Raw genomic sequence first — 120,612 nt, forward strand, 5'->3', positions numbered from 1 at the left:
CCTTGTCCCTATACTTTTCCTGAAACCAAATTGGTCTTCTCCTAACACTTCTTCCACTCTCCTCTCAATTCTTCTGTATAAAATTCTAGTTAAGATTTTTGATGCATGACTAGTTAAACTAATTGTTCTGTATTCTTCACATTTATCTGCCCCTGCTTTCTTTGGTATCATAACTATAACACTTTTTTTGAAGTCTGACGGAAATTCCCCTTTTTCATAAATATTACACACCAGTTTGTATAATCTATCAATCGCTTCCTCACCTGCACTGCGCAGTAATTCTACAGGTATTCCGTCTATTCCAGGAGCCTTTCTGCCATTTAAATCTTTTAATGCTCTCTTAAATTCAGATCTCAGTATTGTTTCTCCCATTTCATCCTCCTCAACTTCCTCTTCTTCCTCTATAAAACCATTTTCTAATTCATTTCCTCCGTATAACTCTTCAATATATTCCACCCATCTATCGACTTTACCTTTCGTATTATATATTGGTGTACCATCTTTGTTTAACACATTATTAGATTTTAATTTATGTACCCCAAAATTTTCCTTAACTTTCCTGTATGCTCCGTCTATTTTACCAATGTTCATTTCTCTTTCCACTTCTGAACACTTTTCTTTAATCCACTCTTCTTTCGCCAGTTTGCACTTCCTATTTATAGCATTTCTTAATTGCCGATAGTTCCTTTTACTTTCTTCATCATTAGCATTCTTATATTTTCTATGTTCATCCATCAGCTGCAATATATCGTCTGAAACCCAAGGTTTTCTACCAGTTCTCTTTATTCCGCCTAAGTTTGCTTCTGCTGATTTAAGCATTTCCTTTTTAACATTCTCCCATTCTTCTTCTACATTTTCTACCTTATCTTTTTTACTCAGACCTCTTGCGATGTCCTCCTCAAAAATCTTCTTTACCTCCTCTTCCTCAAGCTTCTCTAAATTCCACCGATTCATCTGACAACTTTTCTTCAGGTTTTTAAACCCCAATCTACATTTCATTATCACCAAATTATGGTCGCTATCAATGTCTGCTCCAGGGTAAGTTTTGCAGTCAACGAGTTGATTTCTAAATCTTTGCTTAACCATAATATAATCTATCTGATACCTTGCAGTATCGCCTGGCTTTTTCCAAGTGTATATTCTATAAGTCGGTCCCCTCTTTCATTCCTTCTGCCCAGCCGGTATTCACCCACTATATTTCCTTCCTTGCCTTTTCCAATGCTTGCATTCCAATCTCCAACTATTATTAAATTTTCATCTCCTTTTACGTGTTTAATTGCTTCATCAATCTCTTCGTATACACACTCTACCTCATCATCATCATGGGCGCTTGTAGGCATATAAACGTTAACAATCGTTGTCGGTTTAGGTTTTGATTTTATCCTTATTACAATGATTCTATCGCTATGCGTTTTGAAATACTCCACTCTCCTCCCTATCTTCTTGTTCATCACGAAACCTACTCCTGCCTGCCCATTATTTGACGCTGAGTTAATTACTCTAAAATCACCTGACCAAAAGTCGCCTTCCTCTTCCCACCGAACCTCACTAATTCCTACTATATCCACATTCACCCTATCCATTTCCCTTTTTAAATTTTCTAGCCTACCAACCTTTTTTAAGCTTCTAATTTAAGCTTCTTTAATTTTCTGGTGACCCCTTCGTTAGTAGTCCCCACCCGGAGATCCGAACAGGGGACTATTTTACCTCCGGAATATTTTACCAAGGAAGGCGCCTCCATTATTGCTATGTGAAAAACAACAAAGATAACAATCAAAATTATTACATGTAAATAACAACACATCAAATAGTGATAATAATGTCCAAAGTGATACATACAGATTACACATAAGAGAGTTTACAATACATAATCGTTTGGAATTTATTCCAGGTTTATAAACAGAAAACTAGTATTCAGATCCATTAACAAAGAAACCGATAGTTTTAGCACTTATTAACCACTAATCTTACTTTAACAAACAATCTTATAAAACTCACTTGCAAATCTGTTTTTTGTCTAACAGTTTATGAATGAAGTCTATCACATTATTTATTTCGGATATACACTTTTTATTGTAACTCATCGATATTACTTTTTTGCTTACTGAATTACTTTTGGCGTTACCTTAATCGTATCGATCTGGATACTCTCCTCGCTGGACTGACGCCTTGCACACTTGTCTCGCAGACTCACACTTGTGACTCCATGCTAGACTGTTGTCGTTTGTCTCGCAGACTGGTTTGCAGAACTCTCTACCAAACTCGCACAGTTCGCAGCCTCTCCTCACTGAACTCCTAGCAGGCCGATGTCGTAATGCCTCACAGACTGGTTCATGATACTTATCTTTGTACTTCATTATCTACATAATTAAAATAGACATATATTATTTCTAAAATCGAATGTCTGATTCTTATAATACTTAAGATTCACAGTGTGTTGTAATGGACATCAGTGGTCTGCTATGGGTGTTCTTTCTATGGCACTGTCTTGTTCTTAAAACAGATGGAAGAGAATTGCATCCTTTATATCAGAGCACTAGAATTAACTGGTGTCACAAAACAATGCAGCAAACCATAATCATTATGATAATTCATATTAATCCATCGGGTCTAATGGTGAATGCATCCTCGCAAATCAGCTGATTTCGAAGTCGAGAGTTCTAACAGTCAAAACCTAGTAAATGCAGTTAGTTACGAATTTGAATACTAGATCGTGAATACCAGTGTTCTTTGGTGGTTGGGTTTCAATTAACCACACATCTCAGAAATGGTCGATCTGAGACTGTACAAGACTACACTTCACTCACACTCATACATATCATCCTCATTCATCCACTGAAGTAATACCTGACGAGTGATTCCCAGATGCTAAACAGGAAAAAAGTATGATGATTCAAATTTAATTTAGTGTAATCCATTCAAGAAAAAACACTTCTCTTTATTTTAAACATAAAAATAAAGTAAAAATAACGTTCAATAAAAAAAATTAAAAATTGTGATAAAATGATATATTTATCTTAGAAATAAAAATTTTAAGAATATGATATTAAAATTTTATCAAGTAAAAGAGATAAGAATATTTGTTACCTCTGTAATTCTTCAATACCTGATAAGCTGCTATCTGTTGAACTACTGTCATAGTTTCCCAAATTTATCACATATCTTAAATAGTATTTTCACATTAACTGCCGTCCACTTCCCATGATTTTTTTCTTCTATTACATGTTGAATACAACTTTTCTCCAAGCTTTGCATCAGCTCTATTAAAACTCTATTAACACCTCTCAATAAAAGTTTTACATCATTTAACTTTGTAGCCTTTGATGTTTGCCCATATCAATTCTATCAGGTTAAAATTGCAATGGTATGGAGAAAGATGCAACACAACACAATTTTTTGATTTCATCTATTTGATAATGGATGTATTTTTGTTTAAATGATTTTACTATTTTTAAAAGGTCTACTTTTAACATGTCTTCAGTGAACACAATTTTCTTTGATTTTAGCTATTCGGCAATTTCCAGTTTTCAGGTCGAAGCGTTTAGAATTTTTCAATTTTCAGTCAGTTTCGACAATTTTTTAAACCACTGCATAAAATTGTCACCATTCATTTCATCATGATACTCTTGGAAAGATCTGGATTCAAATACCCATAAACCACCATTCAAAAACCTGTTTTCACTACCTACATGCATTACTATTAATCATTTACTTTTTCTAGCGAGGGTTTTCACCTCAGTTGACAAACCTTTCATAAAAGTGTCTTTTGCACTCTTTATTCTTTATCCATCCATACCTTTTCCCACATATCATCTGCATTAAACCCAAGTTTCCTCTAGATTTAACCGTCTTCATAAAATCACTTAATTTCTCTTAAATATCCCCTTTGCCATGAAATAAATTCTTCACATTGAATCAATAAAGAATTGCTTTTTCTGGACATGAAACAAAAATTCATCTATATTAAAACATGAGGTAATACTGTAAAACATGAGAAAAATTTGGTAGTTCAGAATGGGTATTCACAACATTTGAATATTCACAGCAATTTTGTTCATGTTAGAAAGATTGTTAATAATAATAAAATAAATGACCGTTTTTTCTGATAGCGGTTTTAGTATAATTGTCCAATTTTCTAACTGTTTGCACACACTTTTGAGTCTTTTTAGGGGTACTATAACATGTTTACCATCAATTTTTTGTTTCTTTATTATATTAAAAATGGTTCTTTCACTAACATCTGTTGCACTACTTGCTTTCCGAGCAATGTATCTAACAGCAGTTTCAGGGTTATCTTGTTTTTAGGTTATACATACAATGTCGATTATTTTTTTTCCGGAGCTACTTAAGAGTTTTCCCTGTTTATGTTTTATGACTGGATCACACATTGTTAAAAACCAAACGGCACAAAAACACAGGTTAAATTAAAATTAATGAAAATATCACTGAATAAAACCTATAAAAATGAACTGTAAAACTGTATCTTACCATATAGAGTGACACAATAACATACACTGAAATACTTTGTTTCTCTGAATTTAATAATGGTGTGAAGCATTACAAATGATGTTATCATTATTAAACATCAATGAACTTAATTATATTTTTAATTGCTTATCATCGGCATGCCTTGGCACCAGAAGTGATAGCTTACAGTACATTATTATATGTGTAAAGCAATAAATGTGCAAGTACATTTATTGCTTTACTCATACATGCTGAATTCATATATATATATATATGCTACATGGTTTCGTGAGACATGATTCAGTTAGAAGATATTTTTCAAACTCTATATCTGCTTTCCTAATACTGAATATATATATAATAATTATAGTATATTTAAATAATTAAAGTTTGAGAAAGAGTACTACAGCAAGTTTCAACATTGATCTTGCCATTTTTCATAATAACTTGTGTTATCTACTAAGAAAATGCTTAGAAATTATTTATAAAAATTATTTTTCTTTTATATTTTGTATCACATTGTAAGTTTTAAATATTTTTAAATTGTTGTTTTTTCCACGTATTCTCTAAGTTTGGAACCTATGACCATCCAAACACTAGCACTTTTTCACTTGGACACTGTGAGTTTTACAGTACAGTAAACTCTAGCTCATATAATAGTATCACCCATAACAAGGCTTTTCAGCAACAGTTTTACAGCGTACTGTTATGCAGCAACTAATGAAACATCAACTTAACTTCACAAAGGAACATACAATAGAATATTAACAAGATACAAATTTTCACTTAATCATTTTGTAATTAGGTTATGTGGAAGCAGACTTGTCATGTGGAGAAAACCTATATAGTACTTTTAAAAATTATGAAAGACACTTAACTCGTACATTTAACATTTTCTACATACTTAAATAACTACAACTAAGAGCTAAACAATACTTTAAATACCAGAAAATTATTTTCTGGTATATTAATCATTGTGCACAAAACAATGAGACATTAACACTGCATACAAATAGACAATAACAGTTTGCTATCCTATCTGTAAGATGTATAGGCCAACACAGATAACATTTTAGAAAATTATTTATCTACAACGTTAGTTTACATGATAATTTTAAATAAATCTGCAAGAAATAATAATAATAAAAAAATAAATAAACAGGTTAAGGTAATAAAAGACCCAAAATAATTTATTGGCACAGGTAACTTGATGATTGACAATCTTATTTACAAATGAAATACAACACAATGTAAATAATTATTAACATACAAAAACAAAATGTACCGTACATTAAAAATAAAAACAATTCTTAAAATTTATTACACTTTTTGGTCATATTTAAGAGCAAAAAAAGAAAACAGCTGTCAGCTGATACCTAAATGAGAATGACTGCACCAGTCACTGAAGATGTTTTGAGGTAAGTTATCATAAAAATTTCATAAAATTTGGTTTGTCATTTCAAAAATTGATGATTTAAATAATCTTTTTAATTTAATTTTTTTAGGTTTTGTTTTTATATTTATATTTATTTGTTTAGTCCATTTATAAATAATGGTGACTAATTAACAACAGTAAATGGGCATACATAGTTAACTGTTTTAATTTTTTTTATACCATTGTAGTTAATATTGATTTAAATTAATACTACTTTAAAATTCACTAATATGTTCTAATATGTTTTGATAATAAAGCTGATTTCTTTATTACATGGTTATGCCACGTTTAAAAACAATAATTGCAATTATTATTTTTAAAAGATGATAAGTTTAAAAATTTTGGGGGTGCTAGAAAAGTTTTGGTTCGCGATGGGCGAAAAAGTTTGAGAATCAATGGCTTATATGTCCTACACATTTGAGTACTGCCAGTCTGCATCAAGCAATCATGCTTGCATAATTGTTTAAAATGCAGTTAGCTATTGAAGAACGTGTACTCATAATAGAAACTTATTTAGAGACGAAATCTCACGCTTTATGTTTGCAAACGTTCAAGGAGAAATTGGAAAAGGAAGCCCCAGTGAAAATGTAATTCAGAAGGTAGTTAAAAAATTTTGTGAAACAGGTTCAATGTTAGAACAAAAATGCTCCCGATACAGGTCAGTTTTAATGACGCAAGTTTTACAAGACATTAAAGTAGCAGTTACAAGATCTCCTCATAAATATTTCTGGAGACTAAGCTGGAAAAAGTACATTTCACTAGGTTTAGCCCACACTACAGTGAGGAGATTGCTGAAATGTTAACCATAATATCGAATCCAAGTTTTCCATGAGCTGATTATGCTAAAATGTTCACTACTGTCACTGGTTCAAGAACTTTATGGAGGCAACATTAGCATTTTAGATAAAGTGTTTTTCATAGATGAAGCATGGTTTCACCTTGGTGGGTATGTTAATAGTCGATCTGCGATACTAAAAACCCATACATTTTCTTTGAATCTCCGCTACACCCACAAAAAATATAAAGTGTGGTGTGCGGTTTCAATATAACAAATAATAAGATACTTGTTTTTTTAAAAACTGGATGCTGCTGTCTACCAAGAAATTATCCGAAGTTCATAGCATTACTGCAAGAAGATGAGCATTACTGCTGGTTGTAACAGGACAGTGTCGTTTGCCTTACAGCTCATTCTACTATGGAGATGCTATAGGATTTTTTTGCAGGAAGAATCATTTTTAAAAAATTGTGGCCACAACCATGATCCCCTCATATGACTAATGCAGACTTCTTTGTGGAGTTACTTAAAAGAAATTTTTTATACGAACAATCCACATTCCTGCAGGAATTAAAGGCAAATATTACCAATGCCATCCAGGAAACAGGGTAAACTAACAAGTGTTGCTAGGAACTTGGTCAAACGTTGTTTATCAGAAACCCAAAATATGAAACGTTGACTCATCACTAAAAATTTACCGTTGTCGATAATTCTATCCATCATTTCCACACAAAACTGCAGCCGAGCAACTTGTCGTCATCTGTAATCTGTTGAACCACGGTTAGTTTGTATGGCTCCAAATGCAGTCGTTCAACCACCGTGTTGGTCTAGTGGTGAACGCGTCTTCGAATATCAGCTGATTTTGAAATCTTCAGTTCTAACGTTCAAATCCTAGTAAAGGCAGTTACTTTTATACGGATTTGACTACTAGATCACGAATACCGTTATTTGGGTGGTTGGGTTTTAATTAACCACACATCTCAGAAATGGTCGACCTGAAACTGTATAAGACTACAATTCACTTACACTGATACATATCAACCTTTGAAGTAATACCTAATGGTGATTCCCAGAAAAAATACATTCGTTCAAGTAATACGAGCCAAACAGTCATTTGTGGAATGCTAGTCGTATGTTGACGCACATCTAGATGATTTCTTCGGACTATGTGTAAAGCTTTCTGTTAGTTGTACCACAACAGCTTCGGGGACGCGTGGACATCCTGGTGATTTTGTATATTTAACAACCTGTTTCTTGTTAACATGCAAAAGAAGGTTTGTTACCAAGAGTAAATTTTATGCCTAATAGTTGGTTCCCTACCATAAAATATCCATTTTTAACACTGGTAACAGTGAGTAGGTGGGGATAAAAGAAAAACCGAGTCTTGGCCACCTGGTGGGATTCTGGGGGCGACGTAGTCGGGCTTGGTTAGAGGCAGGCATACGAAAAGACCCGAGTCCCAATCTCTGGGGGGGGGGGGGGGGACGTATTCGAACTCGGTTATTCCTCCCTGGGGATTAGAGGCAGGTATGTAAAAGATACAACCGTCGGAGGGCCTGCCAGCCATGCCGGACCTACTGTCGGTAGGTGGGGAGGCTCCTTAGGGCTGAGCTTTTCTTCATGGTATGTTCGGCTTAAGGGAGTAGGAAAAAAGTGACGTCGCTGGTGGCTGAATTCGGTACTAATGAATTGAGTCAGAACTTGCCGTATTTTGCTATGAAATGAAACCTCAATCGAATTTGGTAGTTATCTAATTAAATTTTTATATGCTTTTAAAGTCGTGAAGTCCAATTTGAATCACCCGGTATTTAAAATGCAGGTAAACGTAATTGGCGGTCATTGCAGATAGATTTCAGTATTCCTGATAACATACGCAATTAATTTTTTTAAAAAACCTGTTTCACGGAACGAGTTTATTTGTTTTTTAGACTTAATTTACTAAGATTTAATTTGTTTTTGTTTTTCATTTACGTATTGCTACATAACTTTCAAGAATAAAATAATATGTTGTTGCTGCCATGTACTTATCTTGTAAAAGATATATTTATATAATACATTTTTAAGTATTACTTTTTTATGAATACGTTAATGTATATATTTTTAGAACAATTAAAAATATGAATAGAAACACTTTAATTAAAATTGTAATAGAAATTAATTAGCAATCCTATACGTAAATGATTTTGACAGTTGGCAAATGTCAGCTGTTGCTTGCAAACACAACCTTAACCTTCAATAAGTACAATTTATTACACAAACATGTCACAAGTTTCACATAATTATATATTTTTCCATTAATTGATTTATTTCTATAAATTTATACAATTTCAACCACTTAAGTCTACATGAAAGTAAACTATAAACTGTCGGGTATCTACATTACTTTCTTTCTTATCGTCCTTGACTAGTTAGATATGCTTTCTTTAAGATTCGATAATAGCAGAAAGTTTTCTAACGTTATCTGTTATTGCTATAGGAATATCTGTTTTTCAAGGTATGTTAAACAGGTAGAGGTATTTAAGTTCTTTATAACGTAACCTGTTTTTCTTTCCTCAAAGTAATATAAAAGTTCAGAGACGTGGAGAATCTAAAAGAAATGATCGAGAGAAAAAGATATTATGTAATAAAGGTTATGTTTTGTTGCAAGAAAATTTGTTAAAGGATGAGGGTTGCAGTTAAGGATGATATTAATATAAATTGTAATGACAGTATAAAACTTATTTTTCTACCATATTAACTAACACCATGTTAAAGTAGGACTGATGCCCTGAACTATTTTATATAAGAAACTTTTAACACAATAATAATAGCATATATGTACACTGTATTAGTTTTATATAGTTGTAAACAAACTAACTGTTGTTTATTCATAATTAAGGTTTGATATACAAGCTGTGCCAATTTATTTTCAGATGTCTTTTGTTAACTCACTATGAAGTTCTTAACTTGAAACCTAGCTGCACTCAAAAAGAAGTTCGAGATTCTTATTTAAAGCTTTGTAAAGAGGTAAATATAAAATGAAAATTGTCATACTTTTATATCATCTTCTTTAACATAGAATATGTATTTATTTTTTTCTGAAATTAATATACATGTTATGTTAAATGTTTAATAATGGAAAACATAACAAAAATTAATATGGCATAGTCATCTTAATCAGTGAAAAGAATATTATTTGATTTAATAATAAGTGTTTTGCCCAAAGGCAGGTTTTCACATGGCCGCCCTCCTTTCTGCTTGATTCTTTGCCATCCGTTTTATTTTATAGTAACTTACTTCCCTTTTTATATTCTTTTACTGGTTTTTTATATGAATCCAAATTAGCTTGACAGACGGGACTCTGCCCATTCGACACCCGTTGGTATCGAACCCCTTTTTTATATTGTCTATCATTTTCATTCATCTCCAACCTCTTGCTTTCCTCCTCGTTACAAATACTTCCAATGCCGTTGCCAACAGGCAGTCATGTCTCAGCCAATGTCCCAACCAACTGCATTTTCTTTTTATTTCAATAATCGCCCTATCTTCTTCCACTCTACGAAGCATCTCCTCATTCCAAACTCTCTCCATCCTCCTCCAAACCCACATTTCAAAGGCCTCTAATCTTCTCTCCTCTCCCTTCCTAATAGTCCATGTCTCTGCCTCATAAAGAGCCATACTCCACACAATACATTTCGCAAGTTTTTTCCTTAGTTGCAGATCTAGTTTGCTATATAGCACTCTCCTTATTTTGCTGAATGCTTCCTTTGCCATTGCAATTCGTATTTTAACTTCCTGATCACACTTCATATCTTCCTTAAATGATGCACCCCCAGGTACTTGAAGGATGCCACTTGCTTAAGTTTATTTCCCCCAATCCTAATCGTTGCCCTTTTGGTTGATTTACAAATTATCATACTTTTTATCTTCTTTGTATTTATCTTCATCCCATACACCTCGCAGGTTTGATTTATTCTTCTCAACATTTCATTCACCATGTCATCAGCGAACCTAACGCACTGTCTATCCTCCTTCCTCCAATATTTACACCCTTATTACCATTTTATTTAACTGATGATGTAATAGTAATTTCTATATTTATAAACATACAGGTTAAATTTTAATTCCATTATCAACAAGAACTTTAAAATTTAACTGACTTAATATAAAAACTAAGCCAAAACTGAAGTGTTTGACTCTGTTTCATTAAATAATAATTAATGTTTTGCAAAACTCAGCCTTATTATAAAAAAAATGTAGAGAAACTGGACAAAATTTGTCAGTTGTTCATTTCTTTCCTCTTAACGAAACCTTTAATCAACATGTACTGGGTCTCTATTCTTTGTGTATTCATTTGCTTACATTATACATCACTGAATTCTTTTTTCCTACATCATGATCAAATCGCTGTAGCATAATTCGTAAAACATAACTAAAATTTTCATTTTATTCCCCTTCTTCACCTTTGCCCATCCCTATTTTCCCAATATGTACTCCTTTATTTCCCTTTTCCCATTTGCTTTGTGATCCAAATTTCAAAACTCATTTCATTTTTATATTTATTTTAATGGGTGGAAGTATGCCCATCCTAGTGCCCTATTTAGACCAAGCAGGGGTAATTGTAAGCATCTTCTATCACATGGTTGATTAGAGTTTTATTTTCTGCTCTTCCTAGCACTGTCACTAATATTTGTAGTTGATACATTTCAGAGTACCGTCATAATAAAAAAAAACTAATTTTAGAACTGATCATCCTGAGCAGGGATCATCGAATAAGTAGCGATGTTAAGCTCCTCCCACTCCCCATCCCTACTGACATGGCCTCTTCTGGTTTGACCCTCCTCCTTTAATGGTTATATATTTTGTTGAATCTAATTATTCAGATTCTAACAATTTTAGATTTTAAACATTATATAAGACTGAATGTTTGTTTGTTTGTTTGTTTGCTAATTATGTGTTGTCCTTTTTAATTTCTAGGTTGAATATTACTGTGTTTTCTAGATTATTTAAATGCTTCCTTTTTCTACATAATGTAATATTTTCATGGATTTTATCATTTCATTGGGAATGTATCCTTTTTCTGGCAAATGAGTGGCGTAATTTGAATCTTTTTTTTCCTATTTATATGGCCTTTTATGTTCAATAAATCATGTTTTAAATTTTCACCTTGTTTGCCATATATGTTGTTATAATAACATTTTATTTGGTATACTTCATTTTTGTCTATTACATGGCAGTTATGAAGACTTCATTTCCAATACAAGTCTGTTTATTAACCCAGCTTTCATCTGGAGTTACATACCAACATATTACTAATACCAACATATTAAAAATAAGTTTAAAAAATATTTACATATTCAATTTAGTAAAGAAAATTAAAAATATTTAAGAAATTTTAGCTAAAGCTATTACAAATAACAAAATTTAAAAAAGTACATCATTTCTGATTAAAAAAAAATTAGGAAAAATATAAAACTTTATAATCCAACTGAATATTTAATTAAATTAAAACAAAAAAATTATATCTATTAAAACGGTACTGTGAATACATTTTTTATTTTACTATTACACCTCACTTATTCTATATATTGCATACTCTGTAACAAAAAGAATGAAATTATAGGTGAAGAAATGCCAGAGTCTTGCTAGGAATTGAACCAAAGAGCAGTTAGTCTAGGCCAGAAAATTGCTACACCAACTGGCCAGCCGTGTTCAGTATGAACAAAAAATAAGAATGGACTGACTAGCAATTTTAAATTTTCAAATTTTTGAAAATGTAGTACTCGTGTTATGATTTAATTACTAACATTTTTTATTTTATGCAAATTTTTTAATAGATAAAATCAATATATTAAATTGTAGACTTCTAGAATCCTAATATAAAAACAACAAATAAATAACAATAATGTTATTTGATGTACATAATTTTTTTTCAAATATTTGGAGGTTAATTAATTTCTCACAAGTTAGGATCGCTTTTCAATGGAAACACAAAGAGGAAACACAAAAGAGTTATCATTTTAGAACATGGAAAGCATAGAGTAATGGCAGTCTAAAGAAATACAACCTTACAAATAATCGATAGTTCATATTATAGTATGGATTATCAGCTGGAAAAAGTTTTTATCAAAAAAACTAATTTAAGCTGGAGTTTTACTCGCTCACGTATAATTCAAAATTAGCTTAATTTGATAATCTTAAGTTTTTAGAGAAAACTGATGTTCTTCATTGAGTTAGTACAGTTAGTGAATTATTACTGGTGTTTTTTTTTAAATATATATTTATTTAGGTTTAATTTTCTTAATGTCGGCATTATACAATTTATGTAAAAATAGAGTATCTACTTACCAACACTTCTGAGTATTAATTATCCAAGCGCTTTAGGATTATTCCTCTATCATCAGGGATTACTGATTAATTATGAATTTTATAGTAGTGCATTTAAATTTTTATTAATAGGAATTAAAATAAAATTATTATGTTCATAACAGTTGATTGTTAATAGTTAAAATAAGTCAACGTTAAAAGAAAAACGTCTTGTCAGTAAGATGTTAACAGCTGTTATGCAGTATAAATTAAATTAGCCAACCTAATAATTAATAATTATTGTATAATTTGCTTGAATAAAATATTATCAAATCTGATTTGTTCATTTATAAGTTTAGTATTATTCATATATGTATGAAATTTCTCCAATATTATTACTAAGTTTTATGAATTTTAATATTGTATTCCAATATTTCAAAAAAATTGTTTAGATTGTAATTATGTCCATTCTGTATCATGTGTTAAGCAAAGTTAGACCAATCTTTATTATTTTTATTTATGCTATTGTTATGTTCTTTAAATCTAATTGAGAATGAACAATTTGTCATACCAATTTATTTCAAATCACAATTTTCTAGAGTTATGAACGTAATAATTTTAAATTTTATTTTCATTTTAATTCCTATTTATAAAAATTTATATGCACAAAGATAAAATTCATAATTAATCAGTAATCCATGATGATTGAGGAATAATCTGAAAGCACGTGGATAATTAATTCTCACAATTGTTGGTAAGTGGATACTCTATTTTTATATATATTTATTTGTTTTTAGAATCATCCAGATCGTGATAAAAATGATGAGTCTTTGCATAACAAATTTCAGCGTATTAATGAAGCATATAATGTCTTAAGTAAACCTCAAACTAGAAAAAAGTACGATGCTTCTATTGCTTATTTAGATGAAAACAAAAGAATAAGAAGTGTGTTATATAGAGATCATTATTACAACACTGAGTATAGAAGGTAATTGTGTACTTGTATAGATAACAAAAAATAGTTTAGTTAATTCAAATTTTACAGCTGAATATGTACACAGAAACAAACATTTTTTTCTTTACTTCACAATATATTTTCTAAATTTTCACATACTATTCACTCTTAAACCATCCAATCTCGCATATACTTGAAGCTATTAGAACATGATCCACAAAAAACAATTGTGCAATCCAAAGATCATAATGTACAAAATCAAAAATACATCATTTATATACATAAAAATTATTTTATAATAATAACTTAGAAATTAAAAAAAGCTTGATACAATTTAGCCATCACAAAACACTATTATTCACATAACTATCTCGTTGCCCTTGGAATATACAAAATAAAGGTCTGACCGCACAGTGTTCTACACTGGACAGAGTGCAGCTCAGACATGTGAAACCATTCTATAGCAACATTTTCCAATGCTTTAAAGAAGCAACTCACATTCCACCTACGTTAACTGGCTACTTTGGTATTCTACAGTATACAAAAATATATATATATTTATATACACATATATATATATATATATATATATCTGCCTTAACTTGCTTGAACATTAATAATTGATTGATTCATTCAAATGATGTTCTGGAAGTCATTCTCTTTGGAAGCTGATCTGATTAGATATAAAAAATTAAATTGTAGGACCAGCAGATGAACTGATTTCAAGTTAGTGACAATAGAATGTTAGTCTTTTCTTATGGAGTAATTTCTTTTAATCTTCAATGAACTAACTATTGTTCTTGAATTCATATCAAGAGTTGTTAGCTTTCAGAAATAAACTGATATCTCCTTCAACTGAGCAATCGATCATAGATAAAATTGATTTAATGATGATTCATAATAGTGGATGGTGTATCGAAAACTGAAAAACAGTATTTATCATTACTCATCTACAAGTACAAGTGGGGTCCGTCGAGTATGTAACCGCATACTCTGCTGTCAGTTCATTGTTGTTTGCCTTTGTGAGACAGTGTGTTAAAATGAATGCCGTAATAACAAATCCTGGCAGTTGTGAAGTTTGATCAGTGATTAGATTTCTAAATGCAAGAGAACATAATGCTTTTGAAATTTCTATCAACTGTATGAACAGGCTTGACTCAGTGAATGAAGGAAATGTGAGACAATGATGTTGAGTTTAAGGAAGGCCATTTAGATGTTCACGACAAACATAGAAATGACATCTAGTGTCCAGACTGATGATCTCGTTGATTGTGTGAATGCAAAAGTGAGAAAAAATCGTCGCTACTATTAGCAGTGTTTCTGTAGAATTTCCAGACGTTTCCAAGACAACATTGTTGAGAACTGGACTAAAAATCCCGGATTTCATATAAACTGTTAGCATGATGCGTGCCAAAAATGTTGAAAAGGACTCACAATGATCACAGAATGATGATCTGCATGTGCTTTTCTCAACCGCTTTAAACATGAGGGAGAAATTTTTTTCCTATATCATTACTGGTAATGAAATGTGGATTTCATACATCATGGCTGAGACAAAACAACAGTCTACGCAGCAGCATCATTCCGATTCACCTACTCTGAAAAAAATTCAACAAGCCCACTTTCAAAGGAAAATCATGACAACTGTATTCTGGGATCAAAAGGGTGTGCTTGTAATTGATTTCATGGAACCAGAAACATCCATCACATCACAAGTCTGTTATGAAACACTTTCTAAACTGCACAGTGCCATTCAAAACATACAACTGGGAATGCTGAAATCAAGGATTGTTATTATTCATGATAATGCATGTCCACACATGGCTGCTTGCACAACAGAAACAATTGAAAAATTCAAACGGGAGATTTTTTTATCATCCGCTTAACAGTCCTGATCTCACACCAGTGACTATAATCTCTTTGCTCTTCCTACATTGCAAAAACTGGCTCGCATCTCAACGATCGAGGAAAGTGAAGAGTTGAAAATCTCAGTGCAAAAGTTGCTACAATCCCAGGTAGTGGAATTTTATGCATTGTATTTGAAGAAGCTTGCATGCTTCATGATATCAAAAAAATGTGTGGATTGAAATGATGATTATGTAGAAAAATAAAATAAATTTATATTTATTTGAAACCATTAATAGATTTTTCATTTTTTCAACTGTTCTCATTTTGTTACTGATCGCTGTTAATTTTGGATCGCACCTCATTCTAGCCAACTGTTTGGTGTGTTGTATTTTATTTTTTCAAGCAGAAGAACAAACTACCAGTAAAAATCCATTGATAATTGTGGTGTTTTGATATTAATAGTTTTATGAATGACGAGCATTGTTAGAGGTTGGTGACAAGATACTAAATGCACTCTAAGTAACAAGCAAAAGAATTCAAGTGGACAGTTATCATACTGAAGAATGATGTCATTTGGAACTACAAGGAAATTCTAGGGACAGAATTTGTGAAATGTGCAACCAAATATAAAACTTACTCTGAAATAATGAAAAAAAAACTTAATTTAAAAAAAAATGTTCCATGACTGTTATACAAGTTTTTTCATTTTGCATGACAATGCCTTATTCCGCATGTCACAGAAAAATATTACTTGACCTGTTTAAATTTGAAATTTTTCAACATCCCAGATTTATTGTCAATGAAAGTTTGGTTGGATATTCAGCACTTTAAAACCTATAAGGGTTAATAGCTGGCTGGGAATCTAGTACTCCAGTAAAAGATATTTGAATTAAGTAAAACAGAAAACTCCCAAATGGTTTTTAAGTTGCCTAGTTCTCAGGCAAATGGAAAATGTTGTAGAAAAGCTTTTTTTTACAATAATTATTTTTCATGTTACTATTATTACTGACTAAATTCAATATTGTTTCATGATTTAAGTATTTTTACAACTTCTATTAAAAAATAGAAAAAATATTTGTTCTTTTTTAGGATGTACAATGATCCAAGTTTTTATCATAACAGAAAGGGAGAATTTATGAATGCTGATGAAGTTGATGATAATCGCTATTATGGTATAAAAGGAATTAAACGTTTGTCTAATGGAACTTTATTTCTTATTCTATTAGGTTTTTCATTTTTTTGTGGAATGGTACAGATAATTACTATTAAGTGAGTATTTCCAGTTTATTTTATAATCTTAATTAAATATTGATTTTATATCTGAATCCTTTAATTTCTAAGTACATGCAAATTTTGTTCTTTGTGCATTTTATTTTAAGTAGCTTGATGAAAGTCTTCACTTAACAATTTTGTAATGGGAGTGTTTTTAGCGAACTTTTTTTAAGTGTTATAGATTGCATGGTTTATTAATCATTAACTAATGCCAACAACATGAGACATTCCAGGTGCTGTGGAAACATCAAGTTGTAAAAGATGCAGTGTGCTGTGGTTTTTATTTTCTTAAATTTATATGTATTTACATATTTTTTGTTGTTATATATCAAAGATTGCAGTCATTTGAGAATGCGTACAAGAATGTCTGCTCATCCATGAATATTGAATATCAGGAGAATACATGAAACTATCATTAAAAGGTTCTGAAAGATTAGGCAGATGTTTACTGTAAGTAAACAACATTATACAAAATACTTATGGCAAGAAACATTATTAAGTTGGTTTAATGAATTTTTATTGATATTTTCCTTATAAGTAGGCAAAGATTGTGAGGTTAGGAAAAGTTGGTGGTAGGATTGTGAGGTGATTGTAAGGTTAAATTGTGCTAAAATGTTTAATTTTAAGATTTAGCTAACTTTTCTTTTGAGAAAATCACATGAAAATAAGTATTTGATACAGTTTAAACATACTGAATACGTTTAGAATGATTAAGAGTTACATCCAGCTGATGTTAAATTTTAAATAAAATAAAAACCAATCAATTTAAGGATTAACCTAAATAAAATCCATTTTTGTTTTAATGAATTTTTTAATCAGATAGTACATACCGGTACGGTACATAGTCTACATGTGTTGCATGCTTTGGGTCAGTTAAGTTGTCGATTCTATGAAAATATTTGGTTTAATGAATCAGTGATATTTAAAATTCTTTTTTAATGCTCTTTATTTAAAATAATTACACCTTACTCTACATAAATTACGCCCATCGACAAAGTGCTACTCTTAATTCAAAGTCATCGCCATGCAATTCCTGATGCAGTGAAATATGGTACGGATGGAATTTCAGGTGTTTTATATTCTCAGAACACTGGTTTTTGATATCCTGGAGTCACGTGAAATTATTTTTTGAATTAACAAGAGAACCTACAATGACTCTTGCAACCACCACTATTTCATTGTTTTCTGCTGTCACAGTATTTTGACGGTTCTTATTTTTGACCTCCACACTTCTAGAGTCACTAAACTGTTTTACAATTCTGTACACAGAAGCACAACTTGGAGTATTTCTGCCAGGGAATTGTAGAGCATACGAAGCTACTGTCTGATCAACATTTCAGTGACATTCCCCATAAAGCAGAATTACCTCAGTTTTTTCTCTAGTTGTAAATTATTCCATAATTTCCAATAAATAAAAACTAATTAATTTAATATTTGCTAATAGTTGGCGAGTAACAAAGTAGTAAAAAAAAATTGAAGGCACTGACAATATGTGTTTACTTATACAAATGTCATTGAACTTCACTTTTAGGCTATTTTAAAAAGTTTTTTGGTGTTATTATTACCATTGATTGGTTTTTAATTAAAATTTAACATCATCAGCTGGATGTAACGCATCAGCTGGGCTGGGCTTAATGAAATTAAAAACACCAATTTATAGGCCTAGTATTTTTGAAGATGAATAAAACTATCAGTTACAGAAAAAAAGTCTGAAATGAAATTTTTTTGTAAAGAATTCGATTTTGCAATCAAAAATATAGGTTCCTATTTAAAAAAATTACGTTTACTTTGAAATTACCTTTATTTGACCTTATCAAGGACAACATAGTTTGTGAATGTATTTTCCCCTTGAAATGAAAAAACTTTTAAGAAACATTTTTTCCTGAAATGTGTTGTTTTTGAGATAAAGATGTGTCTCAAGTTGAACTTGTGTACACATTTTTATCTCTTATGGGGGGCCTTGTGGCAGTGGTGTGTGATTTTGTTTGATTTCGATGCATTTAAGCTGAATAATGTCAAAGGAAATGAATTATGAAAGTGAACTCTTAAATAAAAGTTTCCTGGTTTGATAGCGCCTGTTTGAATTTTTCTCTTATTTACTAAACTAGTATTTTATTTGATTTTGAAATGTTCCTGGATCTATATTTATGAACTTCATTCATTTCTTAACCCCTTTCATCAACTAATTATTTTATTTTTACATTGAATGAAACCGATTTGGTATATTAGTTTTATTAAAAGGTCATAAAGATTTGTGGCAATCCATTTGTAAGTTTAGAACTAATAAATAATATTTGTTCCGTTTGGTATGTTCATGTTTTTGAATATGTTATGGGATTGTGTTGCCCTTCTCATCATGCTCATTTGTGTGTCCCTTAATAAATTTGCAGCATCTTGGCATGCACTTCATAGTTGGAGCTTCACCTTAATCATGTTCCATGTTTTATTAATTGCTTCTTTACCAAAACTAAACGGAATAGGATATCAAATGGACGTGTTACAATAAATTATTGGTAGTAACTGTGCATGCATGCAGTCTGTTGTTATGGCTGGTTTATTCTATGTAAGTTGTGAAATTAGTTTAGTTAGTGCCAACTGCCACTGCTAGTACTGCCACATCCACGTGAATTAAATACAGCATGTCCACATGCTTTAGTTAGAATCACTGAATTAAATAAATGAAAAAATATATTTTTAAATAAAAATATAAATATTTTAGATTAAGATGTGTGTGTAAGCCGTGCATCAGAAACAATCCAGTTGTAGGACTTTCCTGGAATGCTTTAGTTAACAGTATATTTTAAATTAAAAAATATAATACAAATCACCAATGCAAAATTAAATCTGAAAATGTGAAACTAACAACTTGTAAAATTTTTTTACAACATATTATGTGTTGTTTTTTATATCTTAATGTAACAGTTTGAAAACTCCAAAAGAAGAAAATCATCAGAAAGGTCCTTCTTTATTACTGTGCAAGATGTTTTTTTTTTTTTTAATTAATTCAATTGTGTAATCTATGAAATGAATTAAATATAAATTAGTCTTTTTTAGTATTACTTAAAGTTAGTAATAAAAAAATTGATTTTTCATAATCAGTTAGGCCTTTCAAAAAGTATAATCTAATTTTTTTCTTAGAAAGTAGTTAGTATCCTGGTCACACAAGGCATTTTTCATGTGTTACAAAAGTTATATTTCATATTCTTACACACAAGCTTCAAATTTTTGTACTAAATTTCAAATAAAAAAGGGAGCTTAGCAAATTCCCCCAGTTAAAATTGTTGTCCATGCATTACTTTTTTAAAGCCTTTTCAGTAACGCCAATTGTTTTTGTTTATTTTTTATCATTTCATGTGAGACTATAGAATGTATTAAATAGCACTACTAAAGCACTATCACCAAAAGTTTGGCCAAGGTGACAGGAAGTTTCAACAAGCATTTAACTAAGATATTGTTTGGGTAATGTACAAAAATAATTGTTAACAATTATTATTATTATTTACTTACATTCTTTTAATTTTACTTCTACTAAGTTGATCATACTCCAAAAGGTCAAACAATTAAATTTTTTCTGTCTGTCTTATTATTGAATTGATCACTATTATTATTGTAATTTTATTCACTGAAAATTACTGGAAGTATTAACTCATTGATTATAATTGTCACTAGCCAGTCTCACACTTGGTCTAGAATGTTTCTTAATTAAAGACATGAAGGTTGGTCAAGCACCTTACTCTTCATATATATATCTGTGATCGGATAGTCATGGTTATTCCCTAAATCATGAATGCTGTTAAAGAATCGTGATTCCAGAGCAAAAAGGTGTTCAGCATGAGCAATTATTTCTTTATTAGAGTAGGTAAGTGGTGACCTACCTTTACTGTGAAACTGCCAACTGAATATGCTATCCAGGATTTGTACAAAAAAAAAGAGAAAACTAGTGGCTGAGATACTTATTGAGTAAGCCAAGCTTGTAGGACACATTATGATTAAGTTTTTCATAAATTGTAGTAAAGTACAGTTGAATGAATTATTTCTTATTTTAAAGGTTTTAGGAATAATTTAGTCAATGAAGATGGTCACAAGGGCAACTGAAAATGTTTTGAAGTGAGTTATTAAAAATGTTTTATTTATAAAATTTGGTTTGAAACTTCAAATTTACAATTTATTTAATAAGTATTTTGAATTCTCACTCTTGCTCAACTATGAAGTTGTTAAAGCTAATCTTATAAATTTGTATGTAATTTTCTATGGGCAACCTCGTATTAAAATTAAGTGTAACATAATTATCTGAATGATCCAGAAACATTTTCATGTATTCCTTTGGTATGAACTAGTTCATAGGCATTTTTGTGAATCAATTTTCCATCTCCTTTACTTTATCATTTCCCCTTCTTTTATTATCCTTTATTCTTCTTCCTTGAATAAGCACAATTGTGATTGGGTAAGCTCTCACCCTGGTGTTCAGCACGAGCAACTGCTTCTTTATTGGAGTAGTGAAGTGGTGACCCACCTTGACTGTGAAACTGCCAAACTCAATATGCTATCCAAGAGTTGTACAAAAAAAAAGAAAGAAAAACAAGTTGCTGAAATACTTACTGAGTAGGCCAGAATTTCATTACTTATAAAATCAAATTTATATTAGTGAAACATCAGATGAAAATCCACAAATCCTGAGTAGAATTTGCAAAAAGGTCTAGATATTGTGAGTGGATTCCACATTTATGTATTGAAAAATTATTATTTAAATCAGGTATTATGAGGCATATAATAATTATATAGTAAAATTAAATTCAATAATTACTAGAATTAGTGAGGTCATTTTAAAATGATCCTCTCTCAGCTTACTGATTGGTGGCCATTTTGAAAAAAGATTTATGTGCAAAAGTCACTGCATATTTTCAGTTAAAATTGTAAAATTTATTAAAAACATTTAGTTACAAAAAAAATATATTTTTTAATTAAAAAAAAAAAAAAGAAGTAAATTCAGTGTAATTAAAAAACCAAATAACACTATATTATGCTTATAAACTACATTTATTTACTTCTTATTTATTACAGACTTTACTGTGCAAGTAAAAAAAATTCAAAAAAAGATGTTTTGTTGTAGAGTTGTTATTCGTTCACAGTTTTGTATCGCTCGTTTTTAATGAAGTTATTGGTTCAGTGTTTATCCTGCAGTGTTAAATGTGTGGATTTATAAGTAATTATAATTAGTTTATTATCATGAATAATTATTAATTTTTCAACAGTAATATTTATGAACTTATTGTATTACATAATATTGTGGGCTTACAAGAAAAACCCACTATGTCCGGCCACAAAGTAAATTTTTTAAATTAAATTAAAATATTGCAGAATCTTATTAACATAAATTATAGTAACTATAGAAAATAAATTAAAAATATTTATGAATTGAGTAACTGTAAACTTTTGGACATCATCTCAAGTGTTACAATTTGAAAAAGAATCTATAAAGATTTAGCTCAGTAATGTTGCTGTAAAAATGTTGGAATTGTTTATATGGAAATTGCCAGCTGTGTTTCATACAAATGCTTCAGTTTATATCTATAGTACTGTGTTATATTCCTTCTTTCAGCTGTTTCACTTTATTCTTTTGATTTCATTCTTACTTTGGTATTTGCTTCAGTTTGTTTTCTTTCTTTCTAGTTGTTTTTTTATTTTGTTTTCCTATAATAGATTTTTCATCTGTGCCATTGAAGACATTAATGAATTGTTATTCTGAAGAGTGTTTGCATTTATAATCTAGTATTCCTGGTTTCGTCTTGCAATACCTAAAATTCCTTACCAGCAGCCGCCTAATTTTATTGAATTTGGGGGTCGTCTTTCTTATTAATAAATTAAACAAATCTTTCAAATTAAAAAAAAAATAATATCAGAGCATTTCACCAGTTTTACATGGTATACACTACTTGTTCTGTGAATATGAGTGTGCCTTTCTGAGGATTGCCACAATGAGACTAGTATTTCATTGAGTACTCAGGAATGTACTTTTTTGCAGATTCAATGGTGCTCCTCCTTGAATCTGCTTAAAACTGTGTATCTTTTCTAAAGAATTTTGTTAATCACTGAACAATATACATCTTGATCAGCCACTTGCTTATTTTTATCCTGCTTCTATAAGTATTAGAAAACACTGACACTTGAGTAACCTGGGCAGGTTCATCAGATATTCATATAGGCAGCTAAATATTTCTCACTACTTCATTTATCATTGATTTCAGTTCAGTAGAAACAATGTGGATTGTTTAACTGAGCAGTCTTATTAGTAAGGTTGTAAACAATTTATTTCTTACAGCAGTACAGTTCACTGACACTTGATGATGGGATTTGTAATTGACTAAATAGACTACTAATAAAAAGAGTAGACAAAAAAGTTATGTTTTTCTCACTCAGCAACTGCTGTTTGTTGTTAGTCTCCATTTGTATAATTGCAGCCTAATTTGACTTGAATTTAAACAAACAGAAATTAAATTTACCAAAAATCCTTTCGTATAAGACTCACTGGTTTCTCAGCAATGCCATTTTATTTTGAATATTTTTTTATTCTGCTCTTCAATATAAATGAGTGCTCTAAAGATGTTATTTTGTACTTTTCCTCAAATCATGAAACTCCTTGTTTGAAAAATTTATTTAATTTTTTGTAAGTAATTTGTTTAGGGATATTTTATTTACAAGTTATTCTTTTAGAATAGCCATCTTAAATTTCAGATTTTCCTTCATGTTTGAAGGCATTCAAAATAACTTTAGAAATGCATAACATTTAAAAAAAGATAAGACTGATGCTCTCCTTTTATTATCCTCCTATTCAAAAAATAACATTTTGAGTTGTTTCCTTCACTCTTTGTTATTCCTTATCTGCTGGAGGAAGTATTTTTTATTGTATTAAGAGGTAAGGAAAAAATGTGTTTGTGTTATTTTTGATTATGCAATATTATTATATATAATATATATATATTATATCATTTTTGCATATGGTAGCAATTCACTTCTTTGTTTATTTTCTCACTTGCACTTTCAGATACTTTTATTTTATTTCTTCTATCTTCAGTTAAATGCACTTAGTTTGTTTACCTGTCAACTTATCTGTCTCATAAATGATATTAAAGGAGGAAATGACATACGACAAATGTATTTAATGAATGTTTTTTGGCAACAAATTGAGTAGAACTGGACTTAATGAAATTCAGTTTTGTTTCATGTTTATATAGACCATATATATTATCCAATCCAGTGGGTTTTCCTTGTATGCCTGTGATAAATTTCTCTTTGTTTACTGATTATGTATTTTATTAATGAAAACTGAAGCATTTAAATGTAAGAATACAACATATTGAAAATGGATATAAGAATGTATCTATATCATTTACAGTAATTATTATAAATTTAATAAATTATAATTAACTTTCAGTTATCTGATATTCTATTTTTATTTTGTGATAAAAGTAGTGGAATGTATATGTGATACTAATGTTAACATTAATATCTGTAATGTTATTAACATTACAGATATAAATTTTTTTTAAATACTGCATAAATTTTTATTGTTTTAATAAATAAAATCAACATCTACACTACTTACAGCATTTAAAAAGCATGAAACATAATATAAAAAAAAATTTTTACAGAAAAGGTATGTTTCAAACAAACATTACCGCACCATTACTTAATGGGACCTGTAGAAATTAAGAGGCTGTTTTTATACATTTTGCTGAGCAATTTCTAAAGCTTCTTTTCTTTCTGTATGTGGAATGTATTCTGAAACTACATTTCTACAAGTTCACAAATTTGGCTTAATCTGGTCTTTTTATATCTCCAAATTTTTATTGAATAAAATTTTGACATAATATATAGTTATACTAGCCAGAATTCTGATGACTATCACTTATATACAAGAACCTGGTTCTTGTGTGATGCAATCACAAACAGACCAACTTTGGTTATATATATATATATATATATATATATATATATATATATACACACATACACCTGATGGATGCAAAAGTTAGCCTTCAGCCTACTAACAAATACCTTAATACCTTGTTTGAATTTTGAAAATTGGATGATTGTTTGCAAAGATATAAGGGCACCCCATTGCATCTCCCAAAACAGCACCCCAGGGACATCGTATTTGTTACCAGTTGATGGTGATGATTTGTCTAGCCTCCCACGAGGTGCTCATATACCTCACCACTACTTTAACTGGCAAATCTCAATTACTATATATATATATATGTAGTTTTTTTCTCGAGATGAAATATATCTTAAAAACCTTGTCAGTTATGTCAAGAAACATTAGTAAGAATCTGATTGTGATTGATCAGTTAATTTTTTGTTTATCCTGATAAAACAAAAACAGTCTTCTACTTAATATAATAGTATAGATACAAGTACATAAATAAAGAGAAATAAGAATATGACATAAGGTAGACGTGTAAAATACTAAATGGACAACAGTGCTGGTTGACACCACTTGACAATAGTGATCGAAATGAAAGGAAGTGTATCAAAATAAATTAAATGGATGTAATTTTTTGTAAGATCAAAGCAGTAATCCCAGTCATAATGTAACATAAAACAGTATATTTGTTACCAGGATCAGTGTGTAAGTACAAGGCCAGGAAATAGTCGTACCTTGTTTAACGTTACCTATGTTTAAAGCCTTGATATAACAAATTCTACAATTTTTTTGCTTACTTTTTAAAATTTTATTTAATGAAAACTGAAGGATAAATAAAGATAAAACATTGTAGACCAGTGAACTTAGTTCCAATTAAAGTAGATATTTGAACAAGAAATCTCCAAATCTAGTTTCAGTATTGATAAAAGCAGTTAGTTTGTTCAGGAAATGTTGAAGAGCTTCATTTCTGTTAAAAAAAAACCATAATCAGGTTTCAAAGCAGCCAAATATCATCACTTAATGTTACTTTTTAGATCAAATGAGCTGGGAATTTTAAATTAAAGCTCTTAGTTTATCATTCTAAAAATCCAAGAGCACCAAGAGATAATCCAATATCTAATTTATCCAATAATAATTTTATCAGTTAAAACTTTTTGAAAAACTACACTATTATTAAATATGCAATTGAAAATATTCATAGTTCTTGGAAAGAAGTTACACTCAAGAATGTTTAAATGAAGTTTAGCACAAATTACAGCTGCAAGCTATGCTAAATGAAGAATATAAAATTCAGGAGATTAAAAGTGATGTTATTCACATATCTAATTTAATAGAATTCATAGATGTTTGTGAAGAAGATGTAAACAATTTATTAAATGCAGAAGATGAGTTTTCAGTTGAAGAATTAGAAAATCTTGTGAATAACAAAATAAAAAAAGGACAATTTTTAGATGTTCCTACAGAAAAAATATTAACAACAAAAGATTTGAAAAGATGTAGGTAACACTTAAAATTTTTTTTTTCAGAAAATGACCCAAATTTAGGAAGACGACGTGTTATTTTAAAAAGATCAGTATTAAATGCAATAAGTCTGTACAAGCAATCTATTAAATGAAAAAGAAAAGGAGCATTAACAATCAACTTTAGATTCATATTTTCAAAAGTAGTGATTGTACAAGTAATAAATCGTTTTGGAATAAATAACATTTCTTCCTAAACATATATGTGATTATTATGTAATTTGCGATTCAAATCTTTTTAATATATATACAATATATTTTTAATATATTGTATATTTAATATTTCCTATTCCATAATATTTTTACCTCTGATAACAAAGTCTCATTTAATGCTGTAATTTCATGGAACATATCCTCTTCATTAAACATGGTATGACTGTATACTTGTTTACAAAATTAACAGTGCTAATACATTTATAAACTGCTATATAATGTATTTAATAAAAAAGCAAACAACAAAATATTTCTTTAACTCATTACCAAGAGAATATATTAAATAATTTTTCTGTTATTAATGCAAATTTTGATTGGTATAAATGTAAAAAAAATTAGTTATGGTTATATTTTACTAGAGGAATATCTTATTATCTGTAAATAGTAAACTGCATTTTCTGCAACCTAATGATCCACAATACCTAGAATGTTTTCAGGAAACCATGCTCAACAAAGTAGATTACTGAAGTTTTAAATGTTGGATGCAGTTCGTGTTGTTGACAATTGAATAGTGGTTAATGATTATAGCACATGATATCAATATATATGTAATAATAATATATATATACTAATTATATTAAAAAAATAGCTGACAACAATATTGAACTTTCCTGGCAATTGTGCAAGTTTAAAATTTTACACCTACCCCAGTAATAAATTGAAAAAAAATTATAAAAATTCACTTATTGATGCAATGGAAGAACCATCATGTTTCAGTTTTTATACAAGAATTGAAATGATAAAAGCATTCTAATTCTTGTATGAAGAGGTAGAATGTACATTAGTTCTTAATATGTAACTAGAACAATATTAAGAACAACAAATTAATATCAGTAATTAATATTAAGAACAAATGTACAGCAATTGTTCTTAATATACAATTAGAACAAGCAAGATCTAATCCAGAAATTCTTATGGATGTCTAGTCCAGCTTTTTTTAGTCTGATCCAGTAGGATCTATGTTACAAGATAAACAGTTTTCTGGATTTCAATGCTACTGATCTTACGATTTCATTTCTGTTGTTTATTTTATTTTATTTTAAGAGCATTTTTTTCGTTATGTATTGCTTCAGAGGATGAGATGAACAATTTGTAGCATGTGTGAAAATCCCATGCCTGACCGGGATTCAAATCCAGAGAACCTCTGGATGAAAGGCCGAGATGCTATCACTCGTGCCACGGAGAGGCTGGCAGTTACGAGCCTGTTTTGTGTGTTGGGATCATCCTCGCCTGGTTAGAGTTTTAGGTCAGCTTACTTGGATGGTCTTGTTTAGGACCTATTAAGATTATTGTTGCTTTAAGCGTAGTACTGATGAGAATGTTGCTTGTGGCATTCACATCAGTGGTCAGACTGGAATATGTCATGAGGCTTTTGACCTCCAGTAAAGCCTCTAAGGGCTAAGTACAGAGAGGGGTGGTGCGATGGTCAGATCTGTCACATGGTGGTGGATGTCTTCCCTCCAGGGTCTTCTTCCTCAATGAAATTACATAATAGTTTACATCTTACTTTTAAATATTAAATTTATTTTCTTTCAGTAATCTAGTTTTCTTTTATTGATTATTTCCCAATCTATTTTTCATGTCACCCCATTACTATATATATAAAGCAGGAATGATTATCATATTATGCTGTAATCAGAAGAAATGATTTTGGTGTATGATCCTGTTACATAGGCTATAGTAAAAATTCTTTTTTTTTGCCTAAGGGAGGTTCAGAAAATTGTAATTGTACCAGTGCTATCCCAAAATAACTTATGCAAATATTCAGGCTTTAGTACGGATCTAGCAATGGTAGAAAGAAGTAGTTTCTGTTAATCATTTAATAATAATTTTAAAATGTGCTGCAATTGAGTATCCCACCAGCTATGAATGATGCTCTGTAATAAAGATCCCTGTTACCTAGAAACTGTAATGCAATGTAGTAAGTCAATTGGCAATTTGCAAAATTTACTGAGAAAATGTAATAATTGTGATCAGTGTCCATGATGAAAAAAGAACTGGGCCAGCCAAATGGTAACCATATAATGTATATATACATTATATGGTTACCATTTTATACATTATATGGTTACCATTATATATATATATATATATATAAAAGTAAATTAAATTATGAAGCAATTTCACTTTTTAATAAAAATTTAAAAAATGCTTTTACCATTACAACAGTATAATTTAATATTTATAAAATAAAAACATAATTTTTATCATAGGAATTCACTGATGACACAAGAACGTTTGAGAATTAGCAAGGAAAATGCTGCAATATTACAAAAACTTCGAGAAAAAGCTGCTTCTAGAACTGAAGAAGAAAATTTAGCAGAAATTGAAAAAACTCATAACGAAAATTTAGAAAAAATTGATATAAATTATAAAAATAACTAGTAACATAAATATTTAGATGATTAACAATATTTCACTGTATGCTTTTATGATCTACTGAAAAAGTTTTGAAAATAATTGTAAAAAAAGTTTTATTCTTATAGTTACATTTAAACAGAATGTTACCAATGAAGAACTATACTCACTTTTATTTAGAAAAAAAAAATGATTTGGTTGGTATTTTTGTTCAATTAAAGAAACAGAAGTTGTTCATTATTATAAAGAAACAGAAGTTGTTCATTATTATGTTTGAAGTTTTAATAAGGTATAAGAATACTTTATAATCTACAATGTTTACAGTAAAAAGTAACTTTAGAGTTTTGACTATACTGTTGATTATTTTAGTGTAAACCGTATGTAAAAAGGCAGGTTGTTTTTCTATTTTAATGATTAGAATATCTTTAAGTATTTAATGTTATTAAGCAGTTAAAACAAAATATTTATTTTAATAAATACACAAATAAGTATTAAAACAGAGTTTATATTAAAGCTTCCTTTCATACGATTTCTTATTTCCTTCCTTACATTTGTTTTAAACATTATACTCCAGAATGAAGCAGTGGGCTAAAATATTTTGAGAATCTAAACATTATAATCAGCTGTGAAATGCAGATAAGCCAAAAGAAGTACGGGTAAATTTATTATTCAAACACTGTAAAAGATAGCAGTATAACAACAGTGTGAATGAAAACAATGCTGCCTGTGGAATTCAGATTTTCTCTTTCTCCTCTTAGTGAAATCAGATTTGCTGTGTTCACTTAGGCTTCATACATTTACCTTGTTTTTGGTTAATCAGTTTCAGTTGAACATTTCAGTTGAACATCACAAATAATTATTAACTGTATTTTATCTATTATTGTCTTTAGATTTTCCTATAAACTTCTATAATTATAAAAATCCAATATTAATGATAATAGTAAAGCATGATTTTATTTTTTTCTATACTGTATGTTTAAATTGATCAAAGTGAGTGACTTTGATACAAAATTATAACACGAAAGTGACAAAGAAATCTAGATAAGTGGATAGAAAGTGAATGCAAAAAAATATATATATTTTTTTTTTGTTTGTACAAAATTTTGTCTTTTACATTTAGCAACTAATTACTATATATTAAAGAAACTTGGTTTACAAACAATATATAGTTTTCTGCAATTATTCCACAACTAATTTAGTTCAGTAGTTAAGACTTCATTGGGGGTCTTAAAACATGTCACTTATATAACTAGCATTTCCCCAAATATGTTCATTCAATTTTAAGGGAACACAGCTATTTACATACTCAAAGTCTTACCTCAATAGCATTCAAATAGATATATTTCAGCAACTAATTAAGATACAGAATTTGTTTGGCTCTTAAAACATTCACCATCAAACATCAAGCTCTATCAAATGAGTCCACACAGTTTGATCACTCAATTCTGATAAGATGTTTTTTTAGGGAACATTCAGATTTTCTCACACCAAAAATATAGCTATATCTAGCCGCTATATCGAGAATTAATCAAACAGGCAGAGGTATCCACATTTTCAAGTGGTGTACCTAACACATAGAGAACTGCTATAGTGCAGAATTAAACATTTTCTCCTTTGTGGCCACTTTTCAAAGTATTTAAACTTTGTAAAATTATGAGAGCAAAAGCAGATGAATGTGATCTCCATAATTTCAGACACTGATATTGTTAGTGAAATATATGGCAGAAACAGTAACTCCTCTCAAGATAATTTAAATCTCGTAATAACATTAACAGAAAAATATATTATCTTATGCCAGGAGAATCAAAAATTTATGATCATTGATAACTGAGGAAAAGAGTCAACTGCAGTTCCCTACTACATTTTTAAATACCCTTGAAATAAATGGTTTCATGCAAACAATTTCTTTCTTTTAATTTTGTATTTTCTTCTTTTAATGTTGACATTAAAAGAAGGTGGCATTATAATATTGCTGTGAAATTTAAACTCAGTGAAGGGATTTTTGAATGGAACAAGACTGATAGAAAAATATATATGGAAAAAATTATAACAGGTGTGAATGTTGGATGGTACTCTGCCTTGAATTGATTTGATGCCACCTGACAATACTTCCCATTCTTTTTTAAATGAGGACAATTTCCTAAATGTTTAGCATTTTGCATGACGATCAACAAGGCGCAAGGACAAACTCTGGACTGATTAGGAATCTACCTACCTGAATCAATTTTTAGTCATGGTCAATTATATGTTACCTTACGATGTGCAAAATAATTTAGACATGGGAAAGTGGAGATTAAACCAAAGGTCAAAATTTTATGCACAGCTAATGTCTGAAAGGCAGTCTTATGAACTACACTATAAGTTACATATCTATATAATAAAATATATCTTAGTATACTGCAAGTTCTGTAGTATTTATAAAAATAAAGAAAAACTTAAATAAATTTAATGTGAGATGACTGTACTGGGTTTTCTTTTACAAAACTAGCCTTTCTAGTTCAGTTCCACAAGTTCACAACAAAGGGTGTTCCAAAAGGGATCATGTTTGATTTTCAAGCACCTTGTATTTTAGTTTCTCAGCTATGTAGTTACACTGTAAACAGAAAGATGTTAGTTAATTAGGTAAAATTTTGCAAGTCAGGGTTTTTTTAGATCTTTATATTTGATGATCCCATCTAACCAAAGAGCACAACTTAATATTGAAAAGTATTAGAAGGATATATGTGTACAATGATCTGGTTTTGCTTGATATCTTCAGATTTCATATGATAATTACTAAATTTGAAGCACAGACATCATTTAATTGCTTAAGGTAGCAGGGAGATAATTGACCATAATGGGGTCCCATATTTCAAAATTTTATTTATTTTTTTTACATAACTCTACTTGCATACTTATGTACTTAAATGTTCAATTTAATTTTCTTCCTAATTGGTTAACTGTTGAGGACAACGCAGCCATCTGTAATGAGATTTGGTCTGATTACTGAAAGTTGTGTAACTTTTTGTAGGTTTTTTAAAACTACTAATTGGACATGGTTTTTATATAATCATTTAATTCCAATAACTTTAAAAACTTTCAAAATTAAATTCTAAAAAAAAATCATATTACAATGAAAAGTTAAAACAATTTTTCTCAAATACCTAAAAATTAGGTAAGAGTTGAATGAAAATTTGGAACTATATGATAAACTATATGAAATATATTATAAATGTTCCATTGTAAATAATAGCTTATGGTTTATAAAAAATAGCTTGCAGTTACTGTAATTTTTTAAAATTAATCTTTTCTTATAAATAAAATAATACCTGCAAATACTAAACACATTACAAAGCAATTTTCAAATCAGAAATAAAAATATTATATGTAACAAAAACTGTAACAATAAAATCGAATTTTCTCTAAACCACATTTTGTTGGGAGTTGTCTCCTTCCTCTTTCAGTGCTGAAAGAAACATTCATTACTTTGGTAAGAATCAAAACAAGTCTAGTCTGAAGATTAAATTTTAAAAAATATGACTAATATAATCATAGTGAACAATCATATTTTCTGAGCACTGATGATGATATTATGATTATAATAATAATAATAATAAAGTATGAACTGGATAATATACTTCGATCATTTTATTGTGCACATCATGGAAACTATATTAACACTATAGACAGAGATGCTCAGATTTATGTCTGAAATAAAATATCTGTGTAAATAATAGTATGCATTATTTATGAAATGTCCCTCCTACATACATGTGTTTTTACTGTACATTAATCATGTACACTAATAATTTTTAACACAATTAGTACTTGTGAGCTAAACAAACCTCATGAATAATCCTGTCAATAATAAATAGCTTATGATAGATTTTAGTTTAGGAGAAACAGGATTCTTTCACTTGTTATTTTATTTTAAAATAGATAATCCCGGCCTCCATGGTGGAGTTGTAGCATCTCAGCCTTTCACCCAGAAGGATTCAGGTTTGAATCCTGGTTGGGCAAGGCGTTTTTTACATACTACAAAATTCTCATCTTCTCATGGACAAGTTTTTGGCTGAATTAATCATTAAAAAATTGGTACTTTAAAAATCAAGGAAAGGAGATCTGAGGAATTTCTTATCTATTAAGTTTTACTTATACTTTGATACATTCAATATTGGTTCTGCTTTTCAGTTCACATCATAGAGCACATATTATCAGAAATTTAACTGGCAAGCAGATAATCAATTCAGAATTAATGAAGAACTGATTAAACTTAAATACTATATAAACAAAAATTTATTAATAGTTTCACAATAAGGAAAGTATTTAAAGCAAACAAAAATAATACACAAATCTGATTAATTTTTTAATAATTTTTTGTATAACAAATATATTTTTTTTTTAAATTAGTATTTCCAGATCATTAATTATGAATACATTATTACAAATTATTCCCTGGGAATGTAGTACTTAAAGAAATATATATATATATATTTAAAAGATTTTTCATTATAACAACTAGCAAACTAATAACAAATATAAATAATATTTATTATTTTACATGCTAGTCATCCCAAACAGAATAATCAACAAGTTGTTTAGAATGTGACGAATAAATAATAAATTTATACGTTCATATTGCATACACAGACAGACTTACATACATACATACAAACATTTTTCTCTTTAATTTATTATAATAAATCCTAGTTTGAAAATGTCACATGATACTGCTGCTTGATCTATAATAAAAATAAATAACAGTCATGACCAAAAATAACTGACAATACTGTTAACGATGATCATCCTCAACATCTTCATCAGTCGTAAACTCAGATATATCACTAGCATCAGCTTCCGGTCGCCCTTCTTCTTCTTCTTCAGACATATCCCATTGCGGGTGTTCTGTTGGTACTTCAGGAGCTTCTTTAACATCCAACTGTTGGGTAAAATAAAAATGAATAAATAAAGCTTACAGTTAAGTATGAACAATTTCCTTATATATATATATATATATATATATATATAGCAAAAAGTTGTACAAATCATTTACTGAGCAATCATTCAAGTTATTTTCATTATAAAAGTTTTACCAAAATCCCTAAAATTTAATTTAAAAAGAAAGATTAAAGAAAAATTTGAATACAATTACTTTATCCAGGTAACACAAGTATAAGTACTTAAATTTAAGTCCTTTTTTTTTTTTGTTTTCAGTCATTTGACTGATTTGATGCAGCTCTCCAAGATTCCCTATCTAGTGCTAGTCGTTTCATTTCAGTACACCCTCTACATCCTACATCCCTAACAATTTGTTTTACATATTCCAAACATGGCCTGCCTATACAATTTTTCCCTTCTACCTGTCCTTCCAATATTAAAGCAACTATTCCAGGATGCCTTAGTATGTGGCCTATAAGTCTGTCTCTTCTTTTAACTATATTTTTCCAAATGCTTCTTTCTTCATCTATTTGCCGCAATACCTCTTCATTTGTCACTTTATCCACCCATCTGATTTTTAACATTCTCCTATAGCACCACATTTCAAAAGCTTCTAATCTTTTCTTCCCAGATACTCCGATTGTCCAAGTTTCACTTCCATATAAAGCGACACTCCAAACATACACTTTCAAAAATCTTTTCCTGACATTTAAATTAATTTTTGACGTAAACAAATTATATTTCTTACTGAAGGCTCTTTTAGCTTGTGCTATTCGGCATTTTATATCGCTCCTGCTTCGTCCATCTTTAGTAATTCTACTTCGCAAATAACAAAATTCTTCTACCTCCATAATCTTTTCTTCTCCAATTTTCACATTCAGTTGTCCATCTTTGTTATTTCTACTACATTTCATTACTTTTGTTTTGTTCTTGTTTATTTTCATACGATAGTTCTTCATAGGATAGGACTTCATCTATGCCGTTCATTGTTTCTTCTAAATCCTTTTCACACTTGGCTAGAATTACTTACATCAGCAAATCGTAGCATCTTTATCTTTTCACCTTGTACTGTTACTCCGAATCTAAATTGTTCTTTAACATCATTAACTGCTAGTTCCATGTAAAGATTAAAAAGTAATGGAGATAGGGAACATCCTTGTCGGACTCCCTTTCTTATTACGGCTTCTTTCTTATGTTCTTCAATTGTTACTGTTGCTGTTTGGTTCCTGTACATGTTAGCAATTGTTCTTCTATCTCTGTATTTGAACCCTAATTTTTTTAAAATGCTGAACATTTTATTCCAGTCTACGTTATCGAATGCCTTTTCTAGGTCTATAAACGTCAAGTATGTTGGTTTGTTTTTCTTTAATCTTCCTTCTACTATTAATCTGAGGCCTAAAATTGCTTCCCTTGTCCCTATACTTTTCCTGAAACCAAATTGGTCTTTTCCTAACACTTCCTCTCCTCTCCTCTTCTTCTGTATAGAATTCTAGTAAGATTTTTGATGCATGACTAGTTAAACTAATTGTTCTGTATTCTTCACATTTATCTGCCCCTGCTTTCTTTGTTATCATTACTATAACACTTTTTTTGAAGTCTGACGTAAATTCCCCTTTTTCATAAATATTACACACCAGTTTGTATAATCTATCAATCGCTTCCTCACCTGCACTGCGCAGTAATTCTACAGGTATTCCGTCTATTCCAGGAGCCTTTCTGCCATTTAAATCTTTTAATGCTCTCTTAAATTCAGATCTCAGTATTGTTTCTCCCATTTCATCCTCCTCAACTTCCTCTTCTTCCTCTATAACACCATTTTCTAATTCATTTCCTCCGTATAACTCTTCAATATATTCCACCCATCTATCGACTTTACCTATCGTATTATATATTGGTGTACCATCTTTGTTTAACACATTATTAGATTTTAATTTATGTACCCCAAAATTTTTCTTAATTTCCTGTATGCTCCGTCTATTTTACCAATGTTCATTTCTCTTTCCACTTCTGAACACCTTTCTTTAATCCACTCTTCTTTCGCCAGTTTGCACTTCCTGTTTATAGCATTTCTTAATTGCCGATAGTTCCTTTTACTTTCTTCATCACTAGCATTCTTATATTTTCTACGTTCGTCCATCAGCTGCAATATATCGTCTGAAACCCAAGGTTTTCTACCAGTTCTCTTTATTCCGCCTAAGTTTGCTTCTGCTGATTTAAGAATTTCCTTTTTAATATTCTCCCATTCTTCTTCTACATTTTCTACCTTATCTTTTTTACTCAGACCTCTTGCGATGTCCTCCTCAAAAATCTTCTTTACCTCCTCTTCCTCAAGCTTCTCTAAATTCCACCAATTCATCTGACACCTTTTCTTCAGGTTTTTACACCCCAATCTACATTTCATTATCACCAATTTATGGTCGCTATCAATGTCTGCTTCAGGGTAAGTTTTGCAGTCAACGAGTTGATTTCTAAATCTTTGCTTAACTATAATATAATCTATCTGATACCTTGCAGTATTGCCTGGCTTTTTCCAAGTGTATATTCTTCTATTATGATTTTTAAATTGGGTGTTGGCAATTACTAAATTATACTTCGTGCAAAACTCTATAAGTCGGTCCCCTCTTTCATTCCTTTTGCCCAGCCTGTATTCACCCACTATATTTCCTTCCTTGCTTTTTCCAATGCTTGCATTCCAATCTCCAACTATTATTAAATTTTCATCTCCTTGACACAGCAAAGCTCATGTTGTAACTTACTTCACACTCATGTATCATGGCTACCATTATAGGCTTGTTGGATAATATATTATTTTTATACTATTATTATTTACATTTTCAAGGAAAATCCCAATATTACAGGCACTTATACAATAGTTAGTGTTCACGCCAAAAAATTACAAAGTTAGATACATAATAATACACAATAAAAAAATTATAATAACTATTTTTACCTTAATGTCATGAGTTTGATCAAACCCAAGATAAGAATCTGATCTTAAACATACAGTAAAAGTATAAACACCAGGCCACCGAGGAGCTGTAAACTTAAGTTGTACTTCTTCATGATCAACGAGAGCTGTTATATAATATGGAGATGTTAATAGAGTACGAGATTTCTTATCGCTAATGTAAACCCACCAATATTCTTGTTTATCCTATAAATAAATAAACAAATGAGATTAATCAAGACAAACTAAATATTATGTGCAATATTTTAAGGTTGTAATATTTTTTGGTTGCTTTACTCACTATAGCTGACAAGAGATTTTTTATCCCTCATTTTCTCATTCTCTACATCAAACATTCTTAAAAAACTTTATAGAAAACAGAAATAAACATTTGTTTTAACAACTAAACTCCCCTTATGCTAATCAAAATTTATGCATTTAATTCTTATACCATACAAATATAGCACTGTAATTATATTACTGCATATTTTTCGTTCATGAGTTTCTGTTAATTCTCTTTTTCTTCTTTATTATTTAAAGATGTTCCCCATTTTTTACCTACAAAAGATAGAAAATGATGTGATGTGGCTTACTGCAAGAGTCATAATATACAAAATGCAGCTGATGTGAGTTTATTTATTGAATATTACTTATGATGTTATATTAGATATTAGTTAGTTATACGTATGGATTGCAAGCATATATTACAGCTGTTATATAGTTTGTTTTATGTGGCATTGTTATGCCCATCTTCCTCTACGGTGTGTGCCATAATTAGTCTCATTAATAAATTATCTCTTATGAATTAAACAACTCTTTAAACAATTTGTGCAATTATTAACATGTTATGGGCCCAGTACTATGTTGATAGCGTAATAAGTCTGTTCACTCAAAAACTTGTGAAAATTAAGTGCGAAGAGGTTACATATATATCGGGCCTTAGTGTAAATAAATGTTACAAAGGTTAATCTTGCTGCCAATAAGTCATGGATAAAGAAGGAGAGCTTTTCAGAATTACAAGATGGCAAAAATTGGAATTTATGGAAATTTCAGATGATTATGTTAAAAGCACATAATAACACATTTAACGTGTGCACTGGTCAACTATGTAAGCCTAAGGGTCTTACTGATTAAGAAACAAATGAACAAAGGGAACAATATGTTGAAAAGGTAAAAATTTTTGAATTAGCTGATTTTTGAGCACAAAGAATGATAATAACTACAATTTTGGAGCAAATTATGATACATTTAATGAATTGTCAAACTGCTAAAGAAATGTAAAATAAATTGGTATTGGTATATGAAGAGAAAAATATGCAATTGAAATGGCATAGTTTAGTAAAAAAAAATTCTATAGATAATAAGCATACTCATATCTCACGAATTCAATGCATAGTTCATTAGTTGAAGGTAATGGGAGACAATGTAGATAAGTAGATTATTTCAAAAATTCTACTGAAATTGCCAAAAAACTGTAATCATTTCTATAGTACATGAGAGTCAACCAGTAACTCAGATCATACATTGTCAAATTTAATTTCAAGGTTAATAACTGAAGAGTCTATGAAAATAAACAAGAAAATACTGCCCTAATCTCAAAAACATTTAAAGGAAAGGCCCATTAAACCAACAAAAGAAAATCTAGAAAACCTGGAAATTGTCATATTTGTAAAAAACCAGGACATTGGACACATGAATGCTGGTTTAACAAGATAATAAAAAAGTTTGTAAGCAAATTTACAAAGTATGGACGCATCATTGCTATGTGTAAGTTTTGATACCAAGTAATTATTCAAAGAAAGCAATCATAAGTCTCACATTGGTGCTAATGCTTATGTTGCTGATACGCTATATACTTGGCATCAAAGATTTGTTTATCAAAATTATACTATTGTAAAGTCAATTCTTCATCATTTTAATAGAAAAACTACAGTTAGAGAAGAAAAATTTTGCGATGCACGTGTTGTTGAAAAGATTCATCGTCTGACTGTCTTTTCAAAAAATTGGATCTACTACCAGTAGAATAGGTGAGATTGTTCATGCTGACCTGTGTAATCCAATTCCAGAAAAATCCAGGGGAGGTGCCAGATATATATTATTACTAAAGGATGATTATTCTCACTTAAGGAAAGTGTATTTTCTGGCCAATAAGTATGAAGTTAATATAAAAATGACATAGAAGAATTTGTTAAAATGGTAGAAAAACAATACCCTGGAGGCATAAAGTATTTCAGAACTAACAATGGCCTTGAATTAGTAAATAATGAATTTTAAACGACCTTGAAGAAACATACAACATAAACACGCAGTGGCTTACTGCCCAGAGCAAAACGGATCTGCAGAAAGAGAGAATAGAACCATCATTGAAGCAGCTCATACAATTCTACTTGAAAGGAAATTCAAACTGCGTTTTTTGGGCAGAAGCTATGAATTGTGTTGTATACGTACTGAACACCACAAGCTCAAGTTCAGTCAAGGTTTCACACTTTTTGAAATCTGGTATGGACAAAGGGCAGCAATAAAAGATCTACATATTTTTAGTGAAGAAGTTTATGCTCATATTCCAAAAATCGAAAGAAGTAAAATGGATCCCAAATCAGAATATGGATATTTCGTAGGTTATGATGAAAGTCAAAAGGGTTATAGAATTTAGTTTCCAAAATCTGAGAAAGTTTTTGTTAGACAAGATGTGATTTTTACAAAGAGAACGGCACCAATGAAAAATAACGATGTAAGTAATAACTATTCAATTTTATTTTTACCAGATGAAAATAATGATAATAATCTTAGTAATTCTGCTGAATCCACAGCAATTAAAAATGGAAATGACTATCTGATGAAGTAGAAAAAAATGATGACAACGAAACAATAGAACAGCAGCATAAACCTGTATCGGGAATAATAACAAAACTGTAAGTAATCAAGAAATGAATACAAGAAGGCTAACAGAACCATCACTCATCAAGCCACCAAAATGATTGCAAAATCTCATTCTTGTAGCTGAAGACTGGGAACCAATGAATTATCAAGCAGCCATGAATCATAATGATATAGGCCATGCAAGATGAAATACATTCAATGTGTAAAAACAAAGTTTGTACATCCACCCAAAAGAATTAATATATTAGGCAACCGTTGGGTGTATAAAATCAAGAAAGATAGTCAAAACAATATTTTACGATACAAAGCAAGACCAGTTGTAAAAGGATATGATGAAAAGGCAGCTATAGATTATTCTGAAACCTTTAGTCCTGTTGTAAGGTTTGAGTTGATATGTGTCGCACTAAACATAGAGGCTCAAGAAAATCTCTTGATTAGACAATTTGACATCAAAACACTGCATTTTTGAATGGAAAATTGAAGAGGATATATATATGGCTCAGCCAGGATGCTCAGATAATTCTGGTTGAGTCTGAAAGTTATGTCATTTATATGGACTTAAACAAGCATCCAGAAATTGCAATCAAAAATTTACTAAAACACTTCAAGATTTCGGTTTGAGACTCACAAATGCTAATCCATGTACCAAAAGTTCATCAAAAGCTCAGTTTTTGTACACTAACTCACCTGATGAAGACAGAATAATTGTTGCAATACATGTCGACAATGGTCTACTATTAGCTAAAAATCAAAGGGATGCTGATAGACTTCTACACAGATTATGCCAAGAATTTGAAGTTACTGAAGATCATTCTGGTATGTATCTTGGTTTACAAATTCTAAACGAAAAGGATGGTACTATCTTGCTTCATCAAGCAACATATGCTAATAAAGTTCTAGATAAATTTATTATGCATAGTGTCAACTCAGTTTTTATATCTGTGGAACCAAATCATGAAATGAATGCTGATGTTTATTTAAATTAAGAAAAAATGGAGAACGTGCCATATAGAGAAGCAATTGAATGTTTGCATTACCTATCAAATGGTACATGTCCAGACACAACTTTTGCTGTCAACAAATTAAGTTGTTATTTGGAAAAACCCCACCAAAATACATTGGAACGCTGTAAAAAGAATACTCAAGTACGTTAAAGGTACTGTGAGAAAATTCAAAAAGGGTAACTATTCAAGCTTAAAGGCATTTAGTGATGCTGATTTTGCTGGTAAAATGATAAATTCATAAAATAAATTTTACATTTCTAATGTAAAAGACAGGTAAATGACATCAAAATTTATAATTCAGTACACTTAACCGATAGCCTAAGTTACAACATAAATAAAATAAATTTGTTAAACTGATGGAAATATGTGTATGGAAGAAAGTAATATGATGTTTATAGTATTGCATTTGATTATTAAGATATAGGGAAAAAAATGAAAATATTGATGAGGGGTTTCCAGAAAAGGGTTCACTGTATGCTGAAGTGATTAAGCATAAAGCTATATAAAGGATTTAATGACATTTAAAATATGATGAAACTTGGTTTTGAGATGGCACAATGTTTCATTTTTAATTTATAAAAACACATTTAATCAGATGAAAAGCTGTATTAAAAACAACCTGCTGATTTCCTTCAGTTGATGTAATTTTTAAAATGAAGTTACAAATAACTTTCACTAATTTTTTCAAATTTAATTTTTTTAATTTTTCTATGTACAAAAGACAATTTTTATTATATTTAATCTGTTCTCTGATAAATTAAAGTGAACAAATGATCAATTCAATAATAGATATAATACTTTTATAAACAATATTGTGGTATTATTAAAGAACATACCATGAGCTGATATTTTTATGAGATATTGAAAAGTGAGCAATTGAAATGTTCTTCATGCATTATGCATAAGTTGATTTCTCTGTTATCTAATTTATCATTGTCATCTATCTTCAGAATTTTGTATAACAATAAAGTTAACAAAAATTAAAAAAGTTTGACAACTACTAAAATTGTAATAAAACTTTTTCTCATACCACCTTAAAGCAATGGACATACTGATAATCCCAATATTGAACAGTGTTTGAAGGTTTCATTGTATTTAAGATAGTAGCATGAAAAAATTCAAGACTTTACAAAAAGACACATAACATGGGTGATTCAAATTAACTTTACTATTTTACAAAATCACTTGAGATATAATATAAGTGCATTAATTTCTATACAAGGTTTTAAAATTGTTTTCATAATTTAACCCGTCTGTTTCTTCTTTATTCATTCATACTCCCCATCTGCGTGGGTTTAATTTTACTTTTACAACTAAAAATGAAAAAACAGTTCACTAAAGTGCACTATCATAAAAAATTACTGTCAACAGAAAAATACTTATTTTAGTTTAAAAAAATACGAATAAGTACTAAACCCCATGCCAACAAACAGATACACATATGTGATAGAAGATGGTTAACGGTAACTGGTCAGATGCAGAACTTGATGAACAGAAGTTTATATTGAATGATAGAATTGAGTATTACATAAAATTGATAATGCAAAACATGAAATCAACTCTATTATATAGAAAATTACTGCATCTAGTCCAATTCAATTAAGTTCCATTTGAGACCACTACACAGGAGCATATGACAAGTAAAAGTGTGTGCGTACACCGAAATGCATTTGGGGTACTAAACTTGCATGCATACTGTGTATGGAAAAATGCGTTAAAAGGGTTAAATAAATTTTTCATTTATTTAAACCCTGAATTTTACACACAGTTTTATTTATGAAATGATAATTTTGAAATTAATTATAAATTTATTACAATTCAAATTGAAGTTTAAGTAAATATTTAATATTAATGAAACGTTTTTAAAAATAATGATTGATTGTTGTTTTTATTATCTAACATAAAAATAAAAGAAAAGGGTGATTCAATAAGCAAACTAACAAATTTTAATATAGAAAAATGTTAAAATAGAGAGATAAGTATAGAAAATAAATGTACTCATAAGCTATTTTATCTAAAAAAAAAAACTAATACGTATAAAATAAATAACTTACTTCTGGAAAATAGGGGCAATGAACACTATGAGACATTTTACTTCTTCCTTCAAGTACTCTGTCTCTTTTACCAATCCCATTTTGAAATTTGTCCCATTCATCATCATCTTCCAATGAAGACAGCTGCAATAAAAATAAAAAAATAAACTTGCATAGAATATAAGCAATATAAAAAAAAAGATATAAAAAATACAGAATTATCAAAAAAGGTGGCTGTGAAGTTTGCTGGTCAGCAAAAATCTAAACACTATTCCATCTCCTTTAAGGTGTGATCATATCAGGGCTTTACTATGGCTGTAGCCACAATGATTCTCTTTATCTCTAGTGATTATTAAAAGCCTTTCTTGTACAGATAAATATTTTTAATCTAACCCCAGAAAGAAAAATGTTGATGAGTTAGCTTACGACTCACTTCTTGCTATTCAGGAAACAGCATCCATCTCTTCTTTCTGATCCAATGAGTGTGTTTCATTGCAACTACAATGAGATTGCGAACAATCTTTCTGAAAGATAATTACTATCCCTTTATTCCACATCAAATAATCTAAGGAAAAACAAAATTGTCCAATATATCAACTGTTGGCTGTAATTATTTTTTTTCACTGAATATACAATACAATGTATGTGAAATACACTGTGTAAATATACAATGTGCATTATTTCATATGTTTATTTTAGAAATCACAAAAGTACTGAATAATTTCACCTAAGATATCGATAAAATACCTAAGATAAACACCTAAGAGCATCAATTATATTCAGGACTTTAATTCATTTATGATTACCATCGACAGGTAATTGTAAATAAATTGAAATGACAGGTTACCACCTGTCTCAATTCATGTTTGATTTGAATTTTATAGGGGTGCAATTTCAACAATAATCATGAAACACATCTTGGGTGATTTTTTTAGTAATATTAAACTCCAAGTTGTAGTGACCAATAAATTTATTTTGACATTTATGTCTCAATGGTTTACTTGCTTCACTAATGATGAAAGTTGATCAAGACTGAACTCAGTGTACTATAGCATACATTATGCCTTCTGTTACCATTGCACTACCTCAGCCAGATAATTGGTAGGGTGACTAATGTACTTGCTTACAGCACATTCAACTTCCTTAATGTGATTAAAATAAAAACTCAATAAATCTACACAGTTCAATACAGTAATCAAATAAATAAGTGATAATAATCTAGAATAATTTAAATTACTTATAGGATATCAACATAAAATTAATAAAATTTTGAGGTAAGAAAGTAAAGTTCAAGTTTCCAAACAAATGCAAAACTGTGTAATCTCATAAACTAAATCAATTAAGTACTAATCTCTAAAATCTGAAAAAATAAGGTTCTTCTTAAACCATAGATTTTTTTTTTACAGAGGAAATGACAAACATCAATTTAATTTTTAAAACTCTACATTATAGTAATGAATTAAATCTCAGGCAATCTTTAGATACTCGATACAATTTCACAAAAAAAAATTATTTCTTCAGCAAGCACATGTGAATTATAGACTGAATCTTTAAATTTTCTGTAACAAATAAATAGGGAGGATATATATACTATAGAAACAAAGCCAATACATTCTGTAACATATGCAGAAAGCTTTTGATATGGTATACAAACTAAAAGAGTGCCATACATAAAGTATAAATATCCATACATATCTGTTTCCTGTTTCAAGATTCTGGATCTTGAAGTAGGAATCAGATCAAGCCTTGCCGTCTTTTGTCACTACATTTCAACACTATACCATCTCCTAGCAAACATCTTTCCTTTTCACATCTCTATGGCAACAATCTCTCCGTTTCACCTGTACTGTGCCTCTTGGTTACAATCTATTTGGATTACAAACATCCAAACCACCTTAAGCCTACCTTTATTAACATCTGATTTTATAATATTTACATTCAATGCATTTTTACACTACAATTCCTCATCCTATCTCTTCTCTTCTTGTTTTAGCCAAAATTTCTCTAAAAAACTTAATCTTTCCTGCTTGAATCCTACTTTCCCATCCTGCTTGAATCCTACTCCATTCCTTTCAGACCTTTTCAGTGACGCCACCATATAAATAATTTAGAGCATTTAATATATGTCATACAATAGAAATTTTTCCTTTTGTGGGATTGATCTATCCCACAATAAATGTTTCATGCTATGGAAAAATTTGCTTTTTTTCCACAACCTATTAGTAATTTCATGACCCATTCTTCACCTTTTTTTCTTTTTTACACCAAGATAAAACTTTTCTACTCTCTTCCAAGCTGTCTGTTCCAAACTTACATCATTTAATAAATCATTATCCCACTTTACCACCATTAGTCCACGTTTCTCCTAACTTATTTTTAAACAGAACAACTTTATATCTCAAGTATCCAACTGATTGTGTAGACTTTCAATCTTATATTTTTAACATTATATTATTAGCAAAAATCATCATGTGGATCATTATCCACAAACATAACTAAACATTTTTAGGATAACTTAACTTTTACGGCTATGAAAAAGTTTATACTATAAATTCTCAAACAGCTAAGTCCAAAACACTGTGAAGTTCGATAAGTCGGGAAACTCTGATTTTAAAAGATCAATAGGAGAAAACTAAGTGCCACAGAGACTTATAAATTTTTACAACTGGCTACAATGAATGTGTACAATGTATCCCAAATCGAGATCTCACTGTTTCAGAGAGCACTATGTGTGTGCACTGACGTGTGTTAAGATCATTTGTCATTTTTCATGTGCTTGTGTTGTTTCATTATGCAAGATTATTTTGAAATTAAATTGTATGACACAGTTTTTGCACATTTTAATTTCAGACCGTTAATAAACCAGCAAAAGTCAAAGAAGTACAGGCTTGTATACTCAATATCTCTGGTTATCTGCTCAGAAACTTGCTTAAACTGTAACCATAAGTGTGGTTCCACATACTAGTTGCTGAAAAATTATTTGAATTAGTAGTACTCATTCTGTTTCTCCTCAAGACAAAGAGCTGAAACTGGGTAATTACAAAAGAGAAAGCAATTTCTAAAACAGAATCTTGTAATTTAACATGGTGGCTTAGGCATTTTAGATACAGTATTTTTTGGTGTAAAAGCCTAGATATAATTATATTATTTCACAAAATTACCATATTTGATTTTGTGAGAATCTTCACACCATCTTGATTAGTAATGAACTGCGGCCACCTGATATCTAGGGCTAGACTTTGGCTGATTTCTTTTGTGGGGTTTTATTAGATGGACTTTTTGTTCGGTATCTGACTTCCTTGAAAAATGTACAATATTTAATAACAGAGGTGTTGGAAATATAGATGAAAATAGCTTAAGAAGGTGTTCCATAATACGTTACACTATATTAAATTATATAAAGAAGTCAATGACACAAAAATATATTCTTTTGAACTTTTGTATATTTTTTGCAACTTTTTTCTCAGACCGAGTAGCCAGACTTATTAAATATTAAACATCTTGTAGAGCAATAATGTTATTACAATAACTAAATCTTTTTCAATCTTACTTTGATCTAAATGTATATCAGATCTTTGGAATCATTTCTGAAAACAATGTCAAATTTACAGCAATTTTTTAGGCACTAAGTTATGAAAAACATTATTGTAAAATTTTCATTTTATAAAAATACATTTCTTTCTCTCTCTCCCTATATATATATATATATATATATATATATATATAAAACCCCTCTGGGCTGAGGGGCATTCAAGAATTCTCCCAGAGTATCTACCACTTGTTGTAATGTTGTAACAGGCGACTAATGGGGCAACTGTCTGTTGACCATCCAACCCATTAATCCTTCCATTCCTAATCCTGGATATTATCCTGTTTCCCTTAAACGTTCCAGGACTGTTCCCTGTAAACATCCTAGGACTTCATCCCTTAACGCCAATCCATTTTGAGCAAGCGTGGCAATTATGCTCAAACCTTTAGTTATTATTAATCATGATAGATGTTACTGAAGTAAAATGTTCCAAATAAGAACCACATATGGACCTCCAGGTGGGTTGCCACTTCAGTACCAGCCAATAGAAAAAGACAAAACAGGAATTTCTTACAATTTAGTTTCTTATAACTGCCATTCATTAAGTAACGAAATGTGATTAAAGGAACTAGAAGAGTTGAGAAATGTTAAATGGGACATTGTCAGACTGAGTGAAGTTTGACGAGATGAAAATTAGCTGCAGTTACAATCTGATAATATGCTTTACCACATAGGGAATTATAGTGTAAATACAAATGGTCTGGATTTCTGATCAATAAGAATATTTAAGATAAATCAATAAAATAGAGGATATATCAGATCTTGTGGTTGGGCTTGAACTCCAATTAACAGAATGTTACAATCTGCTGATAATACAAGCATTTCCACCAGCATTTTTGAATCATGAAGATGAGGAAGTCAGGGCAATATATGAAAAGATTACTAGGCTTCTGAAAAGAGGAAAAAACTGTTACTTTAGACTAATTATAGGGGATTTTAATGCAAAAGTAGGTATCATGCTACATAAAAGTAGTAGGTAAATTTGGCTTGAAATTGAGAAATGAAAGAGGTGATAGACTTGTTCAATTTGCTGAATCTTCTAATACGTACATCATGAATACTTTCTTTAAAAAGCATTGCAATAGATGATGAGCATGGAGAAGTCCGGATTATGTGACAAAAAACGAGATAAGATTTTATTCTGTGTAACCTACATACAGCACATTATCCAGGGTGTATTTTTTTAAAATAAATATGACACAGGTAACAACCACAGACTAGTTAGAGCCAGAATCGTTCTGAATGTTCAACTTGAGAGAAAGATACTAACTGTTCAAAAACAAGAAATGATTAACTTTGTGCATTTACAAGAAAAGCAAAAACAATTTCAAGAATTGTTTTTTAAAAGATTAGTTTCTAATGATAATTTACCTTTAGCCAAGCTATTTATGGTAACAGCAAAAGAAATTGCCAGGACTATCAATCCGAGCCAGAAAGGGCTGAACCAAATAAATGTTGTATATAAAGAAATTTTTAAGAGTATTACAAAGAAAATTAAGCACATCAGATAACTTGTGAGGGCAGCTATTGAGAATAAGGAAGACTAGAAAGTTTAAATACAGACGTTTGTAAGGGAAAAGACTCTAACTAAGAATAGCAAACAGCTAAAATCCAAAAGCGAGATTCTACATTACATAAAAGGATTCTATGAATGCCTATATGAAGGGAAAGACAAATATTTGAAATTGCCAAAGAGTGATCAACGTGTACCAGAAATCCTTCCTGTGAAATTAGGATAGTAATAAAAGATATGAAGAAGGGCAAAACAGTAGGGGACAATGGACCAACTGCAGATATATTAAAATTGACAAAGAATGAAACAGATATCAATCTAGCTTGAATTTTTACCCAATAGCTCAAGAATGAATTTGTTCAAAGCCAATGCAAAAATCATTAATAATTCTACACAAAAAGGTAACACCAAAGATATAAAAAATTACTGCCCAGTATGTCTTCTCCCAGTTGTGTACAAAGTCTTCAAGAAAATCATTAATAGCTGAATAGGTAGATTATTGGGTGAAAGCCAACCAAAAGAGCAAGCTGGCTTTTGTAGTCGATATAGTACTAAGGATAATATCCAGGTACTACGAGAAGTGATAAGTAGAACAAAAGAGTACTGTGTGTCTCTTTGTCTAGCGTTAGTAGATTTCAAAAAGGCATTTGACTTTGACAATCATTCAGCAGTTATATTAGCCCAACTGACCTGGGGAATAGACACAAACTATACTGAAATACTGATTAATATCTACAATGAATTGTTAGCTCTTGTTAATGTTGGAGAAAATACTGAAAAGTTTAAAATTGAGAGGAGTGAAACAAGGTGATTCAATACACCAAGATATTTAAGGTGGTCCTAGATATGGCATTTAAAAAAACTTAACTGAAATGAGAAACAAATAGAAATCAAAGTTAATGGAGAACAACTAACACATCTAAGATTTTCCGATGACATTGTACTATTTGCTAAAGATTTAACATAACTGCAAATGTTAATGAATTATCTTGTTAAGTCTGTAAAGAGATTGGCCTCCATATTAACTCTTCAAAAACAAAGATAATATGTAATTAATGGATAATACCTGAAAGAATTGCAGTGGAGGACAACAAATTGGAGTATAAGAACATACATACCTACTTGGGACAATAACTCACTACTTCCAGAAGTCCTACATAGTATAAAACTGGGATGTAGAGCATTTGGACATAACGAAGTTCAAGCCCAGAATACCTGTGACTCTAAAGAAACTAGTATTTTATCAATATGTCCTGCCGGTTCTTACTTATGGCTGTCAAACAAGGTCATTAGGTCATTAAGCAATGCAATAAAGAGAAAATTAAGATCAGCACAAGGAATGGAAAGGACATGGAATGGATTCAGCAATCAGTATTAGATGAATTACAAAAATAATGGATGTGCTGAAGTATATCATGCATCTAAAGTGGCAGTGGGCAGGGAAAATTGCAAGGAAAGAGGATGGCCTTTGGGACGGTTTGGTGCTGGACTAGTTTCCAAGATATCTGACTTGGCCAAGAGGAAAACCCACAGACCGATGGGATAAAGAAATTAAAGAGACTACTGGAATCAACTGGAAGAGAGGGCTCGATACAGAGAGGCATGGAAGGGACTGGAGGCGGACTTTGTCAGAAGAGTGATTAACAAGAGAAACCAAAAGAGGCTACATGCACAACAGATTGATATGGCTGCAAATAATAAAAAAAAATATATAAATATGAACTTACTCTTTTATTATTATCAGTTTGACTTTCATCTTCGTCAGAACGCTCAGCTTCATCATCGGAAGAATCAGTATCATCAGAATTAATCCCGTTATCATTATTAACCTGTAAAAATAAATTTAAATAGTAAAGAATAAGTATTTCAACATAGGTAAGTTTTATTACAGTAAATTAAGTAAGATATACAACTACATATTTACCTCTTTGTTATCTTTTTTATCGTCAGTCTTTTTTTTGTCATTATTAGCATTTGTATCTTTTGCATTAGTTTTAGGTACATCCTTTTCCTTATCTTTGTCTTTGTCCTTATCTTTATCTTTTTGTGATGATTGCTGTTTTTTATTTGTCTGTTTTTTACCACCTTTTTTAGTTTTTCTTTGTTGCTTTTGCCATACAGGTTTTTTAACTTGTTCTTTAGGCTCTTCTTCATGCTCTTGATCACCTGCACCCTCTTGAGTCTTCTCTTTATTATCAGCATTACAATGTTTTTCTTTAATGGTTTCTTCACCAAACAAAATATTCATATTTTGTCGGTCTAAAGTGACAGTAACTGTAACGATAGCTCCTGCAGTATAAACAGTTGATGCCTCATCATCAATGACTGTAACAAAAAATAAAAAATAAAGAAAATAATAAAATATTTTTTAACTTTATTATATGATATGATATGCATACAGTAGTTATTACTGAACGATATTTCATACTTTTACCTCTAGGCAAATTAAATTGAAATAACTATATATGTAAACTTCAATGAGTTCCATTATTGAAAAATCTTTATGAATTAGTCATTTTATTATTCAATTAAAAGTGAAATTAAGATTATAAAATAATTTCAAAATATACAATTTATATTTGATAGTACATGATCTTTGATTTAAAAACATAAAATGTCCAAGAAAACTAAGAATGTTATAGATAAGAAAAACTTTGAAGGAAATTCTTATTTTTTTCAATCATTTTAAATATATAATTGGTCAAAGACTTGTAATGATTTTCTTAACTAGCAATGATAAACATAAATAATAATTAATAACTATCATTTATTTATTGGATCATTTTGTAATATTCCTAAGAATACAGAAATAAAAACAATTATTTAATATCCCACAATCTTTTTTTTTTTTTTTATTAAAATTCAATTGTCTTTATTTTTTAAGAAAACAATAACAATTAATTCTTAGAACTGAAAAATTGGCCAATATTGGGTCTGCACTGTAACTTGACGATTGGTGCTGTGATGATGAGTGGCCACATGGGGAGTTGTTACGTATGCTTTCCACAAACATCATTTTACAAAAATAATATTACAAAATCATATTTACATGATATCATAGTCTAATACTGTATTTACATCTGCATTTAAAGTTATGTCTAAACTATGATACATGTTATCCAGCACATATTACAGTAGTTATGCCCTTGGATTTATAAACAACTATAACGTATAACAATAAACAATACGTATTTAGTATCCTCTCACACGACAGTGTAATGAAAATCTTCTGAACTGAAACAAGGCAAGTTCATTAAATTTATATGTGCACTTTTTATTTAAATTTATAAGTGACATCTTTTTAAGAATTATAACATTTTTCTATTTATAAACTACACTGTGCGTGGGTTTTGAAAATGGATTGTAGTTCCTGTTATAGGGTCAAGTAGTGTTAACAGTTTCATTAACAATGAATCTGGTAATTAAAAACAAAGTGAAAAATTTCATCGGCAGAGCAAAGAAATTATATATAACATGTTAAAATTTATGGAAGAATAAGCTATGCTCAACAAATCTAAGAAATCAAATGAAAGTTTTCTTATTCCCTTACAAGTTCATCTTCATTGTAGTAAAGCTACTGGTGTATCCATTAGTGCAATAACAAATACAAAAAGGGAAGCTGAAGGCATGTTTTCAAATGAAAATGGTAAGTCAAGTTTCTGTAGGATAAAAATAAAGAGAAAAATTACAAGAGACAAAAACCTGCTACAATGATTAACAATTATGATTCCTCAACTGTTAAAAGAATCGTTCACAATTTTTACTTAAGATAACAGTACCTAGTCAAAAAATTAAAATATAAAATTCAAAATGATCTGAGTTTGCAAGGAGGAGAAAAACGTTTAAGGACTATATTACACAATCTAAGATTTAAAGTGGGTGAAAACAACAAATAACCAAAAATTTTTGACAGAGAAACATGATAGAGCAAAGAAGAGTATTTTTTATTTGAAAGCTAATAAGAAATTTCGGGAAGAAATAGACCAATCATATATTTAGATGAAAGTTACATTAACTTTGCACTCATCCACTAAATTGTGAAAACGACAGCAATGAGGAACTTCATTCACCAATTTCCAAAGGCGAAAGGTCATTATAATTCAAGCAGGAGGAAAAGATGGATTTATTCCAAATGCTTTACTGACATACACTACTAGCTCAAAAATAGGTGACTACCATGATAATATGAACTAAACAACTTTAAACAATGAGTTAACGAAAAATGTCTGCAAAGATTGAAACCAAATTCTGTAATAGTTCTCGGTAACAGTCCATACATTGTTGCAAACTGGAAAAAATTCCAGATATGGTAAGTCTTAAAGCAGAAATGCAGGATTGGCTAAGAGATAAAATATTTCCCTAGATAAACCATTGATTAAAGGAGAGTTACTTCAGTTAATACAAGCATCAAATCAAGTTGTAACTTATTCTCTTAATAGCATTTTAAATGTGGAGGGTCATTCGGTTCTTAGACTGCTCCTGCATCACTTGGATTTAAATCCAATAGAACTAATCTGGGGAATAATAAAAGAGGGGGTGACAGATCAAACTTAACCTTTAAAGCAGCAGATATTATTGCCCTCGTTGAACAAAGTTTTTTCTATTGATGATAGCATGTGAATAAAATGTTGTGAAAAGTTATTGAAATTGGCTACTGGCATAAAGAATGTGCCATGGTTAAGTTAAAAAACTAATCATCAACCTAAATGATGAAACTTCGATCTGGAGTTGAAGAATAGGAAGGATTCATGAAGTTTGAATGCAGAACAAAATAGGAAAGTTTGATTTAACTTAATTCAAATGTTAATGAAATATTTAACCTATATGGGTATCTAAAATTAACCTATATGGGTATTTAAAAATTTTTTAAATGTAATAATTAAATAACACCATTTGCTGTTATTTAACATGTTACAATAATTTACGTTTTTGTTTTCCACAGATTTCTTATATTTCATAACTTTTTATAATGTTATTACAATTACGTTTTAATTAAACTGCATGGTTGGCTGCAGTCAAGTTACGCCGCACAACTCACTTATATATCAACTAATTATTATTTCTCATACCATCAACTGGCAAATACTTCTGTTTAAATTATGGAATAATCTATCTATCTATCTACCATGGTAACCCAGAATATAATGAAAATGTTTCTTTTTTTTTTTTTAATACAAAGAAAAATGCATGTTAAGACATGTTCAACAGGTAATTGAAACTCACAAATCTGCGCTATACCTTACAAAGAAATTAGCAGTAGGTAAATCTATATCATTAAAATTTTCACTACAGTAGGATAAATTTGCGGTATTATGGTAAAAAAAAAGTAGTGAAAGTATCTGAAATAATTGTTATATTAATGAAGGATAAAATCAACATAGATTATAAATATTATTCATTTATAGCAAATGATTGCATCATCGAGCATAATGCAATGTCACAAATAAATAATAGTATAATTAAATAAATAAAAGTAAATTACTTAACAGCAATTAAATTTAAAAAAAATAATCCCCTTCTAGGTGGTAGATGTCATACACATGAAAGAATCTTAGACTATTGACAATTTATTCTATCAATAGTGTTTTATGGATAATTATCATACCAAACAACATTATTGCATTTACCACACATAAAATAAATGGTACGAAACTGCTGAGATCATGAGATCACATCTCTATCTTTCATCAAAAAGGTTCTGCAATAAAAGGATTGCAGTGAACAGGATTTGATCTTTATTAATTTCTAATATTTCTAAGTTTGTGTTAATATAAGAAATAAGATGTTTATTAGATGATCTGCCAAACTAAATAAACCTAATTTATTATTTCTGTCATTTCTATAATGTTCAAAAATCTAGTTTTAAAGAATATATTTGTTTTTTCTATATACATACTATTGCAATCATTAAATTTAGTTTCATAAATTCCAAACAGATTGTTTGTTTTTTTATTATTATTAGTTTAGTTTCTTAAATATTTTCACATAAAAGTATTATTATTATTAATTTTTTTAAGTAGATGACATAAAATTAAATATATTTGAAAAATATTGCACGTATAAATACGAACAAAATTTTAATTTGATAAACCATAACACATTGTTTGAGGGAAACAGTCTGATAAAAACTAACAGATATTTTCATCGTTTTAATATTTTATTTTTAAATTTTGATTATGCAAAAACGCAATTATTTCAATCATGACTGAGAATGCGGGATCCTGCAAAAGTACTTTCATGGAGGTAAGATATGTCTTATCTCAATATTTTATATTAGGTCATTTATTTAATAAAATCTAAATATAATTTAACAGTACGGAGGAATAATATGAATAATCAGTAAAATAATATACATTATATATATATATATTATAAAATTTAACACTGTTCTGCTGCTGCAGAACTACTTATTTCCACATTGAATGTTAATAAATTACAATTCTTGAAATGAAAATTCACTATCAAATCAGGTTTCTTACAACAAAAAAAAATATATATATATATATATATATATATATAAATTTCCTTTAAATGATTTTCTGATAAAATTTTAAGATAGTCTAAAAACTATTAAGAAACTGTACAGCATGATTATTGAAAATTGTGGATGCAATGAAACAAGAAAAAATTTGTTTTAAGGGATTATTGAAAAACCCTTTCTAAATCTGTGCTCAGATGCAAGTAAAACAAAAATTCATGTCCTGTCAAAAATTTAGCTTACCTTCTTAAAAATATTTTTTGCAAACTTGACATCAAGGATATTAGGACATCAAGGATGAAATAAGACTTTCTCTTTTATAAGAAAATGGGGTTTTATAATGATAGTCTTCAAAGAATTACAGAAATTTGTCTGATTATTATAATAGTAAATTAAATACACAGTAATCAATAAAAACTCATTCCTACATAACGGTAATAGTTTTTAGAGATGTGTTATTTCATCAAGAAGATTGTTTTTATGGTAAACAATGTAGCATGTATTTACATAAATCTGTGCAATGTAGACTTAATATAAATCTGTAGACTTAACTCTTTATGTACCAGACAAATAAGAATAAATAGAATTAGAAAACTTCTTAAAATTTACCTTAAAAATTTTATTTTAATTAATTACAGTTGATAATACGGGAATCCATTAAAAATATTTACATACTTCAAGGGTTCTTTAATTATACACTACTCCCTTTTCATTTCAATATTTACGCTTGAATAAAGGGATACAAATCTGCAATGCAGTTTTCATGTAATTTCTACATGTCACAATATTTTCAATACAGTACTCTGAGTTTAAAAATTTAATTTTTAATTAGTACTCTTTCTGTTATTTTTAACAATTACTTTTTTGTTTTTCTGAGCTAAGAAGAGAAAGATTCATTGAGATTTTTATGGCTTCCATAATCTAATCTACTAAATGGAATGTGGCATGGAAATTTTCCCTAAATGAAAAATATGAAAGATTTAAACCTTCCAGATGAAAGGTGAAGACATCACTCTACTAAGAGGTTAGCAGTGTGGTGAAATATCTTTAATATAGTATAAGCTTGTAATTAGTAAAGATTCACGTAGATTAGCTCAATAAGAGAAAGCAATTCTCAAGCAGATACACCAGCGTTCATGGTCAAAATATTTTAAAAAAACGTTCCAACATATTAAATAGTAAAGAATAATAACGTAGGCTCTCAACATTTCATTTCATTATATAACAAATTAAATTATGAAAAAACCTAAATTTATATAGATCCTGATAATTCTAATGCAGTTTTGCACTTATTTCTAGATTAGATTGATTTCAGGTCAATACAAGAAAGAGACTGTGTTAAAGATCATAAATTAATGTTAAAAATATATAATGAATAAGAAAGAAGTGGATGTAATTTCACTGTCTATTAAATATTAAATTGCTTTCAAATCAATGGGTATTTGATTTTACTCATAAGAATGATCATACAAAAAAAAATTTCATCCTTATATTTCTTGACTTCGTGAAAAATTATAATGTTGAATCTAAAGAACAATTAAGGAAAAAATTAATTCAATGAAAACTTCAAAAAAGTAATCCTGAATATTTTCTTGAAAAAATAAATCACAAAACCATCAAAATTTTAACTGATAACTTTTAATTACATCAACAAAAAAATATACGAACAATCTATATATATCATGGTAATGAAGATGTCTCCTTTAAAAAATACAGAAACAAAAAACATTTTGGATTCATTTATAAAAGTGATAATCCTTTAATATGTGGAATATTACAGCAATATAATGTTGGTTCAGAAAATACAAATAAAAATCAATTGTTAACAGCCATAGTTAAATTTTGTAACTGAATCTTGTAGATCACTTCTACTGTAATACTGGACTCAATCTTTCTGAGAATGAGTGAATGAATCATGTAATTATATGTGAATGTCAAAATGGTGAATCAAAATGTGAATGTGAATGCCATTTAAAAAAAATGTTTCTACGACCTATTACTTTTTTATAAGTAAAAAAAAATTTTCATTAATAATGATACTGACCTTCCGATCTCACTTGAAAATCAATTAAAGGCATTTTAGAAATAACTTTCATAATATCAGTATATTGTTCATCAGATAAATGTCTCAGTAAACTTCGACGATCTTCACTTTTCATTTGACAGAACTGTTGAATACTTCTTATTTGACGCTAAAATTAAAAAAAGAACAAAAAAATATATAATTAAAAAATCCCAAGTAGCACTAAATAAATGTTACTGTTTGGTCCTGAACAAGAAGGTATATTACTCCACCATAAGTAGTCCATCTGCCAGTTGATCATCCCGTTCTACTACTCTCTCCTTTAGATAATCCTTCTTTACTCCTTAGATAGGTACTAAAGTAACTGTATCGGCTGCTACCTTAACCAGCTGCAGTGGCTTACAGTACATTCTAGTGACCAATGAGGCTAGCTTTTTTACAAGGTGGCAACTATTAATACTGCATAAAATGCCAAAGGATGACATCTAAAAACTAAACGAGTAATGTGAATTTACACCATAAAACATTTTTCTTATTACTACTAAAAACGAACTTAAACACAATAATGCAATCATTTCTGTTGTTTTAATAAAATGAATACAGTAATGAAAAAAAATTCTGACTGCATGTACTAAATTAATGGAAAAAATATATATTACAAATCTGTAATGAATTTGTTTAAAATGCATTTCTATATGACAAATTCATTCATACAATCTTTTTTTAAGTTGAATTTGAATCTATCTCGTTAGTATTCATCTTTCTCTTTATATTCTTTATATTTTATGTTCATCAATTCCCTTATACAACACAATTTCAACCAGCATCCAAGCATGAAATTTAGCTTTAATTCCATAGTAATAAATTTAAAAAGTTGTGTTGTTATACAATTCTGAAATAGCTAATTTTCATGAATAATAATCTTGCATTAAATATGTAATATATTTGGGAGGAAATCATAACTAAGAGCTAAAATAAATAAAGAATTAGGAATAAAATAAACACAGAGTTCAAACTTAACATATTAAACACAAACTTTTGTAATTACTGCAGTTCATACGCTATTATGAACTAATTAATGATTTTACTATTCATATTTAATTTACTGTACTGAATATTAAAACAATAACTTCTCACACAATCATGTTTACTCCTATTAAAGCTTAAAAAAATATTACCATTGAGAACTGAACAAATAAGATTCATGTGTATTGCATTACAGCAACAGCCTTCTCAAAATTGATAGTAATGATTTGTTTTGTAATTCAAGTTGAAAAAACATGTTTACAAAGTACTAAAATAATGTCGGAAACATGCTTCCACAACATTCAATGAATATTACATCGTATTTCTATATATATAAAAGATTCCTTTAAATGAATTATTCTCAACTAACCTTTCAGCAGTAAGTACCATAAAAAACAACATTACAGAAGAATCTGTCATTCATTTCCAATTCATGTCGAACATATTGTACTAACACACTTTAAACGATGGGTTCTAGCATTTCAGTAATCACAAGTAAACTTCATGATATCACAAATTGTGTGATAATAGGAAATAACAATGGTCTCCTATTACTTATTATGTACTGTAAATCAATGATATATTATAAGTTGGTTCGTATCTGAACGGCAACTAAAAGCTAACTATGATTAGAAGTACATTAGATAAAATTTCAAATTAAACGTGAACTCACCTTTTTATTGATAAAATATTTCAGACTATCTTCACTAATATGAGGAAGTTGTAAAAGTGGGCTTTTGAACTCCCACAATGCTTGAACTATCATTGGGCAAAGTTTCATTATATTCTCTACAGTTTCAATATTTAACAGTCTTGGAACTGTAAAATAAAATAATAAACATAGAGTAATCAATTAACCATATCACTAACATAATACCTTCTAAGAAATCTACAGAAGAAAGTAGGTAAGTGTTCTTACTAAATCAATATTTTCTAAAAAGAAAAATAATAAATACTCAATTAAATCAATTAAAAAGTAACAACTATAACTGAACAAACAAACAAAAACTCATGGATAATATAAAATTGTAACTGACAACAAAGCAACATTGAAAAAAAAAACCAAATATCATGAGGTAATTAACTAATTCTGGATACAAGTCCCGCATCTAGCTTTTCATAATAGCATAATCATGTTGGCAATAGCATGCCATACTATAAACACCAAATAATTAACAATTTTTATTAGTTTTCTACAAAATATGGTACCTAAGCGATTTCTCATCAGTTTGTCAATACCATTCTAATTTTATAAGACAACAAAGGATCACTTATTCCATTCTACAATACCTATTCTTTTAATTTTAAATATAGTTACATCCAATGAAGTGTGTCAAACCTCATGGATAAAAAAATAAAGCTAACATTGTAACTTGTATCAATGTTAGCTTTATTTGAACTTATATTCAATTGTATTAGATGTAATATAAGTAACGTTTTTTGACATTGTAACTTATATGTAATTATGTGACATTGTGTTAGTGTTAAGATGTTGACATTCTTGCACATGCGAGCTGTAACATAATAAACTTTGTTGGAAGGGGAAGGTAATTATATTTTTTCTCCGGCCAGCAAGTAAGCATGTGGAAAGGGCACTAGCACTCTCACTCAGAACTCGGAAGGAGACGGACTAGCACTCGCACTCTGGACTTGGAGGGACTAGGATCCAGCCATTAAGATCGGTGACCGGGGATGCTGTGAGGCAAACAACGCAGTGGAGAGTCGAATGCGTATGAAGACACCTTTCATGATGTAGCGAGTGTCCGGCCGCCATCAAAGGATGAATCCCAACATAAAAATTATTATTTCTAAGGCAAATTATGCCAATAAAATTTAACTTTATTCAAACATTCAAATTTCTTAGCGTATTTCAGTTCATTTAAAAAGATCCTTCAAAAAACCAAACTAAATCAGAATTTTAGTAATAATTTTGTAAAACATTTTCATTTTTCATTTTATTTTGTGTCGTTCTTGGCACGTCATCGGTGCAGGGCGAAGCGTGGTCGGCTGAGAATGGCACACCAATAACAATGCTTTAGGCATTCTAATTTTTGCTCATAATTTAAATTTCTTAAAAATCTCTTTATATTATCAAAAGACCTAAATCTAGCCAAGTCCTAAATCTAACATATGACCTACAAATCTAATTCAAATTTTTATTGATTCTTTTACACATACTTTTCCCCAGACTTCACTCTATATATATATATTATCCATTTATTACCAAGGAAATGCAATTTATTTTACATTAAAATTTGACTTTAGTGAACAGAAAAGTATATATGTCAGTAAATAAAAATGGCCTTTTTAAGTTTTGTGTATTAACGAGACGTTTAAAAATTAAGTTTTGCAAACATGACACCTTTGGTAAAATATAATTTAAGAAATTTATTCTATTTTAATCTAATTGGTAAGCATTTAATCAATTTTAATCTACCGATAAGCTGATTTTATATTATATTACTTTTTATTAAAAAAATTAGGGTTCAAATACAGAGATAGAAGAACAATTGCTAACATGTACAGGAACCAAACAGCAACAGTAACAATTGAAGAACATAAGAAAGAAGCCGTAATAAGAAAGGGAGTCCGACAAGGATGTTCCCTATCTCCATTACTTTTTAATCTTTACATGGAACTAGCAGTTAATGATGTTAAAGAACAATTTAGATTCGGAGTAACAGTACAAGGTGAAAAGATAAAGATGCTACGATTTGCTGATGTAAGTAATTCTAGCCGAGAGTAAAAAGGATTTAGAAGAAACAATGAACGGCATAGATGAAGTCCTACGCAAGAACTATCGTATGAAAATAAACAAGAACAAAACAAAAGTAATGAAATGTAGTAGAAATAACAAAGATGGACCACTGAATGTGAAAATAGGAGGAGAAAAGATTATGGAGATAGAAGAATTTTGTTATTTGGGAAGTAGAATTACTAAAGATGGACGAAGCAGGAGCGATATAAAATGCCGAATAGCACAAGCTAAACAAGCTTTCAGTAAGAAATATAATTTGTTTACATCAAAAATTAATTTAAATGTCAGGAAAAGATTTTTGAAAGTGTATGTTTGGAGTGTCGCTTTATATGGAAGTGAAACTTGGACAATCGGAGTATCTGAGAAGAAAAGATTAGAAGCTTTTGAAATGTGGTGCTATAGGAGAATGTTAAAAATCAGATGGGTGGATAAAGTGACAAATGAAGAGGTATTGCGGCAAATAGATGAAGAAAGAAGAATTTGGAAAAATATAGTTAAAAGAAGAGACAGACTTATAGGCCACATACTAAAGCATCCTGGAATAGTCGCTTTAATATTGGAAGGACAGGTAGAAGGGAAAAATTGTGTAGGCAGGCCATGTTTGGAATATGTAAAACAAATTGTTAGGGATGTAGGATGTAGAGGGTATACTGAAATGAAACGACTAGCACTAGATAGGGAATCTTGGAGAGCTGCATCAAACCAGTCAAATGACTGAAGACAAAAAAAAAAAAATACTTTTTATTATATGTAAATTACATTTTTTTAAATCTGACGAAGACACCACATTACTACCTTGTACGCCTACTAAATCACATATACACATTTTTTTAAAATGAAAAGTATACTTTTCATTAAATTTTTATATATAAAAATTTACTTCAATAATAACTTTGGATATTTTTCCATATATATATATTTTTAATTGTTATTATTGAATTATTATTTATTGTCAGAGGTTAAAAAAAAAAAAAAGCTGATGAAGTCTGATTCTAACAGATAACATCTAATTACAATTACTTTGTTTCAACTTTTAAGAATGAATGCGAGAAATGAATTTTGTAATGTGTCAAAAATACACTATGTATCAAGTCCTTTCTTGTCCATTAAAGATTTGAAGCTAGTGCTTTATTATTAAATAAAATTACTGAGGTGAATTACAAAATTAGATCACGCAAACTAAATATTATTTTATTTTATTAAGATTATTATTTTTATAATCATAAATTGTTTTAAATTTAACTTCAAATGTGACTAAAATGTGTTTAAATAAATTAATATTAAATTTATTTAGATTATATATTTATAATAAAAATTATTTTACTTTATTTTAATATTATTTATCTTTAATTCAAATTATTATTAATTCAATTTTGCATATTTAATCATACCTTCCTCCTCTGGTATTTTAGTACTTTTTCCTAAGAAATAAAAAATAAATTATTAGTTTTATTAAACGTTATTAGTTTTAATCATAAATCGTTTTAAATTTAACTTCAAATGTTACTAAACTGTGTTTACATAAATTAATTAAATTAATATTCAATTTATTTAGATTATAGATTTATAATAAAAATTTTATTTTAATATTATTCATCTTTAATTCAAATTATTATTATTAATTCAATTTTGTATATTTAATCATACCTTTCTCCTTTGATATTTTAGTACTTTTTCTTAAGAAATAAAAAATAAATTATCAGTTTTATTAAAAATTATTAGGTTTAATGATTAATTGTTTTAAATTTAACTTCAAATGTTACTAAAATGTGTTTAAATAAATTAATATTCGATTTATTTAGATTATATATTTATAATAAAAATTATTTTACTTTATTTTAATATTATTTATCTTTAATTCAAATTATTATTAATTCAATTTTGTATATTTAATCATACCTTTCTCCTTTGGTATTTTAGTACTTTTTCCTAAGAAATAAAAAATAAATTATTAGTTTTATTAAAAGTTATTAGTTTTAATCATAAATTGTTTTAAATTTAACTTCAAATGTTACTAAACTGTGTTTACATAAATTAATTAAATTAATATTCGATTTATTTAGATTATAGATTTATAATAAAAATTTTATTTTAATATTATTCATCTTTAATTCAATTTATTATTATTAATTCAATTTTGTGTATTTAATCATACCTTTCTCCTTTGGTATTTTAGTACTTTTTCCTAAGAAATAAAAAATAAATTATTAGTTTTATTAAATATATATTATAAAGTAAAAATTAAATGGCAAAATAAACTTTAATTTTAAAAAAATCAGTGTAACATTAAACAAGTAAGAAGCTATGCTAAAAGCTTATTAAAATAAATTGGAAAAACGATAATGCCCAAAAACTAGCTACAAAAGATTTTTACTTCAAAACTAAACCTACAATGCCATTTACCAAATAATTATCAGTAGACACTGTAAAAAAATATGTATAAAAAAACCTGATTTGGACAACACATGACTTCTTTCAACGCCTATTAAATTATATATACACTTTTTTTTTTTTTAATGAAAAGTAGATAAAATTCTATTTTATTAATAACTCTGATATTTTTTTATTGTAATTATTATTTATTGTAATTTTTTACAATCAGAGGTTAATAATTATTAATAAATCAATATATATAAATTAAAAAAAAAAGGAGATGAAGTCTGATTGGAACCGATGTGCCTTCCCTTTGTAAGATCTAAATATTTCATTAATTAAAATTTTATTTGGCTATAACTCTGGAACCAATGAAAATAAGTACCACTTATGATATTAAAAAGCTCTCAATGAGTGCTTATTACTGAACTTAAGAAAAAGTCTAAAATCCAAATTTTTTGGATTTTGGGCTTTTTTGGACACTTTTGGTTCAGTGGATTGCAATCAAAAAGGGAAGTGCGTAAATAGATGTTACCACTGTCCTAAATCCAAAATTTCAACATCCTACGACTAATCATTTTTGAGTTATGCGAGATATATATGCACATACATAATTATGTACAGACGTCATGTCAAAACTAGTCAATATAGATTCGGGGATGGTCAAAATGGATATTTCCGCTGAAATGTGAAAACTGAAATTTTTCGCGATCACAGTACTAACTACTTTGTACAAGGAAGTAAAAATATGCAAATGGATAAATAAAATAAACAATAAAAATAAAAAATAAATAAATCATAAGAAAAAATTGTAAAACAAGTATTTTCTTAAAGATTAAAGAACAAAACTAAAAGAAATATAACTACTGTCATTTCAGGCAATCTTAATAGAAAATGTAAATTTAGTTTAAATATTTATCTAATGATTTAAACACTCAATCAGATCTGCTTACTCATGCCTCTTTTTTATGTTACATAGACAAAATCTACCTCACGAAAAATAAAGAAACATGAATATAAAACTAATCTTTTTAAACATCCTTGTCCATGAATAAAATTTTAAGGATATGTGTAACAATTTAATGTTCTTACAACTGTATAATACCAAATGAATTCATCCCTAAAAGTGATTTTAATGGCAAACAAACATCGGTAATAATCAGTCATCTGTACAGTTCTCTAAAAACGAGATGGATTTATTGTCCTAAGGTTTGAAGTTTGGCTTAGATGTTAAGGCAGATTTCAGAGAATTTATAGTGGATTTTAAAATCAGTATTAAAAATCCTGATGAAACAGAAAAGGTTGAACTAGAAGGTTTATTAAATCTGGAGTGGGTAAAATTAATTTGCATCTTGAAAGCTCAACTGCGGAAGAAAAAACATTATTAATCAGCTTAAATGTGATTTTGGATAAAAGAATTTCACAAAATGTCCAAGATGAAAACACATACTAAAATTCATAAGAACTCCTTTTTTGTGATTCCACTTGAGAAGCTAACTGATTATAAACAATAATTTGTTTATTCCAAAGAGAAATTGAGGTGAATTAACTGTGATCCATTAATGGCAAACTACATTTCCTCAAAAAAACTTAAAGCCAGTTAAAATAGAGTTGTGAAATTTTTATTTCTTTTGACGGCTGCACTACATCCCAAATTCCTGTCAAAGAAACAATAGAGATTTTGAAGGATTGGTTAATCTCCAATTCATTGTTTCTTGTAAAGATACTGGGCTAAAGAAGATTAACAGATTTATATATAAATTTTTTTTTTCTAGTTCATCAATAAAATAAAATTTAATTTCAATTTTTATATACAAAACATGGAATGGCTAACCTCCTGTCTGGATTCCTAGTTTATCTTTTCATGAATAACCTAGAAGTAAAAACTAAAAGAGAGTTTCAACATTTTCCATGAGTTTGAGTGATGTATATGAATAACAAACATTTTTGCTGTTTTTGATACTTCTAATAATATTGAAAATTTTTCTAAAAAATTTTCAATAAAAACAATAAAAGATTAACTTTATAATGGAACTGAAAGTAAACACCAATTTTAAAATTTAAATTACAATATAAAAAGAATAAAATCACTTTCCATATATACTGAAGAAATATGTACACCAAAAGGTATACCACAGATTACTTTCATCCTATACAACATAAGAAGGTAGCTTTTAGTTCGCTATGGTTTACAGAAAAAACTAAGTGCTAATTTATCTGGAGGCTTATTGCAGATAAATTAATTCTATTTATGATACAGCTGAGTTCAGTGGTTCTACTAAAAAGGTTACTACTGACAGCACTCTGAAAATAAAAAAAAAACTGTAATAATGAAGCAAATAATCTTACTTCACAGCCAGGTTTGTACCAAGGCACTGGCAACGGGATATTTGCCAAGGGTGCAAAAATCTAAAGGATGCTTGGAACATGAAGCAAACTTTCTTACGACGATAAATACTATATAAACAATAAACAGAACATTTACTGTTCAAAGTATAACTAAAAAGGACTGCAGTGGGTACTCATTCACACAGGTTATTTTTTTTTAACCAACATTATTGTTTTAAACTAAGTTTAATAATAAAATCAATATTATAAATTAAAACATCTAATTAAATTATATATATATAATTACTTCAACATTACATCATGCACACCTGTATACAGAACCTTATAACTTTCTAAAATTTAAAAAACTCATAAAACCATGTAATTTTATTTTTTAACCACGAAAGGCTTAATTTCATCATTACTAAAAGAAAAAGGAAATCCAATGTCGGCAGCATACCCAGAAATAGACAAAAATATGTTCATAAATGTATGCAATACATGCGGTATATTCATGCGATATAGTCCAACTCATAACAGCTAGAGAGAATAGCAACAGTATTTTTTTGCTTTACGATACAGTTGTTTTTGTTTACATTCTCTGCAAGCACTAACGTAAATCTATTATTGACACTCTCTTCAATGTTTGGTATGCTGTTACCATTCATTACGTACCATAATCCTATTTCCCATAACCCCAGCATCAGTTCTAATTCCGGAAAGAATGTATGTATGATTAAAGACCCGTGACCGCTGAACAATAATGAGTATGATGTAATGTTCTATATTACAGAAATACAAACAAATAAATAAATACAATATTACGAATACAAATACTCAACCACATCCAGATCGTAACCCGAATAGCATTCAAGTATTAGATTGGAGATCAAAAAATAATAAATACTGCTGCCCGACGACAAAAAATATGGAAGGAGGATCATTTGGCCCGACAACAAAGAATATGGAAAGATTCATTGTAGCCACATGCTATAATATCCTTCAATGTAGATGCATGATATTCTAATAGCTCTTCTATATATTCATCCATAAATAACAGATCTCCATCACACTTGCATGGATTACAATGTAGATATTAAGCACAATATTACAGAAGGGTAATGTTTTAATTATGTTTTCTGATATGTTAATGAGCAACTTATGCACCCAAGTTAAATTTTCTCTTATCTCATCTGAAAGATATTCTTTGTAATTGACTAGAATTTTAGCTATAAGAGGATTACCTTTTATAGCCTACAGAATTTCTGCATATCTATCTAGTTTGTAATTTTTTTTCATGAATAAGCTATCCAACATTCTAAAAGATGAGCTAAGATTGATATTTTCATCATCTTTAAGTTTTGATATCAACAAGCATATAGGTTACTCATATACCAATTTAAGTGTTTCAGAAATATAACATAAAGGTTACATTTTTTTATTCATGAACTCTTGCAAGCCAAGCAAATTAATATTAACTAGTATGTGAGAACACACTCATTTTGAGCTGTAAAAATACTGGTTTAAATGCTTACTTTATGTTTAGTTTTTACATATCCATCCATTTACTTTGTTATTATTCATTAACATTTCTTTTATAGTAAAATGATAAATTGCACATTTTAATTTGTTTTTTTTTCTAAATGTAAACTGAATGAGGTTACTGATATAGGAAAAGAGGCCAATTAAATATTGTGAAAAATAAAACACGAATAATATATGTGCAAAATGATGACTTAAAAAAAATATTTTGTTTTATCCCCAACAGAAATCTTTAAGGTCTTTTATTATTTTTATTAAATATTTAACACAGCTTTTTATTTAAATTAACCTAAAAAATGTTCCTATTAAAATAGCCATTTAACTGTGTATATAATGGTTAAGTAAATTCAATTATGCTATTACAATAAGAAAATAAATTATATTTTAAAATCTATATTTTTATAAAATTTAATAACTTAAAACATATACATTTTTACTCATATGGTAAACAGTGTTTTTCAAAACAGTTTTTTCTAACTCAACAAAAAATCTGACAAAAAAAAATTTGATACAGCGAATATAGCAGTGTAAAGTATAATTAGACATTTTGTAAGAATTAATGAATTACTAATACAACAAATTTAAAAATGAATATTGTGCATGCTTTCTTATTCCTTTTGTTAATTCTTAATTTAAACTCAAAAGCTGTATTTGAAATTTAGATATGTGATTTACCAATCCTTTACACATTTTTTTCAGTTTTTTATCACCCGAATGAGCTATAAAACATTTATTTGAATGAGAAAAAAATTTGCTAACAGTGAAGAAAATGCTCCATGTGCCAATGTGTCATCTAAAAATAAAAACCTTTTTAAAATTGATTAAAAACTAAAATTTCAAAATATTTTAAACAATGATTTAAATTTAAATTAAATGACAAGAATGTATTTCTTAAATTACAAAAAATATACAATATTAAATTTTAATACTCACCTCTCCTAGCATATGCTAACATAATTAGTTGAGAAACACAGTTGACCATTTCCTGTATTAAATAAGGACACTTTTTAACAATGTACATTCTATCCTTATCCAATGTTTTAGGATTAAGAAGTATACGACTTAAATGTGCATGAATTAACGCACGAGCCTTAATTGAATACATATAACACAAAGGACGCTCTCTATTCTTTTCACCAAGATTATATATTTGTTTTATTAACTGTAAAATAAAATAAAAAATTAACATTAATAAACTTAAAAATAACAAATTAACTAAAATTTTTTTCTGATACTGATACATGTAGTTGTTAAAAAAAATATAATTAAATATTCAAACAAATCAGGGCTATTTTATTCACAAATCTAATTCTATTATAATGATCACATTTTGTAATTTATATTACAGCACCAAGCTTAAATAATTATTACAAAACGATCAGAAAATACACAAGAAAAATTAAGTAAATAATAATAAATATGAGTACAGATTACAATCTAAGTAAAAAGAAACCATACTGGAAAATTTGTTAAACAAATTAGAATTTTTAACTACATGAACTTGGAAACACTTTTTATAATGAGTATGATATCTTTACCTGGAGTATATAAATGAAGCTATTTAGAGTAAATTAATGAAGTTTGAAGGCATGATTAAAACTGAGGAAAAATAAAATATTATCTGTACTTAATTTTTTCAGTTTATTTATACAAATGTAGAAGTTGAACAACCTTGTCATTTTTTCCACGTAGTCACAGCTTTTTTATGCAAGTTGCCAAACCAACCAAATGCACTGCATGCTGTACTTCTTTGTCCATAGAAAATCAACACCCTTGTAAAGCATTTGAGCATTCAAAAGAAATGTAGTTAGAAGGAACAAGATCTGTGTAGTAAGCAGGGTGTTCCAGAACATGAAACTTAAATGGATAATAGTTTCAACAGTGAGGCTGGGGGTTTGTACACTTGCATTGTCATGCAATAACAACACAGACATTATGGAAGCCAAGCTTATTGTTTATGATTTGACAGTCGAACCATAACTAATCTGCAAAAAAAAAAGGCTACATTGTTGATGGTAACTCACTGGTTTGCCAGGACCATTTCTCAAGCTTGTTGAATCTTCCTGTTTGTGATGGAGGTTGACAAACGTCCTGCTCCTTCTTCATGATCATTCTTGTCCAGCCACTTTTAAACTTCTCACCATTTATACACATTTCTATGTGATAGAGCACTGTCGCTGTATTGTGGTGTAAGCCTCCAATGAATTTCAGTCCCTAGCACCCCTTCTGAACAGAGAAATTAGATCACTGTTCTTTGAGTTCCTCCTTGGTGCACACTTGCTAGGAGAGAGGCATATGGTTATAGTAAATCAGAACCAAGAAAACTGATGCTATCAAGGTCAAATTTTGATAATGTGACCACAATGGTATCAACTCTAAGCATGCACGCACAGAAGACAAAGTGAAAAATCTGAAGATATATTATGATGAATCTGGACATAAATTTTGACTCTCCAACATATATACAGAGTGTGCCATATAAAACGCAACCCATCAATCACTCATCCATGAAATTTTAAAAGTCAAGCTTATTCCCCAACTCGTTATTGAAATGGACTCGTCCAACATCTGAACATCGCGGCGACACAGTAGAACACTACTGATAGTAACGACAATGCAATCATAATGTTCAGTGTATTGCTACAGACAAGATGGTGTTTTCGCTAGATGAATGTGTTTTCATTGTTGAGTCGTACTTCAGTACGAAATCAGTGGTTGCAGTGCAAGATTTGTTTCACCATAAGTACCCAGATAAACCAGCTCCTAACAAAACTCAGTATTAAGGTTATTTGCAAAATTTAGAGAGACTGGTTCTGTTAATAACAAGGAACACAAAAGATCTGCGTCAGTGTTGAATACAGATACAGCCACTAAAATCAAAGACCGATTACTTACCTCGCCAAATAAATCGATCAGACGTTTGTCTGCTGAAATTAATTTGTCTAAATCAACTGTTCATCGGGCGACCAAACAATTACAATTACGACCTTATCGAATTCAAACGGTTCATCAACTTCTTAAGCCCGACAAAGAAAAATGGCTACAATATTATCAATGGTTCCGTCAATTTCTGCGTGAGGGAATTAATGTTATGGATTCGTTATTTTTCACAGATGAAGCATGGTTACATTTGGATGGCTACATAAACAGCCAAAACAGTAGAATTTGGAGTGCTGAAAATCCCCACATTTATCACGAAAAACAATTACACCTGCAGAAGTTGGGCGTGTGGTGCGCAATATCGTGGAAGAAAATAATCGGTCCTATTTTTTTCGAGTACACCATTAATGCAGAACGATATCAGGATATTTTATTTCAGTTCATTGCACTCTTGGAAGAGGAAGAGACACTGCTGGCTACAACATGACGGTGTGACATCGCACTACGCAGGTTCAACTTCTGATTTCGTTGAGGAATTCTTTGGTAATCATGTTATCGGTCGAGGCTTGTGGCCACCAAGATCTCCAGATTTGACTGCGGGGGATTTTTTTCTATGGGGTTACCTCAAAGAAAAAGCCTACAGCAACAAACCACGAACACTTGAACAATTGAAAGTCAATATTGAACAAGCTGTATTAAATATCCAGCCACAAACTTTGAAAAAAGTTGCAAGAAACACTGTAAAAAGAATTGAAGCTTGTATTCAAGAAGATGGTGGCCACTTCCAACATTTACTCTAAATGTAAGGTATATAATCATAAGATTTATATAAGGTAATATACTCGTAATGTAAGGTGATGGTAATAATAAAAATTGCATTTACATTTACAAATGTCTTTTTATTATTTCAATACCTACCAATATAAGGTTGGGTTGCGTTTTATATCGGACACCCTGTAGATGGGTATACATATGAACAAACATTAAAAAATAAAAATTAAATAAAACTTAAAAGTAATATCAAAGTCAGAATTTTAACAATACGATAAATTTATTTAAAATAAACATAAAAATAAAAAAATAAAAACTATATAAAATTTACATATACATAAAGTCTGAGAAGGGTGTAACAGAATAACAGATAACAGATAACAGAATAAAAAACCCACAAAACCATAAAAATTAAAAAAAAAGGAAAAAACATTTAAAACTCTTTCTATAAAAAATATACGTAACAATATCAAATCTTATGTATACAACTAACACAATGCAAAAATAGAAACATCTGGTCTAAAACATCATTATCAATGCAACGGATGTTTCTAGGCATTTGAATTTACGATGCAAGGCCGCATAACATATGCGAATAAATTGCATGAGTCAAACCCAAAAGAGCTCATCTGTCTGCAACAATATGGGTATCCAATGCTAACATCTCAATTTACAACTTCTTTCAAGGAAACAATTACTTTGTTAAGAACAGACGTCTACTGACACGATGATAAGGACAACCAATTTAGATCTTAATGTAGGCTCCTTCAAAATAAAATTGTGATCTTTGATTTTTTTTATCAGATGATGGTTCAGACTAGGAGACTGTCAAAACTTAAAAAGAAAAGATCCAACCAAGGAAGTAGCTTTCTATACTATTGACATCAAGATTAACTAGGAGAACAAAATAAAATTATTAAGTGTAATGGAGGTACTTTATAATATAGACAACAAATAAAAAATGGAAAGGTGGTTGAATTCAAAAGGGATGGGATTCTGATGTTTTTGTTGGATGCCTCTGAGGGACTGCAATAGGAATGAAGAGAAAAATGATAATTGGAAATTAATGAATTAAGGATATCAAAAGGATATCCTTAAGCACTTAAGGATCTGTGCACTGAAGCTATATGTGCTTCTGAAGGAGATATAAGATAAAACCTATGAGAACATTTTGATGTATAAAATAAACACCATGATTCATCTAGTTTGTATATGATTGACTTATAATATTTTTCTGTAATTAGCTCATTTTAGAGTTACTTACTTTATCATAATTATTTTTAAACAATAACCCTAATACTACTTTTTTTAGAACAAAAACCAACCTTTTTATAGTTTAAAAAAAGATTATGTTTACTAAAAGAGATAAGGATAGAAACCCATAGTTTTACTAGTAAACCTTAAACTTACAGGTATTGTAAAACAAAGAAAATCAATAGGTATGGTTCATGTGCCATTAATTTATAAGATTTTTAATATATGGAAATAATACCTTAGTTGGTTCGTATATGAATTAAGGGATATGGTACAAATGGGCAATTATGGCTCTGTGATCAGATACATCAAGAAGCAAAGTTGCAATAATATGGCCATCTCAACAAAATAAGCCCCACCAGGCTAGAAGAGTCTATCAATCGATTATATTTGAAATAAGGAATGTGAAAGTCCATATCATCCCTTAGGAAGATATAATACTGTCTTTACCATTTCTTAACAGAAAAATTCATCAATTTGTTGTTTTACATTACCTGTCTCAAATCTTCTTATACTACTGTGAAACATATTTAGTATTTGATATAAGATATATCAATCAGAGGTGCTTTCAATAAGAATAATAACATTTACCAAACACTTTATTCCTTTGGTGAACAGAGCAGAACTGAAAATCAGTCGCATTACATTTTTTTTTTTTTTTTTTTTTTGTTTTTTTGGGGGGATGAAAAACACCTGCACGTTATCATCGCTCAGAGTTTTCTATAATAAAAAATAAAAGAAAATAAAGCTCATCTAAAAGATGAATAAAGCTTACAACCAATATCACAGATAAAATCTAAAATAAAACCAAAAGTGAATAGAATCTATTAAAGTCCAAGATGGGTGTAAAGGGCCCATTCTCACATAACAAAAAGACTAAAAAGAAAACTAAAAACCATAAAAAGATCTAACATAAAAAATATACATGACAATATTAAATTTTTTGTATTAACCTAGTACTACGCAAAAATAGAAACATCCAGTTTAAAATTTCATTATCATTGTACAAGACACCACGGATGTTTCTGGGTAGATTAAATTTGCGACGCAACGCCGCATAACGTATGCAATCTATGAGTATGTGGCACACACTCATGCGGCAGTTGCATCGTGCGCATAGGGGTGTGTGTCCTCCTGACATCAGGTACTCGTGTGTGAACCTTGTATGTCCTATCCGCAATTGACAGAGGACTACTTCCTCACGAGTTTTTCTGCATGAGGAGTCCCATGGCAACACAGAATCTTTAATCTGCCAGAGTTTATTATCAACAGTAGCCGTCCAGTCACCTATCCACTTTGCTCTTAATGATTGTTTTACATAATTAATAAAATCAGAAGTAGCAACTCGGGTGGTGAAAGGAAGCTGATTACATTAATGGTGGGCCTGGTGTGCTGATGTCAGAATATTTGTCTCAATGAAAAAGGCATTAGGAACCACTTTTCCTTTTAAGCCAGGGATGGAAATCTTGTTATTTTTAACGATGGTGAATTTTTTCTATAGCCATTTGTGTCTTCTGTCAGACCTAAAACCATCTTAGATAAATTATGACATTAACATATATACATGCACACAAAAATCCCTACTGAAATAGTACTGAAAAAAGTACTGAAATAGAAATAAAAAACATATCTCAGCTTCTAAAGTATTACAATAATATAACTTAATCGTAATTCAAATACTTTATAATAATTGTGGTTATGAAATAATTACTTACAGAGGGAACTTCTTCGTTGTCAGTAGGCCGTTCTACAATTTCACTGTTATATTTTTTTTCAAACTCTAAAGATGCAGCAAGAATCATAATAACTCTTTTTAATGTCATAGAAGGTGTTTTGTGTAAAAAATAATAATACATCTGTGTAGTGTCTAGTAACACCTATAAACACAAGATACAAATAAATGTAAAAATACCAACACATGGAAAAATAAACAATAAAACTGTAATAATAAAGCTTTTAAAAAAGAATAAATATAAATCATTCTACAAAACAAATTTTAACCCTGTTTTTTATTCTTTCCATTTAGCCTCCAGGAATCACCATCAGGTGTTACTTCAGATGATGAATGAGGATGATATGTGTGAGAGTAAGTGAAGTGTAGCCTTGTACAATCAAGTCGACTATTTCTGAGATATGTGGTTAATTGAAACCCAACCATCAAAGAACACTGATATCCACGATCTAGTATTCAGATCCATATAAAAGTAACTGCCTTTACTAGGACTTGAACATTGGAACTCTCTACTTTGAAATCAGCTGATTCGCGAACATACCACTAATGAATGGTTAACCATGTCTGTTTAAATAACGTAAACTGAACTGTGATTAATAGACAAATTCTTTCTAATATGAAAATAGAAAGGATAAATTATATAATAATTGAAATTCATTGATATTATTACAATAAATCAGTGATAACTAACTTTATCAAATATACAGTATGTCTGAAAAGTTCCTGAACTAAATTAAATAAAAATAGAGATTTAAAGATAAATGAATTTACCCACATCAGCCCTCTACATTGAATCCTTCTCTAGTTATATATTCGTTGCAGCACTGGAGAAATCATTTTGTGGGATCGCCTTCAACTGCTCAGTGCAAGTCCTTTGGATGGCCGGAATGTCATTGAAAAAGCAGCCATTTATCTTCAATTTGAGTTTTGGGAACAGAAAACAGTCTACTGGAGCCAAGTCGGGTGAATAGGGCGAGTGGGATAAGACGGTGATTTGATCTGTGGCGCAATAAAGTATTAAAACTGTTGACATGTGAGCCAGGGCATTGTCATGCAAGAGTCCAACTGCCCGGATCCTGGTACTCAGGCCAGATTCAACAAATCTGACGCATCAGCCGTTTCATTACGTCCAAATAGAATTTAGAATTCACGGTTTGACCAGTTGGATCAAATTCATGACGAATCAAGCCCTTTGAGTTGAAGAGTGGAATCAACATCATTTTCACTCTTGATTTTTGGCCTGACTTTCGGCAGTCTTTGTGCTCCAGGATTCAACCAAGCAGCTGATTGATTGTTTGTGGATCATACATGAAACAGTAGCTTTCATCCCCAGTTACAATTGTTTGCAAAAAATTCAGGTCGCTATAAGCAGTTTCAATGAAGTCTTGAGTTTCAAGAAAGATGCACCTGTTTTTGTTCTTCGATCAAGAAGTGTAGAACAAAACGAGAGCACACCTTTTGGCAGTTCATTTTTTCTGTTAGAATTATACGTACCGTGTCTTTATCAATGATTAGCTCTTCTGCTATGGCCTGAAGGGTAAGATGATTTTGTTGGAGCAGGAGCACACGCACTTTCGCAATGTTTTCATCGTGAACAGCTGTTGACGGCCACCCACTTTGTTTGTCGTCATCCAATGACTCTCTACTGACTTTAAACTGCTTTCAACATGTGTATGTTGTATTACAAGATAGGCCTTCATCATCGAATGCTTACTGTATCGTAGAAAAAGTTTCAACAAAAGAGTTTTGAAGCCAAACACAAAATTTTATAGTGCTTCTCTGTTCCATGTTGTGAGCTTACACAAGATCACATGAACACAACATATGTGGCTGAATGTAACTCGAGACTGGAGTGACGAAACATGATGGAATTTTGTACAAAAACTTGTCAGACCTCATACTACATAGTTCCTTGGTTGCCCGAAAGATGGTGCTACTTGTATCAACTACAGAAATTTAGTTCAGGAACTCTTCAAACCTACTGAGTATACTAGTAAAATGTCTCAAAATTCTTCCACCCATTTTCAGATCGTACAACTACATTATAATCTTTCTTAATGATAATAGTTTTATTTGTTAGATATCACGTACAATGGTATTAAAAAAATTCATACATACAAAGGGGAATAGGAAAGTTTTACAATATGAAACTATTTTTTATAATTTTTCAAAATAATCTCCACCACACATTACACACTTCTCCATCCTTCAAAACCAATCTTCAAGCAAACCATGCCATGTTTCATCAAAGACCTGGACCAACTTACTGTCCAAGCCCTTAGTCTATTCCTTACCTGTGGTAACAGCATGAAATCACATGGAGCAAGGTCAGGATTAGAGGATTAGAATTAAAAAAACAAGATTACCTAAATTAAAGTCAGTTGAAAGGGTTTGAAAATGAATTCTTCTGTTCTCCTCAGATAAGATACAAGAAGCAAGAATATGAAAAGGCTTTTGATTTGAATAAAATGGTACTGGTACTGAGGAAAAATGGGAATAGGTGATGGAAAACTTTTCGTATTAAAGTAGATCTGTATTGGCACCAAAAAGCAAATGTTTAGATAAAAGATAGTATGTCTGAAAATGTTCACTTAATATGAGGTATCTTATCTCCCATTCTTTAAATATTTATTAAAAATGAGATTTTTAAAGAAACTCTGGATGATGTTTCAGAGGAAATAAAACAGAATGGTGTTGCCATTAATAATTTAAATACACAGATGGCAGTGAATACACTGCCATTTCAGTCACTAATAAGTGACTGAAAGAATCAAAGAATTGCAGTTACTATAAAATAAATTCAAAGATAGAAGCAGCTGGTAAGAATTACAAACAAACATTAAAAAAATGGAATAGAAGGTAGAAAGCAGACATAGAATTCATAAAGTTGACGTTACATTCTTCTTGAATACCAAGTTTTATAAAATTAGTATACTGCTTGTTTATAGCTGTGATCACTTCTGAGAAATGTGCTATACAACAACAGCTTAGATCATTGTTTGAGGAACAGAATGAAGTATTATACATTCTCTATGCTTTTGTTATTAGAATTTTATAGAAACAAAAGTGAAGAGAGTTGAGGGCTTTGAGATGTAGGTGTATCAACAATTCCTTAGCTGGAGAGAAAAGAATCACAATGATGGATGTCTCAAAAGGCTGAACACTAACACAGAGATAGTTTATTGGGGAAAAGCTAGAGTTCTTTGGACAAATGAGACATCCAAAGAAGTATCAGCTTCTATGTTTCATAATTCAATGGAAAATGGACAGAAAACAGAGAGGTCCAAGTCAAAAAATTATTCAAGTCAGTGGTTTTGTGGGTCAACCAGCTCTTTATTCCAGTCAACCTCCAAGTTGTAATTTTCCAGATATTTAACTTTTGATAATAGACATATATATGTATATTTATTTGTACATGAAGAAAGAATGAAAATGATAAACTGCAAGTCTACATGGATGGATATAAAATCATGTCTTGTATTATGTCATACAAATTAGTAACCTCCAGTGTTTTACATATAACAAATGTCAAATGAGAATTTAGTTTGTTAAAAATTATGCAAATAACTGCATTACTATAGTTCATTATACATCTAATTCTGCTTTACTTTAAATAACATCTCAAGAAGTTATGAAATTAACCAAACACTTGCTCATTAATTGTCTTTTCTAGATTATAGTATCTATAATCTCATCCATAGTTGTTGTCCCTTTCTCTTCAATTCACATTAAAAAGGACACCTCCGATGTTACAACTTAAAAATTTTAAAACAAATAAACTTACTTTTAAAAAAATATTTAAGAAGATAAAAATCAATTATTTTTTTAAAATTCTTTTTAAATTTTAACAATATTGTAAAAAATTACTAAATAAGTTAAAATTGAATAATTATTTTAAACATATTTTGACATTTAATTAAGAAATTAATAACAATTATTGACTAATAAAACAGATAGATGGAAAATAATCTAATTTAAAAGATTGAAATTTGGAATCAAGTTTGCTCTTAATTATTTTTCAGTGAGAGCAGTAAACTAGAATATAATGACTCAACAGATAGTATAGGAAATAAAGCGGTTTTAGTAACTATACGAAAACAATAATTACCTGATCACCAGTATACCTTATTGAACGATACCACCACATACCAACAACTGTGGGTAATGCAACCATAAATACTAAAGCATATAACCCCAATACCTGAAAAACAAATAAATTATTATTAACGTTATAAATTAATAAAATTCAACGTAATAATAGATTATATTCAAAATAAAAATTATTTTTTTAAAATTAAATCATTCATAGTCAAATGGAAAATAAGCATAATATTTTTTTCACGACTATAAAAGTAAAAGTGAATTAAAAATTACTTTAAAAGGTTTTAAGGAGAATGCTGGCCAGCAATGGGAATTTAGATTAATTATTTTAGATAAATTAAGAAAGATTTTTACTAGACATTTTTTATTGATAATTCCAGTCCAAGGTTGTTTTAGTTTTTGAACAGGGTTGTGCAAGTATTGTGATTTGATTGATAATTAATTGGTTTGGATTACAATTTAGTTTATTCTTATTATTTAGTTTATATAGGTGTGCATAGTAAAATTCACCACTGAAATACATGATATTTAAGTGTGACAGTACATTAGTTACTTGTCTTAACAGTTTCAATTGAAGTCACTGTAATTTAGGTGTGAAAAACGATTCTGAAAACAATAAACTTACCAAAATGGGTTTTAAGAAAGTTACACAAACATGAAGTATTAGATATAGGAAATATTTTGAGGATCTGAGAATCAAGAAATCAAGCCACATTATATCAAGTGTTTTGAGTATTATACAATGCAGTAACATGAAGATTCCAAGTCAGTCAGGTATCAATGTAAAGTCACATATTTGCCTCGTAGTTAGTTTCAGACAACTAATAATTATTGATCAGTGACAAATAACTCAAGAATAGGTAATAAGTGGAAAGTAAGAATCTGAATTCAAATAGTAGACTACTAATAATCATAATCAAAGGCTTAGCTAACATCAAAGAACAGACTGTTAGTGTGTTGTTTCCTCTTTATGGTAGTGGCATGAAAATCCTCAACCCTGTGTATCTGATGAATGATGTTATGTTCGGATATGACTAACAACTACCAGAGACTGTTGAATAAAAGATAATATTCTTCTTTCTTCAAGGAAGAAGCATTCAAATAATTTGAAGAAACTTATTGGGCAAAGGGTATAGAATTATGTGTAGGAATAAAATACACATAAAAATTATCCTAAAATGATGAAATCCTAAATATGATGAGATCATGTTTAGGAAAACATGAAAAAAAATTTAATTCTGAACATGATCTTTTAGTGCTATTTTGTTAATTAAGGAACAACTAATGATAATTCTGAACAAAATCAGATGGAAAAGATCTTTCCCCTGCCTAACTTTGGTTTTCTGTTTTCATCCATACGGTTATAAAACAAAAATAAGTAAATAATAAAACAATTAAAAGTAAAAAAAAAATGTCTCATATAAAAAAACTGACACCTAAATAGATTATTTTTGATTTACAATTATTACTCGGAAGAAACACTGATAAAAATGTCAAGATAAACTATCACCATACCTTATTCATAAAATTTACAATTATTTAATTTTATTGATGTTTAGAGATTCTCAACCTTTTTAGCTCCACGACCCCCAAAAAGTAAAAAAAAATATATAATGAATATTTCATGACCCCCACAACCTCAACCCAATGAAACTAGTTAAAACTATTTAGCTGCGTTGATTGTAACAAGTATGCACATGCATATATAAAGTACACTTTGTGTACTTTACTACTAAGCAATTTACAAGATTCAACTTGATGTGTACATGGTCCTTGTAATTTGGTCTGCTTGCATAATTTTTGCTATGAGAGTGTCATGTTCAAACATGCATACGATATATTTCAATACGATATGCTCTCAGCAGTATAAAAGAAGCATAAGGGATTGCAGAATGTCAATTTAGTTTCAAATGCAAAGCGTACATCTGGTGCCTTTAGGGATAAATTTGTGAAATAAAGAAGTGAGCCATCTACATCCAGTAAACTTATTAGTAATAAGACAAGATTGTGCAATGACAGTCACATATTTAAATTATGGTTTTACCTCATGGAAAGCCATAGTGCATTGTTTGCTTTCAAGAACCCTCCGTTAAAAGCATGAAGCCATCAAAATTAATTTGACACTTGGATATTAAACATCCAGATCATAAAAGCAAACTCTTGAGATTTTTCAAAAGAAAATTAGATACTTTGAGAAATCAACAAGCTGTAAATCAAGCCATACTGACAAAAGTACAGTTGAAGCATCTTATCTCATAGCATTAAGATGTCCAAACCGCATACAAATGCAATTCCTTTATATGAAATAGTATATATTTTTGAAAAATTTAAATATAAGTTCAGAAGAAAAAAACTATAAACTTGTCTTCTTAATGTTTTTTTGGGGGTTTCTTTATTCAGTTATTTATCCAGCTATATTAAATAAATAATTCATTAATTATTATAATTTTCTGTTTATTGAGATTATCTATTACATCAGTGATTCTCAACTTGGGGAAAACGGTGATATGAAAGGGAGGTTGTTAAATTAGTCTACAGCTTTATACAGAAAAAATAATAAAATCATTTTATGATAAAAAAAAAATCATTTATTATAAACATTTTACTTACATTTATAAATATATATGTAAAGAAAATAAATGAATAAGATGGTTACGTTTGCTTTTCATTTAAAAATTTCTCTGTGTATTAATCAATATACAGAGAAATTTTTAAGTTAGAAACACGGAAAAGCAAATAGTTTTCAAGTGATAAAAGACATTCTATATTTAGTTTTTAGTGCAACCATAGACAGAAAACCCTTTTAACAGAGGTAAAATGTAGTGAAAGAGATCAATATCAATGATTCTATGACTAAATTCCCATATTCACTTCAACAAACAAGCCAAAACACATCTAAATCTTCAGATGTGAATTGTAGTTGTATCGATTAAATTGGCAAACACTTCGATGAGCTATTTGTGAACAACAGTTCTGAGTTCATTAACAACAACAACAACATGAGCTGCAACAACATTTTCACTAATTGGATTCAGTACCCATCTCTTCAAGAAATCATTTTTATCTTCTGCTAAATACTCTGCCAACTGAATAATTAGCTCATGCATCTTAACACTACCTAAATTGTGGTTAATAATATTGTCTTCTTCATTAAAATTTTTCTCTGTATATTCAGAAGTGAGTGGAAACATATCAAATTATTTCCTTTGAAGGCGAATAATCCAGATACCGAGCTTTTGAATGAAAGCATGAACTTTGTCTATCATCAATAGAATGTTTTTAACAAGTCTTTCTAAATTCACATTCAAGTTGTTTAAATGAGAAAATATATCAGCTAAGTAATCCAACAGCTATATACTCATTATTCTGAAAAAACATTGAGAACTGCTTGTTTATAGTGGAAAAATATTAATTCATCTTGCAATTATAATAACAAGAGTTATTAAACAGTACTGAAACGTACTGCACATAAAAAATTATAAGATAGTCTATTTACACAAACAGATTTAGTACTACTAACATCAGATCCGTATAAACAAGCTTAGTTTACTAATCACAAAACTTTTAGTGCGAACTTTGACAACAGTGGTACAAATATATGTCAAAACTAAAGTAATCAAAAATGTTATGTTAAAAGTTGTTTAATTTTTATATGCAATTTTATTTTATTTGCCTCATTTACAGTCTGCTGTATAAAAAGAAAGGACCATTGTGATACCTGCTCAATTTTTTTATTATTTTGTAATACCTTTAAAAAATATACTCTCATTAATTTATTAAAAATGTATTATTATCAGCTCTCTATTACCTCTAATCAACTTTCCATTTTACACAATAATCAATAATAACCAATAATCAATAATAATAATACCAATAATAATCAATAATACTTTTACACAATAATCAAATTAAACAAAAAATATTTTATTTTAAAACTTAATTGCAGTTATTAAAAAAAAATTGTTTTTCATTTTTTTTAAATTTTGCAAAGTAAATCTTAAAACTATTGGGGATCAACTAAGAATATATTTTTACACAGGTAAATATTTCATCAGTACAGGAAAAAATGGCTTACAGTAAAGTTAAATATATTTTAGTAAATTTGTTGGGAACACTTCATTGAATGAGGAAAACATTTAAAAAACTCTTTATCTTAAAAGCCTAATATGTTGTACTACTCTGAAATTTGTAATTATAATTGACTAGATAATTTATAATCATTACTATCAAGCCTTAAAGAAATATTATTATTTGCCAAAAATTACTTCTAATTTCTGTCCACTTAAGAGTACAATAAAGTAACTCTTATTAAAAATATTTTTTTTGAATCAATCTATTCTTCACAAATTAAAATTCTTACAAACAAAAACTCACATTTTCTTTTATTTGTTCTAACATCCTACGTAGCTAAAAATAATTATAATACAATATTATTTCTTGATGGAATGAGGTCAAATACAGGTGCTCTTGGTATTTTTCAGACTCAAAACCTTTTCATTATTCTTAGAAGGGCAAAGCATAATACAGTAATTAATCTCATTTAATTTTAATTTTGTTTGGAGTACATAGAAATCATATTAGATACTAAATATAATAAACTATAAAAATATATAAGTTTTGGAAATAATGAAATTTACTTAAGATTTGCAATGTAATAATTAATAGTGATTGACTTGTAGAATAAAGTATTATCAAAACTTACATAAATGATTACATTTCTAATTCTGATTCAAATTATATTTGTACATTCTGTAACTGTTTACATAACAAATTGATTCTGAATTTTCTTTTTCATTGTAAGATTCTGCAACCTATTTTGTCCTACTTTTATCTAAATAGATTTCATTCTTCTTTACCTATAATGTAAGCTCAACTTATTTGAGCAATAAAAATGAATGATCAACTAAATGCTGTAAACAACTTTAAAAGAAATCAGTTAAGTGAGAGGTTTTACTATAGACAATAATCTAATGGTAGCTTTAGACTGATCCCATATACATCTTTGAGGTGTTACAGTTTCCTTTCCTTTTATTTACATTATTTTATAAAATAGTGTTCTTGTTTTTTATTGCAACGTAATTGTTATGTCCTCAAATTATTATTATCAAGGTTATACTGATAATTTAAATTCTCCATAAAAAAATAAACTAATAATCTAAGTAAACAGAATATATTTAAGTAAATGTATTCACTAATAAATTTTAAGTAAAAACTAGAGATGGCTAACCCTTTTTCTAAAAGTATAAAATATATTAACAATTAAGGATAATTAAAAAAATTAATACTTTTAAACAAATAATATATAATTGTAGTATATTTTAACACTAAACTTTATCAAAGTTGTAAAGGTAAATGAAAAATAAAACTAAATTAAATGTAAAATTAAATTTAATAGGTACAGACAGCTATGTAGACTTAATTACTATCTGCTGCTGTAAATAATGATATATAACATCTGTGATACAAGGGAACAATATAAATGATAATTTAATATAAGTGATACAAGGACTAATATAATTTTTTTTCATGTTAAAAGTGATATTTTTCATAAAAATTAAAAATAATAAAAATAGATTCTACATAAATATTTTAAATAACTGAATAAACAAACAACAAATATGAGGAAAAAGTAGTAATAAATGCTTACCCAAACAGAATTCTCTTTTTCAACAATCCAAGAAGGTAAAGCAATGCCAAAACTCATGGCTCCAGGTCCATCAGGATTACCATATTTCTCCCAGTTTCTTCTAGATTCTTCATCAGTTAAAGCTTGATAAGCTATAAAAACACATTAAATTAAATTGATTATAGACATCAAATTGGAAATTATATAAATTAAAACTAGCATCAGGACAAAAATCTCACCAAATCCCTCCTGTCTAAAAACACAAAAATTTACTGAGAAAAACAGTTTTTAAAAAATTACACATATCAAAATTAACTATTCACTTAAAAACAAATAATTTATATGAATACAGATTAATCTATTCAAAGTAGACTTAAATATCAACATCTATTAAAGTGGTTGTGTGGAACAGTCGATACAGCAATAGCCCATCTATATTTTATCATTTTGTATTTTAATTATCAATACTTTTAATTAGTTATTTAAAAGTAATTATTATTACACTTTTATCTTATAAGAAAGCAATTTATAACATAATACGTAATACTTAAAACTGTTTTGATAATTTTCTTGTAAAACTGATGAAATTATTCTAGCTGTTTCTAGTAAAAGCTTTGTATGGACTACTGAACAATCTTGATTAACTAATAGTAAAAAATTATTTTTACAATTATTTTAAAACACTGCATATATATAAGCTGTGTGAATTGTGATCCCACCAAGTCCTTGACTAATGTTTTATTATAAATGTTTCTAAGCATTTAATTCTAAATCTTGGCAAAAAGAAATGCATTTATTTTAAGACAATCACACAAAGTGTAATTTAATTACATGGCCTTTTGCAAACCAGTATATCTGTTTATTAGTACAGGAAATTTGTCATCAAAATAGGCTTTTTTTTTTTTAACCTCCGAGTCCACAGTTAAGCATTATTTCAGAGGATGAGATGAATGATTTGTAGCGTGTGTGAAAATGCCATGGCTGACCGGGATTCGAACCCAGGACCTCTGGGTGAAAGGCCGAGCGCTACCATCAAAATAGCTGTATTTGAAAATCCTTACCTACCGATCGATCTTTTGTCCATGTGTTAGGGGTGTGAGGGAAGCTTAACTCCAGATTTTTAACATCCCCCTCCCGTAGATTTTTGAAAAACTCAAAAAGTTTTAGAAATGTGTTTGTCTCTGATTTTATGCATTTTAGAGAAAAGTTTTTCAAACAAAAAATGTAGAGGACATTCTCCTCTACAATTAATGTCTTTGAAGTTGTGCCATATAATTTGAAATTAAAATACTTAGGTGGCGCTGAAGTTGTAAAAAAAGTTGTAAACGAGTAGACCGGTTTCGAACGCGTGCCCAATTCACACCATTTTCACACTTTCACTAGCTACAGCTCCAAAATGGTAAGTCGTACAAGAAAATTGTTTAAATAAAAGTTCTCTTTTTTTTGAGATTAACGACTTTTCCACATGGAATACAGATGAAAAACAATTTTTTCCGGTGAAAAAACCGAAAAACACGTTTTTTACAACTTCAGCGCCACCTAGTATTTCAATTTGAAATTATACAGCATAACTTCAAAGACATTAATTGCAGAGGAGAATGTCCTCTACATTTTTTGTTTGAAAAACTTTTCTCTAAAATGCATAAAATCAGAGACAAACACATTTCTAAAACTTTTTGAGTTTTTCAAAAATCTACGGGAGGGGGATGTTAAAAATCTGGAGTTAAGCTTTCCTCATCACCCCCTAACATATGGAAAAAAACATCAATCGGTAGGTAAGGATTTTCAAATAAAAATACAAATTGACTGTACTATAAGTAATATAAAACCTTACTGAAATCTAAAATAGTTCATATAAATACCCTTGGCAAAGAAGGTTTCACAAATTTGCAACAGAATTGTAATAAGAAGAAAATGCAATTATTTTTCTTTAAAGATTACCTATTCATTATACAATTTACTATGACATCTTAAGAAAACTTAAACTTTGTAAGATTAGTACACTTTTCTTTAAAGATTAACTATTCATTATACAATTTACTATGACATCTTAGGAAAACTTAAACTTTGTAAGATTAGTACACTTGGAGATCTAGGAAGACAAAATAATGTCATAATGAATGCAATCATCTATTGTGTATTAAAAATAAGAATCTGAAATAAATACGACACAAACTGAATATTTTAGTTTTAGTACATATGAAAATTATCAACAGAGTCCTTATATTTTCCCATAAATTTCTACTCTGGTAAACCTTATATCTCATAAAGTTGTGGAGGATTTTCTTCAGCCCACTATCAAATTCTCCTAGTTAATGTAGCCAGACAATAATTTTGTTGTACTACATATTTTAGTTCAAAAACTACTGTACATAGCCATTTTAAACCAGTTTAATTTTAACTTTGTGTACCCAATAGAATTCTACTTCCAAAAATGCCTACATTAATCTACAATAACATTAGTGTTTCCATTTTATTTACCGCTCAAATGTTTAAATTTCAGTTTTTCAAATGAATCTTAATTTACTTAATAACTGCAACTGAATATAAAAAAATATAGTGTGGTAATAACCTACCAGATTTTGCTTCACCATTGCATGGGCATAGTTGTAGTGGAGGGGTTTATAGATAAAATATTAACAGTGTCTTGCTGTTTTAGTTACTGTTATGAATTGGATTGCTGAATGAATTGGATTGGACTGCTGTTATGAATTGAACTGGATGGCTGTCATGCATTTATTGTTGAAACATTTATCAAAATTAACAATTTTGTTACTGCAACACAAAAAAAATTTTGTTCACACTTCACGCTTGGTTGAAATGATCTTCCTGACCAAAAATATTATTGTGTTAATAATTTCAAAATCAGAGGTTCAGCCCAAAAGAAAACCACCTGCAAGACCCAGAAAATGTCAAAGTTATGAAAAAATCATTATTGCAATTTCCCTGATATTCCGCCTATAAACATGATTCTGCTTTGAAATTTGTCAGATCAAACAGTGAGACTTTTACAAGCAGACGTTTCGTCAAAATGATGATCATACAAGAACTTATTGAATGTGACTGGGAAAACCACAAGCATGTGATGAGGATATTCTTCAAAAAGTTCCAAAAAATGCCATTTTGATAACAAGTGACAAAGAATCATTTCCATTTGTCTGGCTACATTAACTAGGAGAATTTGATACTGGGCTGAAGAAAATCCTCCACAACTTTATGAGATATAAGGTTTACCAGAGTAGAAATTTATGGGAAAATATAAGGACTCTGTTGATAATTTTCATGCTTCAAAACTTAAGGAATTAGGGTCTGGTTCTGCAGGTCACGAGGATATAAGTAAAAATACTCCAGGACAGATGAGTTATTTAGTTTAAGCAAGGAGTTATTATGAAGTTAGTGAACGAGCGAATATCTAATGGGTAGAAGTTCGACATGATTGAGCTACGTCACGAACATTCCAGTGTGGACAGTGTGAATGCAGGAAATTGTTTGGCAAGTTTTAATATAGACAATTAGTGAGAAGAGTAAAGAATTAAATTCATTCATAAATCATAGGGTAGTTTTATTTATGAAGAGCAAAAGGTATTTGCAATAAAGAACTTTAGTGTAATTTTATCTCAACAGTAATGCAATACCAATTGTTAAAGTTGTAAATATTAGCGGTCATGATAATGTTTTTTGTCAATAGACTGAATTCTGGTATTTAATATTTAACTACCAGTAAATAAATCTTGATGTTATTTTAAATTCTATTATTATTATTATAATAATGTTGACATTTATAATTGCTGTAGTTGTGATCTCTATTAACATTACTGTTATAGTCGGTTATTATTATTACTATAATTGTCATTATTACTGATTTGTCTTATTTTATTTATGTTCTATATAAATTAAATTATTAAACTAATAAATTGTAATTATATAAACATTCTTAAATTGTCAATCTCTCAATATCCTGATCGAGCCACAAACAAACGACAATATTTATAAAGAGCCAAATGCTGCTTTATTCTAGTTTCAGTCTTTCATTTACTTTTCCCTTCATATCCCATACTGTCTTTATAAACAAATTTATAAAAATTAACTCACCTTTAGTTAACTTCATAAAAGCTTTCTCATCTCCAGTTTCTTTATCAGGATGCAATATCAATGATAATTTACGATATGCCTTTTTAATGTTAGCCTCTGATGTGCCCTAAATAAAAACACAGCATTATTATTATATCAATATAAAAGTATAAAACCAAAATAAAATTCTAAGCAACAACATATTTCTAAATATAAAATGAATAAACAGAATTTAGCAAACACTACACAAAAATGCCTAGCAATCTATATAATATATAGATCCAATATAAAAAACAAACATATCAAGCTGCTAAACTGGCACAAGAATTTTTGGAAAAAATACAGTTCTCATGATGAAATATGATTATTTCTGAATTATAAATTTCCTTGTGACGATTTTTTTTTTGGATATTTTTGGATTTTTTTTTTTGGATATGTTAGGTAACCTACTTGGCAGACATTTTTGCGTACTTGAACTCTCTTAGTACAGTTCTTCTAAGGTAATAACAAGTACCTTTTTTTTATGTTGAAGATAAGGTTGAAGGAATAATTTAAAAAAATATGGCTTGGACAAACAGCACTGAAGGTAATAGTCTCCATAACATTGCAATATACAGTCATATCAGTGATGAAGTATCACCACTAAAGTTTAAATCGCCAGAGCATCTGCACAAATACTGAGCAATCAGTATTTGTGCTGATTGCACAATCAGCACAAATCCTCTCAAATAGCCATGTAGTGGAGCACAAATCCTGTATTATTGGATGATGGATGGGTAATAAACATGCTCTATATTATCATCAACAAGTTTTAGCTCATCATTTTCTAAACATTCATTTAAGAAATCAGTATATTCTTGTTTCAGTTGAGCATTGTTTAAAAGTCTAGGTTCTAGCGACAGAAATCGTTTGTCTTGTTGTAATTGGTCTTTGATGTACCTAATGCCATCTCAGGTGCAGAATTAAAAGGCAATTTGACAATGAGTTTACCATTAGGACTTTGTTTAACATTTTCAAGATAATGTACTTCACATTCTTCATTTAAAACAGATTTTGATATGTTGGATACCTCTTCTAGTTGCCAAAACAATGAAATGAGTTGTTCTGTGCTGAGCTCAGAATTAATATCTGTGATTGTAAGAAATGAAAGGGTTTTATCACACGAATTAGTAGAAGAGATTTTACTGCTAACCACGTAACCAAAAACAGTATTTTGTAGTATAGGTAAATCACTACCAAGTTTGATTCTTCCGTCACGAAAGATGTCATAGAATATACTGGCTCCTAGAACATCTACACCTCTTGATTTAAAAAATTCTTCATCTGCTAGTTTGACATCAGATGGAATTTACAATTTGGGCTTAAATGAAGAAGTAGGTAAATCAGTAAGTAGTTATTTTATGTAGAATGAGAAATTCTACTGCTTCAAAATAATTTTTAATCTGGATTTGATGGTTGTGGAAACAGAACTATTTGTTGGCATTCCTCTATTACCAATGCCCGAGATGTTCGTTGAGATCTTCAACTGTTAAAGTCCTAGAGCTGATACTAAGTAAAGACTAATGAAATTAGATTGACTTCCGCTATCAAGAAGCACATGGCTTGGATAGTATGTTCCTTGGGAATCAGAAATTAGCACGATTGCAGTAGCAAGTAAGATTTCCTCCTTATTATTATTATTTGAGCAACAAGTAATTGGGTTTTTGGTTTGAAGATGCTGAAGTAGATGGAGATGATGATATTGCAGGTGTTTCTTTCTTTTCTTGCGGTGAACTATAGTTGTCTAAATGAAGTATTGTATGATGACGTTTATTGCACTATTTGCATGAATGAGGGCTTTTAGACTGAATAGGTTTATGGCCTGATTTTAAGCAATTCAGACATAGATTGAGTTGTTTAACTTTAGAGTAGCATTGAGATGCATTAAGTTTTGAGAGCTGTTTACAACTACATGTGAGATGTTCTTCAGAACAAACAGCACAATTATGTTTAATTAAGTTTATTGAATAACAAGTTTTATTGAAAACGGCTCGTTGATTAGTTTTAATTTCATAGAATGATTTCTTGGGTGTTTGAACTTGTTCTTCACAACCTTCTTGAACTGCACACTGTTCCAGTAAAAATTGCATGAGAGTTTTAAAGGCACAACGTTTTGACTGGTGTCATCGGTTTCAATGCTCCTTCCTTGTTTCGCATGATAAGTTTCCCAACGATCTCTCATTCCATAGTCTAACTTTCTCAAAATAAGAAATACTAAAAGCATTCCCAATTATTGACTGGTTCCCCCAAGTTTTTTAAGGCTGTGAGATGATTTGTAACCGCATCGTATAACTTCCGCAAGTTAATGGCAGATGATTTTTCGATTTGTTTAATGTTCAATAGGCCGTCAACATGAGCTGTAATTATTAATCATTCATTTTTAAAACGTCGTTGAGATGAGACCTAGCAGTATCATAATTTTCTGCACATATTTTGATCTCTGATGGGTTGCAATGCCTCCCCAGATAAACAAGAGCCCAAGTAATAATTTTTTTGAATTTTAGTCAATTTAGTTGTATTGTTTATCATTGTCTCAAAAACATCATAAAAACTGATCCATTGTTCGTAATTACCCGAAAATGATTGTAATGGAATTGTGGGAAGTTTAATGTTGTTGGAAATGTCCGGAACCTTATGATCCAAAGAAGGGGGAGCAGAAGATGATTTCTGCTTTGAAAGGATATTATTAATCAGGGTTTCGATCGCATAGTAAGTTTCTTCGAAATGTGAAAGTTCTTCTTCTGGTTCATATTAAGCATCAGTAGTAACTGCCCTCACCTTGGACTGAACGGAATTGAATTCTGACTAACACTCTTCTAATCTTTTTAAACGCTTATTTACATCTGCAAAAGAATTAACTTCAACATTGAAAGCGTCTATAAATGTTTTAATACGAGTGAATCTACCTTTAATGTAACCACATTCCCTATGTAATTCAATAAGTTTATCCATGATAGTGCACTTATTCTAATCATATGAACTCTACTTAATTGTTGGCTTAAGCGAGTGCTTGGAATTACAATAAAGCTAAAATAAAGTATATTGATACCAAAACAGAATGAATTCAATAGCAACAATGATAATAATAATGTTGTAATAATAACATTAATGGAATACATGAATACACTCACAAAATGAGCAAACAATAATAAAAATCTTTGAAAGTTACATTTAATACTACCATAAAACAATTATAAACAAATAAGTGCAAATTCAACTCAAAAAAATTGATTGAAGTAAATTATATGAAAGATAATTTTATCTTAATATAAAAATAAAACATAGACTACTGGAATAAAATTACAGTTCACACAAAAATGTAAACATAATATAGGCAAAGTTTTCATGAGACTAATTATTCTTTCAATAGTAAATGAAGGAATACGAATATTATAAGACAAGATAACGTCTAATACATTATGCAAATAAGCAATTAGATTACTATAATTGGCTTGTTTATTTTACGATAGATAATTAATACTAACATTAGTCATAGTGAGTCGGGCAGCTGGCTGTGATGATAAGGGACTATAATTAAAACAAATTGCAAATACTCAGAATTATGAAGTAGGCCAGAGAATTAAACTTCAAATATTAATAATACTAATACTAAAATTATGGAAGAAAGACAAAATATTTAATACGCTATTTCTGTAGATAATTTACTATCGGAAAACTTATAATTACCAAATGTACTTATAATGTAACTTATAATTACCAAAAAAAAAAACTATTAACTTCATTATTATGGTATATACCTGACACAATATTTCAAAGTTATGAAAATAAAATGAAAGTTATCCTGATTCAGAATGCTATCCAAATGGCAACAAAATGAAAAATTAAAGAAATACAAAGATTCTTATGAACTTACACTAAATAATAATATAATTTAATAAATGATTTAACAAACTTAACTAAAAGCCTATCTAAAAGCCTTAACTATCTAACTTAACGAATACTAGTTTAAAGGAAAAGGATACATCAACGGAAAGCAAAGTGTCAAATGTAACTGTTGATAAGCTTATGTAGACGATGAAATATGATCGCTGATGGTATACCATATGTTAAATATCGATGAAGTACAACACATCTGAAGAATAGATAAAAAGTTATGTTTAAATTTCATTTAAAGTATAGGATGTTCCCGTAGAAAGTTTAAGCTAACGTTTAAATGATTCATTTATGATTCCGGTCACTTTATAAAATGTATGACTCCCACAGCAACTTTAAGAAAAGTTTAAATAGTTCGTTTAAAAGTTTGATCACGTCGGGATCACCAAAAAATGTTGTAGATAATGCAAGGTGAGATAAGACTTACACAAAAAGTTTAGTTTAAGCAAATAACTAAGCATTTAAGTTTAATAAAGATTTAATTAACACAAAAAGATTTATTGAAATCAATGTATACAAGTTTAGTATATAAAGTTTGTGTTCATAAAGTTTAAGCTATGGAGAGCAACTACACGCTTGCACTGTTTATGCAAAGTGACTGACTATTGTAAATCGCCGCATTCCCTCCACTCGTCTACAAGAATCTCCAACAATATCTCCATGATGCCTGACTAATGTAAGAGATCACAAAAATTTCCCTTATAAGGACCACAAAAGAAATTCACAAACAAATGATCAAAACTATATTGTGTACTGCAAGAACTACATTTTTCATGACAACATATATATTTTTGTACTATATATATATATATATATGGTTTTACAAGTACACGAAAGTATCCATATCAGATGGAAATGTCCAAATTTTACAACCAGTCCAGAGCACTCAGAGTCACTTGTGTAGAGTGCCCAGATCACGTCAAATGCTCAAAGTGGGCACTCCGTAACAATATGTTCTACTGTCTGCTCCTCCATTCCGCAGTCAGTCAGCAGACGGGCAGAAACCCCACCTCTTCAAAATGTAACCATACCTCCCTTGACCCTTCCTAATGCGATTCAGCCTCAACCAGGTTTGGTGTGGTAGTTGGAATCCCTCAACCTTTATTGCTGGATCTTGAACTAGGTGTGAACACTGTTGACATTCCTCATTCATCACTGTTAGTGAGCACTGGGTGGACATTCCAGCATTGTTGCCACTTGAAGGCCACATCAACAGAATTGATGCTTTCTAAATCAGCCCAGGGCAGTTTGTGTAACCTCAGCCGAGTTGTTGGTAGATCTTGTAGGGCATTGTATAAGGGAGAGTTCTTATGAGAAGTGATCGTCTTGAACAAGTCTACCTTAGCTGCTTTCCTCCTCAGATCTTGTGGAGTAATACTAGCCAGGACAGGCAACCACTGAATGGGAGTAGATCTAACAGTACCAGTGATAACCCTCATAGTTTCACAATATTCACCAGCCGAATACTCAAGAGCGGGTGCAGCAAATCATAGAGTATTGGTGTTCGCACCCCAACTGGTTCCAGCATTCTTGCGAAGAGTAGTTTCACTCTTGAGCCAAGTTTCTAAAATAACCCAATGCACTGTTGTCTGAATGTCAAGGACCGATCCAGAATGATTCCCAGATATATTGGAAAGATTACTCTCAAAGACCAATGCTAGATCGTCCCACATACTGGATTTTCATGGAGTCTGTGTCTGGCATGTCATGTATATACAGATTAAACAGAATAGGGACCAGAACTGATCCCTTAGGTCGGCCATTATTCAAAGTCCTCCATCTGCTAGTCTGTCCACTCAGGAATTCCTTAAAGCGCTGTCAGAGAACACGTTACTCACTAGAAACACCAGCCTTTGACATGGGATGGCCTCAATGAACTTTGACATCGATCCCTCCCTCCTCACAGTGTCATAAGCTGCTGTAAGATCCACAAAATCTGCAGCCAATTTGAGACCTTGCTGAAATTCTCCATTAGAGTTGTCAATATTAAGACCAGATTGCCGCAGCCCCAATGCTTCCTAAGCCATTCTGCTTGGCAGGGATGATTTGATCAATGGCCTCTTGAATGCTATTTAGTAGCTTCTAGGTCATGCTGAGTAGCAATACTGGTCGGTACTGAGAAGCATTGCCTGGTTTCATGAAGGCAATTACCTTAGCCTGTTTGAAAAGCTTCGATAATTTTCCAGTTCTCAGAATCTCATTGAAAAATTCAATGAGCCACAATCTAGTTTTAGGTCCGATGGCCTTATCCGGAGAAACTCCAGATATATGCCATCAAAGCCAACAGCTTTATTTACCTTCAGCATATTCAAGGCTACATCAAGCTCCTCAATGCAGAAGTCATATGACTAGTCTGGATGTGATTTCAGATGGGACCTCTTTATGCACAATTTATTCTTGTACTGAATAATACACAGATACACATTCGATGAATTTTTATTTTTTATATAAAAATTGGTACTTAATTAAGTCAGTAATTAATTTAAATAGGCAAAATGATCTTTTTTGTGAATGTTAATTTTAAAAAGACAATTTAAAAAAAAAATTAAATTCAACACAAAATTGAGATTAATATAATCTTGTTTAAATACAAAAAATATTTTAAAATTCAGTTTAATACAATAAAAGATACTTACTGGAGGTATTCCAAGTATGTCATAAGGATCAAAATTTGCGTATTCATAATCAAATTGTGACACTTTATACGCAAGCAAAGCTAATAAAACCCAGCCAATAATAATAATAGATTTTCTGTAACAGAAATATAAACAAATAAATATTACAACAACCAATTCACAAATAATATTTATCAGGAAATACAGGTACTGGTCGGTAATACAGTAAAAACTATTGACAACAAAACTGAAAATAGAGTGGTTGAAGAAAAATTTTCAGTACGATTATTCAATATTTTTTCATTATAAAAATAATAAATTAAGATGATGATAATAATAGTATAATTAGGTTAGTTTAATATCAATGTATAAGCAACTTTTAAGTAGTAAAAAATAAATTTTTATTTTTTTATCAATACTTTCAGAATTTTTAATTTTAATTAAAAGCTTTTATTTTGTTTCTTATTTTATATACAAAATAGTTTCTAAAAAATGGTATGTAATATCTTGAAATACAGTGTAATTAAGGAAATATAGAAAATAGAGAATGAAAGTGAATTTTTTTTTTTAGTTGTTAAGTTTTTATGGTTATATGAGATATGAGCAGAGCTCCTGCTTTCTATTAACCCTAACTAGGGAATGACCCAAGTCTGGTCACAAATAACAAAATTCTGGACATAAGAACGAGTATTCCTAAATGATATTAATAATATTTCAAATATTAAATCTTGGCTAATCATTCATAAGAAGGCAAACAACTTCACAATTCAACCACAACCATATTGACCCAAAACAATATGCCTTATTGTTATCAGTCTGAATCTACAATGCACTGTAAGATAAACATATGATTAAAAAACAATACAATGAACCAGCATGACAGCCAAACACAATACAGACTGAATTATGCATTTTAACTATTACTCATCAAGAAACCATGAATTATTCTAACATAAAACTGACACAAAGAGCACCTACTTAAAAGTTATTAATAACAATGAAATCTTCTATAGCAATACATACATGTTTTTATTTTAACAGTTTGAACTGGACATTTTAAACAGAAAGCAGCAAAACCATTAAAAATTTTGCAAAATATAGGTTTTGTTAGAATTCAATTTAGCAACCAATCAGTGTTTAATGAAAATGTTTTAATCAGTTTATTCTCAGGTCCTAATAAAAAGAAAACAAAAGCACTAAGTTGAACATAAAATCTACATATTAGTTATTACAGAAAGGCAATGAAACACTGAATCTTGCTGTAAAATACTTCATGAGTTCAATCTGAAACCATATTGTAATAACAACTGTGCAACAATTTAAGAAAACAGACAATCCGAAACATCTTATTTATAGCAACTGGCTTTTCAAAAGCACTGTCCAAGGACAGATAGAACCAATGCTATATTTCATGTCTGATGAGGTATGGTTTCACCTATCTGAGCACTTTAATTCACACAACATCATGTATTGAGTGACTAAAAATCCTCACCAGATGTTTGAGACCTCACAATGAGAAAATAAGTGTATGGTAGGCTGTTTGTGGTACTCTTATAGTGGGCCAACAATTTTGATCAAACTGTCACTAGAGAAGTGTACCATACAATTTTCAAAGAAGTCTAGACTAAGTTAATAAATCATGAAAAGAGTACAGCTTCTTCCAACAATACAGACCAATATGTCAGAGATCTAATTATTCACTAGCATACACTCATGTGACTTTTACAGAACAGTCAGCAAAGACTGGTAGCCTCTACATTCCCCAGGTTTGTAAGGTTGTGATTTTTCCTTTGGGGTTATTATAAGGATAACATTTATGAATAAAATTCCTACACTATCAATGAACTGAAGACAAACATTCAACAAGAAATCAACAGTGTTGACAACAATATTTTGCATCAGGTGACTCTCAAGAAGACCACTTGAGCTCAAAAGTGCAATGCTGCACAATGCTCACTTCGAACATCTTTTGTAAAAATAAAAGTTTTGCTAATACAAATACAGAATTTAATTTTCATTTTTTCATTTCATTCATAAATTTTGCAAGTTCGCAACTGTATTTAGTCTCTAGCAGTTTGGTTTTAAGTTGCTGACTTGTATAATGACAGCAGAGATGTGATACACATCAACCACAGATGAAATTTTTAATATTTTTCATGGCTTGCAATATAGGTATTGTAAATAAAAAATCTTAGAAACAATACAAATGGAAGTGTGTGTACCTACTAACATATTCTTTTCCTGCACTAATTTAAAAATAAATATACATAGACCTGACAAACATACTTAATAAATACCTGTTATAAAAAAATTTGTCTAATTTTAAAAGTAAACATATTAGAATTTGATTTTTAGAATTTCTGTTCTATGAAAAAAGTAAATAAATTATAAAACCATCTTAGTCAAATATAGTATGAATATTTTAATGTAATACATAATGCACTTGATAATGACAAAAAATTATTAACTTTTAATGACAAACCAAATGAAAGTTTATTTAATTATAAGAATTTAAAATAAGCCATTACATTAAAAATCCATTTGGTATAGTGCTTTGTCACTAAAATTTAATAATTTTCAAAGTACATTACTTAATAATGAATTAAAATTAATAACTATCGCAGAAAATAATTTCACTTTCATATTAAATCAAGAATAAATATTTATAATAAACTCTGATTAAATTCAAATAACTCTTTATATTGATAATGATGATCTATAAATCTGTTTTCTATTCACGGTAGTGAATGTACTTTTATGCAAACATTTATTTATTACCTCTTTCAGCTACATTTAATTATAATAATGCATAATGAATGAATTTAATAACAAAATTTCTTTACATTTTATATTAAAAATAATAAAAGTATGGAACACCCTTTATTGCATTTCATTATATTTTATAATAATTTCACTGATAATATTCTATGTAATACAATGAAGGGCACCCCATGCTTTTATTATTTGTGATATAAAATGTAAAGGATTTTTTGAATAAACTTATTCAATATGTATTATAATTAAATGTAGGTGAGAGTTATAATAAATAAATGCTTACATAAAAGTACATTCACTGCTGTGAATAGAAAACAGATTTATAGATAGATCATTATCAAATATAAAGTGTTATTTGAATTTAATCAAAGAGTTTATTACAAATATTTATTCTTGATTTAATATGAAAGTGAAATTACAAGGGACATTTAACAATTAGAGACAAATTGATGTAGAAATGAAACAGTTGGTAGGAGGAGTTTTGTACTTTCATGACTTTAGGTTGGTATCACTGGGAGGAGCTGAGAACAGCTGATGGATAAAAACTGTTTTGTTTGTAACCTCAGTATTGCATTTAATGATGGTGTATCCGCTTGAAGTTTCCACATTAGTTGAACAATGTTCAGTGATCCGTTTTTTTGCTTTCTGAAGGTGAAAAACTGGCAAAAATTTTTTCTAGAAAGAGTTACAGTACGGTAAAAGTTGCATGAAAAACAGAAATTTTTATAAGTGGGTAGAACAGTTCAAAAACGGTCGAACCTCAGTGATTGACGAGTAACGTCCTGGCCGGCCAGTTGAAATATCAACTCCTTCGCTTGAAACCCACATTGACATTATTTGTGAAAACCAACATATTACAGTTGAACATATAGCAAAAACAGTTGCAGTAAGTGTTGGCACAGTTCATAACATTATCAGTAACAAGCTCATGTACAGCAAAGCAAGTCAAGGTGGGTCTTGAAAGAGTTAATGCAACACAAGGAAGCAAGACCCAGTGTGCACAGACTTGAAAGAACGCTATAAAAGGGAGGTGACCCTTTTCTAAACAAGATTTTAACATGTGATGAAACTTGGGGTTCACCATTTTGAACAAGAGTTCAAAAGACAAAGCATGGAATGGAAGCATACCAGCTCACCTGTTCGAATGAAATTCAGAATGCAAGCAACAGCAAGAAAAGTCATGTTGACCATCTTTTGGGTTTTGTGATTATTTGGAAAACCAGCGTACAATAAACAGTGTCTACTACTCATACATGCAGATACTCTACATCAAACAGACGCTGATGCTCTACATGCTGATGAAAAAAGTAAAGCCAGCAATGAGAGAAAAACATCGCGGATCTCAAAGAAAAGCCAGGACATTGCTACACGACAATGCTCACTCTCACACTGCCACTCTGATCCAAGAAACCTTTGGAAAAATGGGTTGGGAGATACTACCATATCCTCCCTACAGTACAGATTTGGCTCCCTCAAATTTTCATTTGTTTGGTCCATTCAAGGAGGCATTACATGAAAAAAAGTTCAGCAACAACGAGGAAGTCAATGAATTTGTGGGAAAGTGGTTAAACAACAAGACAGACTTCTTTGCATCAGGTATAAAAAAACTAGTTCATCATTGGGACAAGTTTATTAATATTGGTGGGGATTATGTTTAGAAGTAGTAAAAGTCTCATTTTTTATAAGTACACAGTTTTTTTTTTACATCAATTTGTCTCTTTAATTACCGAATGTCCCCTGAATTTTTATTTTTTTTTTTAGTGTATCTTTAAATATATTTGAATTGGAAAATTTTTCCAAACAATCTATACTTTAATTCAATAATGTCCAAATAATGAAATTTTGGTACTGTTTTGTAAATTTTTCATTAATTTAATAAAAGTGTATTTAATTTTTTTTTATTTTATACTTTTTAGTCTCAATTAAATTAAAAAAAATTACTGTCACAATTAGCTGGTGTATTATTATGAAACTTCTTTGACACAATCTCAGGGAAATGAGTTAAGTTATCAACTTTAAACACACTGTATAAATGATTACATAACTCTACACAATTGTAGATGTATTTCTTCTGAAACATAATGATACAGTAAAATGAATAACCAACTCTTGTGCAAAAATCTGAGCTATATTCACTGATACTAGTTGACAGTTGTCCATATATAACCCATCTTCATATTAGAGACTATACATTCTCTTGCGTAGCAGAAAGCACAGCAGACTGGCACTCTGCATTGAAGTCTTTTGTAAGTATGCACGGTTGTTTGAATTTCCATTATTTGCAAACAACAAATTTTCTATGATTTTTTTAATGGAATTTTTTGTTATCACAATGCACTGTCATCGACAACAAGCATGTGTGCAAAATGTTAGCCTTCTATCTATATAATATTTAACTTACTGGAAGTAAGTTAAATATTGCTGACCAAATTCTGATCATCCCATGTGACAGTGCACAGAGCAAGTTAAATAAAAGCATATAAAAAATTCACACATTCAATATGTTATACTTAATAATAACCCAGAGAAACTCTTTACAGAGAGATAAATCTCTAAATTTTAACTAATATTATAATACAATATATATCCAGAGTTAAGCATAAGAGCTATCCTGTTGTAAATAAGCTACTGTAATACATTATGTAGACATCCATTGAGTTATGTAGACGTCCTTTCCATTGAGTTTGAACATTAAATTCTTTCATTATTGTTTCATTTATTCCTCAATCAGTTTCCTATTAAACTATGGAATTTCATTTTATCACTGGGACTAATTTTTGAAGATAAAAATAATAATGAAGGAAATTTTAAGATAAGTAAATTTTATTGACCTTTTTTTAACTTTAATTATTAAAACTTATCTTCAAGGATTCAAAAAATGAAGGAAAACTAAAGAAAAGTGATTTTATTGAATTGTTTTAACATTAACTTTTTATCTATAAAACATTAAAGAAAGATTTTAAAATTAGCTCCCTACTAACCTTTTCTTATTGTTCTCACTTCATTTTTTATCAATAATTTTATCACAGTTACCAGCTACTCTTTTATCAACAATAACTCTTTTATTTAGGAATGGCTACTTTACTTGCTTTTATTATTATTATTATTATTAAAAATAACTGCTTACATTGTGAATGGAGTAACATTTGAAAATTAAAATGCGATTGAACATTTGGTGTCAAAGTCATGCATAGGATTACTGCATGTCCAAGATGTTATAGAGCTTTGTCTTTAGAGAAGGACTTTAATTGCACACTAATTAATATCTTTTATAAAAGATATTAATCTTTTATTTAATCTTTTATAGCACTTTAATTGTACACTAGGTTAACAAATTTTGGTTCTCAAAGAAAATCATATTATTTTATTATTAAAACAATATCTGTCATTATTTAATTAATATTATCATATTTATATATGCAATTACTATGAGATTTTCCAATAATTTTATAATTACATTAATCAGATTATTTTTAGCTAACATTAAACATGTTTGCTTACAATTTTGATAATACTGAACAACTTTTTTTTTTGTTAGAAAAATATGGAGTACATTAGATAATTAGAAATATACTGTAACGTAAATTAATTTAAAAAGTACCTGGTCATTTGAAATTTTAAAAAAATAAATGAAAATATGAGGTCTGTAAATAAAGTAATGAAAGTAGTTTTTTTTTTTGACAGCCAAACTGGCAACACTTTAGTTACTAGTAAATATATATTTATATGAACAGCTGATTTATATTAGGTATTAATATTTTTAGTCTATTGTTGCCACGTGAGACGTAAACAAACAAACTTTTTGTGAAATGAGTCTTTGTTGTGCGTTACAAAAATGAGTGATACTAATTATGAGCAACGTTATGCAATCAAGTTTTTTGTTAAACTGTGTGAGAATACTAATGAAACTTTTTCAGGATTGAAAAGGTTGTATGGAGATGACGCTCTGTCACAAGCCCAAGTTTTCAGGTGGTTTAAAGCATTTTCAGATGGCCAGGAATCTGTTACAGACAATTCACGTTCCACATAATGGAAGACACAGTTAACATCAAAAAGTGACATTAATGTTTACATGACAAAAAATTTGCATCTATTTAACACTTCATATCTTCTGCATTCTTCATTTACATTCTTTAATATTTTTTCAGCATCCTTTTATATAAGAAGTAAGTTTTTTAGAAATATATGTGAGGTGAAAAGAAAAACAAATTTTTTGACAAGATACAAAAATATATCCATTTATCTCAAAAAGAGGTAATAAACATCACACGACGCATGGCATCCTTGGTGCCTTTTCCGGGGCGAAACCTGCACTGGTTACCTGTGAAATCTGCAATGGAAGGCCAAACTCTCATTCATACGAAGATACAGCACGTTCTCAGAAACCTTGCCGATAACCAGTAGCAAGGTCAGGGGCCGATACAATGAACTAATAGTCAGATCCTTGTAGCCCTCCTAACCTTCAGTTGGTGAGGTGACATTTCATACACATACAGTGAGGTGACCATCATTTTGACACCCCTCATCTTTTGCTAATTTTTATGTAATTTTTAAGAAAATTTTTAATTTTAGTTATTGTTAAGTGAATAAAGCTTTTAAAACCACCTTTAATACTTTAAATTACTTTTTAATACAGTAAAGACAAAAAAGAACTTGAGAGATTGAGGGATTTGACTAAACTACATAATGTTAGATTACAAAAAATGTTTGGAGCAACTTTCACACGATTCACAGAAACTGTAATTCAACCAATATATGTACTGGTCGAAACAAAGGGTAGTTATTGAATGTTCACCATACACAAAGATAAGCAATAACAAAGGTTATGAATTTATATAAATGTACAATAACGTGGGATCCAAAGCCAAATTCTAACAAGGAAGTAAAAGATTATATAAAAGTTGGGTGGTTGGCTGTAAATCAGAACTGATTTACAGCCCTAAGTAAACAAATTTACAATACAACTAAGATAAAGCCTGGAATACAATTTATACAGCATTTATTAAAGTACAATATAATTAATCTGAAAGAATACTTCATAGTTCAAAATAATTAACCTGTTAGATGAGATCCTACCTGAATAGGTTTCTATTCTAAGGGCTAGTACCTTTATATATATTCTGAGAAGGTTTATAAAGGTGGTTTCTCCTAAAAAATGTGATTACTAGGTTATTGGCAGGTGAAATCATTCTGATTTACATCATTTTCCATTGTTACACAATTGTCTGTAATTTCAAAAATTTCAAAGGAATTTTTTTCCCCCCCCATATGAGGAGGAAAATCTCTACCAGTGGCTGCCAGGCCCGCTCTGACAGCAGTGTGGGCCTCTCACCTACTAAAAAACCTCTCCCCCTAGTCACATAGGGGCTGGACCTAATCCATACAGTCGGCACACAGCCCCCTACGCAATCACCTGGGCACTCTTATGGCCGAATTAGGATAGCCTAAGCAGTGCCCCCGAGGGACCATTGAAGAACAATGACTTCAAAGAGCCCCTACCACCCGAGGCTGACCACCCACTGCTAGCTATCCGGCATTAGTTCCTCTGCCTCAGGTATGCTACCTTCTCCTAGCTTGCCTACTTCTTTCAACTGTGTTAGCTTTTATTATAACAGTCACCACTGTTGTTATTCTTGTCCAAGCTTCCCTGTCTTTTTAACATCATACGTATCACATTGTCCGAATTTACTTGACCATGATCCATTATATCAGCCCTCGAGTCCCACCACCTTAAGGTACAAAATACTATATGATCAGCAATATTCTGCTCCCCACTGTAGTAGCAGGTTCTAGCATTACTCCTATTATCCAATATAGGTAGTCCTGGAAGCACTCATATCCAAAGAGGAAATGGATGAGTTCATAGATGATGTCACCATGACTCCTCTCTACCCAGCTTCTTATGTCCCTAATGAGTTCATTGGTCCACCTCCCTGTTGTTGCCATATTCCATCTTTCACTCCAGGCACTGTACATTTGTTCAACAGCTGCTTCCTTTTTAACCCCCCCCCTCATTGCTAATGAGCATCTCATTTTTACCTGTAAGTCAATAGGAGGTATTCCTGCTATTATCGAAGGCACCTCTGCTCCTATTGTCCGATACCTGGAAATCACTCTCAGACTGATCCTCCGCTGTTGGCTTTCACCCGGACTGATACCCCACAGAGCACTACTGACGAGTATACATTAGGCAGTAGCCTCTTCTTAGCCATCCTGGGTCCACCCCTACTGCTCATCAGTCTTGCCAGCACTTGAACCACCCTGTCTCCCTTTCTTGCTGCTTCTATTTGGATCTATGTCTGTCCATCCAAATCCCCAGATATCTCGCTGCTGGACTAGGATAAACGTTTCGCCCACCCAGAACCTAAGTGGCTTCAACCTCCGATGCCGACGCCCAATCATGACTACCACTTTTATTTTTTCTTCTGTAAGCCTCAACCCGTTTGCAGTAAGCCACCTCCTCAACAAATGTATTGCCTTCTTTCCCATAGCTATCAGCTCCTCTTCTGTCCTGGCCACTAACACCAAAGCTAGATCATCCGTGAACTGGCGTGACCCGCTCCAGATAATCCTCTCTCAATATGCCATCAAATGCAACATTGCACATTGTTGGCTCTAGAACTGATCCCTGAGGAACACCTCTTTCTACCGGAAACCTTATATCACCATCTTCCGATGTCCCAGTCACATATCTTTTATTAAAATATTCTTGGATTGTTCTTCTTATATATACTGGAATTTTCCTGTTTCGGTGCTCACTAAAGATTACTTACCTCTGCATTTCATTAAAAGCATTACAGATGTCAAGAAACATCACAGCACCTATCCTCCTCGTTCTCCATTTTCAAAGGAATTGCCGACAAAAAGACTCACATGGCTGTGAATCCAAGGAATCTGGTCTTGGAATCCCAGAGAAGGAAAATCAATATTAAAAAAAAAAGAAATAAAGAATTTGGAAATCATAATTTCGAGTTGTTGGTATTACTTTTGCTTTTTTTCATTTTATTATGATATGAAATCATGTCATATTTTATTAATATTATATAAAAATACAGGTGACTATAATACGATAATGATAAAAATAATAAGTAATAAAATAAAAAAAAAGTTATAGTTTAGTCTTCATAGCAGTTAGCAAATCTTTTTCAGACAGTCTAAACAAGTGTGGTTTTTAGATTGATAGCACAAATATGATGTCCATTTCTTCTTTTTTGCACAGTAGATACTGCACGTCTTTTGGTCTTGAGCCTTCTGGAAGTTGTTGGAAGTACCGCAGGTTCTTCTTGCAATTTAAAAATCCTTTTTAATGAAATTCGTATATGACTTGCGATTGGTTAAGTGATATAGGAATTCACTGCACAAATATCAATTAATCTGTAGAACAAACTCATCGGCCAACTCTTTGTATGCTGGATACAAGCGTAATTATTACACATCTTGTCTAAACCATCAATACTACTTTTTGTGGATTATAGTAGCATATAATCTCAGGCTTATTATTTTTATGGTCATCACCTTTATTATGATGCACAGAACTAATAAGTGTTACTGCTCCGTTACGTTTTGGTACACAAGAAATCACGGTCATTTGTTTAGTAAAGCCATATAAACTTTCCCCAATTTTTAGTTTTTTGTCAGGGTTAAATTCAGCTGCAATTTTTCGTTTTCTTTTATTTAGGACACCACCACATGTTAGCCCTTTACCTCCCAGTTTTTTGACTAAGTCAATTGATGAAAACCAATTGTCTTCAGTTATGTTTTTATTTGGGACTAACAAATGTTAGTCCCAAATAAACGCAAGCATTTGAACTGATGGAGTAAATTCAATAACAGTTAGCAATAAAAACATCAAAATTTCTGTAAACAAAGCTGCTTTGTCAGTGGTTTTCCTCTGAGTTCTTGTTTCAGAACTGTCAAATCTTAGAAAAGTAAGTAACACTTAAAATCGATTTTTTGACATCGACCAATCAAAAGATTTGTCGACCTGTTCCAGTGGCAGAAAAAATTGAGTTGATGTTTTGCGGTTACATTTGAATATTGCTATAATAAGCAGTATTCCTATAACTGCTTCCAATTCACAAATATCAACGTCATTCAATTAAATAATATTTGGGTTTTTGTATCTTATTTTCAAAGAAAGCAGTTTTTTGTTTGTCCACTTGATATTATGTAAAATATTGTCAGAAAATAGTTTATTCCATACTCCAATTTCACTTTCATTTTGAATATTATGCCTGTTACCAATTCGAAATATATTATGTGCCATATCTCGGACATTTCTTCTCAGTTTTCTACTTTAGACCACCTAAAATTGGATTTACTCTGATAAACATTTTCATCTACTTCCCCATGTTTATCAATCCCTTCATTTTCACCACCTCCTGAAGCTTCAACCTCAGAATTTGTATTATGTTCAGTGACAATACAGTCATTCCGATCAATAGCCTGTTCCTCATTTTCTACAGCAACCACCTCTCGATTTCCATCTGTAGCCCATTCTTAATTACCATTTGTACCTTCTACCCTATTTTAACCTGCAATTGGTTATCAATATCTGAAATCTCGCTTTCCCATCATTACACTTAGCGAATGAAAAATTGTTTCTTGAAATTCTGATTACTAACATTCATTTTTACACTGGAAAAAATTAATATGATTTGCTAATAAAACTGAAACAACTAGATGCAAAAAAATTTATACCTAAGCAAAAATCCGCATTATTTGATTATTTTATGAAAGGAAATTGTACTTTCATAAATGGTGAGCACACATCAATAACATCGGATACTCAATTGGGAAAAACAAACACTATAAAAACTTTGACTGCATGGGAATTAACTATAACTAAAAAAGAACCAGCTACTGCAAAGCACATTTCATTATGTAATCAAAAGTGGGGGTAATCATGTAGCAACCAGAGGTACACAGTCATTTTGACATCAACTCACCAGTTGAACGTTAAACAATTTTACAACCCCTTTCTTCCACCACACTGGGAAGAACCCGCCAAACAATAATTTATTAAATACATGTGATAATTCTCACATTAACTCCAACTGAGCGGATAAGGAGCTCAGCTATCAGTCCATCAAAGCCGCCTGGCTTTGATGGACTGATAGCCTTACCTCTACGAACCTCGACCTCAGCAATCACCACAGATAATGCATCCCCGTGAAACAAAGCAACCTCACGCCATATCCGAAGATGGTATGTGGTCTTTCCAACTTCACTATCACCAGGGAGAAGATAGTCAAGTAGTCTGCATAAAATTCTGGATATCCGAAAAACGCCCTGCCACGTCGAGAGAGCTGACAGAAGAATGTCCTTCCTACATTTACATCATAGAACCCTATACACGACTCCTCAGGGATCCTTGTTTACCTGATCGTCCACAAAGGAACACAAAGAGTCCCTCTTTGCAGACTTTATGAAAATAGTTGTATCCTCCGATCACTGCATTCACCAATATGAACTGTGCATATTGGTGCACTGGAGCAACTGCTCAGGATCACCCTCACATTGAAAGGCCCTTCGTAAATGACAGATAGCTTTCTTCATATTACATAACTTCATATTCCACCAAGGAGCCAACCTCTCTCGACCAGAACTGTGAGGAATGAAGTACTCTGCAACATCTATAAAAGCTGCTGTCAACCTCTCTACCAGGTCCTCTAGGCCAATTGTATCCAGACCCTGATCTAAAATGCAAAGACTGGCTGACAAAATAATGTGTAAATATTTACACATTTTCTTGCTCAAATTATCAAAATAAAAAAAAAACAGTATTTTTTTTCTTAAAAAATATTTACAGCCACCTTTACTTGCCACGTACATTCCTCTTTATAATCTTCCTTTGAATTCCTCTCAATTTTCCTTTTTTCCACTGTTGAGAATAAATCCTTGTTAGAATTTTTCTTGTTTCTATCTTACTCGAGGCCTTCCTTGTTGCTTATGTTCTGGACCCAAACAAAAAATCATGTTCTGTACCAGTCTATTCTTATTTGTCCAGATTATACAGCCATACAAGAGTTGTTCTCTTTTGATTACCTTGACTATCATTGCAATAATGTTCTGTTGTATTCATGTTAAGTGTTTTAATTTTAAAAAACTATTATTCCAGATTTTAATAGCTGTCAGTTAAAAAATTTCAAATTACTGGAAAACATTTGATCTAAAAATTCCTAAATTTGGTGAGAACAAAGAGAAAAATGGCTGTCAGACAGTTCATTTAATAGGGCTGTCCATGATTTATATAGAACTTATGTTCATTTAATAGGGCTGTCCGTGATTTATACAGAAATTATTTTATATTTTATATAGGCATAAAATTGAATTACATTATAAGTAGTCAAAAAAGTATTTTATTCAATTTAAAAAAATAAATAAATTTCTGTTATAAAATGAAATTTTTGAACAGGAAAATTGATTGGGAAATAAATTAAGACCACACTATATTTCTTACCACTATTATGAAGCAAGTTATTAAACTTGATTTTCATCAATGACAATGATATAACACAACTACTGCAAACTACATTGAATGTTATGCTTAATTATCTTACAAAGAATATAATTTCATGCTTAGTTATTTAACTAAGTTTAAAAGTACTAAATCAAAATATAATAACCATCTTGAATCATACTGTACTTTTATATACAACCAAATTGACCCAATCTACAACTCTCAGTATTACTTACTTGCTGGCACAAGCAATTTGGATAGCTCTTATGCTGAACAAACTATAGCAAATTATACATTACATACGTCAACAACTGTTTGGTTCCTTTCCAAGGTTCATTTGTTTGTAATATTATTCGTTTCTTTTTACAATCATCACATTGGCATTCCTTAGTTATTTTATCAGGATCTGCAAATAAAAAATATTCTTAATAAATACTAAAATAAAACCAAACAAAGGAAATCTAAATAAAGATAAAATATAATACTTAAACTTCAAATTAAAAAATTTACCCTTTAATGTTTAAAGTTTAAAAATTGACAATTTTTTAGTTGCATAAAACGAATTACAATAACCGAATTAAAGAAGCTATTAAAACAGACTAATGAAGAGATTAGTAAAAAAACAAAACTTTAATACAAAAAGCATGCTCTGTAACAATTCTTCATTAATTGCATCCACACAAAGAAAAGCGAAGTTTGTAATAAAAAATAAAATAAATTTACATGTGAGGCACACTTTTTTCTTATAGTCACAAATTACAAGTAAAAAAGACATTGAGACAGTTACTTGCAGCATTGTCAAAACATTACACGACTGAAATAATCATTATCAAATGACTGATATCTTATAACAAAAGTCAAGACCTATTCATAATAATAAAGTTTTAACTGTTTTCCCAGTTCTGTCCTTCAGATATTGTACAACAATTTCAGCTGCAGAACAATTTATTACTTGTGTAAACTGTACACATTAAGTAATGCCAGATAACCAATTGTTAATAATTACTTTACATTACTTACTTTCAAAATTTACACTTCATTAATTAAACAATGCAATGAGTTATAATAATTTGTTTTTAGTTTTTTGTGTGTTTAACCTCCAGGTCCACCATTAGGCATTGCTTCAGAGACTGAGATAAATGATTTGAAGTGTGTGTGCAAATGCCATGCCTAACCGGGATTCAAACCCAGGACTTCCAGATGAAAGGCCGAGACACTACCACTCGTGCCACAGAGACCAGCTATGCTTTTAGTTAAGTTTACATTTATTCCCATTTTAAATATAAATTAAATATATCTAGTTAGAACAATAATAATTTAGTGATGTCATTACTAATACATCTTAAAGGAAAGTAAATTCGTATAATTAATTCAAACAATAATTAAAATCAGCTGGTTTATTAACAAATAAGAAGAAAAAGGAAGATGACAGGTGATGTTTACAATAAGCAAGAGGACAAAGAAAAGAAATGAATCTGAACTGATATCATTATGAATTGGATTCTACAGTATATCATTCTGTAAACAAAAATTCTTGGTCTGTGAATATAATTTATTAATGTTTGGAACTGAATATGACCAGCTACTCTTATATCAATACTATGGATAAATAAAATGATCTGCGCTTATATGAGCAAAGTGATGGGTGGGGATCATTTAAATTTATTCAAACACCTAGATGTTTACGATTTTACTTCAAACTAATTTTTGCTGAAGATTATATTTATTTTAAACTGTCAAATTTTTGGGTAACTATAATTCTGTCTTACTCTCATGTATTAACAACAGACACTGTGGACTAGAGAAACCATTCCATAGGTAATAAAAAAGTGCAGCTAAGAAAGCAAATAAACAGTTGGAATAAAAAAAATGAATTATTAAAACAAAAACTGTATAGGCCATGGCCTTATAAAGTTATACATTTTAACACGGCTCAACAATAGCCTACATTCTGTTGTTTAGTAGGAATAAAAAAATTAATGGTAGCTTAACAAAAATAAACTATTTATACTTTTAAATTATTAAATTTTTTTTTGTATATTTACATTTCTGTTTTTCAAATAGCCCATCAATAGCAGTTGCTTTAATTATATTGTGTTTGTATTTATTATTTATTTAACTGTTAGACGTATGACACATAGTCATTACAATATATAACAATATTTTCTTGTTTAGTAACTACACAGCAGATAACAATGGCGAGGAACTGATACTAATTTTATGTAAATTTTTTGTAAGATAGTATATTTTTTTTTTTCTGAATTCTACCGTCACCATCTCCTTCTTTGATGTTCAATCAAGAAGGAAACAAATGTACATCAAACTCTTGGTTAATGCAAAGTCTAATATCATCAAATGTTCATCATTTTCTTTTAAAATTTATTATTAATATACATGATCAAATGGTAAAATAATTTTTACTAGAGTATCTGCTCCTTTCTATGAATTTCTACATGCAATGATACCGCTGAATAATCAATTTTATTCCGTTTACAAATTATGAAGGAGATGGAATATCATTTGCAAGGCATTAACTGATCCTAGAGCAATGTAATAATTGTTATTTAGATAATTATTATTATTAAATTTTCTGCTAAGAACATTATCTGTGATTTCTATGTTGGGTACTCTTTATCTTTCTTAGCTTCATTCTTTTATATGTCGATGCGTTTTGGAGTAACTCCATAATCAAAACTTATAAATATATAATAAAAGAATGAATCTAAGAAAGGTAAACAGTACTCAACATTGAAAGCAATGTAATAGCTTTTATGGCAGGAACACAATGAAAAAATACAACCCTTTTTGATTGAAAACTATTTTAGATTTATTTCCTCTAATTCCCCACCAAAATGTAAATTTATTTTCCTAGAGATTTGTAAAAACAGAAAGCAGACCTTACCGAAAACTCAGTTTAATATAAATGATTTTTATTATACATAAGACTAAGGTTTTAAGCACATCCTTATTTACTAAGTTCTAAATACTTTCATGTAAAACACACCATTGTTACTAGTTAATGTCAAAGGGTAAACAAGAGGTAAAGGAAGAGGTAACAAGAGATTTAACAGCGAATGGTCTGTAATTTTCTCACTGCATCCATATTTTTGACAAAATCTTCTGCTTTTAGACAGAAAGCATGTCATAGGTACTTACACCAGTAACTATCATACAGAAAATCCTATTTTCTTAATCTCTGATCTTAATTAGGGTTACCTGTAATTACCTAGCAGATGTTGTTTTAATAGTTCTTGTAACAAACTGCATGGTTTATTTTTGGATTACCAAAAATACAGGAGTCAAAAGTAATATATTCACAATTATACAAAGAATGGTGGGTTCTATATATAAATTTTGTACATGGTATTTAAACATACGCAAGAATCTGCCCATTTTTTCTTCACCAGAATGTTCAGCATTTTTTTCTCAAGCGTTTTCATAATATTTATCCTCATCATACTGCAATACAATGATATGCTACAAAATTTGTTATGATTTGAAAGTATGTTTATCTTTAAAAGAAAGTTATAAACATAAAAATCTAAAATTTTATTTATTTAAACCATCTTGACATATTTGTTACTAAAACTTGTCCAAACTTCATTTTTATAAGACTACATAGTATGATGTTGATTGCAATAGTGAGTTTGTGAAAATAGTTGTGCGAATTTGAGATTTTTATCACCAGCCCCATCAGAGTTATTTGAAGCCAAAATTTGAATTTTTTTAAAAAAGATTAGTTAAAAAAATTCCAACATTTAGGGGTAAGTATATCACCATCAATATTATTTATAGTAAAAATATTAGCATATATCTACATATAAAAAAATAATTCAACTATGTCTTGCCTCTTGAAAAAATTACCAAAAGTGAAATTTTCACCATTTTTCATGTTCAACTTTATTGGTAATTTTCTTATAGAAGATAGGTAAATAAACCACTGGACCAATCTTTTACCTTGAGAAAATATTAATAAATTCCTTTTTGTTTCATCCTTCCAGGACCAATTAGTTATGATTTTTTCCATAAACTCTTACAATCATAAAAATAAGTGTGTGCACCATAACAAAAATGGTCGCCATGGGTAAACTGCTTAAATAAAAAATTCAAGAAAAATAGTTTTAAGGTCCTGAAACATGTAGGAAACACGTGGGTAAGTTTCAACTTTTTTTTTTAATTGGTCAAGCAAACAGTTTATGATTTTTTGGATACTTCAAATGGATTGACCCCTAATAGAGTTGTATAAAAATACTCATCTATAATAAGAAATAACTTCAGAATTGCAGATTATAAGAGTAACAGATTAATTCATACTATGATTTTTTTTATAAAAAATTATCAATAAAATAACTTTTTTTAATTTCAATCTTTGTCTTCCTCCAAAGTTTTATTTTCTACACATCCATCTATCACCAAATTAATTAAATCTATTTGTCATAAGATATCAACTACCAACCTAGTTGATCAATTAATAAGATTCTACACAGATTTCTCTCCTCTAAATTTTACCTTAAAAAGCATTAGAGGTTAAATATTTTTTAATGGTCTAAAATGAAGCATAAATATAACATAAAGAGTATAGTCTCAGTCTCCAAATTATTATTGTAACTTCATTTTTTCAAAAATTTTGAAAGTGGTTACGTACATGTTAAAAAATATGTTATGTACATGTCAAAATTATATTATGCAGTAATACTAAACACCTTGTTATGTTAAGTAATTGGGTAAGGTGCAATGTCTTTAAAAAATAAAATAGTTTGAGCCTATCTTATTTTTTAGGCAAGGTACACCGAGCTGGTCTGGTGTTTAACTCATCATCGCAAATTAGTTGTTTAACAGCTGATTTTTGAAGTCGAAGGATCTGAGGTTCAAATCCTAGTAAAAGAAATACTAGAAAGTAGATAGATACCAATGTACTTTGGTAGTTGGGGTTCAATTAACCGCAAGTCTCAGGAATGGTCTACAATACTACACCTCATTTAAATGTCATACATAACATCCTCATCTCATTGGATCATGGGGGGGGCGAGGGGGGTTTGCTTATTGTTCACTAGTTGAAACAGATTGCAACATACACATTAGGAAAAAACAAATTTTTTTGGTTGAATAATGGTATCAAGAACTTAGAATTTGAAACACCATAAATAAAGTTAAAAAATAAGAGATTTTTTGAAAAAGAAAGAATGAAAAGTATCGAAGGGAATATTAGGAAAAAAAGAATATTGCAATACGGGAATAACATGAATCTGACAAGTGAAAAATATACTGAAATGTGATACTGTTAAACAGCTTGTATAACATAATACAATTTACAACCAGAAAATCGTATGTACGAAATGGTTTTTTATTTTATTTTAAAAGAGAATCTCTAATTTAGAACAGATATAGAAAAATAAGTTTCAAAACACAGAATACAAAAACAGAATGTGTATTAAAATACTATACTTCTTTAATAGTAATAGATAATACTTAGAATTATGACACATTACTTTCCAGTTGACTATTAAAGGGGAATGAATCAAGCAACACAAACTGTGATATATGAAAATAACTATAATAGCATCAGTACAATTATTGTAGTAAAATATGAAAATGTCTATCTGAAAAAGTATGCCTTAGTCAGATAACAGACAAGTACCATTCTTTCTTTTTCCTGTTTAGCCTCTGGTAACTACCGTTTAGATAATTCTTCAGAGGATGAATGAGAATGATATGTATGAGTGTAGATGAAGTGTAGTCTTGTACATTCTCAGTTCAACCATTCCTGAGATGTGTGGTTAATTGAAACCCAATCACCAAAGAACACCGGTATCCACGATCTAGTATTCAAATCCATGTAAAAATAACTGGCTTTACTAGGACTTGAACGCTATAACTCTCGACTTCCAAATCAGCTGATTTGGGAAGGCGCGTTAACCACTAGACCAACCCGGTGGGTTTGGTAAATGTAGACTGCAGTCCACTCAATAAAACGAGTGCATAGGCTAACTGTGATGAATCAGTACTGTTATACAAGTCTTAATTTTGTGCTACATTCTCATTATCACAAGTAGATCATAGAATAACTTCATGTCATTAACTAAACTTTTTAAAACAACCAACTGAAGTTCATTGCCTGCCGTCTATTCCAATATGCTAATTAGCAATTACGATGACCAACGTGAAACGTTCTTTAAAATGTCCAGTTATAATAGTTGTACATCATTTGCAACAGCTCATTAAAATTAGGTGTCTATAATTATTTTTCAAAAAAAGCAAAGTTCAATGCTATAGTAAAAGCAAAGTATCTAAATTTCAACTAGAGATAAAAAATACATGGAAGTATGAAAAAGTGAGCTACTAATAAAAAATAATAAAGCCGCTGTTCAAGCAAATTCAAAATGATTGTTTGCAAAAAGATGGACGGAATGAAACATGCTGAGAAATAGGTTAACTGCAAAGTAGTATACTCCGTAATTAGTAAATAACACAATAAAATACTTCTAACTTTAAAGGTTAACCAAAAATCTATAATGTCACAACGACCAATTTATTTAAAATAATTTTCCGTAATGTTAACATAGAAAAACAATCGCTAAGTATACTAATTATACTCAGCTACAAAACATAACTTACCAACTTTTTGTTTACGTGGCCACCAATAATATGTACCAGGAATAAGTAATAACGCTAAAAAGGATAAAAGAAAGTAAAAAAATGTTCCACCACTTTCATCATATTGAAATTTTTGACCACCCATGCCTATAACAAATATCCCAATACAAAAAACACAATGTCATAAATAAACACCGCCAAGCTTACTTCATCATCTAGATCAGCTGGTTTAGAGGTTTCTTACGAAAGGCAGCGCTGTGTAGCGTCCAAGCGCCAAAGTAAAAGCATACACGTAAGTATAAATTATGTTTGGTTCGCGTAACAGGTTTTATCGACGTACTCAACAGGCAGTTGAATGAAAATTTAAGTAGGACAAATAACGGGACACCCAACTACGATATTAAGTTTACATATTTACTACGCTAATCACGTTTTATAACTGAAGCGGTTTAACGTAATATGATATTTGTTATGGTGGAGAAATTGGTACTACTAACTTTTTAATTTACTTGACGCCATTTTGCAAGGATATGGCGTTAACGCGTTTTCGTTGTATCAAAAATACCATGAAAACATTTCCATAAAAGCCTCCTTTAAATAAATTTTTTGAAATAATAAATTACGGTTAAAAATTTGATTAACTTGTTGACTAGAACTTTTTATAACTATTTTTCTACACTTGTGCCTTTTCTTTCTTTTCTGTTTAGCCTCCGGAACCGATGTAAGTCTTGTACAGTCTCAGGTCGACCGTTCCTGAAATGTGTGGTTATTTCAAATCCGTATAAAAGTAACTGCCTGTACTAGGATTTGAATCTTAGAACTCTCGACTTCGAAATCAGCCGATTTGCGGTGACGAGTTAACCACTAGCCCAGGCCCGGTGGCTACGTATGCCTTATCAAAGTAAAATAAGTCTATAAACATTTTACTGTTTTAACCAATCAACTTGAAATGTAATAGATGGTTTTCTTTTAGATGCTGTATGGAAACAATTTTTCATTCAAAATATTGTTTTTACCACAAGTAAAAAGGAACTTTTGTTCAAAAAAATTATCATCAATATGTGTTTTACTCTAATTATGACAGTTTTAGAAAAGCTCAGAAACATTTTTGCCAATTTCTTTTACTTCCTGCCTTTGTGCAGACTACACTGGTGAATGTAGGCTGAATCAGACCAGATACCTTATTCAAAATGTATGGTGCCCAGCCCCACAATTTTATGCAATAATATTGCCATTTCTGTATAACATGCAGTCTGAGATGATACTGAGAAGTTGGACTTGACAACAGTTTTCTTCAAACTGTGACTTACAACATGATAGAACACTTCATACAATGCAAAGATTTACATCAAATGACTGTTTAATAGCACACATCTGATACTTTTACAAAAGGGATTCAGACATGAAGATAGTGGCCAATATTTAATGAGGTGATGAATTTTATATATATGGAGACACAATATTCAGTAGAATATTAACCAAAAAATTATTTATATATTTTAACCACAATAGAATATTTAGCTGAACATATTTATTTCACCATACATTCTGCAACAAAAAATATAATATAATTAAAATTTTTATATTTTTTAGACAATTTAAATCAGTTATCAACAACAAATCTCAACTAATATCATGACAATATATACAACAAAACTGTATAATTTTATTTAAGTGGGAAACAAGCAATTTTTTATCAGTCTTAAAATTCAATGCTGAGTTCATCATGAATATAATTATTTACCACATGAACAGTCATGTAAACCTGTTTTTTTTCTTCATTGCTCATTATTTACCCTGTATTTGTTACATATTTTTAAATGTATATATTTCTCTAGTAACATATCCAACAAGATTAAATTCTAAAGTTCATAATTATCAAACACAAAACAGCAACTTTTAGAACTTTCGGCATGTAAGTTGGAACAAAAAACTATTAACATTCAGTAAACATTTGATACAGTACTAGGCCACTGAAAAAATTGTCAGTTTAATATATGAGGTCTGTAAATAAAGTAATGAGACTGGTTCAGAAAAACATTTTATTTACAATCCAATCATACACGGACTCTATACCTTTGGGAAGTCATGCAACACTTCAAACGGTTTTCCCACTCATCATAGCAATGTAGGAACTCAGAAACCGGAATATCCTTCAGATGGTGAGTTACATTTCTTTTTTTGTTTTTTACTGTTCCAAAATGGTGTCCTTTGAGATATTTTTTTTTAAATTGGGAACAGGAAAAAGTCGCAGGGACTCAAAGACAGGTGAATAAGGTGGTTTAGGAACTACAGAAATGTTTTATTTTTTGCCAAAAACTCATTAATTGAGAGTGCAGTGTGACAAGGTGCATTTTCATAATGCAGCATCCAGTTGTCTTTGATGGCTGGTCTCATGCACGCAACTCTTTTCCGTCTTTCAAGAATTTCTCAGTTAACATACTGATTTACAGTCTGTCCTGTACGCAAAATTTCCTTACAGATAAGGCCATTACTATCAAAGAAACAAATTAGCATGGTTTTGATTTGTTCATTTGGGACATGGTGAGTTTGAACTATGCCACTCCTTGCTTTGGCGTTTTGTTTCTTGGTCGTACTCAAACAGCAAGATTCATCACCAGTAATAACATTTTTTAGAAAATTAGGATGTTTCAATTCACCCTAGAAGATTGCAGCACACTTCCATCCTGTTCAACAGTACAGTTTTTTGGGATCAATTTTTCACAAACTTTTTCCATGTCCAATTAATTCATTTGTCAAAATTTGATGGATTGTGGTATGGTTCAAATTTAATTGTTCTGCAATCATTCTGACAGTTAATCATCGTTTGTACCGTATCAAGTCTTTGATTCACTCAACATTGTCACTTCTTGATGTTAATGCTCTTGAAGAGTGTGGATCATCAGCAGCTGATTCCTGGCCATCTGAAAATGGTTTAAACCATCTAAAAGCTTGGGCTCATGACAGAGCGTCATCTCCTTATGCCCTTTTTAATTCTGAAAAAGTTTCAGTAGCATTCTCACATCAAGTTTAACACAAAACTTGATTGCACAATGTTACTCATAATTAGTATCACTCATTTTTGTAACGCACAACAAAAACTCATTTCACAAAAAGTTGTTCGTGGCAACAATAGACTAAAAATATTAACACTTAATATATAATTCAGCTGTTCATACTGGTATATGTTTACCAGTAATACATATGGTGTTACCACTCTGGCTATTAAAAAAAATGATCTCATTACTTTATTTACAGACCTCATACATGATATTTATAACCAAAAATACATAAAATGCTATTTAATTAAAACTAGTTTAGAATTCCAATTAATATTATTATTTTAAAATAACTTTAATAATTCATTTTTCTACTCACTTTAGTGCTGTGGCTCGCAAATTCCGAAGTTGCTGTCATTGGTAGATTCTAAAGAGCTCGTGTCCGATTTCTGAATTCACATTTATCACAGAATTGTTGATATGCACATCATATAAATGTTCATCTTCAATATCGTTTTCTTTTCAATGTTGACAAAATCACAGACATTGCTCCACTCAGCTTCAGACACTTTAAGAAATTCCTCTTCAGCTAACTTAAGAATGTCTGACATGTTAAAAGTTGTATTTTTTTTAGCTACATGCCCTTTCACTTGACTCCAAATCATTTCAATGGCATTTAAGTTAGGGTGATAAGATGGCAACCATAGAACTGAGTGACCATAATTTTTGAAAATGTCATCTATTAGAAATCTCTTTATATAATTTTATAATATCATATAATTCAGTCTTTGTCATAGCAGAACAGTTAATTTGTTGTTCAGCTAATCAATTTATCATATTGCTTTTTAAAGAGTTACAATTTGGCTGCTTTTGTAGCAGAACATTGTGGTATGATGCATTATCAAGTATAATGAACGACCAAGGTGGCAAATTTTGAATACACTTCTCCCACAACCATTTCATATACTTTTCGGAATCAATCGATTTGTGATAATCTCCTTTCTTATTTGACTCATACATAAGTAAAGGATTGTTAATGAATCCTTTCTTACAGCGGGCATGAACAATTAGTAATAGTGACCCCATCGATACTGGTTTTCAGTCCCTTATGAAGGTTTGTTGTGTCTACCCACAATTTTGGTGTCGCATGACTACTATGAATGTAGGTTTCATCTATGTATACAATCAATCTTCCTTCTTGTGAAACAGGGAAAATTTATCATAGAAATTTCATCTTCATTTTAATGTCATGCTGTTCTATCAGTATTTCCTGGTTATCTTCTGTTTTTTCCCATTTTACTTAATATTCTTTGCGCCGTTCTCAGCCGACCACGCCTCGCCCTGCACCAATGACGTGCCAAGAACGACACAAAAAATGAAAATGTTTTATAAAATTATTACTAAAATTCTGATTTTGTTTCGTTTTTTGAAGGATCTTTTTAAATGAACTGAAATAACGCTAAGAAATTTGAATGTTTGAATAAAGTTAAATTTTATTGTCATAATTTGTCTTAGAATTAATCATTTTTATGTTGGGATTCACCCTTTGATGCCGGCCGGACGCTCGCTACATCATCAAAGGAAGTCCTCTTCATACGCATTCGACTCTTCAATACGTTGTTTGCCTTCTACCGTTCACAGCATACCCGGTCGCCGATCTTAATGTCTTAATCCTGCTCCTTCCAAGTCCAGAGTGAGAGTGCCAGTGTCCTTCCCACACCCTTACTAGCTGGCCAGAGGAAAAAATATAATTACCTTCCCCTTCCAACAAAGTTTCTTACGTTACAGCTCGCATGCACGAGAACTTCAACATCTTAACACAAATACACATCTACTAAATACTAGTAAAAAAACATGTTACTCATATTAAATCTAATACAATGTCACATAATTACATACAAGTTACAATGTCTAAAAAAAAAACTTTACTTATATTAAATCTAATACAATGTCATATAATTACATACAATATAAGTTACAATGTCAGCTTTATTTTTTATTTGACACGCCTCATCTTCTTAAAAATCTTTCACTCCCTTTGAAATTAATTTCACTTTCATGGGCTTTTTGCATAATTCCTTCACAGTAGGAATGCATTTTTCGATTACATAAAATATATTTATTAAACACCTTAAAGCATCTGTCTCAAATGAATATAAATTGCACAGTACTGGGGCAAATTACATGATTTATTGGCGAAACAATCATGGATGGCTTCTCAGTTTCATTTGAGTTTCCTTCTGCTATAATTTTTTGGACCGTTCGTTTTGATACTTTTGTTGCTTGAACAACCATAATTGGCACTTCAGTTTTCCTCGTTATTCCGAAATTGCTTAGTAAAAATATATTGTAAACATTGAACACAATTTTCCTCACCTGACTACAAACTACTGTACCTTTCCCTCCTAACTTGGGCATTTTAAAAGAAAATAACTGTATTGAAATATTAAAAATTTACATGACTGAATTTATGACAAAGCCTTAAATGAAAATAACATAACAAATAGTAAAAATAAATCCTAACACCTATTCACTTCATTAAGTAAAATATACACTTCAATAAATGTTTCTATAATAACCACTTCTAGAAAATAATTACAAGCGATGAATAACATATTTCTTCAGCATGAAGAATCATATGATGCACATGGTAAATTAATCTATTTATTAGATTAAAAATAAGTAAATAGAATTTTTAGAATTGCATGGAGTGTTTACAACAATTCATAAATAGCACATTAGTGAATTACGATTCTATTATTAGTTGCTATACAACAGGAAGTAGGCCTAGAACACATCACAGCAAGTTTATGAAGTCTTTTTTTATACATTGCCATACCACCACAAAAGACACATAGAAAATGATAATGTTTTTGTTTGCATGTAAGAGGTCAATGCATGAAAATGCTAGTACATAGGCTTTCAGTCCTTGCACCAACATATGTGCTGACACATTTACCTAATTGAATCAGATAACTTTTATCATTCCAAAAATGGCTTTTCCAAGAGAGGTTCTGTGCATTTTAATAAATTGTCTCTATTCATAATTATACTAGAAGAAAATAAATTTTAAAAATCCACTCAAGGCATTCATAATCGACAGGTATATCATTCTGATAATGAATTCAATAAAGTATAATTACTGTTTTAATTTTGACAATTGCAGCAACATTTATTTAATGTAAGTAGTAAATTTTTATTTTTTGTACAGATTCTTCTTCATTGCATTATCTTATTATAATTAAGTATTGACTGTCCTTCTTACTTTCTGATTGTTTATATAAATTACGGATTAGTATATGTTTTAGTTGTAATCATTTTACAAACATATGACATTGATTTACCATTGTATGGCTTAATCAATGAAGACAAATTTATTTAAATAAATACTCTTATGGTAAAATATAATTAATTATTCCATATTAATATTCATAACAAAATTACACTTGGTTATCAACAAACCACAATTATGTGGTAAAATGAATGATAAATGATTTGCATAAATAAATTACAAAATGCTACAGTTCAATTTTATTTTGATACAACAGAAGCTGTAGATCAATTATCAACAAACCACATTTAACATTATTGAACAAACAAACATATTGCACTGATGAGACAAGTGTTCTCCTGGATGATTACTCCTTGAAAATCCTGACATCAACAAAAAAACTAAGACTGCCAGTAAAAATTATTTATTCAAATAGGCTACAAGATGGCTTACAACAATAGGCAAGTAGTCTTACAACAATGACACTAATATACACTTATCCTTATAACACTATTATGAAATATGAACAAATGCCATAAATTTGGATAAGATTATTTCAAAGATTGTTTTTACAAGAATGGCAGCCCTTATCAAATATGTAACTATAGATCTTTGGCAATAAGTTGCATAATAAAAATATTTACTTTCATATTAGCAACCACGCTACTTAAATGGGTATGCATCACAGACTTTCTCTGTGAACATCATGCTGTATTTATAATGCAGCAAGTGCAGTGATATTATTTTTATTTTATGTTCTATTACTAAAAACAAAACACATAAGAAAGGGTAACATCTTTATATTACATTTGATACTGAGGAAGTAAACATTTGATTGTGTTACAGCATTCTTTATTATGGTATGGTAGAAGCTCACCCAGTTTAGCACTTGCTAGAATAGTCTAAGTTTTATTTAAAAAATTTAACTATTCTATATTAACTCTTGACAGGGTAGACGACACTGTCTAATTTCTGGAGTATTACAAGGAGATTCTGTGAGCCCATTTTTATTACTGATAAATATTAAGGAGTATTTTAAAATTAATAATGTGGAGGGTGTTTCTA

At 29.9% G+C, this 120,612-nt stretch overlaps 2 protein-coding genes across 5 annotated transcripts; one reads left to right on the forward strand and one right to left on the reverse strand.

Moving 5' to 3' along the window:
* The first annotated feature begins 8,877 nt into the window (after positions 1 to 8,877).
* Positions 8,878 to 29,551, forward strand: LOC142331453 (uncharacterized). The gene is made up of 5 exons (XM_075377373.1): positions 8,878 to 9,171; positions 9,590 to 9,683; positions 13,760 to 13,950; positions 16,855 to 17,034; positions 28,908 to 29,551. Exons 1-5 carry the CDS (start codon positions 9,092 to 9,094, stop codon positions 29,077 to 29,079), a joined length of 717 nt encoding a protein of 238 aa, XP_075233488.1. The 5' UTR covers positions 8,878 to 9,091; the 3' UTR covers positions 29,080 to 29,551.
* Positions 29,552 to 33,309: 3,758 nt separating this feature from the next.
* Sec63 (translocation protein Sec63) lies at positions 33,310 to 113,519 on the reverse strand. 4 transcript variants are annotated; one of them, XM_075376466.1, is made up of 18 exons: positions 113,299 to 113,519; positions 106,987 to 107,089; positions 93,468 to 93,582; positions 86,920 to 87,025; positions 82,849 to 82,979; positions 77,209 to 77,301; positions 73,084 to 73,245; positions 67,397 to 67,625; positions 62,376 to 62,405; positions 62,120 to 62,149; positions 61,612 to 61,641; positions 58,136 to 58,281; positions 56,458 to 56,605; positions 49,860 to 50,260; positions 49,663 to 49,764; positions 42,855 to 42,977; positions 36,920 to 37,123; positions 33,310 to 33,970 (listed from the first exon to the last, which is right to left on the reverse strand). In XM_075376466.1, the coding sequence occupies exons 1-18, from the start codon at positions 113,420 to 113,422 to the stop codon at positions 33,824 to 33,826; spliced, it is 2,424 nt and encodes an 807-aa protein (XP_075232581.1). In that variant the 5' UTR covers positions 113,423 to 113,519; the 3' UTR covers positions 33,310 to 33,823. The 4 variants fall into 4 exon arrangements, with proteins under 4 accessions (XP_075232581.1, XP_075232582.1, XP_075232583.1 ...); XM_075376467.1 differs by lacking the exon at positions 62,376 to 62,405; XM_075376468.1 differs by lacking the exon at positions 62,120 to 62,149.
* Positions 113,520 to 120,612: the final 7,093 nt, after the last annotated feature.

Source organism: Lycorma delicatula, chromosome 10 (genome assembly GCF_047948215.1).
Source record: "Lycorma delicatula isolate Av1 chromosome 10, ASM4794821v1, whole genome shotgun sequence".
Lineage (NCBI taxonomy): Eukaryota > Metazoa > Arthropoda > Insecta > Hemiptera > Fulgoridae > Lycorma > Lycorma delicatula.

Excerpts from the sequence above, each read along its gene's own strand:
- LOC142331453 (XM_075377373.1), top strand. The coding sequence starts at position 9,092 with ATGCTTTCTTTAAGATTCGATAATAGCAGAAAGTTTTCTAACGTTATC. Across the intron at positions 9,172-9,589 it reads AGGAATATCTGTTTTTCAAG|ATGTCTTTTGTTAACTCACT; the intron begins GTATGTTAAACA and ends ATTTATTTTCAG. Across the intron at positions 17,035-28,907 it reads GTACAGATAATTACTATTAA|GAATTCACTGATGACACAAG; the intron begins GTGAGTATTTCC and ends TTTTTATCATAG.
- Sec63 (XM_075376466.1), bottom strand. The coding sequence starts at position 113,422 with ATGGGTGGTCAAAAATTTCAATATGATGAAAGTGGTGGAACATTTTTT. Across the intron at positions 61,642-62,119 it reads TAAAATACCAAAGGAGAAAG|GAAAAAGTACTAAAATACCA; the intron begins GTATGATTAAAT and ends TTTATTTCTTAG. Across the intron at positions 42,978-49,662 it reads AAACTGATAATAATAAAAGA|CTGTCTTCATTGGAAGATGA; the intron begins GTAAGTTCATAT and ends TTTTTATTGCAG.